Raw genomic sequence first — 144179 nt, 5'->3', positions numbered from 1 at the left:
TCTGCAAATCAGACTATTCTTGTTCCGCATATGAATTCTCTTGCTTGAAGTATAACACTTTATTCCGCAAACAACGAAGAGGGAAAACCAGCTTGCTCCGTTCGTCCCCAAGACTCAGAGGACTTTAATACTACCACCCAGGCTGGTACCTGATTACGTACTGCCGGAACTCGTGCGATACAGATCCGCATAGTCGCCTAACGAACAAAATACGAATGTATGGAGTATCCGTCCAGCTTCGCGGTCGGATTGAAGAGGTCCCGGTAAACAGAACACAGTAGATTGTTCTTAAAAGACACAAACGTTCAGACGTGAAACTGACTACGGGACAGTTATACGACCGTTGATATTCGCAATATAATACACTGAAGAGCCAAAGAAACTGATACACGTGCCTAATATCGCGCAGGGCCACCGCGAGCACCCACAAGTGCCGCAACACGACGTGACACGGATGCGACTAATGACTGAAGTAGTGCTGGAGGGTATTGACACCATGAATCCTGCAGTGCTGTCCATAAATCCATACGAGTACGAGGGCGTGGAGATTTCTTCTGAACAACAAGTTGCAGGGCATCCCAGATTTGCTCAGTAATATTCATGTCTGGGGAGTTTGGTGGCCAGCGGAAGTTTTTAAACTCAGAAGAGTGTTCCTGGAGCCACTCTATAGCAATTCTGGACGTGTGGGGTGTCGCATTGTCCTGCTGAAATTGCCCAACTCCGTCGGAATGCACAATGGACATGAATGGATACAGGTGATCAGACATGATGCTTACGTACGTGTCACGAGTCAGAGTCGTATCAGCGGCCCCAGTCACATATCACTCCAACTGCACACGCCGCACACCATCAGCTTTAACAGTCCTCTGTTGACATGCAGGGCCCATGGAGTCATGAGGTCGTCTACATACCCGTGCATGTTCATCCGCTCAATACAATTTGAAACGAGACTCGTCCGACCAGGTAACATGTTTCCAGTCATCAACAATCCAATACCGGCGTTGACGGACCCAGGTGATGCGTAAAGCTTTGTTTCGTGCAGTCATCAAGGGTACACGATTTGGCTTTCGGCTCCAAAACCCATATCGATGATGTTTCGTTGAATGGTTCGCACGCTGACACTTGTTGATGGCCCAGCATCGAAATCTGCAGCAGTTTTCGGAAGGGTTACACTTCTGTCACGTTGAAAGATTCTCTTCAGTCGTCGTTGGTCCCGTTCTTGCTGGATCTTTTTCCGGCCGCAACGATGTCGCAATTTTGATATTTCACCGGATTCCTGATACTCACGATATACTCAGGAAAATCCTCACTTCACCGCTACATCGGAGATGCTGTGTCCCATCGCTCGTGCGACGACTATAACACCACATTCAAACTCAAATCAATCTTGATAACCTGCCATCGCAACAGCAGTTGCCGATCTGCCAACAGCGCCAGACACTTGTTGTCATATATAGCCGTTGGCGACAGCAGCGCCGTATTCTGCCTGTTTACTTATCTCTATGTTTGAATATGTATGCCTATACCACTTTCTTTGGCGCTTCAGTGTATAAATGAGCTAGCAGATAACCTCGGTAGCTTCACAGGGCTGGCTGTTCGTGGATGACGCTGTTGTATATAGAAACGTCGAAGCGCTAGACAACTGTAGCGAAATGCAAAACACGTGCAGAGGACCACCGCTTGTCGCAGGGATAGGCAGTTGTATCTTGTCGTTATTAAGATCCGTTATTGTTTGATCATACAATTGCCGAAGAATCTCTCGAAACAGTAACATTCGTCATATATCCAGTACATATGTGGAGTGATATAAAGGAGAATGAGCACGTAAAAAAATTGTAGGGAACGGAGATGCGAGATAGCTTCACTGCAACAATCGTCAGGAAAAGTAGTTCATCCATGAAGGAGGCTGTAATTCAGAAGATATCGATATCGCTACGAGATATTGAATCTCCCCTCACCTTTTTATGCTGGACCCAAGATCACAGGTGTCGCGGCGATGGCCTGTCAGCTAGAGTGTGGGATGGCTTCTCTACGCCTCCGAAAAAGGTTCGTGGAGTGAGTAAGTACGAGTCGCTCCGCGGCCCCGATAGCGCAAACAGTGGCACGTAACAAAGGACTCGCGTTCGTTGAACTCACACTGAAGTACAGATTTCCGTATACTCATGGGTAAGAAGACAGTCGGATGAGGTACATTACGATTTGGTCATTCGCCATTCCTGTTGTGGTATGAAGCTTTTGATTGCTAATAAGGTATTGTGATTAATACTTGTCCGCCTTCATAGTGGAGTGGTCAACGTCACAGATCCTCTTGTTCGGTCCCTGGATTCGATTTCCGGTACTGCCAGCCATCTTTCCTTGGTGAGAGGACTGGACCGGGGTGTGCTCAACCTCCTGATGCCTGTTGAGGTGACTAAGAGGTAACGGCTCCAAGGTCGGAATGTCGACAGCGCTTGGGAGTGTAGTGTACTAGACCCATGCCCCCCTTATCTGGGAGTGCTGTGTACTGAACCCATGCCCCTTCAAACTGCATCTGATGATGAATAATTGAGGACGTCACGACGGTCCGTCGGCTATCGCATTGTCTTCAGGGACTGATCGAGGTTTTTTTCCTTTTAATTAACACTAACGACACTACCTTGGGCACCTCACGAAAATGTTTCTCTCCTGAATCAGTTTACAGCTACTAACTGCACAGACCAAAAATTTGACGAAAGGAGTTGCCGAATACATCTTGATTTCGAAATTCACTATCACAGTTCAATTTTCACTTAGTTTTCGGCCTTAAATACGAGGGGTGTTCAATAAGTGATGCAACACATTTTTTTCCGAAAGCAAATTGGTTTTATTCAGGGTTCCAACACACCGTATTAGTCCCCACTTTTTTGCCAATAAAACTCTGTTTTTCAACACAATCCCCGTTCAGTGCCATGGTTTTACGCCTCCTTACTGGGAGGGTCTGTATGCCCGCATAGTACCAGTCTACTGGTAGACATCGGAGTCAACGTCTTCACGAACCACCTACTGCTTCCAGTGGAGTGAATCCTTAATTGAGACAAACGGATGGATGTCGGAAGGTGCGAGATCCGGGCTGTAGGACTGATGAGGAAGAACAGTCCAAAGAAGTTTGATGAAGCAAACGCCTCGTCCAATGATTCACCTTGCTTTTGTTCACTGTCAGGTCTGCGTAGACATGCTGCAGGCGCCTATGACTATATACGATGCTCTGGTTTTCCGTCAAAACAAACTCATTGACAGTGCTGTGCTTGGAACGCACCTCTGTTACAGAGGTATTTTTGAAGGGTACGTATAGCGCTGCCACCGTTCAGAACTTCATGAAACTATGCGGCCTGAGGCGGAAATATTCCGCGATTTCCCACAGCAAATTAGACACTTTTCTAACGAAACTGGCCGAGAAAAAAAAGTTTTGCTTCATTTATTGAACGTCCTTCGCACAGTGGATACCCCTTAAGATTTGAAAGAATGATGTAAAACTTAACTATTTGTATTCGCCTATTGGCATACGAGACAGAAAATATAAGATCTCTAACAGATACGTTCTGTGAAGAGTTCTTAACGTATAATTAAGAACATTAGTGGTTTCGTTGTTTTTATTTGCTCAGATACACGACGAGTACGCATTGGACATGATTTTAAAAATTAATTATTTTTTAGTAATTAGCTACATTCTTTACGGAACGAAACATGGACTCTATGACTTTTTAAAGAGCTAAGAATGAGTCAGCTAAACAGGCAGCTAGCAGTAAGGAGTGACTCGAGAGGGAGGGCTAAATACCGCGGTCTTGTCTATCTAGTGTCCTGTTTTACTGAAGACAAATAATATCGGGCGAAAACCTTACTTACAATGTTCATTGTAGAATCTATTAATATTCTTTAGCCTTCTCCATGCCCCTTCCGCAAGAGACCGTGAAGATAAAAATATGCTAACAGCGGATCAGCCAGTACTAGCGAGCAGATCGATTATGAATATCTAGATCAAAGATCGGCTTTCCGCTGAGCATATATGAAGAGGTCGTACAGATTTAAATGGAAACTGGAAACAACAAAAGTGTTTTGAAAGAAGGAAGGAAGGACGTTCTGTTGACGTAAAGGTCATTAGAGACGGAATGTGTTTCGAAAGCAGGCCTTGAGAAAGAAACAAAATCGAAGAATTAGAAAACTTTTTATTCTGTCGCGATGAGAAATAACTAAGACTGCATTGTTAACAGGTTGAGATGTTTCTGAATATAAGCCGAAATTACTAATAATCGTGCAGCGCAAGGCTGACAGTAGCGCGCGGTATCGGGGCCAAAGCACTGCGTACTTCATCAGCGAGACGTCTCTTGTTAATGGTTTCCCATTATTGTGGGCGTACTTTAGAGCTGCTACATTAATTACTTTGCAGCAAACCAATTAGAGCATTTATGTACACAGATGAGGAAAAGATTACATTACAAGCACTGCACTCATACTATCAATAACGTCCTTTAGGAAGACAAAAAAGGAAACGAAACAAAAACAAATGCTTCACGTCTTAATATGGGACACTGCGAATGGTTTATTTAATGCAAGAGACACGTATAACAGCATTAAATACTTCTACCAATAACAACGTAAGAATAACTACCGTTGTCTTATTAAGTCAGCTGTGCGCATGTTAAATGAGAGCAGCAAGTAGGTGTTGGTTCCGTGGTCTGAGATGATATACCATTTCTAGAGCATACATCGACATTTAACTATACAGCCAATTAAAGAGATATTTATGTCACGTTACGAATAAGTAGATGCACGCCTGCTGATAACTGTTCTACACGCTTGGAGGATTAGTTATGCTATCGTTTCATTTTCAGCAGTTATATTTTCACTACACGAAACTGTGATCTGACACTATTCCAGTATGCGAGGAGAAGCCTCACTAATGCATCTGTGAACGCGAGCTCCTGAAACTACGACGCTAATTGTCACAGGTACGTGCGGCAGCGGAAAATGCAGAATGGAGGTTCTGAAGTGGAAAATAAAGCATGGGGTTCAACGAAATTTTAAATTATAAACTAAGAATAAGAGGTCTACAAAGAAATTATCATCGAATGTGTAGTAGTAGCTGTAAAAAGACAAAGCTTCAGCGAAGGAAACAACAGTAGTCTGGGACAAGTGCAATAAACAGATAATTAGCGTTGGATCATAACCATTCCTCGTATGTCATGTGGAAGGTGTGATGCATCTTTGCAAGCATAATACACTTGGATCCTTTTATCTTGTACAAACTTTCTTCGTTGTTAAAACTGAGTCACGTAAATCTTAAGGTTTCTAAGATATTAACCATCTTCTTGGTCAGGTTTTGTCTGACTGCCAGTATTGAAGTGACGTTTGTGTCTGATATAGTAGAATTGTGACTTGTTATTGGCAGAGCGGGATTAGTATGCGCAAACACAAGAGATAGCAAAAATAGAGCAGGCTCTCTTATTCGCAAGCATACGCTAAACCGTTTCTAGAACCATACAAAGAGAGTAGACTGGAACATCAGATTTACAATGCAAGAAGGAAAGGAAATCTAGGAGCGGATTTTAGGCGTGTTGACTACCAGGACATGGTGCGCTGACTGGGACATTATGTATGTATAAAGACAATACACGCTGAAGTTTGTTTCAGTGAACGGATTTTCCACCACCCTGCCCTGGGTGAATGTGGTGAAAATTGCACAAACTGCGCTGTGTCGGGACGTTGTACTGGACATAATGCGTCTTACTAAGCTCAGATATTTGGAGAAATCAGCTACAGAGAAACATAGCTTCACAAAAGGGTATAAGGTGTTCTCTGAAGATAAAAAGATCTTATCTTCGTCTTTCTATGACTGTGTGATAAAAAAAGAGGTATAAATTCGGATATGCACCCGTAAATTCAAGACAGACATTTACTATATTGTACAAACGGAGGCTTGGGTCGCCAGTCTTAAGTAGTGAAACAGCTCCAAGTGACCAAGTCAAGAGAGAATTTCTCAGATTAATCTATAGACAGGCAATGATAGAGCGAAGGTGGCGGACGGTTGACTCCTATTATTCTATGCGTCTTTACTCGTGGTTTGTTAATAGCATTAGTTTACTACCCAAAATTCTCAGCCTGAACGCCGTCCCTGAAATACAGAGCGAGGTGGCGCAGTGGTTAGCACACGGGACTCGCGTTCAGGAGGACAATGGTTCAGTTCCTCCCCGTCCGGTCACCCAGACTTAGGTTTTCCATGCTCTCAATAAATCGCTTAAGGTAAATGTTGGGTTAGTTCCTTTGTAATGTGTACGGTCAGTTTCCTTTCCCACTCTGCTCTAACCCGAGTGAATGCTCCGTAGCCGATGACCTCGTTGACGATGGGACGTTAAACTCTAAATTCCTCCCCTTCGTCAGTAAAATTTTCCAATGATCCCAAACTTTCACTACATTCTCGTGGAGAATCTTGCTTTCGTCCTTATATGTAAGCCCGCGGACCCGAGCTAACTAGTCGAGTCAACGAAGACAAAAACATGTCGCCTTGGGGAAAAAATTAGTGTAGTCGCAAATATTTGTACAGTGGTAGAGAAGAGAGTCATGAACAACATAGTACTAAAAGCTTCTGACCAGTGGTATGTGACCATGGTAGTCGGGGGGGGGGGGGGGGAGGTGAGGAGGTTGGCGTGTAAAGATCACTATTTTAGGATTTTCTTCAATATCTCGAAAACCGTGGCTTCTAGCAAAAATTTTTCCCTGGACAATATTGAACTGCATTAAATTTCCTACAAGAAAGGTCCTACTTAGTTTTTCTGTAGGACTAATAGTTGCACGTTGCTGGGAATGGAAAAGTCGGAAACTATTAAAATAGTGTTTTAATGGTATAAAATTCATGTTTATTGGTAAGTGAAGTGCGTTAAGAACAAATTTTGAATGTTAGTTAGTGCCTCACATAAGTACAGTACAATCATATTATGGGGCCGGCCGCTGTGGCCGAGCGGTTCTAGGCGCTTCAGTCCGGAACCGCGCTGCTGCTACGGTCACAGGTTCGACTCTTGCCTCGGCATGGATGTGTGTGATGTCCTTAGGTTAGTTGCGTTTAAGTAGTTCTAAGTCTAGGGGACTGATGACCTCAGATGTTAAGTCCCATAGTGCTTAGAGCCATTTGAACCATCATCATATCACGGGATAAATTGTTTTCTGAGGATGTAAGAGAGTGGGAAGTCGGTGGTGGTGGATAGAAACTCGAGGGAAGGTAGACTATCGGATTGTGCTCGTGTTCTTCTCTTGTTCACAAATCTTCAAAATGAAGAGAAAGCAAGTAATTTCGCATTTTCTCTGCCGCAGGACGTCACGAAAAGCGCATACAGGATGTTTGAGGAAGTTATAACGTCTCTTCCGCAGCTCGCCTTATGATTCATGGGCGACGCAGTGTGCAGACATGAACGTGGATATTTGTTTTCCACAAAGCGTGTTAGTACTGCATGGAATACAGATATGAATTAGTAGTACTACTAATGCAAAATCAATCTATGTAAATCTCTGCACATCGTTCTACAGTGCTAGAGCAGAAATCCTGTAGCGTCCTTCCGGGAAAGGCAACTTCTCAAACCAACAGTGGACTTCTGTCTTAAGTCTACAGACAGACCATATCTCCCCAGCATTATCTGTCAAAATCTCTTATGTGAGTAGAGAAAATAACTTCACTGAGCTCGTGTTCATGTGGTGCAGTTATTTTCAGTCTTAAAGTAAACATTTATTTTCAGTTGTTAACATGTGAAGAGGCCCAGAAGCCTGCTCTGGCTCATTCTGTAACAGAAATAGGCCACTTAGGTGTTACGGAACTTCGGCATTCCAAAACAAGTGAAGCAATGCACTACGGCACATGACTGTTCTAGATTTAAACACGGCCAGTCTTCAAATAACTTACGGGAATGCAGCCAGGTGACATCGTCGACAACCGCCGATATTTCGACAGTTGATCACCCTGCCATTTCCAGAGGAAAACTGCAGCAAGTAAGCGCTTTGCAAGTGAAATTAAAACATCGGTCTTCAGAGAAAGTCCGTAAAGATAACACACACACACACACACACACACACACACACACACACACACACACACTGTAAACACTACCACCATCACAAACGAATGATGACCGCCTACAGAAATAATCGATAATGAAATTAATAATCAACGGGTGAAATAGCATAAACTCTGTTCCTGTATTTTCTAACAAGTGAGAGGTTACTTGCTTGGTCTGTGGTCGTGCTAGTGTTTACATTGTGTGTGTGTGTTATCTTTACGGAATTTTACGGAATTACTCTGAAAACCGAAGTTTTAAATTTGCTTGTACAGCACTTACTTGCTACAGTTCTGACTTGGAAATGGCGGCAGGGTACGCTCCTGTCGAAATATCGGCGGTTGTCGACGTCGTCACCTGGCTGCATCACCGTAAGTTATTTAAAGACTGTACACGCCAGGAGAAACTAAGGACTCACACGATCAGTCTCATTTTATCAGACTTACTGCGACCAACCTTGGAACATATACTGTGGACACCCAGTAAGTGCATCCCTCCACCCGCGGCGCTATTTCCTCACCAATTAGGATCATTAGTGTGTTATTCATTACATTTTTCTTACCACTACACAAAATATTGCATCTACATGAATTTTTCTCCTAATTTTCCTTCACTGACTGGACTAAACACTGACGTTGCTGGTGTGGTACAGAAGCTGCGAGGCGCGCCATTACGTCACACAAAGGCGCGCCATCCTGCGGCAACGCATGCGCTCCGCTGAGTTGATATGAAGTAAAGAGATAAATCTGGTGTCACAGTAACTGCTAGTACACGACAACGGCGACGTGAGCGCCCTTGCAAGTGCGCCAATGCTGGGAGTGGGCCTGTGGAGGAGCGAGTTACGTCAGACTTCAGGGGGTGGGGGGAGGAGGGGGGAGGGAGCGCTGACAACAGCTTCCGAACACGTCAAAGAACGCCACGTCTCTCAGAAAACTTCCAACAAGCAGCCTGTCGTTTTGACATGAAGAACTGTCCATCCGGAGAGACATAACCCAGTGTCATACAAGTACGACGGGGAACATGAAGAGTTAAATCTACGTGAATCGGAGGCAGCGACTCAAAACACACAGCATATAGAGCGTTGGCAGGTAGCAGCCTTGTCTGCTTCTCATTTAAAAACAAAAAATATGTTTTTATTAACACGATAAAAATTTTAGTATAGAAAACAAGAAAGGAAGCTTAATTGTCCCATTTTATCAGTTTCATAATGCCAGGAGAAGCTATGTAACGAAAAGAACCATGACGACGATTCGAGCAAATTTCACCACGGTTGGAAGTTTGGAAGTATCCCCCCCCCCCCCCCTATTTGTCAACTGTAGCTTGTACCCGATTACTGAGTACCAACAGTCATAAGCTGAAGTAGAGGAGATTTTCTGGGTTGCATAATTGATTAATTAGAGGCGGCTGACACGCTTGAGTCATACTCAGATGTAATCATGCAATGTAGAACAACATTTACCACAGTAGATCAGTAACCCAGGCATAAAGTAAGTGTCACGGAACCAGAGTGCTACAAGCAACTGCAATATGTGATAATCTAAGGGAAAGTCAGCCAAAGACTGTATCATGCGTGGACACGGTCGGTGCTACGTTAGTGAGACTAGTCATTTGCCTGTCGCAGCTTATACGAACGGCTTGGAGACACCACGTACTGAACGAACTGCCATGAAGATCAGTGGCAGTTTGGAGGCTTGCCAAACTCAGTATTAGGATAGTCTCGTTCTCCTTCCGTTAACAGACTGTGGACCATTAACAAAAACAGGTTCGCATCAAGAAAGCTCAGCAAAAATGACCCTCCCCCCTCAAACCCTCATCCTTGACTACCTCCATATCCTTGTTCTCTTATCACAAGCAAATTTCAGCAGCTAGCCTCTTCCTGACCAAGCAATGCGTCCTGACCTCTACTGATCCTACCATCTTTAGCCCCAAACCCCAAATCCTTTCCTTGGATCAAGATTTTTGTACCTCTCTCAGCGTCCTGACCCACCCGCTCCATGTAGTTCAAGCCTGTACACACACATTACATTTCCCAGCCTAAGGTCGCCGCACCCCTCAGATTCCCAACATAGCATCTCATATATCTGTACTTCCTCTATTGCCTCTCATCTCCCCGTCTCCCTCTCTCCTCCCCATCTAGCCGCGTAACATTTAGTGGGAGATGATCTCAAAGGACCTTACCAGAAACAGCGGCATTACCACCATTATCACTAGCAGCACCACCACCCTCGCTAATACCAGCTAATAAAAACCACCATGGACTCAAATATCGGCCTTGAAAGCCTGACTTGTTTCGAATAATCTTTTACTCACCATCACCTGTTGAAGTCGAAATGACATGGAATCTCAACACTAGCACCCGGCTGAAAACCCGATTGCTTTTCACAGTAGTATGCTCACGAAAAGTCTACATTCACGTTTATGTATATGTATATGTATTTTTCTGGGCAATATTTCAGTAGAGTGAAAACAAGGCTACCTGTGAGCTGCAAAATGACTGTTGTCTCCGAACTGTAATATCCAAATTAACAGTAGAAAATGGAGAAATGGGGTATCAAAGTGAATAGTGTGAAATCTAATTTCGCAAAAAGGAGTTTATTTGCTTGAAAGTAATAGGAGTAATTAAGAAAAAATTAATTATTGAGTTGACGGAAGATTTTTTCCGAATTTGCAGAGCCAAGCGAAGCTTGGGAAATGGAAAGATGGGGTTTCAAAATGACGAGCTTCGTTTTAGTTCTGAAAAAAAAGAAACTCCTTGAGAATAAACAGGATGGTTGAAAAAATTATACTAATTTGAAGAAAAATTAAAATGTTTCACCAACAGAAATTTTTAGTTACGTAAGTGAAGATCTACGAAGCACATATGTCCAAGGCCTTCTATTTTGCGCATAAAACGTTAAGTTGGTGTGATATTTAACTGACAAGAGGGGTTCCCTCCAGTCAGGTATTAAATTTAAGTGTTCGTTTCTCCCGCCCAGCCGGCCGCTGTAACCAGGCGGTTCTAGACGCTTCAGTCCGGAACCACAATGCTGCTACGGTCGCAGGTTCCAATCCTGCCCCGGGCATGGATGTGTGTGATGTCCTTAGGTTAGTTAGGTTTAAGTAGTCCTAAGCCTAGGGGACTGATGACCTCAGATGTTAAGCTCCATAGTGCTTAGAGTCATTTGAATCATTTTTTTTCCTCCCGTTGATCGAGAGCGGAGCGGTGGAGAAACAGCTTGAATGTGGTTCGAAGAACCCTCTGGCATGCACTTAATTGTGAACTGCAGAGTAATCACGCAGATGTGCGGTGTAGAAAACGGAAGACACTTAGGAGGGCAAATAATATGTCAGAAAGTTCATCTCTTCAAAGCGTGGCTATTATACGTGAAAAAAAGTTGCATTGGTGAGATATTTGATTTTTAAAATTACTTACTTCGAATCAAGTACTAAGTTTAGGAGGTTTCGAGAAGACAAGACGCAACGAAAGCAAATGAGATGTTTCAAATGTCTCTGTAATCCGTTTTTTATTTGTTACTTTTAGACAAATCGTTCCAGAAAACATTTGTCCGAATGTTTTGAATTCCTAAATTTAATACCGTTTGGCTGAAGAACAGCAATATGGTTGCTGCCGGCTTGCCGTGCCCTCTCCTGCCCCCCCCCCCCCCCCACGCCCGCACGTAGTCTATATCTACATTTTCCTCTACATAATTACCGTGCAACTGACAGTTACGTGCATAACAGAGGGTTCATCCAACCGCCTTCTCTACTGTTCCAGTCTCGTGCTGCGTGCGGGGAAAACGAACCTTGAGCTTTCCGTGCGAGCGCTGATTTGTTTTATTATGATGATCATTCCTTACTATGTAGACGGACACCAGTAAAATATTTTCGCACTTTGAGGACAAAGTTGGCAATTGAAATTTCATGAGAAGCTCCTGCTGCAATAAAAGTCGTCTTTGTTTTAATGATTGCCCTGCCCCCCCCCCCCCCCCCCCAATTTACGTATCGTATCTGTGGCAATCTCTCCCCTATTTTGCGATGATACAAAACGAGCTGCCCTTCTCTGAACTTATTTGATGTCCTTCGTCGATTCTATCTGATGCAGATCCCACAGCGTTCAGCAGTACTCTAAAAGAGGACGAATGACAATCGTGTAAGCAGAGTCTTTACCACGCCTGTTGCATTTTCTAAGATTTGCGAGGTGATGGGTTGGAGAAGAGTTTGTACCTCTTTAATTCTGGCAAATTTTGCATGAGAACGAGACATGCACTCCACCCCCTCCTTATCTACCACCTAATTAATTATGCGCACAACGGCAACGGAAGAAAATGATGGTGGACACTGCTAGCTGGTAAAATAAGAAGTGCACACTCACAATAATTTAATAAGAATCGTAATCTACTCAAAAAAGAGAACTTTACCATAATAAACAACAGGAAATGGGATTCTGCCTATATCTACGAAATGATATGCGGATTAAATATTACAATGAGATTTATTATACATCAGAACATAAATGCACATGATTGTTGACACACACAGGAGGTTAAAGGATGGGGTATACTGAAATATTATGAGAATAAGAGTTGGCTCGAGAACAAGGGGCTCCTACACTCTGTGATGCAAACGATTGATGATAATGACTGGAGGCCCTAATGAATCAAATATTAACCTCACAACTATATAGCAATATCGCAATTAGTAGTAAGAGCTCAAATGGGATCACATGGAGAAACAAGCAAGGTGGACTTGTAGCAAAGCGAACGCGCGTGCTGCTGAGGGATTCAGTATAAAATTGATAATGTCCTACAATGCAGGAGCCGCATAATACTGAACCAGTACTGAAATCTGCAGCACGTCGTCGGTAGGCAGCGTCCTGATGATGTAGGCGCCGACTTCTGCTGTGCAGCGACTCTGTGTCAACCCCTGGGCGCGAAGGCTGTCCGAGAATTCTGAGTTCTTCCGGAAACGAGCGATCAAGTCGCAAGACAGTCCGACTCCGAGGAAGATCAGATCCCGAAAAAAAATCCCACTGCCCGCGCAACGCAAGAGCGAAGCCAACATTGCTCTACCCCCTACTCTCCTCGAAAAACCGCGAATCAGCATTCAGCTCTGATTTCAAAATTCCCCCACACTGTCTCAGAACATCATTCGCGCCAATAGCGACCGTCCCCTCCAATTTCGAGCAGGGCTTTATGACGTCAACTAGCCTCAGTTTAAGTTGACCAATCATGTCTCTGCTGTTCAGCTGAGGGCACTGAACTTGCCGTTTGACCGGCTACGGAAACAACCTGCCTAGACCACCGGCCATCCGGTGCCAGACAGTCGCACTCAGCAGGGCACAGTCCACAAGTTTTCTCCGAATGAAGGCGACATTGCAGTCAGTCGGTGCCAGGAATCTTCGTTCCGGACGCGCCGGAACGGTAAACACACAAACTGCGGCGACACTCAGACGTCTCTCAAGTCGTTTCGCCCTGCATACAATAGGCGAAATTCGGCCGACGTCAGTCGTTCCGCCTGGCGCTTAAGCCTATTGTACGAACCCCACAGAATTCAGGGAAGTGCAGCCGCCAACCGGAAACGCAGTGTGCCGCGTCCACCGTTGCTCGCCTCGCACAGGCCACCCGAGGAAGTAAAACAACATGCTTAGGGATCAAGTGAAAAGTATTTTTTTAGCTCTCAGTACAAATACTCTCATTACAATAACCTTATTCGGTCTGTTACTACCGTGCAATGACATAAATCATTAATAAAATTGATGAAAATGAGAGGAGACATGCGAAAGAGCGCATGGAACCTCTCAGATTTCCGTCAATAAATCGCAGTCTTCGGTTCGCTTCCAGCACGATATAAATTATTGAGCGTTCAGATTTAAGTTATTCGTAATTGTAATACCTAAGTATTTATTTTAACACCCAGTCATTGAATTTACGTAATTTACCGTGTAGCCAAAATGAAATGATCAATTAAGAAAAAAAAAGGTGCCTGAAAGGCGCGAGAGAAAGGGCGGAAGCCCAGCCCAGTGGGACAGCGCTTGCATCGGCTGCAGAAGCGCCGAACAGAAGCCCGGTTGCGTGGCCGTCCCAGGAAGCGATCCGGCTCGCTAATGAGCGCTGGCCGGCAGTGCGTGGAGAGAGAGCCAGCGGCCGCTCTTCACTCGCCCTGACGCCGGCTGACATTCCCGCCTCCCGAGACACACACGAGTGCCCGCCGGCGTTCTTCCTTTTTTCCCCGCGCCGCCGCCCTCAGTGACGAGCTCTGTCTGATAAAGAGGCGTCGATTGTGCGAGTGTTTTGTTTATGCGCCCGTGAGAGGGCTCGCGTGCTGACAGTTCACACGGCACATGCGCCGGCCTGCCGGGCCGCTCACGAGAGTTCCTTCGGGCGGCGCGCCGACCTGGCTCTCTCGCCTCCTTGAAAAGTCGTTTAACTCACTTTTTCCCACGTCATCGAAGTGGCTACGCAGTCGCCCATAAGCGATCTACAACTACACCTTCATCCATACTCAGTAAGCCATCAGCGTTAGCGCCGGCTACCACTCCGAGCCCGCCTTTCGTACGCAGTTGTGGCAACTTCCCTGACGGCAACTTGCAGTATCTCTGTGTCTCCACGGCCATCGACACCTGCTGTAAGCGGGGAGACTAAATACTCCTTTCTAAGTAAAGGATCTTTCATTAACTGTGATGTCCTCAGTCTTACGACCACACTGCCACCTGAGTATCTGGGAATAGGCATTAGGACTGATTTAAAATGGAATGATCATATAAAGTTGATCGTCGGTAAAGCAGATGCCAGACTGAGATTCATTGGAAGAATCCTAAGGAAATGCAGTCCGAAAACAAAGGAAGTAGGTTACAGTACACTTGTCCGCCCACTGCTTGAATACTGCTCACCAGTGTGGGATCCGTACCAGATGGGGTTGATAGAAGAGATAGAGAAGATCCAACGGAGAGCAGCGCGCTTCGTTACAGGATCATTCAGTAATCGCGAAAGCGTTACGCAGATAATAGATAAACTCCAGGGGAAGACTCTGCAGGAGAGACACCCAGTAGCTCGGTACGGGCTTTTATTGAAGTTCGAGAACATACCTTCATCGAGGAGTCGAGCAGTATATTGCTCCCTCCTACGTATATCTAGCGAAGAGACGATGAGGATAAAATCGGAGACATTAGAGCCCACACTGAGGCATATCCACAATCTTTTTTTCCACGAACAATACGAGACTCGAATAGAAGGGAGAACCGATAGAGGTACTTAAAGTACCCTCCGCCGCACACCGTCAGGTGGCTTGCGGAGTATGGATGTAGATGTAGATGAGAGATCGATCCTCCGGATGCGATTCTCTCGATAATCGGAACAGAAGAACGGCTGTGCTAGCCAAAGAGTACACAGCCTGTCGCAGTACTTATGCTACACTTCATGTGTAGCAGCAGTGTAGTGCAGTTGTGCCAGTCTACATTTTGTAGCCCCGCTCACTGGTCAGCCAGCGCCGACGTTAGTCAGTCATCGTCTCCAGCTCAGTCATTGCTGCCATCAAGTCTTTGTAGCCCAGTTCCAAGTTAGTCTTCAAATTCAACGTATTCGACATTCAAGATTACGAGAGACTAATTCGTCACTGCAAGATTTGTGGCTTGTAAACTATGTCATTCTACAGACGCTTAGTCTAGTCGCGTCTTCTATAATTGTTAACCAACAGATCATGGACTAGAACAAAGTTAAGTAATAAATACTTTCTTACTTTGTACTCCTAATTAATTGTGTTTTACTGTTGTAGCTACCAAGCAGTCTTGGCATAGTAGAACCCACGTTTCCATCTCCTTGGCTATCTCATGTTTCCTACCTCATGTTGATGGACTCGGACATGGTGGAAGATCGAGAGCCATCATTAACAGTGATACTTCTTAAAATGTGGAAAAAAATAAGCCACTCAAAATATGAAAGCAAATTGGGCTTTATTTTGAAGCAGTTACAGTCTGATCATAATACCGTTGGAATGTCCGCCACGGCGTTGAACACGATGACGAACACAAAGATCCATTTTTTAATTACTCTGTCCAACATTAGCGGCGTTATGTCGGCGATAGCCCAGCGAATGTTCGTCTCCAAATACTCCAACCTTTGTGGCTTCTCAGCATAGACCTGATATGTTATGTAGCCCGAAAGAAAGAAAAATCCATGGCTGTTAAAATGGTTATGGTGATCCAATTCTCTGGTGAACACAAGATGAACACCGACAACTGAGCTGCCACTTTCGCTAAAAAATTGTAATGAATTCGAAACGGTGAGGAAGCGCACAAAAATATATTAGAAACTGTAAATTATAATTTCAAAAAGTATCACTTAATGTATGGCAGAAGGAGCATTTCATCATTCGTCTTAACAACAAAAACACTGAAATACCGTATTTTGGTTGAAACAACCGTCGATATCGCAATAACATTTGTTTTCTATGACCAGATTCAGCTTATGTCAAAGCCACCCTCAGATTTTTTGGACCCCCTATAGCTTTTACTGCCGGCTCCTCGGGTTTACACGTGGTAGCACGCTCGTTCTCAGTGTACGATCGTCGTATCACGTGAAAAAGCGAGGAGCCGCCAGCTCAAGTCCCAGGGGGCCCAAAAAATCTGAGGATGGCTTTGACATAAGCCGAATCTGGTCATAAAAAACAAATGTTATTGCGATCTCGACTGTTGTTCTAACTGATGTATAGCAGCAGATCGCTGCGCTCCACGAACAACGTTCTCTAAATTTATGAGAATCTTAATTATCCCCCGATATCAAGCAGCGACTTTCAATCGAAAGTCCTCCCCTGTAAGGTAATCACACGATCTGCGTACAAGTACAGGTTGTGACCCAAGAACGACGAATATGGAATTGTGAGTCTGACCGTGAGGACTGCACTGACAGAGCAAGCAGTTAACGTGAAGCGGGAAATGTGGATTCGAATCCGGATCCGGCAGAAATTTTCATTGTCGCTATTCCCTTATACAGCTGATGGTTGTTCGTATTCGCAACTGCGAATACACATCACATACCTCTTCTATCTGTTCTACTAGTCCTAATCGGTAAGGGTCTGAGACGAACGAGTGTTTCGTGTGATTTCTTTCGTGGTTGACTTACATTTCTGCAGTATTCTTCGGATGACTCTTAGCATGGAATCTGCCCATCTAAAAAATAATTTTTATATTAATTCCAATTTAGGTTGCCACCGACACCTAGTTATGGTTATTATACGATTTTTACTATTTTTAATTATTGCGAGCCAGCAGCATAAACGAACAGTCATTGTTCTCTCCTCTTATTTCTGGGAAATAATTTGTTTATGTAGAGGGTGTACTGCCAATGGAAGGTCACTGTGTGCTACACAAAAATTACTTTTGTTCTTATTATAAGACCCGGTTGTATGAACTATACACATCCACACTATAGACTTACATTAGGTTGACGACTTCTTAGAATCCAGAAGAACCACCGCTTGGTAACTGGATGCGTGGTTCTCATAAGAGCTCCAACAGCTGTTGGAGGATGAACAAGGCTTATCTCCTTTTTGATGATCAGATCATTAGAAACGGACCAGTTCGGGTTGTCAAAGGATGGGTAAGATATCGACCGCTTTCTTTCAAGGGAACCATCCCGGCTTTCGCCTTGATCGAATTACAGAAAATACAAGAGACCCAAATTACATGCAGATTTGACTCCGCTCCTCCAGTTTTCCCGTACGCAAGTCTATGGTCTTTCACTGCTGAAGGGGCGGTGGAAGAGGATTCACTTGGCTATCACAGTGATCTGAGTCGTGTCACAGATGTTCAGGAGTGTTACAGTGTGCGGAATTTGGCGGCCAGGAAAGTACTTTGAACTCGTGGTCGTGACCTTCCATTTAAATGAGAAACACAAATGGCTCCATCTTGGTGAAAGACATCTTTCTCTACAAGGAAGACTCACATCAAGTCATCCGCACCGAACCGGTCGGAAGCTCCTACGCTATCGATTATTTAAGTTATGTAACACATCGGCAGCATTCGCCGGTCATAAAGCTTCTCCACATCCACCTTATGTTCTTCCAAAAAAGGCTGTAGTCTGTTTTCCCTGCGACATTCCTTTCGAAACTCGCCGCCTTCCATGCGTCGTGCGCATCAGAGAACTTGGCCCTTTGAGTTCCACTATGTCGTACCAATCAGCAGCTGTCCGGTTCTCATATTCAATACCAAACTGACGTAGTTATGAAAAGGATGCAGAGACTGTCCGATAAGCAACAGAAGTTGGCCAAATGGTGCAATAGAAACGAAACTGGTTGTCACGCTGGTTTATTTGCACTGTGAACAGTTTTTATGTAGCATGTCCGTGGCAGGCCAGAAGCGGTCGTAGTTTATGTTCGCGTCGTACATCAGTGGCACGAAGAGCCCCGTGGTTTCCATGACTGTCGAGACATAACTCCAGTCATGAAACATTTTTGCTGCAGAGACTACCTAATGGTCAGTGTTATTGGCCGTCCAAAAATTATTGTCTTACATGTAGACTTCTTCGTCAGCCTTGCGTTTCACTGTTCGTCGTTTAAGCTCTTCCACTGTTCTTTACTGTTTTGTAAAGGCGGCATTCGAAAAGGGGGGAAAATCCTAAGGAAATGTGTATCCAGACATCACACTGCTACTGTAAACATGACCTTCACCACTGACATGTGGCAAGGAGACACGATCAGAGGTCGTTCGGCCGCCTGGTGCAAGTCAACACTTGGTCCCCGAGTGAAGAAAATCTTCGACCAGGCCGACAATCGAAGCAAGAACCCTACTTTCCAAAGGCAGCGACGCGCTACGGAAACCACAGCCCATGTTTCAGCTCATTAAACAATGTGTATATTGAGGAAAAAACAGAATTCATTAATTTCTTACCAGTATTAATGAAGAGCTCATACAGTACTTACGGTGGTAAGTCCACACAAATGGACAAACTAACTGATGTTTCTGTGGATATATCAGTGCACTGAAGAAGTGCAATCATTTAATATACAGGGTTTGTTACAGTTAATAGTGATAACCGTCACGTTTGAAACTATACGACAGTAGAAGCGGGAAGGTTCCAGTGAACAACGGGTTCGCAAATGAGCCGTTTGCGAGACAATTGTGAATGTATGGTTAAGAGTCGCCCCTGACTTTCGTATGAAAACATAGAGCTAGATGCTACGAGTCTATTTCAAATGTACCCTTTTCGATTAAGTTCTCATCTAACTGGCCTACGCTAAATTCATATGTTAGATATCATTATACTCTTTCGCCAGCTGAAGGAGACGTTGCACGCGTCGTCCTCACATTTGGATGCAGTAGTGGACTCGCCTTTCCAGCAAGCCACGTTTTCTTTCAAGCATTCCCATAACATATCGTAAATGATTGCAGGGCAACACAGTTCGTCAATCTTATAAATGGAAGTGCTCTACACTTCACTTTGAGATGACGCCAGAAAGAAAACTCCGGAGAATTGAGGTCACGTATCTTGTAAACAAAGATACAGGTCATGCTCGAACTATCAACCTTACTCCATGTTGGGGTATTAGATTTCGTTTTAAATCAGCTGCGAAAAGTGAGGGTGCTCCATAATTCGTGTACAACATTCCCCAACCATGGGCCATGGACGAAAATTGATTCCAATACAAGAGGACTTAATCGACAACTATACAATTCAAGTACGAGGGGCGTTCAGTAAGTAATGCAACACATTGTTTTCTAGACCAGTTTCGGTTGAAAAAATGCGCAGTTTGTTGTAGAACATTGAGGAAATATTCCTGCTTCAACCTCTACAGTTCCATAAGTTCCGAAAGGTGAGGGTGCTATGCGTAGCCTTCAAAATGGCGTCTGTAACGGAGGTGCGTTCCAATCAGAGAGCTTCTTTTGGCGGAAAACCAGGACGCCACAGATAGTTACAGGCCCTCGCAGAATGGCTACGGAGACCTGGTAGTCAACAAAAGCACGGTGAGTCGTTGGACAGGCGTCTGTCATCATCGCCACACAGTCGCGGAAACCTCTCGCGCGCCGGCCGGCCGCACCCAGCTGTGACCCTTACAATGTTGGAACGTGCGGTCACTCTGGTTAGAGGCGATCGACGGATCACAATCGTATACTTCACCGCACAGCTGGACGTCTCTGCTGGTAGTGTGTTGGCAGTACCGACACACTAGTCCACCAGTTGGGATTTTCAAAAGTGTGTGATCGCTGGGTTCTCCCTCGCCTAACACAACACCATAAAGAACAACGAAGGACCATCTGGGTGGAATTTCTTCCGCGTTACAAGGCCGATAGTCACAATTCTTTGTCGACATTGCCACAGGCAATGAAACTTGGGTTTTTCACGTTGAAACGAAAACAAAATGGCAATCCGTGCAGTGGTGCCACACTACCTCTGCGCCGATGAAAATGTTGAGTTGCTAAAGTCATGGTGACGGTCTTGAGTGGTACCATGCGGGGATACATGTCCTCCCAGTGAGGTTGTGTTAGGCCGCCGCAGTGAAGGGAAATTATATTGAAAACTAGGGTTTTGTAATAAAAAGAATGGGGCCGCGCGGTATAGCCGCGCATTCTAGGCGTCTTGTCACGGTGCGTGCGGCTTCCCCCGTCGGAGGTTCGAGTCCTCCCTCGGGTATGGGTATGTGTGTCGTCCTTAGCATAAGGTAGTTTAAGTTAAATTAAGCAGTACATAAGCTTAGGGACCAATAACCTCAGCAGTTTGATCCCGTAAGACCTTACCACAAATTTCGAATTTTTTTCAAAAGAATGGGGAATGATCTGGTGTATTGAAATCCTGAATAAAAACAACATGGTTTCAGATAAAACGTGTTGATTACTTATTTAACGCCCCTCGTACATTCTTAGTAAGAACAACAATACTGCACACTGAACTCAGTGGCAGTTCATAATGATTTAGTCACAAACGTCTCGCAAACGGCCCGTTTGGGACCATTATTTACTGAATCACTTTTACTTGCTTCATCGTATACTTTCAATCATTCAGTTTTTGCTACGAAATGTGATATAACCTACACACTATCTGATGAAAACTAACTGGACGCCTTTTGGTGGACATTAATATTGGTTGTTCCCAAATTCCGCCGATATGACGGGTTGATCTCTACTGGCGATACTTTCAGTGAGTTGTTTGAATGTCTGTGGAGGAACAGCAGCCCATTGTCATTCTTTGTCAACAGCCGAAACTGGCGAAGATGTTGATGGTGAACACTGAGGTCTGGAGAGAAGTGGTTGTTGCATCTCAACCCGAAGGTGTTCCACTGGGTAGTGGTTGTGACTCTGGGCAGCCAGTCCATTTCAGGAATGCCTCACAGAAACTCTTTACGACAGGGTGGACTGTCTTACTGATACTATCATCGTCCCAGAACTCTTTCTTTGCTGTATGCACTACACAATGCTGTAAAATGTGTTCATTTCTTTCTTCATTTATTGTTTTCTTACGCTCAACGCGGGGACGACACACTAACCAAGAGAAAAACCCCAACACCATAACACCACCTCCTCTGCACTTCACTATTGGCACTACACATCACGGCAGGTAACATTCTCTAGACCTTCGCCAACCCGAACCTTTCCATGGGAATGCCACAGAGTATAGAGTGATTCACCATTCCAGATCACTAGTTCCAATCACGGACTGTCCAGCGACGTTGCAACTTACACCACCTCAAACACTGCTTAGCATGGACTACAAAACTGTGTGGCTTATGAGTAGCTGTTTCACCATTGTACCCGTATCGTTTCTGAACTCCCAAACCACAGTGATTGTGGTAGCTGGACTGCTATAGCAGTTTGGAACTCACGAGTGGTTCCAGCTGCTGATTTTATGCAAAATTTTATAGCCAACGTCCGCAAGTTCAACGGGCCCTGTCCGCGTGTACACGAGGTCTGCCTTGTATTAGTTTAGCTGTGGTCGTTCCTTCCCGTTTACACTTCCCAGTAACATTACCTACAGTCGATTCGTGTAGCTTTAGGAAGGCTGAAACGTGACCCGCTAGGGTAGCTGAGAGCGCTAACGCGCTGCTTCCTGGACTCGGGTAGGCGCGCCGGCCCCGGATCGAATCCGCCCGGCGGATTAACGACGAGGGCCGGTGTGCCAGCCAGCCTGGATGTGGTTTTTCGGCGGTTTTCTAGATCCCGCCAGGTGAATACCGCGCTGGTCCCCACTTTCCGCCTCCGTTACACGAGCTGTAGACATTTGCAACGTCCGTACTATTTCGCGATTTACACTAGACACAGACAGTGGGAGTACACTGACTCCGTCCTGGGGGGGTATGGGGTGGTGGCAGGAAGAGCATCCAGCCATCCCTAAAACTAACATTGCCAAATCCGTTGTAACCACGCCGACCCTGCGATCGCTGCGGGACTATGGCATAAGCGAAAGAAGAAAAGAAGAAGAAAGGCTCAAACGTCCCTCATGCATTTGTTACTCAGACGACATCCAACAACTTAGTTCATGTTCTAAGTCACTGAGCCTTCCTGACCGATCCGCATTGTTTGCTACTGCTTCTCTACTGACAACACAATACTGTCCCCGCCCGTTCTTTTATTCTGGCTGGTCCACCTTCCGTGACGTAAGTGGACAGGTCCTAACTGCACGGTTATGTTCCGATATTTTTAACCTTACGTCGTTCGCACGTCAGTACAATTACAATGTTGACGTAACTATCTTCATGAAAATATGTTTAGAACGGCGTGTACTGTTTTGCTCTGGAGTGCTTTACAACGCACTCGCGTCGGCTGCTGCGTTCCCGTCGCTCGCAGTCTCCTCGGCGTCGGACCGCGACTTTCCATCACGAGAGACCTGGAGGCTGCATCGCCCGCTCTCTGCCCTGCCGCTGGCTGCTAGGAACGTGTCGCTCTACACGGCTGCCGGCGCCGCTAGGAATGGCCGCCTCGACGCGCTGCTCCCGCCAATTACTCATGCTAATCACCGCCCGGTCCTGCCGCGGTCGATCGCTCACTGACGCGCCTAATCTGCAGGCCAGCCTCCAGTAACAGCCGGCGTCCCCACCGCCGGATCTCCTGGAGGTGCCAGCCACGCGGACAGACGAGCAGTCCTCTGGCAGCTGTGGGGTACTAGTGGTTCACAACACTGTGTGAGTGTGAGCGCCACGCTTACACGCTCAATATTTATGGCGCAATACTGAGTACTGAGTAATAATATTGACGCCTGAGTTGGGTACTGATGGTTTGCGCAATATTTTGAAAAACGCTGCAGAACTTTAAAGAATGACGCTGGTTCAATGTAATTCATTTTCAATTGGGATTATACGTGCCCATTCGGCAGACAGCTACCAAAATAATCTAGTGCGATATTCGTTTCATCGATAAGTTAACAGTGACTGTAAAACATAGTACCACAGCAGCGGCTGCTCCGCCCTGGCCCGAGCCGACTGCTACCGCCATGCAGCACCGCTGTTCAGTCGCTGCTGCAGTACTGTATTTTACTGCCACTGTTAATATACAGAGTGATGGTTGGTTGGTTTGTGGGATAGAAGGGACCAGACTACTAGGGACATCGGTCCCTTTTTCCACGAACTTGAAACACCCACAAAGAATAAGAACAAACTATGGAGATGACAAGAGACGAAACGGGACAAGAAAGACACAGACAGAGACCAGACAAAAGGAATTAAAATCACACCGAGTGTGACAGTGGTTGGCCGACCGTAGAAACAAAAAGGAAAAGCCAACCACCAAGAAACGGACCAAAAACCCCAGTCTAAAATCATAGACCAAAGGCCAGACTCAACACAAAAGAAAAAAAGGACAAGCGATAAAAACTTAGATCAAGCGATAAAAACCCCTTGCACGAATAAAACTCAAAACTAAATGTGTCATTGCAACGTCATCTGATAAAAGTGCAGGAACCCCAATGGAGGAACACCTGCCTCCACAAGTACGCCGTTGACAGGGCTTGTCCGGAAAGCTCCAGTGGGAAGTCGGATTCCGCTGTGAAGGATGGGGTCAAGCAACTGCAATGCGTGTGGTGATGGCGAACCGTAAGCCAGGCTCCCGTAATCTAGACGGGACCGAATTAACGCCTGGTTCAGCCGTAGAAGAGTAGACCGATCGGCACCCCAGCTGGTGTGACTCAAGCGTTAAGATGCCGCCAATCGTCTGTTTAAGCTGCCGAATATGAGGGAGCCGAGTCAACCGGGTATCAAAGACCAATCCCAAAAACCGATGCGTCTCCACCACAGCAAGAGAGGTTCGCCGTCAAGATGAAGCCGTGGTTCAGGGTGAACAGTGCGACGCCGGCAGAAATGCATAACGCAGGTCTTGGCAGCCGAAAACTGGAAGCCATGTGCTACAGCCCATGACTGCGCCTTGTGGACAGCGCCCTGCAGCTACCGTTCAGCAGCTGCAATGACAGTGGAGCTAAAGTATAGGCAGAAGTCGTCAGCATACAAGGAAGCTAAGACAGACGTTCCCACCGCCGCAGCGAGCCCATTAATTGCATCTAGAAAGAGGCAGACACTTAAGACAGATCCTTGCAGTACCCCATTCTCCTGGACTCGGGAGGAACTATTTGAGGCCGCAACTTGTACGCGGAAGGAACGAAGCGACAGAAAATTTTCTATGAAAATCGGGAGCGGGCCCCGAACACCCCAACCATGAAGCGTAGAGAGGATGTGATGTCGGCATGTCGTATCGTATGCCTTCCGCATGTCAAGAAAGACGGCGACCAGATGCTGACGGCGGGCAAAGGCCGTACGGATGGCAGACTCCAGGCTCACCAGATTATCGGCAGCACAGTGACAATTATTGCACTATATAGAAGAACGTAAATTAGTTACAAAATACGGCGTCTGCACACTTTATTGGATAAAGAAACGTCACAATAGATATTCGGATTTAGGTTATGGCATGTTCGATAAATGAAATCGTCGTACCTTCAGAACGGTTTGCGGTAGGACGTTCAAAATGCGCATCATGATGGGAAATAGTATGCGCATGGTTTGGTTTAGTGACGCAGCCCCCTTTCATTTTGATGGGTTCGTCAATAAGTAAAATTGGGGCATTTGGGGAACTTAGAATCCACATTTCCCGATAGAGAAGTCTCTTCACCCTCAACGGGTGACTGGTGTGCAATGTCCACTCACGGAATAATCGGGGCGATATTCCTTGATGGCACTGTGACTACCGAACGGTACGTGAAGGTTTTAGAAAATGATTTCATCCCCATTATCCAAAGTGTACCTGATTTGGAAAAGACGTAGTTCATGCAAGACGGAGCTCGATCACATCGAAGCAGGAGAGTGATGTTCTGGAGGAGCACTTTGGGGACCGCATTCTGGCTCTGCGGTACCAGAGGCCACTGGCATGGGCCTCGATTGGCCGCCATATTCTCCGGATATGAACACATGCGACTCCTTTTTGTGGGGCTATATTAAAGACAAGGTGTATAGCAATAATCCCAAAACCATTGCTGAGGTGAAAATTGCCATTCAGGAGCTCATCGACAGCATCACCCTTCCGACACTTCAGCAGCTCAAGCAGAATTTCGCTATTCGTCTGCGCCACAACATCGCCAATGATGGCAGGTATATCGAATACATCATAACCGGAATTCGAATATCTGTAGTGACGTTTTGAATAAACTGCGTGCCGCCGTAGCTTGTAAGTAATTTACATTTTTTTCGTATAGTTCAATAATTGTCACCCTATATATATATATATATATATATATATATATATATATATATATATATATATATATATATATATATATATATATATGTATATATACATATATTCACAATAGCTACTTTTGTGAGGCCTCCTGGTGCGTCGAAGCTAATCGAAATCGGCGACTCGCGTTGTGAGCAGGGCCGGCCAGGCCTCTCCGTGTGAGACTCAAACGTGTGTGCTTTCCGCAGACCGCCGCCGCTGCCCTGTATGGTCACGCATCTCGTTTACGCACGACATAAACCATTATACGCTCGCGCCGCTGCCGACTCAAAGGTCGGCCATGCATTATGAATGAGACTACTGTACCGTACCTCACCGCACGGGGAATTCCTTCCAAACGCGTTGCTGCGCTTTCCACATGTCAGTACTTGACTCCTGAAGTTCAGTCCCCCGCCTCTACACCTGAAAATCTCCAGGCAAACTTAACACCTGCCACCTATTCCGCGCTACTGGAAGAGTCAGTTTTCTATTATTAAAGTATGTGGTACATCCAGAAAGTAAGTTACGATGACCGATCAAGAAAACAAAAGTTAGAAACTTTTGTTCAAATGTTCAATTGTGTGTGAATTCCTAAGGGACCAATCTGCTGAGAGCACACTACTTAAGCTAACTTATGCTAAGAACACACACACACACACACACACACACACACACACACACACACACACAGAGAGAGAGAGAGAGAGAGAGAGAGAGAGAGACCCATGCCCGAGGGAGGACTCGAACCTCCGGTGGAGGGGCTGCGCAATCCGTGACATGGCACCTCAAACCGCACGGCTAGAAATTTTTATTGCAATGTATACATAAATTCACTAGTTACTTCTCAACATAGTCACCACCATTATTGAAGCATTTATCGTAACGGTGTACTATCAAATGTATGCCCATGCCATAGGAGTCTGCCGCCCAAGTCCAGAGACACGAAGTCGCTTCCGTGTCCACCTCAGCGTCGTTGCGGAAACGTTTTCTTGCCAGGAAACTCTTCATGAGCTGTACGAGATGAAAGCCAGTTGGGGCGAGGCCGAAAGTGTAGACCGAAGATCTCCTATCCAAAGTGATTCAATAAATTTCATGTAGGGTCGGCTGTATAGGTTCTTCCTTTGTCATGCACATGCGTAATGTCTCTTGTCGAAATCCCATGTCTCTTGTTCTGTATCGCCCTCCTCAGATTTTTCAGTCACTGAAAATACCGATCGGCATTTACAGTCTTCCCTCGTGGTAAAAACTCACACAGGTGCCAAGTCTATCCCAGAAGACAGTGCTTATGATTTTCTGCTTGGGTTTAGTCTTCACAAGTAAAGCACTGTGGTTTACTGTTTTGTTTCTGGTGTGGCATGCGACCCCCATGTTTGGTCGAAAAACTCGTCACTTCCTTCTGAAAACCGCTGTAGGAATGTCAATGGAGCAGCCAGATGTTTGGTTTTGTATTCATCTTTTAGTTGCCTTGGCACCGATCTTGCACACATGGGAGACCCCGTGCAAGTTTCCGATACACCTAGGGGAACTGGCGAGAGAGTTCTGAAATTGCGAATCGCGGCTCTCAAAAATTGCTTACCGCACAATTTCCATCAGTTCTTGCATCACGAGGACAGATAGGCGACTACGGTCTTCGTCGAGAATATTGGTTCGTCCTTCAGCGAATTGTCTAACCACACTCTCCCTCATAATGCTGTATCTATACACGAGTCACAATTGGTCATGGATATCTGCTGGAGATTGCTTCTGTGCGTGAAAAAAACAGGATAACTGCACGAACCTGGCAGATGGCTGGAGACAATATCAGAGCAGCCACTTTATGCTAACATTGTGCGGTAACCACTGCTGTCACAAGAATGAAACTACGCCGCATTATTCCTACATACCTCCTCTCTACTCTTGCGCATGCGCATTCCTCTCTGACCACTCATGCCATCTCTGGGTGCGATTAGAACTTAGTTTCTGGATGCACTGCGTATTCATGTAACTTTCGCTCCGTCGTTGCTATGAAAACCACAGTGATTTATCAGTCTGGGTCGCATTGTGACCATTCACATACCCACCAATACTGGCCCCCGTGTTCTGCGAATCCGCTTCTTGCTATCGATCAGCCGACCACCAACAATGGTGCCCTCATCTATCACAGAACACACAGTGTTGAGCCTTTCAGATATCGAACTGTGGTGGTACACCTTGCCTGCCCACCGCTCCCGATGGTAAATGTGCAGCCAGTGACGGTGATGCCACACGTTGTGGCCTTGCATGCGTGAATCAAGCAATCACTTTGAATACTGATCAATCCCAGTCAATCGTGGGGATGCAGGCGATCAGGAACGACAGTGTCACAGTTGTAACAATGGGAAGAGCTCAAACTTGAGTCCTTAATTGCGATATATTCTGCATTCGAGATTTACAAAATAACAAGAAAGGAATATTACAGCATCAAAATCTTGAGGAAAGAGTACATTAGTGTTCAGTATCAATATCACTTGTATCAAGTATCAGTTAAAAGTTACAGAAATATCATCAGTGAATCCTCGTGTAAGTTTGGAACGAGTGACAAAGATAAATGCTAGCAGTGGTAAATGATGGCGCTTCAACTACCTTGTAGTCCGTCTTCTGTGATGGACATGCACGTTACGTATTGCCTGCTCCGGAACACCGACAAAGGTGAGGCTGAGTGACCCTGCCGAGACGCATTCAAAAACTCAAGTCAGATCTTACATTTAACGTTCCCAGTCCTGGCAATTCACCACTCCTCTCAAACAACTCCTTAGGCCTCGAGATTTCACTGCCTCATTGTCATTGCTCTTAATTCCGTAGTAGTAAATCTTCGATAACAAAACCAAACAAACTTCGGTATTTTTTTTTCCTTTACCTGTTAAAGTCTTGTGTCGAGGCTGTTAATAACTGACAGTCATGTGGCACTCAATATGAATTTTATGGGGCCTGTGGTTTTGTCCAAAGGTCGCAGTGCCACATCGAACTTGGCAACGTGCATAATACCATAGACATTAGATATGTCTCACTGCAATCCGCAACGACGAATGGGAGGCGATCTTAAGACACGTCCACACAGTGCCATCACACGGAGGTTGATATAAAGCCGAGCATGCACTCACTCTCCCCAGTTTGAGACGTCCAGTGAAGAAGTCTACCTCATCCAATTAGGATACCACTGATATTGAAGTCCCAGATTGGACAGTACGACTGTAAATGTTGCATTCGTACTTCGAGAGAAGAGTCTGTAATAGTGTGCATCAAGTGATGCTCTACTGCTCAAAGACAGTTGTAAATATTCGAAAGATTCCTGTGGCAATATACTTCAGAAAGTTAAGTAAATCTTTTTATCATTCATATAGTAAAGTGAACTAATGTTTTATATGTTGTAGTTCCGATCAGCCATCTCCCTGAGCAATCAGGGAACCCACAGTTATGACCAGACGACTACAGTTTCGTCGGGCCATAACAGGGTTCACCATTAGAGCTAAGTACCACATAGAGAATAGAGATTAACATTGTAACAGAAAACTACTTACTAAAAACACGAGCGGAAACGGTGTCTTCTTCTGATATAAATCGACTGTGCACACCTGTGGAGCCAATGAAATAATGTAGGTGCCGCTTCTCAGTGTCTTCCCAGCTTGGAATTAAGAGACTAGTGTCCGTTTCTTAATACCTTTTGCTGCTGTGGTCATAGACTTTCCGCTGTCGCGCAGGCTTCGTGACACTTGTGGGAAGAGTAGTCCCCAATTGACGGCGGCCGTACGGTTTGTGGCCTGCTGACTGCGTACGCCAGCGACAGACGGTGCACCCTTCGCGTGCAACAAGTGGAACGGAGAACTGCCCCCGACCAGAGCCTCCACAGAAGCCGCCGGCAGGGGTCGTGGAGCCCCCTCTACGAGGGCAATTTGTTATCATTCACGGCGACTAATTGCGTGAAAAACGAGCCCGGCAGTCCATTACGAATCCATATTTCATAGTTTACCACGGCGGCGGCGGCGGCGGGCTCTCTTATTAATAAATGAGACAGTAGGTAATTGGGGCCGTTAGGAAGCGAAGCGCGGAGCGGCCAGGCACGCGTATTAATATGCATGCTGGGGCCGCTACTGGGTCACTGAACCCTGGCCCTGGGGGCATCTCAGGACCCCCTGAACTACTTACTCTGCCCCCGGTGCAACGGGCCCCTGCCACTGCTGGCTCCCACACGGGACCAACTCTTCTCCCTAAAGGCGCACCTCGAAACACGTACAGAGACTACCAAATACTTCAATGTATGGTGAACATGGATTACCCGTTACCGACCTCTATAACCGTGCTCTTATGCTAAAGTACACTACTGACCATTAAAATTGCTACACCAAGAAGAAATGCAGATGATAAACGGGTATTCATTGGACAAATATATTATACTAGAACTGACATGAGATTACATTTTCACGCAATTTGGGTGCATAGATCCAGAGAAATCAGTAGGCAGAACAACCACCTCTGACCGTAACAACAGCCTAGATACGCCTGGGCTTTGAGTCAAACAGAGCTTGGATGGCGTGTACAGGTACAGCTGCCCATACAGCTTCAACACGATACCACAGTTCGTCAAGAATAGTGACTGTCATATTGTGACGAGCCAGTTGCTCGGCCACCATTGAGCAGACGTTTTCAATTGGAGAGAGATCTGGAGAATGTGCTGGCCAGGGCAGCAGTCGAACATTTTCTGTATCCAGAAAGGCCCGTACAGGACCTGCAACATGCGGCCGTGCATTATCCTGCTGAAATACAGGGTTTCGCAGGAATCGAATGAAGGGTAGAGCCACGGGTCGTAACACATCTGAAATGTAACGTCCACAGTTCAAAGTGCTGTCAATGCGAACAAGAGGTGACTGAGACGTGTAACCAATGGCACTCCATACCATCACGCCGGATGATACGCCGGTATGGCGATGACGAATACACGCTTCCAATGTGCGTCCACCGCGATGTCGCCAAACACGGATGCGACCATCATGATGCTGTAAACAGAACCTGGATTCATCCGAAAAATTGACGTTTTGCCATTCGTGCACCCAGGTCCGTCGTTGAGTACACTATCGCAGGCGCTCCTGTCTGTGATGCAGCGTCAAGGGTAACCGCAGCCATGGTCTCTGAGCTGACAGTCCATGCTGCTGCAAACGTCGTCGAACTGTTCGTGCAGATGGTTGTTGTCTTGCAAACGTCCCCATCTGTTGACACAGGGATCGAGGCGTGGCTGCACGATCCGTTACAGCCATGCGGATAAGATGCCTGTCATCTCGACTGCTAGTGATACGAGGTCGTTAGTATCCAGCACGGCGTTCCGTATTACCCTCCTGAACCCACTGATTCCATATTCTGCTAACAGTCATTGGATCTCGACCAACGCGAGCAGCAATGTCGCGATACGATAAACCGCAATCGCGATAGGCTACAATCCGACCTTTATCAAAGTCTGAAACGTGATGGTACGCATTTCTCCTCCTTACACGAGGCATCACAACAACGTTTCAGCAGGCAAAAATGGTTCAAATGGCTCTGAGCACTATGGGACTCAACTACTGAGGTCATTAGTCCCCTAGAACTGAGAACTAGTTAAACCTAACTAACCTAAGGACATCACAAACATCCATGCCCGAGGCAGGATTCGAACCTGCGACCGTAGCGGTCTCGCGGTTCCAGACTGCAGCGCCTTTAACCGCACGGCCACTTCGGCCGGCTTCAGCAGGCAACGCCTGTCAACTGCTGCCTGTGTATGAGAAATCGGTTTGAAACTTTCCTCATGTCAGCACGTTGTAGGTGTCACCACCGGCGCGAACCTTGTGTGAATGTTCTGAAAAGCTAATCATTTGAATATCACAGAATCTCTTCCTGTCGGTTAAATTTCGCCTCTGTAGCACGTCATCTTCGTTGTGTAGCAATGTTAATGGCCAGTAGTGTACTTTACATTATTAAGATTGTTATGTTTATATTTATTTGAAGGAGAATTCTCCTATTGACGTATGTTCATTCAAGTATTTTTGTATTCATTATGGTCTACATATCTGCCTTGAGAGTTTCAGTAACTGTTTAGATAAGATAATTCTCATTTATTATTCTGTCTCAGTTACACATTTTTAATTAGATTACATGTTTCCATCACACTGGATAATCTTCAGATCCAAGCCGTTGCTTTGTGTCTACTCAGAACCACGTATCACAGTATTGTCACGACAGTATTCTGGTATGTGGTTCTGTGTAGACAAGACGGGTTGCTGACGCAACGGCTTGGTTCTGAAAATGATTCAGAGTGATCGAAACATGTAATCTAATTAAAAATGTGGAACTGAGACGTACAATAATTGAGAATTATCTTAAATATTTGCATATTGTTGACAAAATGGGACTCCAATGTCAGATGTGTCACCTCGTGTGACCCTTTATAAGTATGTGTATGAAGAACGTGGTTCTACTTCTCCTGATGTCAGAGATCCTCTGTTGCTGAGTACACAGTTATTAGTTAGTTCGACTTCTATACTGAGGATCTGCTGTTCTTCGAAGTCTTAATATTCTCCCGAGAATCCTTCGTTTCACAAGTTCTAACCTTCTAAGTAATTCTGTTCTTACGAGGTTTAGACGTACGGCCGCATATGAGGCTTTAGTGTGGATCCCTGTCTGGTAATGTCTTAATTTAGCAAAGATCGAAAGATTCTTTTTATTGGAGATGTTCATAATAAGTTAGTGGGCTAAATCTATTTAGTGTATTCGTGTCCCCAGTCCTTATTTTACCGTCAACCCACTTCAATTCAATTTCCGTGTGTATCTAAGTCTCCTCAATTCCTACATTTTCCTTCGTCTTACTGTCATCCATGGAGGAGCTGTCTTGTTGCTAGTCATATACTGTGCCTTCTATAGAGATATATAAACCTACTTTAGGTGTTTCTCCCTGGAGCCGGGTGATTTTGTTACATATATCACAACCTTTTGTCTGCAGACTGTAAAATTAACATTTTTGATTAAAGATTCCCCCTTCAGTCCGTTTGATTGTCGACAGAGTGCATTTCCTGCTGTTAAGGACAGTCTTTCAGATGCTGAGGATGTGGCTATACAAATCAAATTTTTAAGCGCAGTGTTTTTTTCTTTCTTTTTGCTTTGGATAGGTAGTAATGATGATGTCATTCAGCACATCTAAACATTTAACATACATTGCTTAACCCACACTCCAAGGCCATCTTTGACAAGTCGTAGATGTGTTGCTCTGGTGTCTTTATGAGACATATTCAGAATAACTAAGTTTAAATGGCGAAAACAGTATTGGCAGTGGTAACAAGTAGGCTGCATTTTTTGCCAATATCGAGGGCGCTATTGTGTCTTTAACATCGATGTTATGACGTTTATAAGACTTCAGTATCGGTATTGTAATACCGACGTTTCAATTCCCGACGTCGGTATGGTCAACGCAAATACCTAACGTAGACGAGCCTTGTGTCTCTATCGTTAGAGGAACAGCCATCCAACACGTATATTTTCGTATCCATAGCCTAAGTGTAGGTCTGATACAACTTGTGGTCCTGATTTGCTGGTACGGTGATCTAAATGATACTATAGTTGTCTTTACGTAAAAAAACTTCTTGTGAATAATGGATCAAAATTATTTTTTGATGTGGGAGTACCTCCAGTTCGCCCCATACGTCGCCAAGTGTACATCTTTGAAATTTCGTAGGCGAGCGACTTATTTGACAAGGTCCCCTTGAAACAATAATTCTCTCTCTGTGTACTAAGTTCTTAGAAGAATATATACCACAAACATGACCAGGCTGTACTTGAGTCCATGGCACGTTTGAAGGGTCTGATTGTAGCGCGTGGGGAGTTCACGCCATACCGCATTTTTGTAGTTGGAAATTATGTGTGCTTCTGTAATCCTAATCGTTTATGTACGATTACGTGTGAAATCTATCCTAGAGAGATTTTTCAGGTGCGTGGATCGTATTTAGTGTAACAATTTTCATGAATATAAATGTGGAAAATTTTTTTAAATCTGATGAAATTTGCCTGTACAGCGGCGACTTTTCATCGACTGGGCACTGTTTTCAATTACCAGTGGCAAGTCGAGTTGTGAAATTCTGACTACTTCGTCCTCTAACACTATAATTAGAGTCATAGTTCTGAGGATCAAAGCCCCACAATTCAGAATTCCTCGAAAATGATACAGCAGACAAATGAGACAAAAAAAGGTGCGTGCGTAAATCTTTCCCCTCAGTGGCGCGTGAGCTCCGAGAGAATCAATTAGTGGTTGACGCTGCTGTGAAAACACTTCTGCCAACAAAAACAACAAAAACCTATTAGGGAAATCCGTAAGTGAAAATATAGTGGCAGGTCGGTCATTAGGCCCTTAATTGAACCGATTACCTCCTGTAATAAGATGCAGCTCGAGTTCAACCAGTCGTGTGCCTTAATATGGGATTTGCATTTCACCGGCGAGGGAAAAAGAAGGTGGCATAACAAGTGGCAAGCCCTAATCGCGAGTCGTTTTGGGCCCACGGAAATATCCGTTAAATATCTCCGTTCCGGACCCGCAGGTCACTTCAGAGGCACTGTATTCGGAGTGACTGCATACAGAAATTGCGCTGCTGATCGTAGAAGCAAGGACGTAGGTCGATGAAGGAGAAATTAAGATTTCTTTCGAGTGGTAGGGTGAAAGATGACGGAAGAGACAGCTGATTTTCACTCTTTTAATTACGAAGCATATTCGAAGTACGGTCTGATCGGTTACAAAACAAAATATTAATTAGAAAAAGTTTTTCATGGCAGTTTGTGTTTCATACAAATCTACAGAACTATGTAATAGACATTCACTTCTAAATACTCTTCATAAGGTGGCACTAGCTCTTTCAACCCCTTTGCACTGCATTTTTTCCGCCTGTGTCCCATGTGACAACAGAGATCTTGTGTTCCCTGTCATCTTAAAACCGTTGTTCACCAAAACAATTAACGTGTAAGGTATCAACGCCTCTCTCGACGTAATAATGTGGGAAATCAGATCATCTTGATCCTGTCCATAATGGCCCATAAACGCTCGCCTACTTGACTTTCTCCGCTCTTCGTGTTAGTTGGCAAACGGTTTCGGTATCAGTCTTGCATAAAATTTTCAATGTCCGAGCTTTTCCGTAAAAAATAGTGGTGCGTGCAACACGAAGGAATTCATAAGACTGATCAGCAACCATCAATCAGATCGCAGTTTTTGGTCCACTTGTTAAGACTATTTCATCGTTCGGCATATCGGCTGCCGCACTCCGCAGTTCACCGTGCAAATTAGTGCGGGCACTTCTGAAGTCGTGATACAGTTGTCTAACTTTTCCTTCGCTCATTATGGTTGTCTTAAAGTAGGAAAAACTTGTGATAAATTTTGATAAAAGATCTTGCAGCACACACAGTCACTTCATTATGGGAAATTTTCTAACCGCGAAGAGACGTTTTGGTGTTAGGAGACCAGGGAAGATCTGTGGCAAACGAAGATAACATGGGGCAAAATGTGGAAACAGTGTGTATGTGGAATATTCCAAAGTGTTGTTTGCCATACCAATGTCCATGTGTGAGCAAGGGCCATGTTCCGGCGCAATAGAATTTTCGCACAGGGCGTTTTAGGCTCTTTTACTACATATCACTATGTAAACGATTCAGCAAATTTGCGGATTAAAAGCCGGTCATTTTTTATCATTCTGCAATTAACTTAGATTTCCCTTCTTGGTACTGGGAAAACTACAATGCAAAATTAAGCAAAAAGTACTAAAAAAAGCATACAAACAGACGAATTCAAATAGTTTGGAGACGCTGACAGCTTGGAGAGATAGAGAACAAGGCTATGAAACGTGGACCTGGCAGTTCACTTAACAACTTACGCTTGTATCATTAAGACGAAATTAAGAAATCATTAAAAAGCAAAGGAAGACTGTGACGAAGATATCAGGCTACGTAACAACGACAACAACGATGACGACATTTAAATTAAGATTTAACACAGGAGTACTCGCACTCTTACAAGAAACTGCAGATGAAATAAGGAAGTTGAAGTAATAATTTCCCGATACATGCGAACACCATATTCTGATAGGCAGGTTGTTAAAATATACTTCGTAGTAGGGGGTGTCCAAACGAGATCCAAGGTGTAAATGTACTTAGCTCGTGTAAATATTGTATCGGCAACAAACAATGAAACCACTTTAGGAGTTTCAGTTTACTGATCATAATCGCACGTGGGCACATCACCAACCTGCAACACGAGGTACCTTAAGACCGTCTCATTAGCTCTCAGATCAGGTAATTCTGTTTGTGACATCATTTCTGTTTTTCCCAGGAATTGCAATTTGATTGACACATAGTAAAATTCATTCACTCTGTGGTAACGTTACTGCTTCATGCAATTCTTCGCAACTCCTTCATAATTTAAAAACATGACTCGCTTTGCGTGGCGGATGCATATTGCTTTACAAGTCCGTCTTCGTAACGAAGGTCGCTAACGTGCGTTACTGCGGAGGTTCTATAGGCGGGCTGAATCCTGGTGACGAGGGAAACTTTCAACACAGTCCCTCGACTGGCTAGTGGGGTAGAGCCGGCCGGTGTGGCCGAGTGGTTCTAGGCGCTTTAGTCTGGAACCGCGCGACCGCTGCGGTCGCAGGTTCGAATCTTGCCTCGGGCATGGATGTGTGTGATGTCCTTAGGTTAGTTAGGTTTAAGTAGTTCTAAGTTACAGGGGACTGATGACCTCAGAAGTTAAGTCCCATATTGCTCAGAGCCATTGTGAGTTGGGTAAAGGGGGGTCAACGAACTAAGAAAATTAAAATAATTCATTAATATGAGAATTCATAACACAAATCATACGAATTCATTTACTAATCATAACGCAGAAAAAATGAAAAATCGCTTTACCTATTTAATTATTTGTCCTTCCGCTATTACATCGTACAGCAGTCACTAAAAGATTTTGACTGTTTGTTGGTAAAGCATTGCAAGAGGACATGAGGCATTGCATTAGTTTAGTACTTTCTTGATATGTTCTGTCATAGCCGAAGAAAATGTGTTAATATCTTCCTCACTGCCTCATTCACATGAAGATATCATGTTGAGATAGTAGGTATGTTGCTGGAATCTCTCGTGATTTAAGTGACATCTTGGCATTGCCACTATAATGTTTCTGCGATACCTGCAGTTTTGGTACCAAGAAGGCGATAGGAGATTAGGTACCATTGCAGTACAGTGCCTCTCTTTAACTTTTGTTGCATTGTGCCCTGATTCTAGCCTTCCGTTATGTACGAGATCACCAGATGGTATTTTATCATATTTCCTCAAAGCAGTGGACATAGCTTCCATGGACAGAGCATCTATTTTTCATTCCCCTTCATTACAATGTGCGTCTTCACTTAGAAGATAATGGTAGACTTATTAAGGTGGGAAAGCTCCTGAATTGCTTCTGTAATGCGGTGCACTAATAACTGCATGCCTTTACTGCAATTTGAACAATTTAGTATAGCTTTTGCAAACACATAAAAAAAACTGTTAATTTATTTTCCGCCTCAAACTTTGGTAAAATTTCGATCTAGCGAAAGTGACTGTAGTACCATTATATTCGTCAGTATATATGCTAAAGATTAGTTGTAGTACGATAGAAATTCACTGCGCTGTCAACTGTGTTTTAGAGCTAACGGTGCCGCAATGCACAGGTGACTCAAAAGAGTCTACACAGCTTTGAAATGACATAGAACCCCATTGAAAGAAATCCAGCCTGGGGAGCGAGGTGGCCAGGTGATTGGCCCTTCACGTCCAGTTCACCAACAGACCTGTATTGCCTCCAGAGGTAGCCACACCCCATTAACCAGTTGTCGGAATGTGTGTGCAAATTAGTTAAGTTGAAAAAATGAACATTTTTGTCTACCGTTTGGGATGTTGCAGTTGTTTACGTTCTGTATTCTTTACATTTTTTCCACTTTATTATCATCTGTTACACTGTTTTATGGCAAAACAAACACAACCATACAAATTACCCTTTGTTGCTTCAATTTTGCACTACGTGAGGTAAATTTCATCTACCTCCGCAGCATTACATATTCAGCGAGGTAGGAAGCGATGTTGCAGCCCCACTGCCGGACGCTACTGTCGTGCCTCGGCAGAGGTTTCGCGGCAAGGTATTGGCACACGTGTGGGGTTGACGCCCGAGGCAGGGATTCGGTGCGTGATCCCGCGTCGGTCAGCGTGCCTTTCGGCGGCCGTGGCGACACGACAGGGGGCCATAAAGCAGCGACCACTGGAGCTGGCCGGCGAATCCCAAAGGGCCGGCCGCCCGCTTGCGACACGCGCCGCCGCAGCTGAGCCAGCTGCTGGCCACGGCTACTGGTGGGAGCAGGTCGTCCGCAGCGCGGCGCGCGTGTGGCGGTGTCAACAAAGCACAGGCCGCGCGGAGCGGGCAGCAGGAGCAATGCACAAGGATACTCCAGTCAGGCAGTCCAACAGCTCCGGTACGTACCCTCTACAAGGGGCCCGCGCCTACTCGTCATGGACGAGTGTCGGCAGCAATTGTGAGATTTATACCAAATAAACTAACAAACGACGGAGTTGATCCTCCTTGGAACACAAAACGGGTTAGAACACTGTTGCAGAAACAACGAAACAAACATGCCAAATTTAAACAGACGCAAAATCCCCAAGATTTGCGATCTTTTACGGAAGCTCGAAAATTAGCGCGGACTTCAATGTGAGACGCCTATAACAGTTTCCACAACGAAACTTTGTCTCGGAACCTGGCAGAAAATCCAAAGAGATTCTGGTCGTATGTGGAGTATGTTAGCGGCAAGAAACAATCAATGCCTCCTCTGCGATAACAACGGAGATACTATCGAATATTGTGCTGCCAAAGCAGACCTACCGAAATGCCTTCACAAAAGAAGACGAAGTAAATATTCCAGAATTCGAATCGAGAACAGCTGCCAACACGAGTAACGTAGAAGTAAATATCCTCGGAGTAGTGAAGCAACTCAAATCACTTAATAAAAGCAAGTCTTCTGGTCCAGACTGCGTACCAACAAGGTTCCTTTCCGAGTATGCTGATGCATAAGCTCCATACTTAACAATACAACCGTTCGCTCGACGAAAGATCCGTACCCAAAGACTGGAAAGTTGCACAGGTCACACCAATATTCAAGAAAGGTCATGATTTCAGAACATATATTGTGTTGGAACATTATGAATTACCTCGAAGGAAACGGTCTATTGTCACACAGTCAACACGGGTTTATAAAACATAGTTCCTGTGAAACACAACTAGCTCTTTATTCATATGAAGTGCTGAGTGCTATTGACAAGGAATTTCACATCGATTCCGTATTCCTAGATTTCCGGCAGGATTTTGACACTGTACCACACAAGTGGCTCGTAGTGAAATTGCGTGCTTGTGGAATATCGTCTCAGTTATGTGACTGGATCTGTGATTTCCTGACAGAGAGATCACAGTTCGTAGTAACTGACGGAAAGTCGTCGAGTGCAACAGAAATGATTTCAGGCGTTCCCCAAGGTAGTATTATAGGCCCTTTGCCGTTCTTATCTATATAAACGATTTGGGAGACAATCTGAGCAGCCGTCTTCGGTTGTTGCGTATGACGCTGTCGTTTATCGACTAATAAAGTCATAAGAAGATCAAAACAAACTGCAAAACGATTTAGAAAAAATATCTCAATGGTGCGAAAAGTGGCAGTTGACCCTAAATAACGAAAGTTTTGAGGTCATCCACATCAGTGCTAAAAGGAACTCAAACTTCGGTTACACGATAAATCAGTCTAATCTAAAAGCCGAAAATTCAACTAAATACCTAGGTATTACAATTACGAACAACTGAAATTGGAAAGAACACGCAGAAGATGTTGTGGGGAAGGCTAACCAAAGGCTGCGTTTTATTGGCAGGACACTTAAAAAATGTAACAGGTCTACTAAGGAGACTGCCTACGCTTGTCCGTCCTCTTTTAGAATACAGCTGCGCAGTGTGGGATCCTTACCAGCTAAGACTGACGGAGTACATCGAAAAAGTTCAAAGAAAGGTAGCACGTTTTGTATTATCGCGAAATATGGGAGAGAGTGTCACATAAATGATACAGGATTTGGGCTGGAAATCGTTAAAAGAAAGGCGTTTTTCGTTGCGACGGAATCTTCTCACGAAATTTCAGTCACCAACTTTCTCCTGTGAATGCGAAAATATTTTGTTGACAGCGACCTACATAGTGAGGAACGATCACCACGATAAAATAAGGGAAATCAGAGCTCGTACGGAAAAATATAGGTGTTCATTCTTTCCGCGCGCTATACGAGATTGGAATAATGCCAGCCACTTAAATCTGATTTGCAGAGTATCCATGTAGATGTAAATGTAGATTTCGTCCTAATTAATTATATCGGGTGTAACGGGTGTAATTGCAAATATTTTTATACGTGGCACCTTACTATGTACACACATCGGTTTGTTGGTTGTTTTTAGCTACGTCAAACAGTCTTTCCACAGACTTGTCACAAAGTTTACGACCTGATATCTTCTGCACGGTGGTTCTTGGGCCGCAAAGAGAACGACGCCTGTCAGTACACACTAACCGTTTTGCGTCCACGCGTCACACTTCAACACCTGACTTGGCGCGCAGGGGAAAATAAGCACTGATGGCTTGGTCTTGCCCTCATTTACTTGGAGTTACTACCCAACCTAAAAACATGCAACTTGTAATAACTATAATTATTAGATTGCAAATGACGTAAATACTGGCGTGATGTTGTTTATTACACCGTACTCAGTCATCAACAGAAATATCTAGACTTAGACCTATTACAAGCTGTATGCCCGGGGCTTAGCCAGAAATGAAAGTGACGAAGTGGCAGCTCCGCCTTTTTTTTTTTTTTTTTAAAAAGCACACGTTTTTTGGCGCTTGTTATCGTAATCTGAAAATATCTTCTGAATGAAGGAACTGGCGACTGTAACTCCTTATCGTACAGGAAGTCCCAGGAGGAATAGTCAGCATTGAAGGATGTGACAGGAACGACCATTCGAAGGAAAAAATTCTAGTGTGCATGGGCTTACGAGTTAGGAGTAATTCTTCAGCTTCGATACTGTGAGACAGACATTTTCTACTGCAAGTTATTTATTTTCCATATTTTGATACGTGGTAGTATGGACCATAACAAGAAAAACTGACCAGTAAACATGGGCTCCAATGGTCATACCTTAATAGCTATGGGAACTTGTCCGTCTTAGATACTGTGAAACACATCTCATCTACAGGACAAGAGTTCACAGCTCTTAAGGGCTACATTTTTGAGCCCATGTGTACTTGACGAGTTTTTTTTTTTGTTTTACCTAGTACTAATTCCTCCCAAAATGTGGAATACAAAGAGCTTGTTTCACAATGTCGAAGATGAAGTACTTGTAGCTCTTAAGATACGATATTAGGGTCTGTTTACTAAGCGTTTTACTTCGAATGATAGTTCCTGTCATATCCCTGAATACTGACCATTTCATCGAGGACACTCTATATACTTGCGCTAAACCCTTTTTTGTCATCCCTCTTCTGACGTACTTTAGGGAGTGGTAAAGATAAAATCAAAGGTCTGTTGCTAGTTGCGATTGGAGATGGGCGAACTCGTTCATCCTTGGGAACTAGTTCACTGGTGATCGCTCTTTTTGGGAACCGTTCATTTTTATTCGTTCACCGTTCACAGTGCTTGGTATATGGTTGTTATGAAAAACTGAAAATTACTAGCATAGGTAACTGAAGACGGAAGGCGCAAAGAGGGGGCACTTACCTCCCCCATGGATACAGAGTTTTTATTCATAACAGAATTCTCACGCACTTGTAATTTTCGTGATTCAGCAAAACATCTAGTTTAGCCAACTGTAGCGTTATGTGGCTGATCGTAGTGAAATAATATAAGGTGGCGCACGAGAAACCGGCCCCGAGTACAGACTGCTCGCCAACTACGCACGATTTGTTGACCACTACGAGCAGAACAGACAAACATGTAATAATTAGGCAGTGAAGAAATAACAAATAAGCTAATGCAGACAACTTCGAAACAACAGATGATGATTGGTAAGCAAAAATGAGCAGTCTAGTACTCGGGGCCGATTTTTAGTGCGCCACCCTGTACCAGTGAAACAATATTGTAGGAGTTCTCATATTGTCTTTACAAAATGTGATACCATACACTCGATTACGAAGCGCGGGCTACATTCGGTTGTAAGTTGGTCTGCCTTCCATAACAATGAACATGCTCTTTTACCTTGGATCAAATAAAGAATACGGAAAATGGCCACTCGTGTGTGCCGTGCCGACGTCCTTTTCACGTGTAATAACAAAATAAATCTTGCCTTTTTAAAAGTATTTCTTCTGCTGTCTATCGAAATAGTGAAGTAAGCTGATACGCCATTTTGTTACCTGAAAAGATGCATTTATTAGATACCACGTAATTTATATGTAATCTACGTAATTATAAAATAAATTTTAATTACCGGTCGTGGACGCTGAATAGAATACGAAAAGAACCAGAAGCTTAAAGTTCAAAAAAATTTGGAAACAGGTCTAGAATGGGCACGCGAAGCGAACGAAACGAACAACAACTCGATACTGAACTGCGACCAGTGGCCACGCGAAGAAGGACGAGTCCGGCCGAGCGAGAGCGAGACCGAAACCGAGGGGAACGGGACCGAGGCTGGAACGAGACCGGCAGACATACCGTTCGGGAACGAGACCGACCGTTTCCCGTTCCCGGGAACTACAACTAGAAAGCCACGACCGAAGTATACTATGAAAGACCGTTCCTTAGAATTCGTTCCTAGCTCGTTCAGTTCATCTTGGTGAACCGTTCCTTTGGACCCGTTAGTTCGCGAACGACCCATCTCTAGTTGCTATTAGGTGAGGGGCGTTCTGGGCAAGTTAACGGAGTTTGTTTGTTCAGTAGGTAAAAGTTGCGGAGTTAGTGTGAGCGGCACAACTAGATTAATTTTTTCATTGTCTACTTCTTACTTGCTGGTTTTACTTACCATCTACACACAAGAAGCAACTGGAGGCTGTGTTTCACATCACTATTATTGTTACAGTACGCAAAACGTTAATACACACTACGTCCATGTTCGAGGTGAAACATAAACCCGCGACTTGTGTTTTACCAGGCAACAACGCCGCTCTGAGTCTATGGAGGCTGTATACACTTGTTTGTGTTGAAACTCCGAGCTACCGAGAAGAATGGCCATCGTGTTCATCGACCTGATGAGTACCACATTCCTCAAAATAGCAAACAATCTACGTAACCCGCTGACACAGCCGATGAACGTTAGGGAAACGTGCGCTCTTGCGACACGGGTTGCACCAAGGCGTCGCGAGACCATAGCTCACTTTGGAGGAGACAGCTGCAATTTCTGCGCTGTCAAAGATGTTAGACGGCCGCAGCGGTGCAGCTGCAACTGCAGATGGCCGTCACCGCCTACGCTGCCGACTCATTGCGTCACCCGTCGTCGAACAAGACAACAGTACTAGCACAACGCGGAGGACGACAAGTTGTCTCGCCGATCGTACTGCGCAACTTCTCAAAGTCTACGTCTTTCGTTTCATAGACCACTACGCTCTTTAATGATGTCCAGAATGTTTCACAAACATTCACCTGATTTTGCAATAGTGAATCTCAATTTTTTCGGACAGAATTTTACTTTTTGTACAAAGGGAACATTGTTTTCAATAAAATGTAAATGAAATTACACAATTTAAGAGACTTTACTGGTCTCATGTCCGCCCCCAGTAGCTGATTAGCTGATTCGTCAGAGTGACGGTGTGTCAGTCCTCTGGGCCCGGGTTCGATTCCCGGCTGGGTCGGGGAATTTTCTCCGCCCAGGGACTGAGTGTTGTGCTGTCACCATCCTATCATCCTCATCGACTGCAGGTCACCGAAGTGGCGTCAAATTGAAAGACTGGCACCCGGCGAACGGTCTGTCCGACGGGGGGCCCTAGCCATACGATTAAATAAATAAACTGGTCTCATGCAGATATGATTATAGACTGGGGCGCAGTCAGAATTTGGATTGAGGACGGAGGCTGCCAGGGTAATCCGTGCGGTTGTGTGACCCGCTGTGGAAAGGTGGCTTAGTGGTTAGCGCACCTTCCTAGTGAGCAGGAAACCTGGGTTCGATTCCGGGCCTTGGTACAAATTTTCACTCGCCGCTTCAGCTCCGTATACCTTGTGCAATGTAATGTATGAATTTAAGTTTACAGTTAATTTCAGATTTGCAATTTTATTCATATTTAACTACAGGAAAAGAGCCAAATGAATTAATGGGAACTTCCAGCACTAAATTGTAAATTACTATGCTACCGCCAGTCCCATCCCACGGTGTCCAACATTGGTGAACTAACTTTGCCACATCAAAATTAGGTTGATTAGATGTGAACAAGCCTTTGAGGCTAGCAGTGATATGACCATATGCGTTAATTTTGACTCTAGTTCATCTCGCGATTTCATGTGTATTGCAAGAGAGGACGGGACACACCGAATATACAGTAACGATACTGCCGTATGGAGGTTTTATCAATAATTTTTGCTGGTTCTAATTCAAATTAATTCAGGACTCAGTACTTTTGGAAAGATGGCATTTTCCGTTGTAAGAGAGTCTTTCTTGCTAAGTTTGAACGTTCTTCCGAGCACGTATACTACAAAAAATGGTTCAAATGGCTCTGAGCACTATGCGACTTAGCTTCAGAGGTCATCAGTCGCCTAGAACTTAGAACTAATTAGACCTATCTAACCTAAGGACATCACACACATCCTTGCCCGAGGCAGGATTCGAACCTGCGACCGTAGCGGTCGCCCGGCTCCAGACTGTAGCGCCTAGAACAGCACGGCCACTCCGGCCGGCCGTATACTTCAGACAGGCGCCAGAGATGTGGTTCTGGTCGCTAGACGAAGCCAGTGTCTGGTAATCTAACGCAACTAAGTAACGTGCCCAAAACTGTGCAAGTGAGAACAGTTAGGCTGGCTACGAAAAGTGAAGCCGTTTGCGCAGCCGCGAGTTTTTTTTTATCGAAACCCGACATTTTAAATAAACATGTTAAATAACTCAGACTGCAAGAGTCTTGCCTCCGTCAAGACGGGTCTTCAGTGACTGGTACGTGGTCCTATCTGCTGAAGCGCCTTGCTGAGACATCTCAACTAGGCGCTACAAACATCAGAACGTCGATGAAACACTTATCATTTAGTCGAGGTACAATTACTCGTAATGATATTGTTGCTCGCTAGTTGTGTCAACCACATTATCCGGAATTACGATGGAATTTCGTATTTACGATCACGTAAGGGCCACCGACTCCTCCACGTTGCCGCTCAGGTAATCTGCCACGTCCTACCACCCTGTATCATCATTAGACAGTATCTGTCTCGCTCGTCCTGTACGTCGCCTCTGATTATTTACGAGCGTGGTTTACTTGATTGACCGACATTATCTCCAAATCCAATAATAACCAATACGCATCCACGCACGTTTGACAGCTACTCACGCGCCTCTTTACCTTGTTCAGTCGTTTGAGCTTCATTATTAATGTATTTGTCGGCCTCTGTGGGTCTTTACCAAAATACACTCACTTAACCGAATCTGCGGTAGACTCTTATTTAAGTTGAATTTGAGAGGCACTGGCCTAAGCCTGGCCGACCCCTTCCATTTCAGTTCCATATTGACGTAAAATAAACTCGAGTTCTGCGACTGTTTCTCTTTCAGTTTCAGTTTTGTTTTCTATCGGTAAATGAGTGGCCACAAAATTAATGGGTAATGGTTCTTGAGCAATTTCTTCTCATAACGTTATTCAAATGGCTCTGAGCACTATGGGACTCAACTGAGGTCATCAGTCCCCTAGAACTTAGAACTACTTAAACCTAACTAGCCTATGGACATCACACACATCCATGGCCGAGGCAGGATTCGAACCTGCGACCGTAGCGGTCGCGCGGTTCCAGACTGTAGCGCCTAGAACCGCTCGGCCAATCCGACCGGCCCTAATGTTATCTCGCATTTACGATTACAACAGAGCATGTGTTACTCATGGGTAGCTTTCTGGTCATCACTTGTCTCTGTTGTGCGAAACGGATTAGAAAGCGATTCCCCGTGTGGCAGGTGACCGTCAAAGCAACGCCAGCGAGGTGTGCAGCCTTGGAACCCGGCAGTCGGCTTCAGACACAGGCAGCGGGAGGTGACTGTTCTGTTTGTGATAAGACGCGCCGACATTCCAGCTCTTCTCCCATACGCAAGCACGGACAATACAGAGGGGCAGGCCTAGTACATAGACTTCAGTTTTCAGTTGCAGGCGCCAGGTAATGTTGCTTTTGATTTTGGCCCGGGACGAAAGGATGCAAGCGGCCGAGTTTTCAGGGCCTTATAGCATCTTCTGTGACTCGCCCATCGGATAAGCAGCGCAGTATAACTTGCGTGGGAATAAGTTTGGATCTGGCGTGTAGCTGGAGGAGTGGCTTTTGGGCGCGCGTTCTACCTCAGGCGAGGGTGCAGCTGACTGGCTCTTTCCTCTCGGACAGCGGGTCGGAGTTTAACCTTTTTTCTTAGTTACTGTATTCTGAAATGGGAGCTGCGTCTCGTGTCTGCCCAGCGCTTGGTCGATGGCGAGACGAGGAGGCACTGCTCCAAGGACAGGTGGAGAGGAACAGTCTTGTAGTGGAATCCATTTGTCCAGGGGTTTTGGTTGAGATCGGACTTAGTGCTCCAACCTCGGTGGGGGTTGGTGTGGAAACTGTCACTGGATGACTGTGGCAAACGGTGGGAGCATGAAATTTGCATCCGCTACTGGCGCAAAAATGTAGCCACAACCTGACGCCTGCTGCTGTAACCAGCGAGTCAGGTCTGTGCCATGCGACGCAATGACTGCACATCGGAAGAGACAGAGATGGATTTCAAATTAGATAACGCCAGGGAAAATTCACTTAATGTATGTCAATTGCGGAACGGACTCTAATCACGTGACGTTAATCTTCCTTTCCCTCGTTATTCTGGCAGAGCTGCGTGGTCACTAGTTTAATGAATCAGATTTGTGAGATTGTGTGACGTGATGTCTGAAGCCACCAAACTGTTTCACTTCCTTCAATTCAGCCACGGTCTTTCCCCCACTAGTTACAAATCAATGTCAATTTTCGAGTGTCTCTCTAGATTTTTAAGTTTATAAGATTCACTGAATTAATCCTTTGACACTGATTCTTCATTGAACCACATGTGACGCTTGTCACGACCCCAAATTTAGTACCATTTGATACGATACAAAATAATAATCAGGATCATGGTTTTCATTCAGTAGTTTTGATTTCTCCTGTATTACTGTGGCGCCATTACCATCCACTATAACCTAGTCTTTACTGCCATTATGAATTAACTCTTGATAACGTTTCTCCCCTGCATCAAATGATCCAGAGTGACAACGATTGGGACTAATAACTGTGTTATGCCATGACAACAAGGATGCTGACGGCTATCATGTTCGATTGCTACTCCTTCCATCCTTAAGCTATCATTTCGCCTAATCTCCTCCACTGCGATTGTGAAGTCACGGTTTAATCAGGCCCGTTATAGGAAACGAATTTGATGTTTTAGGCACAGTCAGGGCTCGTGGAGTAGGGAAGTGGGTTTTAGTTCCCTAGCCAATCAGTTGAGGACACACTTCCACCCTTCCATAATGAGTTAGGGGACTGCATTCTTTGAGAGATGGGAGAAGATGATGATGTCACAATGGTGCTAAGAGCGGAAGTGCCTAAGAAGTGTCTGCCGAAGAGAACTTGGAGCAACACTAGGCCAAAGGTTGGTCTACTCTGCAGGACGTTGGTAATGTTCTTAGAGAATATATTACTTGCAATAACAAAAGAAAAACAGTCTGGACGGAGACCTGGTAAGAAATCTGGACGGAAATTTCAGAATTCAAAATACAGGTACGTGGAATGGCCATAACACCCTAACAGCTGCAGGAAGTAAGAATACCGAAAGACATTTTGACACAAAGATGTAGTAGTAATAGAGACATCGGAATACCAAGGAAGCGTTACCTGCAACTTACTGCCTTACCTGAAAGTGGGAACTAGAGAATTAAAAAGCTTTAAGATTTTTGCCCAAAATCGTTTCCAAAACATTCCATCGTGTTGTTTCCAAATACTCTTTTCTGTAATTTCATGGAACAGTTCTTAGTTAAACTGTTGTTGTTGTTGTGGTCTTCAGTCCAGAGACTGGTTTGATGCAGCTCTCCATGCTACTCTATCAAGTGGTTCAAATGGCTCTGAGCACTATGGGACTTAACTTCTGAGGTCATCAGTCCCCTAGAACTTAGAACTACTTAAACCTAACTAACCTAAGGACATCACACACATCCATGCCCGAGGCAGGATTCGAACCTGCGACCGTAGCGGTCGCGCGGTTCCAAACTGTAGCGCCTAGAACCGCTCGGCCACTCCGGCCGGCGCTACTCTATCCTGTGCAAGCTACATCATCTCCCAGTACGTACTGCAACCTACATCCTCTCGAATCTGTTTAGTGTATTCATCTCTTGGTCTCCCTCTACGATTTTTACCCTCCACGCTGCCCTCCAGTACTAAATTGGCGATCCCTTGATGCCTCAGAACATGTCCTACCAACCGATCCCTTCTTCTAGTCAAGTTGTACCACAAATTTCTCTTCTCCCCAATTCTATTCAATACCTCCTCATTAGTTATGTGATCTACCCATCTAATCTTCAGCATCCTTCTGTAGCACCACATTTCGAAAACTTCTATTCTCTTTTTGTCTAAACTATTTATCGTCCACGTTTCACTTCCATACATGGCTACACTCCATACGAATACAATACTTCCTGACACTTAAATCAATACTCGATGTTAAAAAATTTCTCTTCTTCAGAAACGCTTTCCTTGCCATTGCCAGTCTACATTTTATATCCTCTCTACTTCGACCATCATCAGTTATTTTGCTCCCCAAATAGAAAAACTCCTTTACTACTTTAAGCGTCTCATTTCCTAATCTAGTACCCTCAGCATCACCCGATTTAATTCGACTACATTCCATTATCCTCGTTTTGCTTTTGTCAATGTTCATCTTATATCCTCCTTTCAAGGCAGTGTCCATTCCGTTCAGCTGCTCTTCCAGGTCCTATAAACTATGTTAATGCAAATATACATTATACAATACTGTTTATTTAAACACACCTTTAATTGCGACGTTCTTCTTTGTATAACAGCTGAAAAAGCGAGGACTGTGGCTCAAATTCAAGTAGCATCAAGCAGGTGGAAATAAACAGAAACAAATACACGTCGGAAAACTGAGAACTCTTACGTTAACAGTTCTCCTTCTATTCTCGACTGTTGTCATTAGCCAACGTGCAACGTGAGACGGGAGGCATTGTTCTCGGATGTGGTATTTTAATCCTCTGCGGCCGTTCTAGAGACCAGAAACACGTTGGAACGGAGACCTACTCTGTTCTCGGATCGCCCGAGGCTACTTGAGAAGTCGCTGATCAGTGGGCCAACGTGTTTGGGCAATACGGAGAAGCGATGCCTGTGTTAACTTGCTTGGACTGGCTCTCTGAGGTGCTATCGAGGTCCCTCTGCATTCACAGCCTGCGGCTGCCGTCGCATTTCGCAGCGCCGTCATTGTTACTAACACGTGTGACCGGGCGCAGCAACGACGCGGGCTGGTGCCACAGACGTGGGCTGTGCAGCAGTGCTGCCCACAGCCAGCCGTCCTCCCTGCCTTCTCTGTTTACTAAGTTCGCCCTCGTCTCCTCGCTGAATGGCCAAGTCTGAGGTACGTCCCAGAACATCAACATGCAACCATCAGCCCACCGTCCGTAAGGTTTGCCTACTCACATTACCGCCACACGCAATTTTAATATATAAATTTCTTATGTTTCCATCTAGATTTCTCGTTAACAGTTTAAAGGTCCCGTGCTTCCATTGTCGTTGGTTCTAAAGGCACTACCATCTATCTACACTGGTTGACAAAATGGGTGAAGCACACAGAAGGGGAGAACGAAACGAAACTTCACGGGTTGAGAGTGTGTGTAATTACGAAGCCGAGTCAAATTAAAACAAAAAAACTCGGGAAACTTGGTAGTATGAGCCTACTAGTCAGTATGATGTTGCCCCCACCTCTAACATCTCCACCATCGTCTGCACTGGACGAATCCACTGATTCAGTTGGGAAGGGAGTCATAAAGCAGTTTCACCCTCTTCTGAGCCAATATGGCCCACAGTTATTCTAACTGGTCCTCGATATCCTGAATTCTGCACTATGGCGAAGTTGAAGTCCGAACTGGTCCCACACTTTTTCTATCGGGGCAGATATGGGCATCTTGCTAGCCACTGAAGTGCCTCAACATCAAGAGATAGTTCCGATATCACTGTCCTGCTGAAAAATTGCACCAAGCTCGGAGGTAACACATGAGGATGCAGGACGTCCGAGACGTACCCTCATGCCGTCTGAGTTCCCTCAACCATTACCAGCCGTAACTCGAAGTCCGGCTGCATGACTCTCCATACGATGGCGGCAGGGGTAATACCACTGCGCCCTTCCAAAACATTGGAAGATTGGAACCTCTCCCTAGGACGCCGCCATATTCGCCGATGATGGCCATCCGGGTGTTTTAGATCAGAGATTCACCGCTGAACAAAATGCCACGCTATTCATCAGCAGTCAGTGTTTCCCAGTGACGGCGCCATTCACGACGCAGCCGTCTGTGTTGTGAAGTAAACGGCAGTCTACACATGGGGCGGGAATTACTTAATTTGGCTGCTGATTGCCTACACCAATGGTGCGGGATGAAACAGAACGCAGCAGGAAGTTCATTACTTCTTGTCGGATGGCAGTCGCCAATGTGAAAGGATTATAATGTGAATGATGCGCAACACGGCGATCTTCCACTGCGGTTGTGAGACATAGATTACCGAAACCTTGACAAGAGTATGGCTGCCCTCATATTCCCATGCAGTCCAACGTCAGGCCACTATCACATCCGAAAGCCGCACAGAATCTGAATACTGCACCATTCGACCATCCGCCCAAATTGCAACCCTCAATGAGCCCAGTTTCGAACTCTGACAGGTGTTAATAACGCCTCCTCACAAGATTACGCTACATCTCTGTGTCCTTCACAGTCGTATTCAGCGTCTGATGCTGTTTACGTGGCTCATGTACTCTCCCAAGGCTGGTAACAATACTAACACAAACAACACTAGTGCACTGTGGTAGCCGTTCTACATGTCACAGGGAACAACCTCCATTCATTTGTATCTGTCTAGGCATGATGTTGTTGTGGTCTTCAGTCCGTAGACTGGTTTGATTCAGCTCCCCATGCTACTTTAGCCTGTCCAAGCCTCTTCATCTCCGAATAACTGCTGCTACTTACATCCTTCTGAATCTCAGTGTATTTATCACTTGGTCTCCCTCTACGATTTTTGCCCCCACCCCCTCCCACATTTCTCTCCCTTAGTAAAATGGTGATCCTTTGATGTCTCTTCCAAGTCCTTTGCTGTCTGTGACAGAATTACAGTGTCGCCGGAAAACCTCTGCTCTTATTTCTGCTCCCCGAGTTTTAATTCCTACTCCAAATTTTATAGGCATACCTCCGCAATATTGTATTTTATTTGAATAACATGTCAGCACCAGTTGCACTTTTATTTTTATTTTAGGAAGCATACTGGTTTCTGCCTTCAAGGCTATTATCGAATAGTATATGTTCGACGGACTGAGGTAACATCGAAAGATCAGCCGTGGCTGTTCTCTCAGGACGCCTGACATATGTCACTCGACCATGGAGACCGAACCCGGTCGTGATTTTAAAGTTAAAAAGAAAGATGGAAATGGTGTCGGAATTTTATTAAGATTCAGTACTAAATTAAACTTCGTCCACAGACTCTGGCGGGCCCACCGCTACCGACCGACCGCCTTGTCATCCTCCGCCTGGATACGGTTTGGAGGGTCGGGGGAGGGGGGAGGTGAGGGTCAGCGCCGGCCGAAGTGGCCGTGCGGTTAAAGGCGCTGCAGTCTGGAACCGCAAGACCGCTACGGTCGCAGGTTCGAATCCTGCCTCGGGCATGGATGTTTGTGATGTCCTTAGGTTAGTTAGGTTTAACTAGTTATAAGTTCTAGGGGACTAATGACCTCAGCAGTTGAGTCCCATAGTGTTCAGAGCCATTTGAACCATTTGAGGGTCAGCACACCACTTCCCGGCAGTTGTCAGTTTCCATTATCTGGAACCCTGGAACCACTACTGCCCCGTCAAGTAGCTCCTCAATTGGCTTCACAAGGCTGAATGCACCCCGTTCCTGTCCTCCCACCGAGGAAACATTTCTGGCAGTACCGGGAATCGAAACCGGAATTTCTGCATCGCAGTCAGCCCTGCTAAACACTCAGCTACATTGTGAAACCTGTGTCAGTATGCTCCATATGGTGGACGAGATATTGTATTGCGTCTTGATTTAATGAATTATCTGGTGGAGTCCATTTATTTATATTTGACTTGAGAATTCTTTCTGAGTTCTGCCCTGTAACTAACAAAATGGTTCAAATGGCCCTGAGCACCATGGGACTTAACTTCTGAGGTCATCAGTCCCCTAGAACAAAGAACTACTTAAACCTAACTAACCTAAGAACATCACACACATCCATGCCCGAGGCAGGATTCGAATCTCCGACCGTAGCGGTCGCGCGGTTCCAGACTGTAGCGCATAGAACCGCTCGTCCACCCCGGCCGGCTGTAACTAACAAATGCATTAAATTCTTTAGATAAATGACGTCTTTCGATGGTGTAGGGTGACTTAATTGACATCAGTTGTCGAGTTTCGTAGAGTTCACAGTAAGACAATACTGTACATATTATTTTGTCAACAGCAGTCTCATTTATTTGATTTAAAGTACAGGCAGGGCCAATTCAGAGAAAAATTAACATTTCACTATTATTTAAATCAATAGTTTTGCAGCTAACATTTTTTACATTTAGCAACCAGTATCATTGCCAGATGATATATTCTACATGGTACTTTTTCCTCGTTTATTTGTGCGACTGTATATCCGTCTACTTTTGAATATCCGTTGAACAAAATGGTTCAAATGGCTCTGAGCACTATGGAACTTAACAGCTAAGGTCATCAGTCCCCTAGAGCATAGAACTACTTAAACCTAACTAACCTAACGACACCACGCACATCCATGCCCGAGGCAGGATTCTAACCTGCGACCGTAGCGGTCGCATGGTTCCAGACTGAAGCGCCTAGAACCGCTCTGCCACCACGGCCGGCATCCGTTGAAGACAAATACGGTGTTTTGCAGCTAAATGTGACTGAGGAGTCATTTAACCTAATTCTTCTTCGGTTTCAGCCATTCGAGCTGAGGTACTTGCTTGGTCAGTGTTAGAATATAGCAAGCAGAACCTGTAATTAACCTTGCCGCACGGATCAAAGAGAATGTGTAGATTCATATCAAACCAAGTGACTGATGAATTTATGCAGCGTAACTGAATAGCATGCTTTCCGCATCGCCTGGGTGGTTTTGCTACTTCACAAAAAGAAGAATAGAATGAGAACTACATTGAAAATCACAAAAATAAATAGAAAAAAGTTTGGAAACCGTCTCAAAATATCTTTTTGGAAAAAGACACTTATTCACAAAGGTATTGACTGTGAAACTTCCTGGCAGATTACAACTGTGTGCCAGACCGAGACTCAAACTCGGGACCTTTGCCTTTCGCGGGCAAGTGCTCTACCGGCACACAGTTTTAATCTTCCAGGAAGTTTCATATCAGCGCACTCTCCGCTGCAGAGTGAAAATCTCATTCTGGTATTGACTGTATTTGGTGGATATATGACAGCTATCAAGTTTCGACTCCAATGAGTCATTATAGGAAATAAACAACCAAAAAAGACAAAACTGCAAGATGAAGACTCATTAGATTAAAAATGTAGGTAGATATATTTTGTTTCATTTTTTTTTATTTTTATACAGGGTGGTGGAGGTATAGAGAGAGATATGATGATAATTGGTCCCGTATTATTTACCCAATTCAGTGACTCATGACCTCAGCAGTTGAGTCCCATAGTGCTCAGAGCCATTTGAACCATTTTTTTTGAACCCAATTCAGTGTGTCAGGTGTTTGTCCTCTCTTTCTAACAGTCTTCCTAAAAACACATTACATATTTTACTATCTGATATTTTCTGCGCAGTCGCAAGTGAGCCGTAAAGCGAACTAAGCCTGTTAGTATAGATTATCCGTTTTGCATCCACGCATCCACACTTCAGTACCTGTCCTGCTATCCAGTGGAAAGTAAACATTAACGATTTCCTTGTGCCACACGTACTTGGAGTCACTAACTAACCCAAAAACATACTACTCGTAATGGCTATAATTACTAGTCTGCAAATGAAGTAAATTTTGATGTAACGCTGTTCAGTGCACTTTCCTCAGTCATCAAGAGAAATATCTGCACTTACACACTTAACAACCAGAATATATTTTTATTTTTGTACCTTTGTCTTTATATATTTAATTCTTATGCTTGCGTATCTGGCTAGGCCGGGAGGCACAGAGGCGTTCGGCCATTGCTAGGTGCTGGCGTTCAGTTTACCATTCACACCTTGAATAGTAATCCAGGGGCAGGACGAGGACTAACCAGGGTCTCGATGCTGAATGGAAGAATGCATGGCAGGGTCTGAGAAGAGGCGTCGTGCAAAACCATCACCTAATCCACGATCCAACCAAAAGGGTTGAAGGCTTCAATCTCAACAGGAAACACTGGTCGGCTCTCAACAGCTTTCGCGCGGGAGTTGGACGATGCAGACAGCAAACAACCAAATGGGGCTATACAGACGATTCGTGTTGTGATTGTGGCGAGGTACAAACAATGGACCATCTTCTGGTTTGTAACATTCATGGTTTCACAGACGGCTCTCTGATGTCGCTCCACAAGTTAACGGACAATGCCAGGAAATGGCTCCATAATCTTAATGTTACTGTGTAATTAATTGTCTTCAGTTTATGTGATTTTTGTTCCATTTAATGTAATAATGTAGTTTCCCTGACAGAATTGTAATGTAACAACTGACATAATTTGTTTCCACATTGTAAGTTCCAAACGTTTATTGCGATTTATATTAATCTTATCTGTTCTTTGTAAAATGTACCTGGCAGATCGAACGAGAAATAATAGTAATATATACTTAATTTTATTTTTTCTCTTTATGTATACCTTATTTTTTCTCTTTATCTTGCACTTCTGTAACTGCTTAAGTTTAGTAGTAATCTTGCATTTTTTTTATCTTTTCTGGATTTTTAGTTCTGATGATATCTCCTTAGAGTCGACACTGGTTAACTATTACAGGTCCACTAAATGCCAACAATAGATTTGTGAGTGAAAGAGTGTGACTGGCGAGGCCCAGTTCAAACGGAGACAGAGTAGGCGGCAGTAGACTCATCCCGCAGACATCAGAAACGATAGCACCAGGCGCCAGACATATGTGGGACACGGACCAGGGGACGATGACAACGACAGCGCGGCTTTCCCATGCAGCAGAAGATGAAACAAATTGGTGCTGTCATCCGCGGCGAACTGGAGATAGCAGTGACGCAACGTGTCGAAGTTTATTTTTAAAGGAGGTACACGCTTCCGAAACTGCAGCGGCGGACTGACGTAAGTGCAATTAAATGCGGTAGGCCTCCGGGGGCGGGGGCGGGGGCGGCCTGTGGATTGCCCATTGACACAGTTGCGGCTCGTAAAGGCATGGTTTACGGCGCGCGGAGACGCCCGCTGTTAACGCGGCTGATTTACGTTGTCCCGCCGGCGGCGCGGTTCCTGGGTCGTCACCCGCCATATCTGACCAGTGATGTCGGCGCACATTATATTAGCGGGCGCATCCGCACGCGAGCACAGACGCACGGTCTCTTTTATCTGCAGGCGGGCGCTCCCCTACCAATGATAAAGTGAAATATTTCACTCGCCTGACGTTTCACATTTACTGGAAATTTGTCTCTATGGCGAGCGTGCCACAGTCGTTAACCTAGGGACATAGCTCAGACACAATATCTCTTAAGGTCTCAGACGAAATGACTAATTCCAGTGTTTTAAGAATGTTTAACAACTTTAGTTTAAAAGTAATAAATTTCACAAAGGAAAATAAAGCTACGGACGTCTGGCTTCATGCCTTTCTCAAACAAGTCTGCTGCAACCACATCCTGTAAGCCAACTTATGGTAAGTGGTGGAGGGTACTTCATCCTCCACCAGTATCCTCGTCCCCCCCCCCCCTCCTTTTTCCACTCTTCACCTTCCTCTTGAATTCGCTAAATTTGTAAGGAAATACTGACATTGGTATTACCGTCGCACTCACTGTGCTAGATTCATGCAAAACGAATGATATTATTAACTCTTTTTCTAACGTACTCGCAAGATTTTTTTATGACCATCTCCATGATGTTCTCGTGCGTGCTGAATGGAACGAGTCCATCAGCAAACTCGCAGCTCTTCTGTGGATGTGCTCAATTTCCTTCATTAAATCCTGCCTGTTAAAAGTTACAGATAGGTGATCAACACTTAAGAGTCGGTTGGACAAAAGGACTATGGTTTCGTAAGCTACTTTCTTCTTCTTCTTCTTTTCTTTCCGGCCTTTATCCCCCATGATTACGGGAACAGCATGCTATTCTTGATTTGGCACTACTAGTGATAGAGAGTCGCTTTATGCCCGTCCAGTCTCATCTTTTCCCCCTCGGGACTGCGCCTAATGTTATCCCACGTGTGAGCCTGAGAACATTTTTCAAATGTTTGCAAATCGCATACTTGACGCGGGGCATGAGCGTCAGCCCTTTGTTCACCTAGTGCCCTGTGGGAAACAGCCTAAAAATCACATCTAGGCTGGCCGGGTATCGGCCATGGTCATTGATTCTCCGGGCGCATTCGATCCGTGGCCGGGGCGCCTTCGCGAAACCTGGAAGCTGGTTGCAAACGTGCGTGGCTATTCGGCCGGGTCTTTTGTAAGCTCCCTTATTCCATTAAAAGTTTTGTGTGCAGTACCGCAAAGTTCGAAGTGGAAACTGTGCCTCTTTAGGTTTTGTAAGAGGCGAAAATAAAATCGTTCGAGTGTGGGGACGCTATAAATTAGGAACAGTAGAAGAATGAGACTGGAGTTTAGTCAGTTTCTTTACGTCACTGAGAATATCTTGAAACTGGAACCATGATTTTACCAGACCTAAAAACTTTGTCAAAATTGTGCGCTATGAGCAAGTTGATAAACGAACATTTCTAAAAGCAGGTGTAGGTGAGTATTAATACCCATGTTCATACATACCAGTATGTATGCTCGTAAATTGCTTGACAGTAATTTAAAAGCGTAAGCAGGCATGTCGATAAAAGTACATAGCTCGATTAGAATCAGGGTTTTACTTTCAACGAATTAGGGGGTGTTGCAAACAGAAGGAAAGCAGGTTTTTAGGAGAACATTAAAAAAGGAATACTACTGTGGTAGGGATTGTGTGCTCATACTGTTGTACATTCTGAGCCCAAGAAAAGAAATTTGATTATGATGATACTGTGTGAAATTAATGGTGGAAGACGTCTTACGTACAGTAGTTCTGACTGTATGTAGTGTTTGTTGGTACACAGTGTAAGAGTCCAAGGAAGATGGGATTTCACAGCACAGTGAACAAATCTGAAAGGCACTTTCTTATTTTTTTTAAGTTGCAGAGGGACTAGAGGTCATCAGTATTCCAACTATTTTCATGCGGCCCACCAAGATACCCTATCTTGTTTCAGTACCTTCATCTTAGAGTATCGTTTACAGCCAACATCCCCCATTATTTGTTCTACATATTCCAGTCTTTGCCTTACTACTCTCCACGGCTCTCTCTAATAACATGACAGGTATTCCCTAATATCTTAAACTTACACTACCATCTTATACATTTGGTTTTCCACGAATCAGTTTCCTTGCTGATTCGGCAGAGAACGTTCTCATTTTCTGTCTTCTATGTCCACTTAATTTTCAACGTACTTTTGCAATGCAACATTTAACAGCATTGAATTCTCTGCAGGTTTTCCTTTAGTCCACGATAATTTTCTCAAACTGAAGCAACTGTTTGATACCAGCACCTTCTTTTTTTTGTGTGGAATATCCTCTTTGCCTGCGCTATTGTGTTTTATACCCTCTGCGCTATTTTGCTCCCAAAACCGAATATAATCCATTAGTCTGACACGGTTCCTAATTTTAGTGTTACCTTTGTCACTAATCTTATTCTGCTACTCAGCAATATTTCTGTTCCTTTTTTCTTTACTGTTAGTCCATGTTTCGTGTCCAATAGAGTGTTCATTCCCACTAAACAAGTCCTCTAATTCTTTCTCAGGTTCACACAAGTTAGGAAAACCGTCACAGAATCTAATCATTAACATTCTTCCACTTTGAATTTAAATCCTACCTTTGGACCTTTCTTTTACTTCCGTCATTGCTTTCTCGATATAGATATTGATCCGTAGAGGCGAAAGACTGCAACCTTGCTTTCAGCCCTTTTTAATCCGAGCACATCTCACTTGCCCTTTCATTCTTATTGTGCCCTCTTGATTCTTTCAAACTTTCTGCATTATTTGTCCTTTCCAACAGCATACACCAACTTTTCTGAAAATTTCAAACATTCTGCACCATTTTACATTTTCAAACGCTTTTTATAGGTCGATAAATATCACTTTTCATGACTTTCGCTTCTGTTATCAAGCGCAAAGCGAACTGTTCGTCATCTGACAGGTCCTCAATTTCACATCACTCGGAGAAGATTCCAGGCAGCAGCAAACATTCAACTGGTATCGTTTTCTTGCCTTGAGTGATCAACACCTCAACCAGCGAGTGTCCTCGCTAACGACCTCTGGCTGGCTTCCGACGGATCACATATCATCGTTCTGTTGGCGAACGAGTCATCGTCAGGCCTGCTTCAGATTTTCGCGTATGCTCTTCTGGCATGCGCATAGGCGACATTACAGCCCTGCCGTTATTGGGAAAGTGACGGTTTTATGCTCACAGAGACTCTGCACTTCGCAACGCATGCTTAAGTAATGTGTTTTGCTTCTACTTGGACTGTGACGCCGTTTAATATACATTATTCCTTGCTGGCGGCGCTTTCATCTGCCATTGGCGAAGTGTGTCGGTTGTCCTAGGCAACAGCTGTACACTTGGGCTGCCTACCTTACAGGCGCTATTGCGTCCTTCAAACAAGAATCCTGCTGCTTGTGGAGGTAATTCTGGAAATCTATGGAATTAATTTCCACCATTAATACTAAAATGTTATTTAAACAATCCATAACCGTCATATCAAGTGTTAAGACATTAACAACTTTGATCGACGTCAGATTCATACTGGGAGAAGAAGAGTGAAGGAAAACTAAACGTAAACTTGTCTCGTACAGCAAGATTACAAATAGAAAGGTTCGATCTTCAGAATCAGTCCTAGGAGTTTTTGTGTCATCGCAAATTCGCGTACCCCTGCCAAACTTCACCATATAAAAGGAGCATTTAAGTGTCAATCCTCCGACCATGTGCAGACTGCAGTAACCAGTTGCGGTACTAACCTTGTCAAACTACGTCTGAATTGGTCAGTGTCAGGGTGTTTGTCATAGGCGCAAATGAAAGTGGTGAATAGGGGATAATGGCACAAGCAATTAACCCTAGTGAAGGCAGGTCCAGAAACCAACGATTTCTGCGGTACAAAGTACTAGGACTGAGTGCGTGATCACCTTGTAACTGAGTCACTGAAGAATGCACTTGAGAACAAACGCATTACAACAACAGCTCCACAACGTCACCATTGAGGTGAAGGTAAGCTTCAACTCGTCTCTTCATCGATGACGGTCGCATTAAAAAATCTCAGGCGTGCTCCAAATGCACTGACAACCATTCTCACTGCGTTCCCAGAGTTCATAGGCGACTGTCAACAGCACTGGTCTACGCCAAACATTTAAATATTCCCATATTCATGTGGGGGGACCTTTGGAACCGTGTTGTTGTCGAGCCACGACTGATACACTTGTTGTCGACACGTTTTTCCCCATTCCGCAGATATCTGGAATTACAGTAACATCAAAAGAACGCTGTTTCTCACTTTCTGATGTACGTCTCATTTGCGGTGTTTCGAAATAAACCCCTTTGGATATTAACAGTGTTTAACGTTGCCACAACTGCACATGCTCATATGCCATATCAGGTAAGCGTTGCTTTCCAGACCCACGATTATTAGGATTGCTAGTTTGTTTCATAGTTCTTTACTCACCACTTCCGTTTGCACGTACAAGCAGTAAACATGCCGTACACATACCGCCATGCAGAGAAGCGCTACTCACTCGCTGCTGGTGTACTGCCTGTCCTTTGTCTTTTGCTGCATCTGCTGATATCAACCGTTAAATAGATTACTGCATTAGACTAAAGAGCACCCAATCTACTGAACGGACATGTAAAGTACCACTTGAAGAAGAAGAAAAAAATGAGCATTTTGTTTGTAATGAGAAACGAATCGAAGTTTTTCTCTGATTCTGGGCGTTGTGTCAAACAGGTGATGGGCAGTAATTTATTTTATAGTTTTTTTCTTTTTTTGATGGAGGGGTATTGGCGGTAACACCATCTATGCCTTGCAAAAACGAAATTCCAAATATCTCCCGAACAGTCGTACAACATGCATCTGACGACACGTTGTAGACACACCCGATATCAGTATAGCAGCTCACTTTTTAAGTCTTACTGAGAATATGCGACACAGCTCGAAACATTGTAGGAGTCGTACGTATGCCGAGCTCCTTTACCCACGCTACTAGCCAACTTGAAACGGTCCAAACGTAAGCAGGACATAGCCTCCCCTGGAAACTGGGTGTCGGTAAACGTGCGGCCCGAATGGCAAGCGGTGCAGCACTTGTCGCCCAGGTGAGACCAGCCGCGACCTCGCCGCAGGGTGTGTCAGGGCCGCGAGCCTGCCCCAGCTGCTGCTTTGCCTCCTAATGCGTCGCGGCTGACATCCGTCACTGACACACAGCACGTGACGGGAGCCGGGGTCCACTGCTCCACAACGTTGTCTCCAGGCCTACCAACCCCAGGATGTGTCCTGTCACCCAACCCCTTCTCTTACTTAAGTTCTACCAACTATTTTCTCTCTGGTAACTGTATTAATACATGTTTACTGTAATTAATTAGCTCTGTCGATTTATTTTAGAAACAATGAAAATATTGATCCATTTTGTATAAAATTATAAAAAAATATATTGACAAAACTGGCGAGTAAATCAACAATGACAAACATTTTACAGAATAAGTTCAAATTATTAGTATCTTGTTTCAAAACCAATACTTTTTCAGTTAACCGTCACTCTTTTTGATATTTTTAAAGTCATATACAGGGTATATCATAATTAACAGCAAGAAGCAACGTAGTTGAAAGTACACAACAACAGGAACAAAAGCCTTTCAGTAAACACGGATCCGAAAACGTGCCGTTTGTGAGATAATGGTGAATGAGTGCTAACAAGCCGCCTCTGTTTTCAATACGAGATCTGAAATGAAAACTTTTCAATTAAACCCCATCTAACCAACTCAAATTGCACTGAGGTGACAGAAGTGGTGGAATAACGATATGCACGTATACAAATAGCGATAGTATCGCGTACGCAAGGTATAACAATCAGTGTATTGGCGGAGCTGTTATTTGTACTCAGGTGATTCATATGGAAAGGTTTAAGACGTGATTTTGGAAACTAACAGGAATTAACAGACTCTGAACGCAGAATGGTAGTTGGAGCTAGACGCATGGAACATTCAGTTTCGATAATCGTTAGGGAATCCAATATTCCATGATCCACACTGTCAAGAGTATGCCAAGAATACCAAATTTCGGGCGTTACCTCTCACCACGGACAATGCTGTGGCCGACGGCCTTCACTTAACAACCGAGTGCAGCAGCGTTTGCGTGGAGTTGTTAGCTCTAATAGAAAAGCAACAGTGTGTGTAATAAGCACAGAAATCAGTGTGGGGCGTACTACGAACGCATCCGTTAGGACAGTGTGGCGATAATGGACTATGGCAGCAGGCGGCCGACGAGAGTTTGTTAGCTGACAGCACGTCATCGCCTACAGCCCCTTTCCTGAGCTCGTGATCATGTCGGTTGGACCCTAGAGACTGAAAAACCGTGGGCTGGTCACAGGAATCTCGATTTCAGTTGGTAGGAGTTGATAGTAGATTTCGAGGGTGAAGCAGGCTCTACGAAGCCATGGACCCAAGTTGTCAACAAGGAGGCACTGTGCAAGCTGGTGGTTGCTCCACAGTGGCGTGGGCTGTGTTGACATGGAATGGACTGGTTCAGCTGAACCGATCATTGACTGGAAATGGTCATATTCGTCTACTTGGAGACCATCTGCAGCCGTTCACGCACTTCATGTTCCCAAACAACGATAGAATTTCTATAGATGATAATACGCCATGTCACTGGACCACAGTTGTTCGTGATTCGTTTGAACAGCATTCTGGGTAATTCCAGTAAAAGATATGGCCACGTAGATCGCCCAACATGAATCCCATCGAACATTTATGGGATATAATCGAGATCAGTTTGTGCACAAAATCCTGCACCGGCAACAGATTCGCAATTATGGACGGCTGTATAGGTAGGATGGGTCAATATTTTTGCAGAGGCCTTCCAACGACTGGTTGAGTCCATGTCATGTCCAGCTGTTCCACTCCGCGGGGCAGAAGGAGGTCCCACGCGATGTTACGAGGTATCCCATGACTTTTGCCACCTCAGAGTATGTGGACACGAAGAATGTTTACAGGAAGAATGTTAATAACGTTCGTTAACTTTCTCATAAAAAATCTGGGGCATTACTTTTCGACACGCACTCGTAACTATTACTTTAATAAATAAGTGAATACAGATCAGCACATCAACACTGACTGCCAAAAGCCAAAGTCGGAGGCTAAACTTGACGCTTTCGTCCTTGCGAACCGCGTGATTGAGAGGTTAGAAGCAGGTCCTTAACGGGATGGAGGACTGTGTTAAACATCGGTGAGCAAAGAACCGGTCAATGAGAACACGCCGCTCCTCCTGCCGCGAACAATGCAACCCGATCGCTCGCTAAGGCGTTGCTCCACGAAAGGCAGGCAAACGGGCCACGGGTCTGGCGCGTCAACCCAGCGAGCGACTTACGTTCTCATTATGCGGTAAGCTGCGAAACGGCGGCGAAAGTTGCCCGCCCTTGATGCTCCACATTCGAAAGTTCGCGTGCAGAATGCAGAGGGATAAACAACACGCTGAACAGCCCCGCGTGGCGGAGATCGAAAAGCGTGTCTACCACAGAGTTTTTATTATTTGATATCATACTTCCACATTCACATTCTTATCTCAAAAACTTACAATGTGGGACTAACTAATAAGTTGCCACATTCGTCGTGGAATACATGCTGCCAATATTTTAGGAGTGAAACTCTTCTTCATTCACAACGCCTCTCTTGTGCCGTCTTCCACTGTAATTTATTGAGCATCTTCGTAACGCTTTCGCTCTTACTGTACGAATCTGTCACGAAATAGGCCTATGGTACCCTTCTTTGGATCTTTTCCATCTTCTCTGTCAGAACCATGGTTTAAAGCAAAAGATGTGGCCAAATACTAGAATATAAAAATGCAAGAGATGCTATTGTAAAACTTGTAGTTGAAGAAGATAAAATAAATAAAATTTTCAGTAGTTACAGAATGCGGCAACCCAAACATTGACTGAGTAACAAAAATAGTTTAACCATCAATTCGTAAACATGGAGAATATAAAATTAAAAATGAAGTGAAAGAGATGTATCAAGGTCAAGCAACTCTCTTGGGCAATATAAACAAAATTAAGGAAGAACATACAGAAAATTTAAATGGAGTACTTGATAATGCTGTGGAAATAATACAAGATAAAAACAGAGACATATATAGGTTATTACCACATGTAGTACCTCAGACAACTGTTACAAATTCGAGACCATCATTTGTTCTTTTAAAACTGTTTGATGATGATTTGAGTATAGTTACTATGTCATTAGAACACAAAGAAGAAATTTACAAAGACAGTTGTATAAAATTGAAGACAGACTTTTAATCTGTGAAGAAATGTTAAGACATAACTATGATCGTAACTTAGTAAATTTATACTAAAGCATGTCTGTCTAGTGAGTGTCTCACACTGAGGAATAATAGTCAATAGCACGTCAAAAGTCTGTTTTGTAAAGTAGTAACATGTATCAAAACTGAATCATTATGAATTATACAACTGACACAAGTTCATACCACTGATTAGTTGAACATAGTATAGGAACGATTATAGCTGCAGAAATGTTGTACGTGTCTGATTAAGAGATTTCAGCTTCTATCTACAAGAGACCTAATACATGGATTAATCTGTATATTTCATTGAAGACACACATTCCAACTGAAGACATGTGCGGGAAACGGGCTAACCCCTAAATGCAAAAGCTTAGAGAAAAGGGTTCCCATCTGCTGCTTGGTACGGGAACTATTAAAATTTGGATTGGTCTCACCCCTAAATATCACGTTAGAATATGTAGGGGTCAAACCAACGTCAATTTTGATAGTTCCCGTACTCAGCAACAGATGGCAACACTTATGCGTAAGTTTTTACATTTGACGGTTAGCTCGTTTTTCCACGCATGTCCTCAATTCATTGTGATACGTCACCATAAAACGTTTGAAATTTATTATTTAAACATGTCTTACTATGTATTGCTTGCTTCAGCTGACCCTCTGAAAGATTCTCGCCTTCATATTTACACATTGACATATCTTTGGAAATTCATAAAGAAATGTAAAGTTATGCACGTAACGAGACAAAAAAGCGTTGTGTCCTTTGACTATACGATTAATGATTCACAATTAAAATCAGTGTCATGAAATAATTAGTTGTATCACTATGTAGAGCTACGAAGTGGATCGAACTCTTACCATCGGCTACCATTCCTTCTTCTCCTTTCATCACGTTCCCCTGTTTTACACATTGTCTACATCATTCTCACATTTGATGTCAATAAGTACTCCACACTAACAAGCTACGCCACTGCTAGGCCATAGCCCATGTATCAGAGCAACTGACCAACTGACCGATTGAACTTCAAAAGTCATGCGCGATCGAAAGAAAACCTCACATTTTGAGAACCACAGTGGCCGAGGAATTTCTATCTGCCTACCAAAGAACTTTGCACAGTAGGTATGGTTCGCCTCTACCAAGCTGTTGAAATCTTCAGAACGAAGACTGCTTTGTTGTAGCGCTCTACGGTACACTGTCTTGGTGAAGACCTGTTCATCTCTGCATAACTGCCGCAGCCTATACCTACACGAGCTCGAATGTTGTACCCAAGCCTTTGCCTCCCTCTGCGATTATTATTCCGCAAACTTCCGTTCGTTTGATAAATTAACTACCGCTAACGCCTGAGGATCTGTTTTATCAACATATCCCTTTTTTAGTCTAATATCCTATAAACATCTCTTCTCCTCGATTCGACTCAGTATCTGTACATTAATTACTCTACCTATCCACACAATCTTCAGGGTTCTCCTACGGCACCATATTTTTAAAGCTTCTTTTCTATCCTTACTGTAGTGTTTACCAACCACGTTTCACTTCCATATAAGGCTACGTCAGTGACAAAATACTTTTATCAGAATACTTCCCACTACTTAAATTTGTATCAGATGTTAACTCGTTTCTCTTTTTCAGGACCACATTTCTTGCTTATGAAAGCCCGTATTTTATGTCCTCTCTACTTCGGTCACAATTACTTACTTTGCTACCCAAATAACTAACCTCACGTGTCTCATTTCATATACAGATTCCCTTAGCATCGCATTATTCAACTCTGTTACATTTCATCACCTCAGTATCCTAGCTTTTTAAACTCTGTCTTTAGAGCATAGTATCCATTCCGTTTAACTGATTTTTCATATCCTTTGTGCTATCTGAGAGAATTACAATATAATCGGAAAACCACAAAGATTTTATTTCTTCTCTTGAACTTTAATTTCGATCCCATATTTCTCCTTTGTTTTGTTTACTCCATGTTCAATGTACAGAGTAAATGTAAATGTCGTGTGACTAGGGTCTCCCGTCGGGTAGACCGTTCGCCAGGTGCAAGTCTTTCGATTTGACGCCACTTCGGTGACGTGTGTTGATGGGGATGAAAAGATGATGATTAGGACAACACAACCCCGAGTTCCTGAGCGAAGAAATTCCCCGACCCAGTCGGGAATCGAACCCTTAGGATTGACATTCTGTAGCGCTGACCACTCAGCTACCGGGGGCTGACAAAGTACAGCGTGATACAGAAAGAAAGAAAGAACAGATTTCAGCTGTTTATCACAGGCGAACCATGAAAGACAGAAACACATTGGTTCAAAGTTTAGTGTTAGCACAGACACTATCCCACACACTCAACACGGGCACCATGTGTTCCCCGAGAAACATCGGACGGTAGTCCATTTCATTCCACACACAAATCAACAGTTTGAATCGACAGTTTGGATAAGTCGATTTCTCAGCTCTTAACGAGTAACTGCTTTAGGTGGCACAAAGACACTCTTTTATGTACAGTCACTGAAAAAAAAAAACGCTGTGTCTGGTGACTTGGGAGGCCAAAGGGATTAACAAGATCTCGTTGTCCACTTCTTACAATCCAAAGTCGTGGGGTGGTGTTAAAATAACGCTGCACCTCAAGGAGAAAATGAAACGAAGCGGCGTCATGCAGGAAAATGAAATTAATGGAATCCTTGTGAAACTGAGGAAACAACCAATATTCCAGTACGTCCAAGTATGACATTCCTGTGACAGTTTCCCCCACAACAAGAAAGGTCTATTAGCTTCGTGAACAGAAATGACATAAAATAAATTCTATTTCGGTGAGTCTCTTTCATGCTCTGCGACGACTCCAGGATTTTTGGACCCCTAAATATTATGCCGGTTTACTATACCCTACATTTGTAGCGTCGATTTGTCCGAAAAGATAAGTCGTTCGGAAAAAGTGTCCTCTGCGACATCCTGGAGAACTGAAATTCAAAATTCGTACCTTCTGTTATGGTCGTCACGACGCAATTGCTGCAGTAACTGCAACTTCTAAGGCTTCATCTCTAGGCGTCGTTTCAGAAAACGACACGGCGTTGTTTGAGAATTCGAACTTCTGGCCTGCCTTTCTTGTGGGCTCTGAGGTCTCCGTATGAACGCATCTCGGATAGGCTCGACATTTTCATCAGACAGGCGTGGCCAACCAGTGCTCTTCACTTTGCATACGCAGTCAACTTCAAGAATTTTGTACGTCAATCATAAATCTGTTTGTACAGAAGCGGCTTCTTGCTGAACCGACAGCGGAATGCACGTTGCAATTGAACAATGGATTGACGTCGCGCAAGTTGCAACACACAAAATGATTTCTCTTCTGGTGTAGTCGCTATGTTGCTGCAAACAACCAGCAGTGGAGCTGTGTCAGAACTTTGAAACTTCCTCTATCCAACGACATGTACATCGTGATTCTACCTTTTCTAGTTTGTCTGTAATAAACAAATGAAATATGTTCTTTCTTTTTCAGTCAGCTGGTGTAGAATGAATAACGTGGGGCTTAGGCTTCGAACCTATCTATCCCCCCCCCCCCCCCCACCGCATTGTATTTCGTGTCCCACCCCTCTTGTAACTACTTTTTTCTTTACAACATACATCTCGTGAAATGAGCACGACGCTAAAACCAGTGAAATTCTATCTTACTCGTATTTGTAGGCTTGCTGACAAAGTTGCTGTTCCCGATCGCCATTTGTGAACACCACAAGAAAGGGGGTGAAAATAACTACACCACACACTATAAGGTGCCTAGCGCAATACTGACGCAGAAATGGCTCAAACAGCTGACGTAGATCGCTCGATATGGATGACACAGTGTTCAGACCTTGTGGCTGACGTCAGCTAGGCACTCTTGGGCCTCGTTTAATTTGTGTTGGCGAGATGTAGGGAGCAGCCTGGAGAGGAGAACCGGGTGCTAATTCCACGGTTTGTTTATTAGCGACAGCTCACGGAAGTGACAGACCGACCTGGCCGCTGGCAGCTCACCTAGCGACGAGTTCCGGAACACGGCGGACACGTGTGCCGTGGAGAAGCATGGGCGTGCGCGGGGTACCTTGTCGGACCAGTCGTTAGTGCGTCGTTACGGCTGGGACGGCAATCCGTCACGGAGTGAGGCTCCAGGCCTGGAGCGCGTGCCGGGCGCCTCCAGACGCCGTGGCCTCCAGCTGGATCGGTACGGGGGACCGAGCTCTCCAGACGGCGATAACACGCGTCTGGAATGTGCCACAGTGGCTGCCAGCCGGTGACAGCTGTCTTTCTCCAAGACGACTCATTCCCACCAGTAGCTCCTCCCAACATACTTCACTGCTGGAGTCACTAAGAAAGTTGTGACTGATACTGCGCAGTGTCATACTAAATGCTAAATGTTCTCGAGCAACGAAAGTAATATATGGTGCTCCAAATGAAGCATATTAGGACCCTTGTAGTTCACGTCGTCATCATGGTCGTTGTTGTACAAATCAGTTTCATAACTGCTCTGATGCGACTCTCCACGCTGCAATTAGCTTTCATCTCCTTCCATAATTTTTACCAATCCCATCCCACTTATTTTCATAACAGAAGTAACTCATTATTAATGACTCAAGACGTTTTCCATGACCCAATCCCTACTTCTCCTCAAGTTGCACCGCAAATTTCCTTTCGTTCCATTACGATTCAGTACCTCCTAACCAGCTATCCGATCCGCCCATCTAATCTTCAGTATTGTCCTGCGGCATCCTGATAAATATGTCACGGCTGTAACTTTCCAGTGAGTAATCAAAGAACAACCTCTTCAATCCTGAGAGAAAAAAAAAATTCAGGAAATTTTTCTCTTCGTATATTATAGCAAACTAATGAACAATCATGACAATTTTTTGTGATGATCCGCTAATGTATAAATGGAAGTCCACATGTGTTGATCTTAGGTCTCCCTTATCGTAAAAACACACTAATCTGTGCTCTGTATTTTCTTTCCCCTTTCTTCAGGCAGGACATTTCATACGTATATAATTTTTGCTAATGCATACAGAAAAAAGGGTTTCTTAATAATCATACAATAATTGGCAAGTAGTAATTTGCTACTGCCAGTAAATAAATCTTTACAATATATTTTATGATACGCTTCAAAACAATTATATTTCACAATACATAAGTACGCTCCACGTTTGACGCGTATTGAGGCATTCCTTGCCACAATAAATTTTGGTATTTGGCCAACATTGTAAAACATAACTTCTGAAACTGATTCCCACACAGCTTTTCTCGGATTTTTTTCACATTTTCTACATCATCCATATCTTCACTGTCAGAGGAATTCACAGTAGAATATCGGCCTCTTCTCCTAGTGATTGGCACGACATCTTAATGTTGGTATTGTTTACCAGTCAGTTTCATCAAGCTCAGTAGGACAATCTCCAGTCGAAAACGAAAATTCGTCGTCATCCTAAGCAGATAATTTCGCACTGCTCTCTTTAGGCAGAGTTTCTAATTACTCATCAGTTAATATTTCATGCTTTGCCGTAGAGTGTAGAAATAATTTTTTTTTTCAGTATTCCATTATCGATGGCCCAATTGCAACTAGCAGATAAGCATTATGACCTGAGGTCCATGTACGAGAACTTCAAAAGTGAGTTATTTCACAGTAACGAACAAATTTTATACAAATCTGATCTAATTCTCAACATCTAGAATAGTTAGCGAACGTTAGGTAACAACACAGACTTTCAGTTTAATATTTAGCATAATAATAATTTACATTCCTTTCCGATTTGTAGAAGTAAGCATTTTCTGCGACGCACGAATCGTTCTTTGCAAGGTGCTGCGCCATCATTCTAGAACTAAGAACTAGAAGGTCCACACTCACGGTCCGTTAGTCTAGAAGCTGAAGAAGATGTTTATTTTCGGAGACAAAAAATAATGATCGAAGTTCCACATGTGTTGAATGAGAAAACGAAGAGGATAATGTGTTTCTTGCGCTTTTTTGTGCACAGTGGGGAATCGTGTATCGGTACCTGTAGTAATAATGGCAGATGTAATATGAGACAGGAAATTAGAAATGGAAAGAATTCGAAGATGGACAGGAACGCTATTACCGCAGCGTCCACTTAAAAGATTGACATAAGACTACCAACGTTTTATATTCATGGTTTTTGCTGGGTGTTGTTTAATTTATTTTGCCCGGACGGATATTGGGCTACATGCACTTCTTCAGCAGTCCTAAATTTAATATTGTGCCCTAATAGAATTTCCGTAGGTCTTTTTTGGAAATTTCGCTTTTATTTCTAATTGGATTTTAGCCCATCTTTGTCTTGTTACACATGAGGCAACGTGCTGTACCAAGGCGAAGACATTCTAAGAAGAAATTAAAACTAAAACTATGTCATCCATCAATTAAGATTACCAACGTTTGAAAATTATGTTCATTGCCGGAATTCACTTCCCCTACGCGTTTTTCCAGTCTGCTATTATCTAAGCATTTAGGCTGGGATACCGCGAATTTCTGCTCGAATTCAATAGTCTATTGTATTACCTCCGGCTACACAAAAAATTCGTTACTTTGCGGTTAGGACTGGTACCTTACCTACTGATGACATGACTCTTCGGCTGATCAGAGGGTTCTGCATAATGTTGCTTCGGAAATAATGTCGTCTGACTAAACGGCCTGTGAAGTCTTTCGATTGGACCCCACTTCGGCAACTTGCGTGTACCTTAGCCATCGGCACCCAGTCTTCCCAGGCAGTCCCCCATCCTAGAATTATTCGGGTCCGACATTGTTTGATTTCGGTGATCCAGTGAGAAACGGTTATCCAACGTGGAAAGCCTAAGACTGGTTCGATGCAGCCTATTATTCCTGGTGGTATCCAGCTACGCTCGTCAGTTTTATCTTGACTACTGCACCCCGCAGTATTAGTCTCTTCCTTACTTACTCATATCTAGGCCTGCTTCAACAATGATTTCCTTCTGTCATCGCTTCAACTAGTAAAAATCTAAATGTAACTGTCGTGTGGCATTGTTGGCGTTGATGTCCCTCCGGATGGGTTCAGATGCCCAGTGGGTAGTGTGTCCTTCCACTGCGCTGATTAGTCATTCTGCTTATGGGTATGTGAGTGTCGTGTCGTATCTGTATAGGTTGTGCAGGTTGTTGTATGATGATGATGATGATGATGATTATAATAAGAGAAGGCGAAGGATGGAACCCGGTCCTGGCACATAGTCCACTCTTTTGAACTAGCATCAAGGAGGGCTGACACGTTAAACGTCCACATCCGAGTCATATGCCCTTACTCCATGAGACACTGCAGAGAGGCTTGGAACTTAATCCAGGACAGTAGCGCGAAGACTAGTGATCGGGAACTTAAGGCCACCACACCTGCTCCACTTGTTGGCCAAAAATTGGCAGTAAAAATTTCATCCACCGTCACGACTGGAACCGACTTGCCTCCTAGTCGAGCGCCAACGCAGAATCGTGGACAAGCGACCTCAGCTATGGTTACGGGTGCTTCGAATGTTTTTCAGCAGTGACTCAAGACATGATAAAGTGCGTCCAACAATTCTATCTCTCCGTATGCGGAGACGGGCTTGTACGGGTATGGATACAACCTCATAAATTCATGGATCCTGCTCTGCAATGGTATGGGACATGTGCAGTTGGAGTGACATGGGACCCGTGATACGTCTAGATATGAACTTTGACGGGTGACACGTACGTAAACATCCTGTCTGATCGCCTGCATCCATTCATGTCCGTTGTGCATTCCGACGGACTTGGGCAATTCCAGCAGGAGAAAGCGACACACTCACGTCCAGGGTTGCTACAGAATGGCTCCAGGAACATTCTTCTGAGTTTAGACACTTCGGCTAGCCACCAAACTACCACACTTGGACATTACTTTATTGAGCATATCTGAGATGACTTGCAACGTGCTGTTCAGAGGAGATCTCCACCCCATCGTACTCTTACGGATTTATGGACAGCCCTGCTGGATTCATGGTGCCAGTTCATGGTGCCACTACTTCAGACATTAGGCGAGTCCATGCCACTTCGTGTTCCGGCACTTCTGCCTGCTCGCAGGTATACTAGTGTAATAGCCCGGAATGCCACGACAGCGCCATGTCTGCGGGTGATCCTGAAGCTTCCTCACGTTACTGTCTACGATTATTCGCTGCCATTTGCGTGCAAATGTTTCACGGTTACAATTTACGCCTGTAAACACACGCACCTGACGGCAAACTTGCGCGAATGCTGTTGTAGGCTGTTATTTACCGACGTATGTCGTAGCGTAGCTATTGGATTACTCCTACCGCCAGACAACTCTTCATGCCATCACGAGAGAGAGAGAGAGAGAGAGAGAGAGAGAGAGAGAGAGAGAGAGAGAGAACTGGCCGTCTGATGTCCATCCGTAATGTATTGGCAATAAGCTGTCTTGCTTTACGATGCGCAACGCAAGTCAATACGCCTGCGCTGTACAACCAATACAATTGTCAAAGGACGCCGTTCAAGCTGCAAGGTACACACCAAGATGGTCGACACACAGTGAAGACAAATATTTTACAGCAGTACTGCATACAGCGCTTGTAGATAGTAAGGAATGTAGCAGTCTGCTATAAAACATTTCTAAAGTTTTCACAACACCACTTACTCTTTGGACTCGCCACAACAGCTGCAATACACAGGTAAATATTGCACCTGATCGCTAATTATTCGTGCAGTGCATTCATTCCTTATTAAGCTTTTGACGCTCGTTATTTCCAGCTGTACTCAAATACCGATATAAAAAGCCGCAAATTGTAGTGAGGTGATCCTTGACAACTTTTCACACGAAAAGCAATAAATAAGTAAAATAATGACTTCTCAAAATGAATAATAACTGGGAGACAGATACAGATATTTATTAAGGCACTGAACAAATACTGAACCGCACTAAAATGGTTCAAAATGGCTCTGAGCACTATGGGACTTAACTGCTGAAGTCATCAGTCTCCTAGAACTTAGAACTACTTAAACCTAACTAACCTAAGGACATCACACACATCCATGCCCGAGGCAGGATTCGAAACCGCGACCGTAGCGGTCACGAGGTTCCAGACTGTAGTGCCTAGAACCGCTCGGCCACCCTGGCCGGCGAACCACACTAGGTCACAAAGTACCTGAAAAAGGTTATGATGGACAACGTAAGTCGAGATCACTGAACAGCGTTTTTAATCGCAGTGGCACTAGGCTCGCATTAATTGTGGGGCACGTTGATTTTCGGGGCTTCGTGATGTATTGGTTTTCATAGTATAAGCTTCTTTATTGCCTTCGCGGCTTCATTTCATTTCCACACTGTCCTACAGCTTAATACACTACAATGTAGCTAATGCCCTGTTGCAAGTCATCTAGTAAAACTGGAATACGATTAAAGTATTGTGTAACAGGGTCGCCACTGGGCTACACTACTTATAAAAGGAAGAAGTGAGCTGTGCTGTGCTTCACGTCTACATCACAGCGGCATATCAACTTTGCTAACCATTATCATTAACTGGTAGAACTTGAAAGTTGTGATGATACCTTTGCACCGATAGGCACAGCAGCATTCACTGCCATTCAGTTTAAATAAATTTGTTACGACATACTGGTAAAACTAATTTGGAAGTAATGAAACAGATAAATGAATACCAGCAGACTGTCGCCATATCTGACATTCGATGCTTCTGCACTTCCATGGGAGTTTAGTTAGCCTCAGCTGTACTCAGACGCTCTTGTGAAGCGGCTGGAGCACGTCCTGCCTGTCAGGCCGCAGCCAGTTTCTTCGTAAATATGACTCTATTTTGTAATCATTGAAATAACAACGCATACCCTCTCAACTCGTTCCTCTTCTCCTGGGTGCTTTACTTTTCGTGTCAGTGTATAAAGGTATTCAGTCTGCATGCGGATATCTAAGAAATATGTAACAAACTTCAACCTCAGTCAGTGTGTTGGCAAAGGGGTCATGTTCGTTGTTTTTTTTTCTTGTTTTTCAAGTTGCGTTTGCCGTAGGTAACTCATCTCTCTCTCTGTACGCAGCGATTGGTATAACAAGGGGTCATGTTCAATCATCAGATGTGCTCGTTAAATGGAGAGTGAGTTAGAGAAGGAGCCATGTGCAGGTAAAGAAACGTATAGTGGACCTGTTCCAATGAAAAATAATATATTAGAAGATGTAAAGAAAATTCTACAATACATATCTGAGGAGCAAAAACCATTTTATAACAGTATCTGCCAGTGACCATCGAAGGATAGACAAGATAAAGATGAAGCATACCCACCATTTCGACTGCGGTTGTCTTTTGGGTTCATTATGAATCAACGTGTACGCTTATAGCGCACTCGTCTTCTACAGTGCATTCAAACTGGATTATTGACCAAACTCGATGGTTAAAGTATGTTGTAATGGTGTTTACTATGGCACCCTGGGGGCAATGCTACACAGCAACTCTCATGCTTAAACTCATTGTGTAGTAAAACAGTTTGTGTCTCCGAAAAATTTACTTTCTGGGACATGACCCCCTTCACAACTCACAGATTCTAGTCGTGCGTTATCTTGTTGGAAGTTGACATCACGGAGAGACTGATGATAGCCTTAATGTGACAGAAATGTAACGACTTCTATCCAAACTATGGGCAATGCAAAACAGAAGTGATTGTGTTGTCGACTAAATGGGACCAGATACCACCACAGCAATACCACTGAGGGGATCAGGACAATGGGCAACATGCAGTCGTGTGTTATCGTGTCGAAAGCTGACGGAACGGAGAGACTGATGACACTGCACAGCCACTAACCTTAATGCGACAGAAATGTAATAACTTTTGGCGAAACTGTGGACTGTGCGAACCAGAAGTGATGGTGCTGTCTACTCAATGACATCCAATACCACCACGGCAATACTCTAACACTCGCTGCATTGAGTTGATCAGGACAATGGGCGACATGTAGTCGTGCGTTATCTTGTTGAAAGATGACGCCGCGGAGAGATTTATGACAGCGCACAGTCACTAGCCAGAAATGAAACGACGTCTGCCCAAACAGTGGCCTATGCGACCCAGAGGCATTGGTGTTGTCTACTCAGTGGCACCTAATACCACCTTTTCTTTATCAGCGCTCGTTTTCCTCAGGACCTCCACACACTGATACATCCATCGTGATTCCGTATGCAGAAACGGATCTCACCTGAAAAGAAGAAGAGGTTGTCTCCTCTGCACAGTGTCGTCGGTTGCACCACTTTGCTGACACGCCAAGGGAAGCTGCAACAATGTTCGCCGTGCTGACAGTCTGTGGTACTACAGACTTGTCTTGCAAAGAAGTGTCTGTCCTCTCGCGCGCTAGTCGTATGGGGCCTTTAACATCCTCAACGACGTGAAATATAACCCCCCTGAACTCACAAATTCCGTATTCGTGCGACAGTCATTGAATGGCGACCAACGCAAGCAGCAATACTGCGAATCGCTTAACTGCAGCGTCGATAGACCACATTCAGCTGCTGTCGAATTCCGACACGGCTACTACACAATTCCCTTTTTCTAATTGCATTTACGGGCGTTTGGATTACACCATACAACGAGCTCATAGAGGCATTGATTGGAAATTAGTGTCAGAATACTTGTTTGCTCATGTACGTATATACGTATGTAGTAGATAGAACTTTTATATTATGAAACTGATTCGCATATTGCGAAATCATTTTGATGTCAGCTGTACTATTTATTAGTGACACATGGAGATGTGTACCAGACTCGAACCCAGATTTTCCACTAACCACGAGCGGTCGCCTTAAACACTTGCAATCCGTGAATGCAGCCCGAACTGACCCAAACTTCCATACGGCACACTGTCCACATCTCCCACTTCTCGCACAGTATGTGATTCCACGTAAGAGGGAGAGACAGTATTGTTATCGTGGTTTCCAGTCCGTCGAGGCATGTAATACACATTTTAATTGAGAATGTCTATGTTTTACAGTGGCTGTATATAAATATACAATGCATGCATGTCTGAAGGAACAAACACTGCTGACGATTCTCAGCTGTATTAAATATTGCGAATCTGCTTCACATATTGCGGAACGCTTGCATGCATGTATGAAGGACATTGTATAATAACATACAGACGTTGTAAAACACCGATATTGTAAACTAAAAGAAAGTGTAAGTAATTAGACATAGACCAGTACCTGTTTAGATAACGTTTGCGTAGGTCAATATATCAGATGCGATACCGGCGGTAACAGTAGATCTGTGCAACGCGTTGAAGCAAAACACGATCTTGTCGCATAAAAGCAACAGCCAAATAAGATTTCTCAAAGAGAAACCCACTGCGTAATCTTCCATTACAAATAGAATGTAGATGGCGTTCCTTTACTCTGCCAGGTACGTCGTGGAGGGTACTTCGTGTACTACTCCCACTTCGCCAGTTCCCTGTTCCAGTCGCGAATGCTGCTCTGCAAGAATGATTGTTGGCAAAGCCTCCAAGTGAGCTTCAGTTATCTCCAGGTTTCCCTTCACAATCCTTACTACCTTGTGTGGTTGTGTTGAAACATTAAATATCTGCATATTCAATTGTGTTGTAAGGTGTCAGGCAAATCCAACACCTTCCATGAAAGCCCTGACATGATAAGCAAATCCAGTAGTATGTCACATAGCTCCGAATAAATCGTGACATTAAATTAACCAAAGTAATACGAGTAACGAGTGAGCAAATGGAATACCACAGACTAACACAAGAATGCCTAAATGCATGTCATACCTTCCCACCGTGAGACAGACGCAGTTCCGAGGGGAGAAACGAGAACTGAAGCCGAGAGCAGAACCGTGTTAAGCTGGAAGGCCCTAAGATAGGGACGGACGGACACCCACGTCGCCAGCTAACTGTTTTAGCCAGTTTTAGCGTGAGACTTTTTCGCGTCTCTGTTACGTCAAGACCACCCCCCAGCTCATGTTAAAAGCTAGAGCCCTCCCAGTATAGATCTTACGATAACACAGAAAAGGGCTACACCACCCCCAAGTTTTAGCGTGAGACTTTTTCGCGTCTGTGTTACGTTGCAAACTTTAAAAACATTGCCCCACCACGAAAAGTATAACGTTTCTCATTGGATAGACAGCATTTTTGTAGGCGGAGCTTAAGGTTAACATTGAGACCCTGATTGGTCAGATGAAAACACAGCCAGATAATTTTTTTCAAACCAACTTCGGTAAATTGTAGTAAGGAGAACGTAGGAAAGAGTTGCTTCAGAGTTCCCTCCGAGACGGTGAGGTGAGCGGAGCTGTGCTGCCCACCGCCCCCTGACGAACACCGACAAGGTAATGAACGCACGCGATGCCGCATTTTTGAGCGCATGAGGCTTCACTCAGAACTGCAGAAGTCTCATCTGTTACATCCCCTTTTTGCGTAATACTAGTGTCGATCGTCAATTAAAGCTCATGATGTTCACATTTGCCACTTGAAGTAAAAATCTGAAACGCAATGATTTTTCTGTTATATAGTTATTGAGAAGCCACATCAGCCACTGTAATTTACGACAAGTTAGATAAGTAATTAAAGATAATTGAGGGTCACTGTAGACCATTTTGATAGTTTTCTCTCTTGTGAAACTTAATTTAAACATAGATTATAGATGTGATATGGCATAGGTCATCCTTCGATCCATTGTAGAACTTGGAAACCCACTCAGGGAATATTCGTTCACATTTATGTTGAACGCAGTTGGTTTTTACCATCCTGTATTAAAACATTTCCTTTTATCAATGGTGCAATTTATAAACGATGTTTTGTGAATAGAATAAAATTTCCAATGGTAAACTTAACTGCTTTTTCGACGTTATTTTACCAGCTAACTAAAAATAGGAAAACCTTGAACCCCTTCCACTAAATTTAGTTAGTATTAAGATTCTTTTACAGGGAGTGCAGTGGAGCTGACGCTGAAATCATTAAGTATTTGGTTATATCATCGCTAGTCTCACTGAACTCTTCTGAATTCTACATGTCATGTGTGGTCTGACGTCTCCTTACCAGCAACAGGTCCCAGGTTCAAACTAGTCAATTCCCTAAAAAACACGCTCAGAGCGTCGTTGCGCTAAAGTGGTAGGGAGACACGATATAGAACAAACAGACACCACGCAGAATGCATCATGCCAATCTGACATTCGTTGCATGCTGCCTTCACGGTATCGCTCTTTTAAAGGCCTGTAGTTTAGTCTTGTCAACTATCTTGCCACAGTGGTACCACCAGCTCCGGTCCGACCGCCGAAGTTGAGCGCTCTCAGGCTTGGCTGCCACTTGGATGGTTGATCGTCCGGGTGTGCCGAGTCCTGCTGGCAAGTAACGTGCACTCAGTCTTTGTGAGGCCAATTGAGGAGTTACATGACTGAGAAGTAGAGGTTCCGGTAACGAAAATTGACAATGTCCTGACCTACTGTATTGCATGGAACTGGGGACCTAGAAACGATGGAGAAGCTTCGTCCCCGCCGTAGCCCTCAGTGGTTCACAACCCCACAACAACCTACAGCCGTCCAATCACCCCACCGCTGCCCCACACCGAACCCAGGGTTATTGTGCGGTTCGGCCCCCCAGGAACGTCTCACACCGGACGAGTGTAACCCCAATATTTGCGTGGTAGAGTAATTATGATGTACGCGTATGTGGAGATAGTGTTTGCGCACCAATCGCCGACATAGTGTAACTGAGGCGGACTGAGGGGAACCAGCCCGCATTCGCTGAGGCAGATGGAAAACCGCCTTAAAAACCATCCACAGACTGGCCGGCACACCGGACCTCGACACTAATCCGCTGGGCGGGCTCGTGCTGGGGACCGGCACGCCTTCCCACCCGGAATGCAGTGCTTTAGGCCGCACGGCTAACCGATGCTGAGTTACTGTCCCTCCATATTCGCTTCCAGTGACGCGTAGCGGTCGAGGATGACATGGCGGTCGGTCGGTGCCGTTCCGATACCTGTTCGCACGGAGAGTCTAGTAGATCTTCGTTTGAGGTTTATAGACTTTTGTCTTTGTGAGACCTTATAAACTGTTTCAGTAGCCACGAGGAAGGTGGAACTCTGGGTCAGGCATCGCTGCTACTGCTACTCGACGTTCTGACCGCCAGCAGGCCCTCGCCGGCCACCAGCTGTCTGCTAGCGAGGGCTCGACTTGTTGCACAGCGCTCCGCTGCCCGTTTGCCTACGCCTGTTCTGTTCACTCGACTGTTACGTAACCCTAACGGGACCTCAGCCGCGGCGTAAGTTAGCCAAAACCGCCGACAGCAGCTCCTGCCGTCTAAGTTACGAGAACATTATCGTGACCTGGCGTGGCGGCGCGAACCAAAAGGAAGGCTCAAAACTTTAAGCGACCTTCACGGAATATCATACAAGGCAGCTGTCCGTAGCCTGTATGCTAACAAAGTGAGGCAGCAACTCGAAATCGAATGGCGTTTTAGAGTCGCACAATTTCCGAAATCCAACAGAAAATTGTGTTGCGTAATAAATGAAATCTTGGATAAGCATTAAAACTGGGAGCATCAAGATTAACAGCAAGCAGGAATCTCTCTATCGCCTAATGCGATCAGGAATGAAGCCAAAAATAGTACAGTATTCTGTCCTGCCGAATATTTACTATTAATATAGTTCAACAAGGGACAGATACTAAAGCCCCACACGACTCTGGCTAATCACGACTGCTTGCGCAAGATATATCATTAACAATCGGTTGTTTAAGCAGGTCAATCGTTGCGCTACTCAGCTGGTATGATCTCAACAGGATGAGCGAAGTGATTTTCACAGGCTCTGTAAGTAAAGCGTAGACTTTATATACTCTCAAATTAACAAATATGTCGTAATTACGTAACCAAAATAGTTTAAATGTGTAAATAAACATGTAATGACGCAATTATGTGCAAAATCCACTTTTTTTTTTTTTTGCTAGAAAATATAAGTTCACAGGTAGGCCACTCAAATATCTATGGCAATTCTTATCCCTTTCACTTCTGCTACGAAGTACTGAAGTAAATGTGTCTCCTGTTCCAGCACTTAAGTAACTCTGGAACGGGATGCAAAATTAATTATCATATACTATTCCAAAAGTTCTCTGTCTGACGGTATGTTTTTATAAATAGCGAAAGATCCCTCAATTTCGCAAGACGTCAACGCTGTATATTTATACGGAGGGATTCTGATAGGATTACTATTCTCACGGGTTCTACAATTTCACCACTAAACATAAGAGACGAAACAACGAGATTTGAGCATCCAGGGCTCTTATTCAGCACACCTACAGTTTACTGCAAACCTCATCACCGACTACATCTGGTTGAACAGTAACCTTCCAAAATGCACCTTGCGTTATTCCCATAACGTCTTACAGAGAAATACTCGAAGCCTCCAGTTTCTTGTTACTATTGGGAAGCTAGATGAAGCGACTCGCGACATATGAGACTGAAATGAAGACTTTAGAACTGTTGAATGCTGACAAGTTTTCACTCACATTTCTTCTTCATGTAGCAATTTTAATGGCCATTAGTGTATAAAGTGTGACAGAGAATTTGTCAGTCGCGTCGGGAGGTGCACACAATAAGGCATTCACAACTGGGCCTCTTAGCTGGTCGTAAATATTCCCGGTTGCATGGTGGTAGCCTATGAAAGTTTCGTTCCCAACATTTTGTTCGGAGATGCTCCTCGTTCCGCTGAGTCTTGTCGACTGACCGATCAGCCGTGGGTGAGCGACATAAATACTGTGAACAAAGGGCGTGGTAGAAGTTCACTAGTAATCGGAAGAGACAATCTTTGTCAGAGATAAAACTTAACTATCGATTGTCGTCTCTCAGATATAAAACTTATCTATCGCTTCTGTAGAGTTAATGTCCATAATTACTAACTTTCATGGCTTCTTCCTTTCTGTTAAAATTATCCCCGTGTTGCCGGCCGCGGTGGTCTAGCGGTTCTGGCGCTGCAGTCCGGAACCGCGGGACTGCTGCGGTCGCAGGTTCGAATCCTGCCTCGGGCATGGGTGTGTGTGATGTCCTTAGGTTAGTTAGGTTTAAGTAGTTCTAAGTTCTAGGGGACTTATGACCTAAGATGTTGAGTCCCATAGTGCTCAGAGCCATTTGAACCATTTTTTTATCCCCGTGTTCATATACACTACTGGCCATTAAAATTGCTACACCAAGACGTGATGAAGATGATAAACGGGTATTCATTGGACAAGTATATTATACTAAAACTGACATGTGATTACATTTTCAGGCAATTTGGGTGCATAGATCCTGAGAAATCAGTACTCAGAACAACCACCTCTGGCAATAATAATGGCCTTCATACGCCTGGGCATTGAGTCAAACACAGCTTGGATGGCATGTACAGGTACAGTTGCCCATGCAGCTTCAACACGGTACCACAGTTCATTAAGAGTAATGACTGGCGTATTGTGACGAGCCAGTTGCTCGGCCACCATTGACCAGACGTTTTCAATTGGTGAGAGGTCTGGAGAACGTGCTGGCCAGCGAAGCAGTCAAACATTTTCTGTATCCAGTAAGGCCCGTACAGGACCTGCAACATGCGGTCGTGCATTATCCTGCTGAAATGTAGGGTTTCGCAGGGATCGAATGAAGAGTAGAGCCACGGGCCGCAACACATCTGAAATGTAACGACCACTGTTCAAAGTGCCATCAATGCGAACGAGAGGTGACCGAGACGTGTAATCAATGGCACCCCATACCATCACGCTGGATGATACGCCAGTATGGCGATGGCGAATACACGCTTACAATGTGCGTTCACCGTGACGTCGCCAAACATGGATGCGACCATCACGATGTTATGAACAGAACCTGGATTCATCCGAAAAAAATGACGTTCTGACATTCTTACACCCACGTTCGTCGTTGAGTACACCATCGCAGGCGCTCCTGTCTGTGATGCAGCATCAGGGATAACCGCAGCCATGGTCTCCGAGCTGACAGTCCAAGCTGCTGCAAATGTCGTCGAACTGTTCGTGCAGATGGTTGTTGTCTTGCAGACGTCCCCATCTGTTGACTCAGGGATCGAGACGTGGCTGCACGATCCGTTACAGCCATGCGGATAAGATGCCTGTCATCTCGACTGGTAGTGATACGAGGCCATTGGAATCCAGCACGGCGTTCCGTATTATCCTCCTGAACCCACCGATTCCATATTCTGCTAACAGTCATTAGGACCAACGCGAGCAGCAATGTCGAGATACGATAAACCGCAATGGCGATAGGCTACAATCCGACCTTTATCAAAGTCGGGAACGTGATGGTACGCATTTCTCCTCCTTACGCGAGGCACCAAAACAACGTTTCACTAGGCAACGCCGGTCAACTGCTGTTTGCGCATGAGAAATCGGTTGAAAACTTTCCTCATGTCAGCACATTGTATGTATCGCCACCGGCGTCAACCTTGTGTGATTGCTCTGAAAAGCTAATCATTTGCATTTCACAGCATCTTCTTCCTGTCGGTTAAATTTCGCGTCTGTAGCACGTCATCTTGGAGGTGTAGCAATTTTAATGGCCAGTAGTGTATATCACTACCTTCTCGGTATAACTGTGGATAGTTCCACACTTTAGGTAAAATACTGGTTTCGGGAAGCTTCCCTACATGATCGTCTGATTGAATCCCTTGCTCTGATACAGCTTATTTTCCTATTTTCTCCAATCGGCGAAGACTTTTATGTTCTTTCAGCAGTGTTTTCACGTTTCCTATGATAGTTCCAGTGCAGGTCTTTCCCGACGTAAACGGCCGGCCGCGGTGGCCGAGCGGTTATAGGCGCTTCAGTCCGGAACCGCGCGACTGATACGGTCGCAGCTTCGAATCCTGCCGCGGGCGTGGGTGTGTGTGATGCCCTTAGGTTAGTTAGCTTTAAGTAGTTCTAAGTTCTAGGGGACTGATGACCTCAGATGTTAAATCCCATAGTGCTCAGAGCCATTTGAACTGACGTAAACGGAATTTAAATATCCAGCATGCTGACAGAGAAGGGTGGTTATCCTTTACAGATCGGAGCGTTTGACATGTTTCCTTTCTTGGACAAAAAACCGGTCAGATGTTATGCTTCTGTATTATATTTCCGATCTGATCAGTTGCATTTTTAATAGAACGGACAGAAATTATGTCCGTCCATCGTTGTGTCTTGTCCTTGGGATCACTGTCACCGAGTCGCTTTGGCAAAATACCCAAGGTTTCACCCAACAAGAATTCCGTCAAAATGGACTGGGCTCTTGCGCTGTTCCAGCAACATATCACCACAGCATCCTCGGAAGGAATCCAAAAAACTTTCTCCACTGTTATTTTAAGGCATTATCGCAGAAGGAAAAAAGATCAGAACAAACTATTGAAATGCAATCAGTAAATTATGCTGTGTATCGGTAATCTGGATGTGATGTGAGGACGTGGGTAAAACGAATTTGCCGGCCGAGGTGGCCGAGCGGTTCTAGGCGCTACAGACTGGAATCGGGCGATCGCTACGGTCGCAGGTTCGAATCCTGCCTCGGGCATGGATGTGTGTGATGTCCTTAGGTTAGTTGGGTTTAAGTAGTTCTAAGTTCTAGGGGACTGATGACATTAGAAGTTAAGTCCCATAGTGCTCAGAGCCATTAAAACGAATCTGCGAACTCTACTTACGCTGAGAGTTTTCGTTGCTCTCTGAAACTATACTCAGGAAACAATGTAACAGATATGAACTACACTACTGGCCATTAAAATTGCTACATCACGAAGATGACGAACTACAGAGGCGAAATTTAACCGACAGGAAGAAAATGCTGTGATATGCAAATGATTAGCTTTTTAGAGCATTCACACGAGGTTGGCACCGGTGACGACACCTACAACGTACTGACATCAGGAAAGTTTCCAACCGATTTCTCATAGACAAACAGCAGTTGACCGCCGTTGCCTGGTGAAACGTTGTTGTGATGCCTCGCGTAAGGAGGAGAAATGCGTACCATCATACCATCACGTTTCCGACTTTTATAAAGGTCGGATGGTAGCCTATCGCGATTGAGGTTTATCGTATCGTGACATTGCTGCACGCGTTGGTCGAGATCCAATGAATGTTAGCAGAATATTGAATCTGTAGGCTCAGCAGGGTAATACGGAACGCCATGCTGGATCCCAACGGCCTCGTATCACTAGCAGTCGAGATGACAGGCATCTTATCCGCATGGATGTAACGGATTGTGCAGCCACGTCTCGATCCCTGAGTCAACAGATGGGGACGTTTGCAATACAGCAACCATCTGCACGAACAGTTCGACGACGTTTGCAGCAGCTTGGACTATCAGCTCGGAGACCATGGCTGTAGTTACCCTTGACGCTGTATCACAGACAGGAGCGCCTGCGATGGTGTACTCAACGACGAACCTGGGTGCACGAATGGCAAAACGTCATTTTTTCGGATGTGTCCAGGTCCTGTTTACAGGATCATGATGGTCGCATGCGTGTTTGGTGACATCGCGGTGAACGCACATTGTAAGCGTGTATTCGCCATCGCCTTACTGGCGTATCACCCGGCGTGATGGTATGGGGTGCCATTGGTTACACGTCTCGGTCACCTCTTGTTCGCATTGACGGCACTCTGAACAGTGGACGTTACATTTCAGATGTGTTACGACTCGTGGCTCTACCCTTCATTCGATCCCTGCGAAACCCTACATTTCAGCGGGATAATGCACAACCGCATGTTGCTGGTCCTGTACGGGCCTTTCTGTATACAGAAAATGTTCGACTGCTTCGCTGGCCAGCACATTCTCCAGATCTCTCACCAATTGAAAACGCTTTTCAATGGTGGCCTTGAAACCTTACCTTACGCCAGCAATGATCTTATCGACTGAATTGCCGAGTTGTGGCAGAGTCCGGTCCTTACTTTCCTCACTTCATACGAGCAAAAAATGTGTCTGTCAGAAACGGCTTAACCCCACAACCTAGAGTTTTTTCCAGTGTGAATACATCGTCCTCCACAGGGCCGTGTGAAGCTTTCCGACTAACTCAAGGATAAAAGCTGTATACCGGATCCGGATTCAAACTCTAAACCTCGCCTGATGTGCCTCAGCCAGTTCTCTGCGATATCCTTACTTCTAGGGCTGCTAGTTCCGCAAAGTACATAGAACTTTGAAGTTTATAATTTAATCAGCAACCAGTCACAGGCATGGTTTAAAAGAGTTTGTTCACATTAAACTCTTTCCGGCTTCGGGTTTATTACAAATGCATCTTCAAATGGCTCTTACAGATTTACTTGCCATCCTGCTTGGGCTCGTTTTGTACTCGTTACTGATTTAGTGCGCTAAGGTAAACAACAATATTTTCATTCACAGTTTTGTAAACCTACGAGGCTAATTTCATCGTTTTCATCTTCTCAGAAACACTTGTGAGACGATTTTAAAATGAATGAAATATGAAAGACGATGAAAATTTACGTGGTGTGTTTTTCTGTGCGACGACTTCGTCCTGTATATGTGTTATTTACATTCGTCGCACAGAAATACATACCACGTCCGCCTTCGACAGGATGCGTATTGAACACTCACCGAAGCTTCGTATGATGTGACTTTCAGTATCCTGTTGCATATAATGATATACAGAATGCACACAAATGGGGACCCGGCAGCTGTTCTGCAGTATACTAAAGATATAAAACGTATCAAATAACATAGCAGACAAAGTCTATTTACAAGCTCCTTCAATATCTTTCCCACGTTTCCATTTGCAGCATGTTGTATCTGTCTGTCTACCTAGAGATGACTGTTTTCAGGTCGTACTGATCCCTGATCCGGCATAAGTGTGGGGAGCGTTCTTTGTGAAAGGCTAATTTGTTCCATCATTGCATCTCTGCTGTTTAATAATTGCATAGCCGTGAATGTAACATTGAACTGAAACTCTAAATAACGTCTATTCGAAGGTGGAGGCCATAGGACCCAAAATTTCATAGTTGCGCAACAAAATTAACTTTCAGTGACTGCAGATGTGTTTTGCACGTGTACACCTTCAGTTGATCGTTACTGTACGTCCTCCATGAAGGAGATCTGCTCCTACATTTCCGATGGCCAGTGTAGGCACCCACCCAGGGCTGACAACTTTTGCTGCAATGACGAAAGCCACATATTTACGCTTTCGAACCTGCTGTGGCCGACTGCACTGCAATGCGTTTCGACTTCACGAAAAATGTGTGCCAGATATTTATGAACATAAGAGATTAACATTTAGCTGCGACGGTTGGACTAATGAGTTAGTTATACCCGCAGAACTCATAAATACTTGTGTTTTACGGCTCCGTCGACTTGTCATGGTGATTAGCTTGTGTAAGTACCTGAAGGACGCACCGAACGGGTTTATCTGCGTGGCTGCTGTTGCAGGCCAGGTTCAAGTGCTCTGCCACCGACTCCTGCAACACCTGACTAAGCACTGTACTCAGAAGACGGTTATCATTCTTGTCTTCATTATCGTTTGCTCGTTTGCTCACTGAGGATCCACGGCATACTTTTTCTTTTTTAAAAAAGATAGGATAACCTTCGTGAATATGAAGGTTATCTAAGATCAGATCAAAGTTCGGAGGGGACATAGGTACTGAGGGGTATAGCCCAAACGGAGCAATTTCAAGGGGGTTGGGAAACTAAAGGGAAGGACCATCCGTGGAGTGCAGTTTCGGTTGGAGGGGAGTGCGTGCAGTATTTCAGAAGGAGGCCTGTGCTTCAGAAGGAGGCCTGTGCTTTAGTAGGAGGGCAGTTTCAGTAGGAGGGCAGAGTTTCAGTATGGGGAAGAGTTTCAGTATGGGGACAATGTTCTATTAGGTGGACAATGTTCCAGTACGGAGACAATGAGACAATGTTTCAGTAGGAGGTCAGAGTTTCATCAGAGGGGCATAGTTTCAGTAGGTGGGCCCAGTTTGAGTGGGTTGCCTGGTTTCATTATTGGGGGGGGGGGGGAGTTACAGCAGGGAATGCAGTTTCATAGGGGACACAGGTTCATGAGAAGATGCAGTTTTAGGAGGGGAGCTCAATTACATGGAGGCACTGTTCCAAGGAATTACTTTTCTTGAGTGTGCTGTTTTGTGCCTCATATTTCAATTATTTGGTTGCTAGAACTGAATGGATGGCTACAACAGGTTACTTGTAACACAAAAATTATGGAATCTATGTTTTAAGAGTTTAAGCAGTACCATTCCTGTCATGGTGATTGTCGTTCATTGGGATTACGATTCGAGTTATACTTTCAAAAGTAATTTTCTGGCGTGTTTTTCAGTTGTGTTTGTAATGCAGGACACGGATGAACTCGTAACAATGAGCAATGGAATAGTTCATATCTTCATTCTAACCAGAAGTTTATGTGTCATGCCGACGTAAATAAGCGAGTAAAGTACAAAATGAAGGAATTTATATAACTTTAGGTCAGTATCCTTCATTTAAAAGTACATTTCAAGGCTATCTGCATCTAAAGTCATATGGGATGTAAAGGAATTCCATAATGTAAAAGGAACGTATACTATCATTTTTATTCAAGGCTTAGTTATCCGTATGCTGTATTGTAACACTCGGTAACAAATACTAACATGGTGAAGCATTAGGATCCAGCATTCAGCACACACTAGCTCCTCTGGGTGCACCACAGGCCCGATAGAGATCTTATGCAAACTTCTTTGTTTCGTTGCTGTTTTCGAACTTGTCGTGCAAGCTTTTATCGCTTTTTGCTAACGAAGTAAAATTCTACAAAGCAGTTACTGTTTCCCTTCTGCTGACGAGGATCTGTGTGGATTGATGCTCCCAAGAAGGCTTTCTCTTTCATGAAACTGGGACGATAAGGGACAGTCAAATGAAAACAAGACAGGTGGAAAAAAGTAAGTAAACTGTTTATTATTTCGAAAGTAATCTCCGTAACTGCTAACACATTTACCCCATTGTGAGATAAAACCGTCAGCGCCGTTGTTTGCAGTTGCCTACGGAACCATGATTGTACCCAGGCGTGCAATTCTTCGTCTTAAGCAAATCGACGGCCACGAAATTCTTTTCTCAAAGCTCCAAAAATATGGAAATCGCGTGGGGAGGGATCGGAATTGTATGGAGCATGTGTGAAGGCTTCCCAGTGAAAGTTATACAGCGTAGTCGAAACTACACTGGGCGCGATTACACGTTGCCAAGGTTGTTGAACAGCCGAACCAGCTTCGAAAGATGTTTCTGTCACAAGTCCTTTATCACCAAACACTAACCTGACTGGAGACTGCACTAATGATGCTCGGCATGAGTATATCATTTTTCAGCCAGAAGTCTTGTTACACGTCAATTTTATGGACGGAGACACTCTACAAACTATGTGACCAAATGTAGAAGCACCACGTCCTTATCTTCGGTTCCCTCGCCAAGCAAAGAAGGATATAGAGGCGCATATTGGAACCATATAGCCCAAATCATAGGAAAATTAATTCAGAGCTAGTACCTGTTCTGCAGCCTTTCTGTAAACTTTTCATCGATTAGAAGAATCAATAGCTATGTATCTGATTCCACATCAGCGCTTACTTTCATGAAGCATTGTACAGACGCAGAAGTTATCAATCCCTTGGATTTGGTATCCAGGAGCTGCTAATATTGTTCCACAATACTTACTAGGCGGTCAGCCTCAGCTGGATAATGCTACCTTGTGGAATTTAGGGAAACGAAGCGGTAGATGCTTTGGCTGAAGATGACACTCATGGTGGAGTTACTAACTGTTGCAGAATGCAAGCTCAGATTTCCTACGATGAATCAGAGTGTCAATCTGGTCACTGCCAAGCAAAGAATGTCGAGAGACCCCATAAGTAGGGGGAGAGGCCACACATGAATGTGTGCCGCCAACATACATTGCGCGTAAGGACCACGAAGGTACTATACGAAAAATTAGGGCTCTTGCGATGTACACAGTCTTTTTCCCTCGTTCTATCTGCGAGTGGAACAGGAAAGTCGTACAGGATGCCCTCCGTCATGCGCCGTACGGTGACTCGCGAAATATCAATGTAGATGTACGCCTCATATTTTGCCGGATGAGCTTATGACACTCCGTGAAGTATATTCCCGCTCCATACAAAGTAGTAAAATGTCCGATGGTTCTAAATACGCTGACCAGTATCATCCTTAAGCACATGGACCACATTCCATGATAGTGTGTACCTAAAGTAACTAACGGAATAATTTGAAGAAGACGTCTTAGTACAGAGAGCACGTCAACAGATTGCGCACACGATTCTCTTTCAGCAGTCGCCATATACGTGACGTAATTTCGAAACCAGGCGAAGACGGGTGAGACCGGCCCAGACACCTGCTGCTCTCTGCCACCGACCTTCGGCATTCCTTCGAAATCCTATACGAGCAGGCCCACTGAATTTATAATACGCCGAGAAACAGCGGGGAACAGAGAAAATGACGGTAGAGGCGTCTTGCAAAGTTTCTACTGGTTGAGTATTCTCGTTGGTTCTCGCGTTATCTGATGGGCTCGAGCAACGATGTAAGCATGTCGCTCCTTGACAGCAGTATATAAGCCGTCCCCATGTTTCACAAGCTGTCTCTCTGACGCCCGTCTTTCTGTTTGTCACTTACATGACAGAAGGTACAGAGTCCATGCACGTTATGAAGATGGGCTTCACTTCAGTGTCAGTTATTCGATTCCATGCTGACATACATTTTGTAGCGTTTACAAGCAAATATTATGTGCGTAACTTCGAAGTTTTTTAAAAAATGTCATGATTCGCTTTAAGATATTCGCGAGCTATTATGAAAGATCTCAGTCCTATTAAGCCAGACTTTCCCTCGTTTAAACACGTACCTTAACAAGTTTCATTCTATCATGTGTCAGTTGAACCAGGATATTTATTTCTAGTTATTCAGAAATAAATCACTGACGCCTTCTGCTTTTATTTGTAACGTTCACGCTATCTGGCACACACAATTTTTATGTTAATGGTCATCATGTACATTACTACCATAAATCCATTATTTACTTTAAACAATCTTCTGCCATTGTTTCTCCCCATCAACTTCCGTAGGGATTTTGTTACACTCTTCACAAATAGGCTAATTTACAAGGAAAGATTGTGTACATAATTTATTACCACAAGTAAAGATGAGTGCATAATATATGTACTGCTATCTGTTCCGTATTTAATTGGCGTATGAGTGATATCTCGTGGCAATGATAGGGGCTAAGTCCCATTAGCTGCAGAAGAAGCGGTATCTACATTTATACTCCGCAAGCCACCCAACGGTGTGTGGCGGAGGGCACTTTACGTGCCACTGTCATTACCTCCCTTTCCTGTTCCAGTCGCGTATGGTTCGCGGGATGAACGACTGCCGGAAAGCCTCCGTGCGCGCTCGAATCCATCTAATTTTACATTCGTGATCTCCTCGGGTGGTATATGTAGGGGGAAGCAATATATTCGATACGTCATCCACAAACGCACTCTCTCGAAACCTGGACAGCAAGCTACACCGCGATGCAGAACGCCTCTCTTGCAGAGTCTGCCACTTGAGTTTCCTAAACATCTCCGTAACGCTATCAGGCTTACCAAATAACCCTGTGACGAAACGCGCCGCTCTTCTTTGGATCCTCTCTATCTCCTCCGTAAACCCGACCTGGTACGGATCCCACACTGATAAGCAATACTCAAGTATATGTCGAAGAGTGTTTTGTAAGCCACCTCCTTTGTTGATGGACTACATTTTCTAAGGACTCTCCCAATGAATCTCAACCTGGTACCCGCCTTACCAACAATTAATTTTATATGATCATTCCACTTCAAATCGTTCCGCACGCATACTCCCAGATATTTTACAGAAGTAACTGCTACCAGTGTTTGTTCCGCTATCATATAATCATACAATAAAGGCTCCTTCTTTCTATGTATTCGGAATACATTACATTTGTCTATGTTAAGGGTCAGTTGCCACTCCCTGCACCAAGTGCCTATCTGCTGCAGATCTTCCTGCATTTCGCTGCAATTTTGTAACGCTGCAACTTCTCTGTATACTACAGCATCATCCGCGAAAAGCCGCATGGAACTTCCGACACAACCTACTAGGTCATGTATATATATATTGTGAAAATCAATGGTCCCATAACACTCCCCTGTGGCACGTGAGGGTTTACTTCAACGTCTGTAGACGTCTCTCCATTGAGAACTACATGCTGTGTTATGTTTGCTAAAAAGTCTTCAATCCAGCCACACAGCTGGTCTGATATTACGTAGGCTCTTACTTTGTTTATCAGGCGACAGTGTGGAATCGTATCGAACGCCTTCCGGAAGTCGAGGAAAATGGTATCTACCTGGGAGCCTTTATCTAATATTTTCTGGGTCTCATGAACAAATAAAGCGAGTTGGGTCTCAGTCGGGAAATGCAATAAACAGCCACCACAACTCCAGAGGGAAGCAAAACGTTAGCAGAATATGTGTCTGACCTATCATATATAGCTATGTGTAAAGGAACAGAAAAGCCGACCAACACAAAAAACTAAAGTAATTGTTCAAAAGCAACAAAACCTCCGCAATCGTGAAGGTCCCTCGCTCTGGTGCTTCTGTGTTCTGCCATTGTAAACTACATGTGAAATATTTTATCCAGTCGGAGAGAACGCTCCATTTTATATCCCTCCACTGTTCTCCACACCTGCAAAACTTCCATCCAACCGATCCTCCCCCATGCGAATGTTACACTGACATAGGCCCCACCTAAGTTGTGCAAGTCTCTCCAGATCCTTAAACATCGTAGACTCCGCTCTGGTTTGCGCTTATATTTACTTTCCTCCCACAGGGATGCTTTACCAAATTCTCGCCGCGCGGGATTAGCCGAGCGGCCTAAGGCGCTGCAGTCATGGACTGTGCGGCTGGTCCCGGCGGAGGTTCGAATCCTCCCTCGGGCATGGGTGTGAGTGTTTGTCCTTAGGATAATTTAGGTTAAGCAGTGTGTCAGCTTAGGGACTGATGACCTAGCAGTTAAGTCCCATAAGATTTCACACACACACCAAATTCTCTCCTCTCCCCGTTCACACTGAACGCCTTCGAACAACCTACACCAAACGCAAACTCGACTCCAGTAATCCTAAGGCTTCCTCTCTGATTTCCAATCCTATTGCGCTGTCGAACCTCGAACGACACATCCTACACCTGCTCACCCTCTACATCCTCTCCCAACGAAATTTGAGTCGTCTCCCTGTTACCATGAACTGCGCCCCGACATTTAGTAACCTGCCAAATATAAATCTATCTATCTGGAACAGAGTATGAAGTGTAACTGAGCCGTGGTAAAAATTGTTGTTTTGAAGAGTGCGCCCCAGCGCTTAGCGTGAAGCAGTCGCCCTCCGTTTCTGCGGTGACGCCGCTGTGGCAATCGCAGCATTGGTGTCTCCCTCTGGTGGGAAAGGGGAAAGGTTGCCTGTTCACGTGCACTTAAGGGGCGCTTTGAGCTCACCAGGGGATCAGTTGGTCAGCTGGGTCAGTGTGGGGCAGTCAGTGTCTGTCTGTCGTCCGGAGTGCTAGTAGGTGTTAGACCGCCAGTCTGCTCGAGTTTGTACAGGCAATGGTCATTGGCGGTTGGATCGATCGGTTGGTCGGTCGCGCACTGGGACACAAGATGTCCGTCTTGAGCGTCGGCGCATGTGAGGTCGCCACGTCAGTCCAGTGGGCCGCGCCGTTTAGCGAGGGGTAGTGGCTTCGCGGCCGACACCAGAGCAACAGGAGTCAACCCACGACATCGGTCTGGCCGGTGCGAGCTGCGACACCGTGAGACGGGAGATCGGCAAACCTTCCTGCGTCCGTTGAAGCGGCTGGCAGCGGACGGTTTGGGAGAGCGTTTTGGGGGTGCTGCGCCAGGTCTTCGCCAGACATCGCAGTTTATTAGAAGTTAAGTGATTCGTGATATGTTGTTTCATTTGCTTGTTAAATTCTACTTGTTTTCTTGGTCAGTCTCTCGTCCACAGCTTGTTCGTCTGTCTCTCGTTAGCATTTGTTAGGCAGTTAGTGTCTGTCTGTCTGTCGGTCGGTCTGCCTCTGTCATGTTTGTCGGATTCGGTGTTATCGAATTTATTCCTTGAAGTGTAACGGCCGAATTCCTGAAATATGTTTTTATCTTGCCTAACATCTTGAGAGGCGGTATATGTGTAATGTAGAGCATGTTTGTATATTTTGTGTAAGACTGCATTTCATGGGTTTTTATTTAAATGGTCATTTTAGTGTATAAAGTTGCCACCCTTCCACCGTAAGAGTTTTTTTTAATCAAGTTGCACCTTCGGTGGCAAGTTAATTTTTTTAATGTTAGTGTTTTGTACCATTTCCATCCCTCCTACTGGGTGCATAGTTTATGTGCTTGTGTGAATTGTGAAAATTTTTAGTTTAAAGTAATCTGGTGTGTTGCAGATTTCCACCAGTGTAGTCTTTCAGAGGTGGTTGTGAGTGGTCGTGACTACGGCCGTGTCAAAAGGGAGCGACAAGGTTCTCACCCCGAAAGCTCATGCTGTCAAAATTGGTTCTTTCTGCCTGTGAATAAATTCTAACTTGATATTTAGAGGGTGCTTTCTGATTATAATTTTAAATCTGTTTAAAAAAAGGGGTCTTTTAGAAATAAAATTTCCATTTGTTGAAAGAAATTTAATTTGTTTTCATCAGTTACCCACTGGCAACTACTTCCACGCTCACATAGTGTGATTAAATGTGTTAATATTCTTGATGAATCGCTAGTAAATAGAGTAAATTCTTAAGAAAAGGTTTTGAAAGTAAATACACGGTTCAGTAACAACAGCAGTCCTTGCAATTCAGTCGCTCTACGGGATGTAGTCATCAGTGTATTACAATCACAATCACAATTACTATTACGAACAACTGAAAATTACGAACAACTGAAAATTAAGAACAACAGAAAGTGTTGAGTGGTTGGCGAACGGAACACTGCAGCTTACTGGCAGGACACTTAAAAGATATAACACATCTACTAGAGGGACTGCCTGCACAACGTTTGTCCATCCTCTTTTGGAGTGTTACTGCATGGAGTGTGTTCCTCACCAGACGTAGTACATCCAGAAGTTCAAAGAAGGGCAACACGTTTTATATCATCGAGAAACAGGGGAGAGAATGTCACGCACATGATACAGGATTTGGGGTGGAAATCGTTAAAAGAAAGGCAGTTTTCTTTTCGGCGTGATCTTGTTACACAATTTCGATCACCAGCTTTCTCCTCCGAATGCGAAAATATTTTGTTATTGCCGGCCTACGTAGGGGGAAACGATCATCGTATTAGAATAACCGAAATCAGAGCTCGCACGGAAAGATATAGATGTTCTTTCCTTCCGTGCCATGTTCGAGAGTGGGATAATAAAGAATTGGTATGAAGGTGGTTATATAAAACCTTTATAAAGGACTTAAGTGTGATTTGCAGAGTAGGCATGTAGATGGAGAATGAGTGCCTTCAGATACTTTACATGGCATATCTGAAGAAACTTGTGGAAAATCTTCCCCAACGAACTGAGGCTACTGTCAAACCTGTAGATGTTACATTGTATTGGAATGATTCCTCGTATATGTGGCTATTATTTTGTATGGTAAACTTATCAAGGAGCTGTTGGGCCTGGTGATGAAGGGGACTGCTTCCTGCTAACGGAGAGGCTGCGTGATCGAATCCCGGCCAGAACTTTTCAGTCTGCCATTAGCGTCTCCTTCATCACTCAGCAATGTGAAGAGTCTCCAGGATAAGTGTGGTAGGTTAAGGACTCACAGGTCACCGAAGTGGCGTCCAATAGAACGACTTGCACTTTGGCCACTAAACCACACGTAGTAAGAGGTGTACCATCAAAGTAAAATATGGCCCTTCATGTCACTCCCTGATACTTTGCACTCTCTTGGTTGCGCTTCATTCGAAAACGACCTCCAGAGTCGCCAACCAGAATCTGCTCGCATCCTTGTGCACTCCTTTACGCCGTTTTCGACGCTTCTGGCCACAGCGCAATTTAACAGGGTAACCTTTTCGTGTGCCCTAAGCAGGCAGCGTCGTGTTGGTGTTGACTACACTGAAGCGCCAAGGAAACTGGTATAGGCACGCGTATTCAAATACACAGATATGTAAACAGGCAGAATACGCCGCTACGGTCGGCAACGCCTGTATAATACAATAAGTCCCTGGCGCAGATGTTAGATCGGTTACTCCTGCTACAATGGCAGGTTATCAAGATTTACGTGAGTTTGAACGAGGTGTTATAGTCGGTGGACGAGCGATGGGGCACAGCATCTCCGAGGTATCGATGAAGTGGGGATTGTCCCGTACGACCATTTCACCACCAGTGAATATCAGGAATCCGGCAAAAAATCAAACCTCCGAAATCGCCGTGGTCGGAAAAAGATCCTGCAAGAACGGGACAAGCGACGGCTGAAGAAAATCGTTCAACGTGACAGAAGTGCAACACTTCCGCAAATTGCTGTAGATTTCAATGCTGGGCCATCAACAAGTGTCAGCGTGAAAAATTGTTGAACGAAACATCATCGATATGGGCTTTCGGAGCCGAAGGCTCACTCGTGTACCTATGATGATTGCACGGCACAAAGCTTTACGCTCACACAGACGTTGGACTGTTGATGGCTGGAAACACGTTGCCTGGTTGAACGAGTCTCGTTTCAAATTGCATCGAGCGGATGGACGTGTACGGGTATAGACATAACCTCAAAAATGCAGGGATCCTGCATGTCACCAGAGGACTGCTGAGGCTGGTGAAAGCTGTGTAATGGTGTGTGGCGTGTGCAGGTGACACGCACTTAAGGGGCTCCGGAACGCCCTATACTTGCAATGTTAAAATAACGCTTATAAATTACATCTTTCCTCACAAAGTATTTGAGGTAGCAACTTGAACTTTTTACAGATTATTTACTGGAATATGGGCTACAACTTAACACAGGGATTTTACAAAATTTTAGTTCAGTTATTAAAGATGATTTTTTTTCAATTGTAATGAAAATTCACAACATTTTTTTGCAATTTTTTATTTATATATTCAAAAATATACAGTTTTTTGGAAAAAGGCTGTGTTAAATTATGCAGAAGGTACTGTGTAACATTTACTGAACGTTTGAAACAAATATGTTTGGAAGATCCTTAGAAAACATGTAATTAGTATGAGAAAATAAAAGTTTTGGGAATCGAGCGACAAAGATTGGATTAACTTTTTAGTGCATTCCAGGTCCATAGGATGGATTATCTTCATCCTCTGCAAACTCCTCCTCCAGCTTCCTCTTGTTCCTCCTCTTGTTTACTCTTGCTTGTATTTCTAGACTCTTTACAGCCCTGTCTGCAGCCCGAAGGCGTTCCTTGTCTAAAGCAAGCATCGCTCGTACCATGTTAGAACCTATCTTCATTCCCATATTTCTAAATACCTTTGGCTTTCCAACATTTCTCCTTTTCTTAAAAGCCTTCAGAGGATTTCTAATAACTTTACTTTTACTCATTATTATAGTTCAACAAAACAGAGACTCAAGAAACAGAATTAATTACGAATATTTTCGAGATAACGACAGAGTAAATAAACATGAAACAATCGACAATCACACCAGCGATATATATTGAACCATCACAGGTTAGCCACAATACATACTTTATCTCACATCACTAAAATGTACCCGATGAACACGGACGTTAATAATAACACCATTTGACAGCAATTTAACAGCGCCACAGTGGGTCACGCCCAAGTAGAACACACTTCAAAAAAAATTTAAAAATAGTTGTAGTCTTCGGAATTGAATAAATTATATATCTATTAAAAGGTAATAGTCTGCAGATTCAGAAAACGCAAAAAAGTAAAAATTGAACTTTTCATGATTTTGAGCCTTTCCGGAGCCCCTTAAGCATCCTATCTGATCACCTGCATTCATTGACATCCATTGCGCATTCCGACGGCCTTGGGCAATTCCAGCGAGAGAATGAGACACCCTACACACAGAAAGGCTCCATGAACGCACTTCTGAGCTTAAACGCTTCCGCTGGCCACCAAATTCCTCAGACATCAACATTACTGAGCGTATCTGGGATGCCTTGCAACGGGCTTTTCGGAAGAGATCCACACCCCATCGCACTCTTACGGATTTGCGGATTTATGGTGTCAGTTCCCTCTGGCACTACAACAGACATTAGTCGAGTCCATACCACGCCGTATAGCGGCACTTTTGCGTGCGCGCGGGGGCCCTACACGATATTAGGCAGGTGTACCAGTTTCTTTGGCTCTTCATTGTATTTGAGTGGGGATTTTTCCCGTGTGAAATACGCAGGCAAAAACCGGGCATTCATTACGTAGCCAGAGGAGGGCCTTATTCGCACCAGTCAAATCAGAGAAACTTTTATACATTTATAAAAAATAATAATGAACGACTGACGTTCGGGTGATTATTAGAAAGCAGCTAAGGATTTTTTTCAGTTCTTACGGGCGGATACTCGCCTCATGACAGTTGCTCAGTTGAGAAACAGTCGAGTGGATGGTCTTTGCGTTCAGTCGGTGCGATTGTGCCAAGTCGGTTTATAATCGTATCTCCACATGAGAGACTGATTTATGAACCGAGTGCAACAAGGTTTGATGACAGTGTCGCTGCTTACAGTAGCAGAATTATAATTTCGTTAATCAGTGACATCCGCTGCACAAAGAGTAGAGTAACAAACTGTTCCTTATCACATTTCACAAGCGCGTTTGCAGCAGCAGGAACAAAACAAGAAAGAGGTTAAGTGTGTAAATGATGCGACAGCTGTAACTTGCGAAACGACAGCTGACGTGTAAGGCACAGGGGCGCGCGTTTGACATGTGTGGTGACCATGTGATATGACTCAGACGTCTACGCCTACACTCCGCGAGACAGCTTACGGTGTGTGGTGGAGGGTACATCTTGTGCTACAGTCTTTCCCACTGTTCCCTATTGTATTCGCAAATGGCGGTTGAGAATTATGATTATAGGTAAACCTCCGTATGAGCTCTAATTTCTGAGGTTTTTCTCGTTGCTGTCATTTCGCGAGACGTGTCGAGGAGGGAATAATATGATGTGCAACTCATCCCGGAAAGTATTCTCTCGAAATTTCAATAGTAAATCTCTCCGTGATGCACAACGCCTCACTTGTAGCGTCTGCACTAGACTTTCTTCAACATATCCATAACGCTCTCGAGCCGAGTGAACGATCCTGTGACGAAACGCGCGGGCCGGCCGCAGTGGCCGTGCGCTTCTACGTGCTTCGGTCCGGAACCGCACCGCTGCTACGGTCGCAGGTTCGAATCCTGCCTCTGGTACGAGTGTGTGTGATGTTCTTAGATTAGTTAGGTTTAAGTAGTTCTAAGTTCTAGGGGACTGATGACCTCAGATGTTATGGCCGCGCGGTTCTGGCGCTGCAGTCTCGAACCGCGAGACCGCTACGGTCGCAGGTTCGAATCCTGCCTCGGGCATGGATGTGTGTGATGTCCTTAGGTTAGTTAGGTTTAACTAGTTTTAAGTTCTCGGGGACTAATGACCTCAGCAGTTGAGTCCCATAGTGCTCAGAGCCATTTGAAGCAACCTCAGATGTTAAGTCCCATAGTGCTTAGAGCCATTTGAACCTTTTCACGAAAGCCGCTCCTGGCGTTGTTACCTCGTTATACCAGAGGCGTTCAATGAATAATGGTACACATTTTTTTCTGAAATCAGGTTTTCTTTTCAAGAGTCAAATATACCATATTAGTTCCTGCTGTTTTGGCTACAAAAATCTATTTTTCAACTTGGGGCAGCCTTACGCCACCTTACTGATGTTGATCTGCATGCCCAAATGGTACCACTCTACTGGTGGATGTCGAAGCCAACGTCTTACTGCATTAATAACTTTCCCATCACCCACGTACTGCTTCCAGAGGAATGCGTCGTTCACCGGGAGAATCAAATGGAAACTGGGATTTTGCTCTTTATGGCCTTCCGTTAGACGGCGAGGAATTCAGCGGGCAAACACGTTTCACTGCCCCGAATAGTGGGCGAGTGTGTCAGCACTAGCAACAGAGACGTCCAGCTGAGGAGCTACGTGTTTGACTATGATCCATCGATCACATAGAATGAGAGTGTCCGCACGTTCCAGCACTGTACGAGTCACAGCTGCGGGTGGCCGGTACGAGGAAGATCGGAATGATGTGCGCGACCTTCTACCGATGATGACAGCTGCCTCGCCCAACGACTCGCCGTTATTTTTCTCACTTCCCGCTGTCCGTAAACACTCTGCAAGCGCATATGAATATCAGTGATACTCTAGCATTCCGGCAAAAGAAACTCAGTGATACATTTCTGCTCTGGAACGTACCTTCGTTACAGACGCCGTTTTGAAGGCTACGTATCGCGCCGCCACCTATCGGAAGTTCATGAAACTATAGGGCTGAAGCTGGAATATTCCAAGACTTACCACAATAAATTTCGCAATTTGTCAACCGAAAAAGGCCGAGAAGGAAAATGTGTTGCATTACCTATTGAAGGCCCCACGTACATTTACATCTCTCAATTTTGTTCTGTTGAGTTAATTTTTGTCTGCAAGTAAGTTCCGAGTACTGCCACAAGTTCGGCTAGCTACTCGGTAAGCTCATCTTTAGTTCAGTAAAATATAGTACAGAACAGTATCGAAAGATATCCGGATGTCAGAGAGCAAGGTTTCAACGAGAGCGCCTTCGTCTTCGTCGACCTGTATCTCACGGCAGAACAGAGCGAGCTGTGTTTCGCAAGATCTCTGTTTACGGAACCGATATTGGCTTTCGTAGTGGACATTTTCTCTGTTCAAAATCGTTGTAACACATGGTCATGAAACATGTTCTATTATTCTACAACAGGTATGTACTAAAGAGTCGCAATTCTGCACTGGGTACGGGTACGTCCGGTCGTGTTCTCCATTGCTACAGCTGAGCAGATGGAGCTGGCATGTTCATTCATTCCCTCCCCCCCCCCCCCCACCATTGATCTTAGTCCTCCCCCTTAGTATAAAGTGTGAATTCAGGTGTTCTTGACGAATATTACTGGTGACTGCGACTGGGGTACAAAAACCGGTGGTAACCAAGCATGGAATTGAAGGAGAGCTACTTTGTTTCTAGTTTACATAAATTTCAACATTGTCCTTCACGTCATGAAACACTGCCGTGTGATAAACTTTGACTCGCTTGACGTATAGTATGGTTTCCGCATTCAGTTATGTGCTGCCCGCACTGCACTCCACGTCGAAGGCAGACAGCGTCGCAGTGTGTATGTTTCCGTCCTCACAGAGTGAGTGCGACATTTCTTTGAATAAGCAGGAAGGGCTGACAGTGTTTTGGAAAATGTCCACTGCCGAACAAAAGTGCGCCGCCGAACGGCGACGGATGGCAAACTGACATTTAAGTTCTTCCATGAATTCTAGTGCGTCCTAAAGCACTCCGTCTCATGTTCTACAATGCTGCAAGACGACCTGATAGAGAAGGAAAAAAGAAGGATGAAACAATGCAAGTTATAGGTGGAACAGCATGTGCAGGAAAAGAGGAGATTAAATCTTTCCACACCATTGTAAGCAGTTACTCGACGCCAAACAGCCTGCGATTAGGGCTTTCGCGGCATTGGCCTCGCTGGTATCTCGATCGTGTAATGAATTACTGTAATACTGCGGCGGAATGGCTCTTCATTCCGCAGATTACTCCCTTATTTGCGAAACCGCAATCCCGCTCGTTACGTTCAGCTGGGAGCGACGTGACTGCATTTGGCAGCAGGAATTGGCAGCGAGGTCTCTCTAAAGCCCGGGGCCCAGTGCAAATCTGTGTTCGTTGTTACGACTGCTGGATTTGCAGTCTTCATCAGACGCAACAAACGAACGCTACAGTATCTTGTTCTCGCAAGCGTAAAGGCAACGACTTGTAAATTCTCCACTCTCCCCTACGTCTCTCTCTCTTTCTCTCTCTCTCTCTCTCTCTCTCTCTCTCTCTCTGTCTCTCTCTCTCTCTCTCACACATACACACTTTATCATGTTAGCGAGAAGATCGTCTATTTTCAGTCTGCAAACTCAACCTCTTCGAACTTGTTGGAGTGAAACTTCTTCTGCAACATTTTATAATTACCTTTGCATGCTTTGGCTGTGGTCAGGTGAAGCAGTCGTTTCTGAAGGATACCGTACTGATGACTAAACGTGAATTAGGTGTAAAAGTTAATACGAAAGTGACAAGAGTACTATTAGATACTATTGTACATCCGACAAGCATGCTTCTTAGTTTGTGTACAATGGATTCAGTTCTGAAAGTTTTAGTTGCAACAAGCCTTTCGTAAGAGACTGAACGCCCGAAAACATTTTGCCTGCTTTTAGAGGTTTTAATTTGAAGTAGAATCGTTCGAGGGGTATTGCAGTTGCCATAAACCACTGCTGAACTGCATCTCTTCTTAGAAGGTAGTCCATTTATTCCGTTAATCCAACGACGGTAGTGGGCTGGAGCGACGAAAGATTCTCAAGAATTGGTCGATCGACGGATCAGTGACTGATCTTCTTCGTAGATTAATCACATCCAAAACCTCAACCTGACATCTGATTTCCCCACACCTAGATTCGTGTGAGCGTTCAGTGTTCAACCGCTCGGGAGATAAGTTCCCGTAAGCGAGTCGTGTCAGGTCGTAATTGTAAAAGCTGACTTTTGAAAGAATGTGAAACCGTCACCTACAGCAACTTATGCGTATTATGCGAGGGATATTGGGAAAGCAAGTTCCGATCGGTCAAGAAATGGAAACCACTGTGAAAATCTAATAAAGCTTTGCACATGTACCGGGTGATCAAAAAGTCAGTATAAATTTGAAAACTTAATAAACCACGGAATAATGTATATAGGGAGGTAAAAATTGACACACATGCTTGGAATGACATGGGGTTTTATCAGGAAAAAAAAAACAAAACAAAGTATTGCTAGACGCGTGAGAGATCTCTTGCGCGCGTCGTTTGGTGATGATCGTGTGCTCAGCCTCCACTTTCGTCATGCTTGGCCTCCCAGGTCCCCAGACCTCCTCAGTCCGTGCGATTATTGGCTTTGGGGTTACCTGAAGTCGCAAGTGTATCGTGATAGACCGACGTCTATAGGGATGCTGAAAGACAACATCCGACGCCAATGCCTCACCATAACTCCGGACATGCTTTAAGTGCTGTTCACAACATTATTCCTAGACTACAGCTATTGTTGGGGAATGATGGTGGACATATTGAGCATTTCCTGTAAAGAACATCATCTTTGCTTTGTCTTACTTTGTTATGCTAATTATTGCTATTCTGATCAGATGAAGCGCCATCTGTAAGACATTTTTTGAACTTTTGTATTTTTTTCGTTCTAATAAAACCCCATGTCATTCCAAGCATGTGTGTCATTTTGTACCTCTATATCTACATTATTCCGTGATTTATTCAGTTTTCAAATTTATACTGACTTTTTGATCACCCGGTATGTTCGACAGTGTCTTTAGTATGCCTGTTGGTTACATCACTTCGCTCTTTTCAGCTCTGAGCGGATAGTGAGCACATAAAGATGCGTAGAAAATAGTTTCTCCCGCTAAGTATGAGGTCCTGGTGAGAGATTTCGCCTGATGTTATGCAGCCCACATTACAGATCTGTCATACGGTTCCTACATTGTGACAATTCTCGATCGCAATCTGCAGGGGCAATGAATACGCTCCCGCAACGTTTTCGATGGGAAACGTTTGATCACCCACACTACAGCCCGTAATTAGTTCCCTCTGTGTTTCATCTTCGCTCATATTAACTACTGGCTATGAAGATAACATTTTCGCAGCGACAACGAGCTATAGATGAGCGTTGAGAATTAGCGGTAAGCACAGGCAGCTACCTTCTATGACGAAGGTATTGGGAAATTGGTACAACGCTATGACAAAAATCTAAGTGTTGCAGATAAAATATTTCTTATTTTCAAAGTGGTTTCCATTTCGCGATCAATCGGAACTTACTTTCCGAATAGCTCTAGTACATTGAAGGCTACTCTCTGGAACCACTCCTGGTATTTTGATATGATTTTCACTAAGAGATAGACTAACTCAACAGCAAGGTTTGTATGTTAATATTGCTTCGCCAGACAAGTCACCTGGCCGCACTTAGTGGTACCCGTGCGGGTTACTAGTTAGAGTACCAGGATTGCCCAGAAATTAATGCACCGCATTTTTTTCTCAGCCGAAAACAATGCTACGAAAACGAAACGTTACATATATTTTATTTGAAGTCTCCTGAGTGAGCGCGCCAAATTTCCGTCACTTCCGACCGATAGCGTAGCTGCTGGTCAGTTTCAAAATGGCGTCTGTAGGTGATGTACGTTACACGCAGCTCGTGCAAAGTCTACGGAGCAGCTGCTGTCGACAGGCCGGCCGCGGTGGTCTCGCGGTTCTAGGCGCGCAGTCAGGAACCGTGCGACTGCTACGGTCGCAGGTTCGAATCCTGCCTCGGGCATGGATGTGTGTGATGTCCTTAGGTTAGTTAGGTTTAAGTAGTTCTAAGTTCTAGGGGACTGATGACCTCAGATGTTAAGTCCCATAGTGCTCAGAGCCATTTGAACCATTTTTTGCTGTCGACAGAAATACAGTTAGTCATTGGACCCGGCGGGTGAGGTCATCAGAAGGCGGTTCAGCTGAGCCCCACGATTTGCAGCGGTCGGGGAGACCATCCACGGCTGTCACACCTGACGGACGTGACCTAGCTCCCTCGGACTTTCACTTATTTGGGCCGTTAAAGGATACCATTGGTGGAAGACATTTTGAGGACGATCAGGAGGTGACTCACACAGTGAAGCACTGGCTCCGCCATCTGGACAAGGATTGGTACCGACAAGACATAAACGCCCTTGTTTCGTGCTGGAGGAAGGCCAAAGAACGGGATAGTCGTTACCTTAAAAAAACAGGGTGTGCAGATAAAACACCATTCTTTCGTGTGTGTAACTCCATTATGTTTCATAACGAATTGTTGAAGAAAAAATGCGGTGCACTACTTTCTTGGCAACCCACGTACTTTAGAGACGATAATTCTTCTTCAGGTTTTTGTTTGGCCAAGATATTTGTCAGTAATTTGTATTATATGGGAGATGATGTGTCCGAAAGAACATACACTGCACATACTGTATAATAGTAACATATACGCCTTAACGTCTTCAGTGTGGATGCACCCTAGGTCCAACCTATTGCGGGAATCACGCTGCGAGCATTGAGGAAAATGGACAGGAGGGCGCTACGGAAGTAGTGTGCGACAGTTTGGGAGTTTGGGTTTGACGGGAGGCGTACTCGAATAGCCGAAGTGGTAAAAGGAACCGCTCGCGTACAGCGGGAATTCCAGGCTGGAGTCGCCGTGCGGCGCGAATTTTTCACTTTTCACGACTGAATTACTTCAGTGCCCTTATGAGGATGACGTCGGTCTTTCTCTTTCATGGTAATCATAAATTTGAAAGCTGGTTCCTGCTGACAGTAAGTGGCAATTGCGTTTTCCATAGCACAGTACAGTCTGTTAACTCGCCACATCACCTTCTTACACTATGGCAGGCGCGAAACTCACGCCCAATGCTGCCTAGTGAATGTGGTGCAATTTTCCTAGCACACAGTAGCTCTAGCGGACAAGCATTCAGGCATTATGGTGTTTCCAGGGTTGCAGTTCTCTTTCGCTTTGTCCACTGCTGAAACATTTCTTGCATTTTGTGATCATTTTACGCATTAATTAGTTAGTTTTATGTTCTCCCATTTGGCCGTTAGTGAGACACTGAAAAGGAAAGATAGCTCTGTAGTTTGCGTATAAAATGGTGCATAATTTTTCAGTTCGTTTCAGCGCTAGTTTCAGATTGCTTGACTTTTCGTAGAAATCCAAAACTCAACCCCGTAACAGAACGTGCAGTGAACAGTGACGGTTCTGTCACGATACTTCAGGCGCTGGGCAATGATGCTGTGTCAAACTGGGTACAAGTAATCTGAAGCTCGTCATAAGATTCCGAATTATGAGGCATCTGATAAGTGCAGACTTATTGCAACATAAACTGATATTTCAGCTTGCTGATATCAAACTGTCCCCTCCCAAGGGACACCGCCATGTAGTAGGCACCTCCAGTGCCGGGTGGGAGGGCTTGCGTGCTTCCGTGAAGTCGAGAGCTGTGACGACGGTAGCGTAGCTACTGGCAGGGACACCGAAGCCCGGATTGGTCTCGACCAAGGAGCCAGCCGAAGTGTGTCCCACAACATAGGGCAGGGAGGGCTCTAGAGGCGTAGTGAAGCCATCTTCCCTAGGGGAGTAAATCGAACACCTGATCCTCCAGATTGGGGGTTGGGCTCGAGGCTAACACCATCTTCCTGTAAAAAAAAAGTAAAATTACGAAAACCCAAAGAGCAAAAGCCGGACAGATTAATAAAGAGACCGTGATGGATGACGGAAGCTCGTTGGGAAGGCCAATGTTCATCATGGACTGTAGCGCCACAGAAGAAGAATACCAAACTGTCACGACATGAAAACACTTTTCTTTTCTTTTTTTGCTGTGGTAGAAATGAGTGTCACTATTTTTGCTTTAAAATAACCAGGCATTTATTCTCTGCGCAGTCAGCAGAGATTATTTGTAGCGTTCACTACCAGTCGATACGGTTTCATTACTGGATCAAATTCCACCGAAGATGACTCAGATCATAAAATTACTTGACCGGACAAAGGAACAAACAGCAGCGCTCCAGAAAAACAAGTTGTATTAACGCTTTCCTAATCTAATATCAGATACGGCTGTTTGAAAGTGTAGTTTGTACGCCCGACAATTATTTTCAAGAGCGCGTATTCCAATCAAAACTGACAGAGATTAGTAATCATACTTGGAGACGAGTAGAAGAGGTTCATACGCAGAGTCAAAGCTATCTTGACGCACAGTAATATTGTTACTCTGAATAACGAATGACGCTCTTGGCCATCCGACCTGGAAAACAAACACCAATCAAGGCTTAGCACTTTTCGAAAGACGAAGACTTTGTGCCCCAGCAGGGGAAGAAAATCTTGAGCTCATGACTTAAAAAAAATTTCACATTATGGGATGGTTCTCTCGTACTGACTTGCGAAAACAGCCACCATTAAAATTGCTTACAGTGAGCCTTCTCTACACTCGTTCGTGAGTTGACTGTCACAAAATAAAGGAAGATAGATTAGGATTTAATGTCTCGTCAACATCGAGGTCATTAGAGACGGAACACAAGCTCGGAATGTTTCAAGGATGGGGGAAATAAATCGGCCTTGTCATTTTAAAGAAGTCATCCCGCTATTTGCCTGGAGCGACTTAGTGAAATCACGGAAAAACTTAAATGTGGATGGTCAGACGTGGATTTGAACGTCGTCCTCCCGAATGCGGGTCTAGCGTGCTATCCACTGCGCCATGTCGCTCGATAAACAAGATAAATACTTAATCAGCTTAGCGCTCATTTGATCAAGAAAGCAGTATGAACTTGTCGCGAAATCGTTTTGCTTGCACCTACATCAGCGTCCTTGAAACCATTACTGAAGGTCGTAGTAGACGTTATTCGGGCCAGCTGTCAGATTCAGGCCACGTGCCCCCCCCCCTCCCTCCCACGCGCATTTCTTTCCAGAAACCAGTGAAACCTGCTGTAGCCGCTCTGCGTGGACGGAGACCGCAGGTAAATAACGTCCAGCAAGCCACTGGTCTGTCAGACTTTCAGTCAGTGCTCGAAGGAAAGCGGGTAGCATTCAGGGCGACCTCTATGGCGACCCCCAGAATCTCGTAACATATAACAGGTTCGCAGTTGGCAACCTTCGAGAACGTGTTGCTTTGCAGGGCCTATGCAGACTGCGGGCGTTATATAAGACGCGCTAGAACGTACCACAGGTGACGATCTGCTTAAACCGGCACTAGCTCAACAAATCACATTGCCGCTCTTCAGGAATCCAAAAACAGAAATTAAAACGCAAAACCGCAGAGGAAACCTGGTGAAGTACCTACAGCTCAGTTTGCTACAAAAACAGAAACAAATTCTTTTGCAAAGCTCTTTACCCATATGGTTTCCTTATTAGTTACGTGTATCTTGGTTTCTACATAATCACACGAGTTTCTAACGCGGCTTGAGGTGACTCAGACGATAATTGTAAACTAATAAATATGGCAACTCTTTGATACGAGGTGACGCATTCGATGACAGATGCGGTAGAGAAGAAAACAAGATTTTACTGATATGAAGGTTGTACACTAGCATCTGTTTCTTAAAGAAACCGTCTAAAAACCCATCCGGCGAAGTTACGATTATTACTACGAACACTATATCGCCCATCTACTTTTCTCTCACTAGACACACGCAATATAGTACAGACCTATTAGTTAAGAGGCAATGGGTGAATGATAGAAAGCCCAGTTTAACTTTGTATCGCATTCTGTAATTGAGCCGGCCGCTGTGACCGAGCGGGTCTAGGCGCTTCGGTCCGGAACCGCGCTGCTGCTGCGGTCGCAGGTTCGAATCCTGCCTCGGACATGGATGTGTGTGATGTCCTTAGGTTAGTTAGGTTTAAGTAGTTATTAGTCTAGCGGACTGATGACCTCAGAAAATTTAAAAATTAGAACCTGATTTAGGCTTTAAGGGCTGTATTTCAGACATTTTCCGACCCTAAATCAGGAAAATGTCTCATAGCGCTTGGAGCCATTCTGTGGTTGAGTTGCATACCATATGTAAGGTTGGCGAGACACCGTTTCTTGTCGTATTTTATCAACGTGGTAGGTGCTGTCTGATGCTGGCCCATCTTATTTTCGCCGGCCGGAGTGGCCGTGCGGTTCTAGGCGCTACAGTCTGGAACCGCGTGACCGCTACGGTCGCAGGTTCGAATCCTGCCTCGGGCATGGATGTGTGTGATGTCCTTAGGTTAGTTAGGTTTAAGTAGTTCTAAGTTCTAGGGGACTGATGACCACAGCAGTCAAGTCCCATAGTGCTCAGAGCCATTTGAACCATCTTATTTTCGATTTGTAGTTTCATTTACATTAAATTGGATTATGACACATTTTTCAATTAAGCTCAAGTGAAGTTGGCTATAACTTATTGATTATTCAATACAGCCACTCAGTTTTCTGTGCTATATTCATTGATCAGTGTTGTAATTTTCAGTACATCGTTTTATACGAAGAAGTGTAAGCTTTTAATTTATTGTTTCGTATTCTACTTTTCACGTACACAAGTTCACGAACAGCTGTCTCGTCTCTGACGCAACACTTAACCTGCTGAATTGTGGGTCGCCGCCCGAAACTCTAAGTTCCTGTGGAATTTCCGATACCCGTAGCATATTTGTTCACGTTTTCTTCGTCACCGGGATTATGATATGAGTATAAGTACTGATATTGACTGATTTGTACTGTGAGGTCGGAAAACAATGTTGATTATACCTTATTGATCAAAGCCAATGTCTCGCCTCTTAACTATACTACCGGAAAAAATAAATGTAGAAGTCATAGGGACATCATCATTCTAGTAACAAATGAGGTGACAGGCAGTTCAACAAATTCAGACCAAATTAAAGACATGTCACTTAAACGGTGCCTAAACAGTCGCATCAGTACTCAGTATAGCCCCCTTTGGCGGCAACACCGGCAATTACTCTCGCATGCAAACGATCGTAAAGTTGATAAATGGCATCCTTCGACAGTCTGACCCAAGCATCTTGCGCGTTGTGCTGCATTTCGGAACGGGTCTTACAGACCCTGGAGAACGGGTAAGCTTCCGCTTGATGATGTCCCATACGAGCTCAACTGTCTAGAGATCTGGTGATCTTCGTGGCCAGGATAGTTGGGGTACGCATGGTATACAACCATGAGAAGTGGCTGACAGCAGTCATATGACAAATATGGTGGGGTCAGCGGCCCCCCGCCCCCTCACGCAGAAAAATTTAAAAATTAGAACCTGATTTAGGCTTTAAGGGCTGCATTTCAGACATTTTCCGACCCTAAATCAGGAAGATGTATTTAACTGATCATATATCAATTTTCATATTAAAATTAATCCAAATTAGCATCTTCAAAAAAATAAATTACTTCAGTGTCAATGCCACCCACGCTGCCAAAGAATGTGACAACGGAATATGTAGTTGATGACTTCCTACCCATGCACGTTTACTACTGACTGATGTCTCCTACATACATTCTTTCCTACCTCATAGAAACCATGTATTTTTTATCACCGGCCTTTCATATGGTGACAGCTAACGTAACTAGCTGACAAGAAATTTTTCCAGAGTCAGGTAACGAATCCTGTCGTCGTTGTCATTGCTGGGGTATTTACGTCACTGCTGTTGGTGCGAAGCAGCGAAGCATTTTTTGTGCAGAGTCAACCTTGTGTTTAACATTCTTATAACTGTGACTTCGAACATTCCAGAGGCCCTCCTCTGCCGTATAGAGCTTGACAAGCTCGTAACTTTTCTTCTTTTCCACTCCGTTTCATAAAGGAACACGCGCAAAGAAAACCCGCAACACCACAGACCGAAATAAAACACTAGCGCTGGGTAGCGGCACATACTGGTAGCAGGCCTGGTGCCGTAGAACACTGATTTTTGTGTTGCCAAGGTGATGACATGTTGCGAATATCGGTAGTCCGGTACTAACAGCCAACAATGTTGCAGACCATGTTTCGAACTCTGTATAACCACGTCTTTAGAAAGCGCCGGTGACGAAATCATTCTGGACACGTTTATTGCATACTCGGGAGGAAACCACTACAATCTATAAAAAAATTTGTTAGCATTTGATTAACGAAATGTAGACAGGGCCTTTTTCGACTTTCTGAAACACCAAATTGTAAAACGTCTATTTCCGTAATTTTTATTTACTTCCCATAACTCCATAATTAAGGTGATAAATTCGAAATAATTACGGAAGATCCGTAATAGTTGGCATCCATGGTTGTACACCATGAGGAGCAGGTTGCGTCCTAGGAGCCGTGTGTAGGCGTGCATTATCCTGCTGAAAAAGCGCATCACCTTCCTGTCGAAGCACCGACATAACAGTCCGTGCAATGTAGTGGGCATTGGCCACTCTACCGCCGGTGGCGGGGCCGAGAGGTCCTAGGCGCTTCAGTCTGGAACCGCGCGCCTGCTAGGGTCGCAGGTTCGAATCCTGCCTCCGGCATGGATGTGCGTGATGTCCTTAGGTTAGTTATGTTTAATTAGTTCTAACTCTAGGGGACTGATGACCTCAGATGTTAAGTCACATAGTGCTCAGAGCCATTTGAACCATTTGAACCATTTGGTCACTCTACCCAGAAGAAACACCAAATATGACTGCCTGTTGTAACTGATAACCCCTCACACGATGAAGCCTGGTATGGGAGAACGCACTCTGGAATAGACAGCTCACCAGGTCTACGTCATACACGTCTACATCCATCAGTCTCATACAGACAAAACCTATAATGGTCACTGAAGACGAGCGCCATTCCGCTCTCCAGTCAAGTCTGTGACGACACCAGAGTGGTGGTGCCAGTGGTAGCCTGCCCAGAGGCACACGTATTTCCAGTCCTGCTGCAGACTGATGCTTCCCAATGGTCCTTCATGACACAGCAGGTGCAACGTCTACCCGGACTTCGTTCCTGGATGATGTTCGGTGGGCCATCACTGCTCGCAGAGTTCGTGGACCTTGAAGTGAGTTCGTACCACGTGGACGTCCAGAACCTCGTCTACATGTGTGGGAATATTCCACAAACCAGTCTACTGGTACTGAAAACAACGACACACCGTCGGCGCACTGTGTCCAACATGGGTAGCAGTCCATCGATACGTCCATCCATCTATGCATTGGCCCACAATGCGAACGCGTTCAAATGGCTGAAGCTGTTCAGAAAGAGTACATACTCGTCGATGGAGCGTGGTTGTACCCTAGGATGAATGTTTCCAACACTGTTCACCTCTAAACTCAGCAACGTTACTGCCCAAACAGTCAAAACCGACGATGAAGAGAGAGGCCTTCGGAGAGACATCTGAACGCTGGTGACCAGGACAAACGAATCGCTAGTACTATGTTTGTGCGGGTTGCTGTTAAGAGTCGGTCTGACAGGAAGCGAGGCGCTGACGCTGCTGCCAAGGCCGCAGTCCTCGTACCTCAGCCCGCTAGCTCTTACATTCCCTCCAATGATCTCCGTGTTGCCATCTGTCAGCAGGTGGTGTCACTGTGGTATCACCACTGGTCCTCCCTTCATGGAAACAAGCTCCGTGTTATTAAGCCTCTGCCAGCAGCTTGGACGACCTCCTCTCGTCTCTCTCGCTGCGAGGAGACCACTTTAACTAGGCTGCGTATTGCGCACTGTCTTTTCAGCCATCGCCGTTTGTTAATTGGTGCTCCCCCACGACTTTGTGCACATTGCGCTCACCTTTTGACTGTCCACCATTTCTTGACGGAAGGCCCTCTTTCTAATCCCTTACGTTTCTGTTTGTCTTTCCGTCTGAGTTATCAACCGTTTTAGTGAACGACGCGTGAGGTGTCGACCGTGTTTTACTTTTTATCCGTCGTAACAATATTTCGAAAGTCATTTAATTTTTAATTCTGTACCTCCGTTTCTCTATGGCGTGTGTTATAGACCTTTCTCCACGTCCTTGTTTTTAGCTTTCTTCTCTTCCGTCGATTGGAATTGACGTGTAGTCGTTTTTATCTCCTCTCTTTGTCTTGGTGTTCTACAGTTTTGACATGGGTGCGTGTGACCCTAGTTGTTTTTGCGCCCTGAAACAACACAAAAGTAGCATTACAACCCCTCAGTATGCACGTATTATACCCTGGGACTACCAAACACAGCCGTGAGGGTGTTGCATTTTTTCCCGCAGTGTACACTGCAAATGATTATTGTTCCCATGGACAGAAGATACTGTTAAGAGTCATGTTGTACCGCTCACATTTTTCACAAATGACCTATGTTATTACTCATAATCAGTATAGAATTCTAGTCAATGATTGCTTTACTTCTCTATTAAAAATAATCGTTTAAATCTCAGTGTTGGCTGCGGCCGAGAATAGTAGGAATTGCAAACGGCGAACTATTAAAAAAATGACTCACATGTCATCGTAATGAACTATAGAGAGAGAACACTTCGAATATAATAATACAATTACCATGCGGGTAGTCACTGCTATTGGTTCTGCTGTAAGTAATTTAAGCAATCTTGTTTGGTCTCAGCCTAACCATTTCATCCAATAAGTAAGATTTTAGAGGTAGACGGCTAATGAAGGATCACAAATATTAATGTAATTGTTCGTTCAGATTTCAACAATTGAAGGTACGTCACACAGAACCACCGTAAGCGGCCCTCGACAGTACGCAATCGGAGGAAATGATCAGAAACAAGTGTTAATTGTTGTTTTGGCCTTCAGTCCGAAGACTAGTTTGATGCAGCTCTTCATGCTACGCCTCCCTGTGCAGGCCCCTTCGTCCCAAATAACTACTCCAACCTATATCCTTTAAAACGTGCTTGCTCTCTCTCCATCGTTTTGACCCCCTCCGCCCTCACACTCACACACACACACACACACACACACACACACACAGACATTTCCCTCCGATATCATATTAGTGATACCTCAGAATGTGTCCTATCAACCGATACCTTCTTCTAGTAAGGTTGCGCCACAAATTTCCTTTCTCCCCACTTCTGTTCAGTAAATCCTCATTAATCACATGAGCAAACAATCTTATTTTCAGCATTCTTCTGTAACACCACATTTGAAAATCTTCTCTTGTCTAAATTGTTTATCGTCCATGTTTCACTTCCATACATGGCTATACTCCAAACAAATACCTCCAGAGAAGAATTCCTGACTCTTAAATCTATTTTCAGAGTTATAAATTTCTCTTCTTTATAAACACTTTCTTACCATTGCAAGTCTACATCTTATACCCCATCTAATTCGTCCGTCATCCGTTATTTTTCCATCCATATCAACAAACTCATGTACTACTTTAAGCGTCTCGTTTAATAATATAAATCCCCAAGCACCATCTGATTTAATTCGACTACATTTCATTACCCTTGTCTTACTTTTGTTGATGTTCACCTTGTAGCCTCCTTTCGAGACAGTATCCATTCCGTTCAATTTCACTTAGAAGTCGTTTCCTCTCTCTGACAGAATTTCAATGTTATTGGCAAACCTCAAAGTTTTTATTTCTTCTCTCTGAACTTCAATTACTTCAAATTTTTATTTAGTTTTCTATACTGCTTGCTCACAGTATAGATTAAACAACAGTATAGAACCCTGTCTCACTCCTTTCTCAACCACTGCTTCCCTTTATTCCCACTAGACTCTTGTAACTGCCATCTGGTTTGGTTTTCTTTCGCTCCCCGTATTTTTCCCCCTGATACCTTCAGAATTTCAAAGAGAGTCCTCCAGGCAACATTGTCAAAAGCTTTCTTTAACTCTACACATACTACAAATGCAGATTTGCCTTTCATTAACCCATCTTTTAAGGTGAGTCATAGGGTCAAATATTGTCTCACGTGTTCCTGTTTTCACCACAAAACGTTTCGTAAGTTTGGTTACCCGCAGTCGCCGTCCTGAATTACAGAGGTATCCGTACACGTTTCGAACGTTGACTCCTGTTTGAAACAGCGTAAACAACTATTTTAAAATTCGCGGAACTATCAGTACAAATAAAATGAGTCATACTGTATCATGAACAGTTTGAAGAAAAAGACAAAATAAAAGTGAGAAAACATGTCTGTCAATGATTAAACTGAATTCCCAATCAATGTACGTGTTCTACAGTAATCGTCCATCTCCTAGACATATCCCGTAATTTTAGAAAAAGCGTATTAACTTTGCTTTATTGAATTTCACACATATAATCCTAAAGTGCAGCAAAGTTAATGTGCATTTTCTGTAATACGTTCATGTTGCAGACGGTCGCCTAAAAAATGCTTGACATACATCGTGACCACTTACAGCACGTTCCCATCAGCTTAAACTCCCTGTTAGAAATTCTGTATACAAACCTGATGTATTCAGGTCTACTTACTGGTTATGCGAGCCAGCGCGAGCTTCAGCCATTGCCGATCACAGGACCTTCGCGCAGCGGCATACTTCCGAACGGAACGCTTGTGTTGCTCTGTGGCACCGCGAGCTGCGGCTCGTTTCCGTGGAAACGTCCTTTGCTGGACTCCGACTTTGTTGCTGACGCACCAGTTCCCACGCATGTACCACTCACCTGCAACAAACACAACAAACGTTCGTAAGGGTCAGTATTGTATTTCCAACAACTTATTACTCCTGTCGGTTGTTGTGCGACAGAAATAATTATTAAGACTAAGCAATGCTCAATTCTTTGAGACCAAATATTAGTTGTCTTGCATTTTCCTCCTAGAATTATTGGACAGAAAAACTGTATAGCCCACCAAAGGTGCTAGTGAAAAATATCATTTGTGCTGAAGATTTCTTCGCTGTTAGTACATTTCGCTGGGAAATATCGACGGCTGGCCTCTGTGGCCGAGCGGTTCTAGGCGCTTCAGACCGGAACCGCGCTGCTGCTACGGTCGCAGGTTCGAATCCTGCCTCGGGCATGACTGTGTGTGATGTTCTTAGGTTAGTTAGGTTTAAGTAGTTCTAAGTGTAGGGGACTGATGACCTCAGATGTTAAGTCCCACAGTCCTTAGAGCCATTTGAACCATCTGAAATATCGAAGGAGAAAGTCGGTTGGAACGGTTCGGAAAGCACTCGGCCAAAGGATGCAGTGTTCAAGACATTAGGAGTGGTCTTCGAACTGCTTTACCATGGTTTCTCTAAATGACTTGATAATTCCTTTAAAAAGCATACAGTCGTTATTTCTACCATCCCTTGTCCATTGCGAGTTAGTGTGACGTCTCTAGCAACCGCAACCTTGATGAAACGATAAAATTTATGCCTTGTTTCCTTATTGTTTCTTCTCTTTCAAGTTGTCAACGATCACTGAAACTATTACGGACTTGGTCACAGTGCTGATTGAAGAATGTCGTCTGCCATTAACCAAATGCGCCAAAGTGTTGTACACTATAAGAAAAAATCGACGCAGCATCATAGAATTGTCGGAGTGGAACGGAAATCGGTAGATACGATATACATGTACAGGAAAACAAATTATTATAAATTCAGAAAAAATGCATGATTTATTGTAGAGAAAGGGCTTCACAATAATGCTCTGGTCCATCTCTGGCCCTTATGCAAGCAGTTACTCGGCTTGCCACTGATCAAAAGAGTTGTTGGAAGTCCTCCTGAGCGAAATCGTGCGAAAATCTGTCCACGTGGCACGTCAGATCGTCAAAATCGCGATCTGGTTGGAAAGCCCTGCCCACAATTCTGCAAACGTTCTCAATGAGGGAGAGATAGGCGACCTCAGTGGCCGAAACAGGGTTTGGCAAGAATGAAAACATGCAGTGGAAATCTCGCCGTGTGTTGGCGGGCGTTACCTTTGTGAAATGTAAGCCAAGGATCACATACCATGATGAGCAACAAAACAGGGGCGTTGAATATCGTCTACATATCTCTGTGCTGTCAGAAGAATAGAAAGACACATTTTTAAGAAGAAGCTGCGAACCTGGATGTAAGCTAACGACATGGGTGTGGCCTCTTTACAGATACTGTCGATTGTAGCTGTATCGATCGGTGGTAGGAAAGCTACAAAATACTCTTGAGATGTTTACATGCGTACACTGTCTGCCCGAGTGTGTGTTATAGGTAACAGGTAAGCGTCGTTGGCAGTGACGAGAGAGAAATCTGGCTAAGACGACATTGAGCTTCATGAGACCAGGCTGAGAACTTAGTGTGGACTCGGGTAGTTATGGTCAACTCGGACTCTGTCCCCCGTCACACTGAGCGGCAGCACCACCTCCGCTTGGCTCCCTGCGGGCACTGGTCGGTGGTCTTATCACTTCTGGTCGGTAGCTAAGGGTGCTCATCTTCGGAGGGTCAGACCGTCCAAGAGGGTGACTTCCTAAGATTCCAGAGCGCTGCGTGGAACATAGTAGCGGTTACTCTCTGACTTCACTACAAACGGAGTGGATGAATGGCTGCCGGCCGCGGTGGTCTCGCGGTTCTAGGTGCGCAGTCCGGAACCGTGCGACTGCTACGGTCGCAGGTTCGAATCCTGTCTCGGGCATGGATGTGTGTGATGTCCTTAGGTTAGTTAGGTTTAAGTAGTTCTAAGTTCTAGGGGACTGATGACCACAGCAGTTGAGTCCCATAGTGCTCAGAGCCATTTGAACCATTTGATGAATGGCTAAAGAATTTTGTTGTTGTTGTTGTTGTTGTTGTTGTTGTTGCTACTAGCTATGTAAATGATGGCTGCTATATACAAACTTACAGGATCAAATGTTGCATACCGCCCTTGGGACAGCACACTGGTCGTTTTGGAGCACTGCTCATGTCTTGGAACTACACTACCGCCCATTAAAATTGCTACATCACGAAGATGACGTGCTACAGACGTGATATTTAGCCGACAGGAAGAAGATGCTGTGACATGCAAATGATTAGCTTTTCAGAGCATTCACACAAGGTTGGCGCCGGTGGCGACACCTACAACGTGGTGACATGAGGAAAGTTTCCAGCCGATTTCTCATACACAAACAGCAGTTGACCGGCGTTGCCTGGTGAAATGTTGTTGTGATGCCTCGTGTAAGGAGAAGAAATGCGTACCATCACGTTTCCGACTTTGATAAAGTTCGGATTGTAGCCTATCGCGATTGCGGTTTATCGTATCGCGACATTGCTGCTCGCGTTGGTCGAGATCCAATGACTGTTAGCAGAATATAGAATCGGTGGGTTCAGGAGGGTAATGCGGAACGCCGTGCTGGATCCCAACGGCCTCGTATCACTAGCAGTCGAGATGACAGGCATCTTATCCGCATGGCTGTAACTGATTGTGCAGCCACGTCTCGATCCCTGAGTCAACAGATGGGGACGTTTGCAAGACAACAACCATCTGCACGAACAGTTCAAATGGTTCAAATGGCTCTGAGCACTATGGGACTCAACTGCTGAGGTCATTAGTCCCCTAGAACTTAGAACTAGTTAAACCTAACTAACCTAAGGACATCACAAACATCCATGCCCGAGGCAGGATTCGAACCTGCGAACGTAGCGGTCTTGCGGTTCCAGACTGCAGTGCCTTTAACCGCACGGCCACTTCGGCCGGCTGCACGAACAGTTCGACGACCTTTGCAGCAGCATGGATCAGCAGCTCGGAGACCATGGCTGTGGTTACCCTTGACGCTGCATAACACACAGGAGCGCCTGCGATGGTATAGTCAACGACGAACCTGGGTGCACGAATGGCAAAATGTCATTTCTTCGGATGAATCCAGGTTCTGTTTACAGCATCATGACGCTCGCATCTGTGTTTGGCGACATCGCGGTGAACGCACAATGGAAGCGAGTATTCGCATCGCCATAGTGGCGTATCACCCGGCGTGATGGTATGGGGTGCCATTGGTTACAGCGTCTCGGTCACCTCTTGTTCGCATTGACGGCAATTTGAACAGTGGACGTTACATTTCAAATGTGTTATGACCCGTGGCTCTACCCTTCATTCGATCCCTGCGGAACCCTACATTTGAGCAGGATAATGCACGACCGCATGTTGGAGGTCCTGTACGGGCCTTTCTGGATACAGAAAATGCTCGGCTGCTGCCCTGGCCAGCACATTCTCCGGATCTCTCACCAACTGAAAACGTCTGGTCAATGGTGGCCGAGCAACTGGCTCGTCCCAATACGCCAGTCACTACTCTTGCTGAACTCTGGTATCGTGTTGAAGCTGCATGGGCAGCTGTATCTGTACACGCCATCCAAGCTCTGTTTGACTCAATGCCCAGGCGTATCAAGGCCGTTATTACGGCCAGAGGTGGTTGTTCTGGGTACTGATTTCTCAGGATCTACGCACCCAAATTGGGTGAAAATATAATCACATGTTAGTTCTAGTATATTTGTCCAATAAATACCCGTTTATCATCTGCATTTCTTCTTGTTGTAGCAATTTTAATGGCCAGTAGTGTAGTACCAGGCGGTCATGTGACCGTACATCAATGACTAAGTCTTGACACTGAAATGGTGTGTACTTACGCGTCGCTGAATGGACTTAGCATAGTGATAAAATGGGTCGACGGAATGCCAGAACGGAACTCTCCTGTCTGAACGTGGGCACGAGCATACCGTCAATTGAGCTGCCCAATTTCTATGTATATGAAGGCAGGCTGTTGAAAGTGGGTACAGATAACGACGTACCACTCGCAGTCATGAATCACGGCGTAAGTCGTGGAAATATTTTAACCGACTGGGACTGGAAACTGGTGACACGCCTTGCCAATGAGAGTCGGTTTCAAACATGACAATAATAGCTGCTGTTAGTGAATTTAGGTCCATCTCAAGCAGTTTCCGGATGAACGTCATGAACGGAGCAGCATGCAGTGTACGTTTAGTATCGAGTACTTCGTAAAAGGCCAGTGCTCACAGGGGCACGTAAAGCTACTCATTGGCCAAACTGGACAGTAGTTTGGTGAAGCCCTGTGTTGTGGTCCGGTAAGTGACTATTTATCGTGTTTCCGACAGATGTAAGACGCCGAGTGTACCAGCGATTCAATGAGGCTTTTAATCCGCCGTGTGTGGAGGTTTTAGTTCAGGCCGGAGGTGATTTTGTGATGTTTTGGAGGTGGTTTTCGCGCCGTGACTTGGGCCCAGTAATTTAGTTTATCGTGAACATAAACTAGGATATTTATTTCAACATTCTCGGTGATGAAGTATTGCCCCTTACAGCACATCCTCACGTTGAGTACGCTGTGAACGCTCTTCCAATATGACAACAGTTATGATCACAGGGCTCCACGCTTACGTTCCTGGCTTTTCGGATCTTCAGGTATCCTTTGGAAGCTCGTATGGCAGGTTAGATCACCCGATGTCTGGAGTGTATTTGTAACAAAAGTCGAAAGACAGGAATCAACATGCTCGGATTTGGTGTTTCTACGGGGTCTAATCGTCAATGAGTTGCTTCAGTTGAATGTGGCACACATACCTACAGAAACTTGTTACTTCTCTTACCGCCGAATTTAGGCCATTATCATAAATAGGAAATACGTTACACGGTATTAGAGCTTGCTGGACTGCTCCCTACTTGTGTGCGTGGAAAAAAAAAATTGGAAGTTTGTGGTAAGAGCTTATGGGGCCAAACTGCTGAGGTCATCGGTCCCTAAGCGTATTCACTACTTAATCTAACTTGAACTAACTTACGCTAAGGACAACACACACACCCATGCCCGACGGAGGAGTCGAACCTCCCACAGGGGGGGCCGTGCCAACCGTGACAAGACGCCCCAGACCGCGTGGCTACCCCGCGCGGCAGGATGTGGAAAAGTACTGAGAAGTAAGCACAGAAGTAGGACGGCTTGAATGAAATGAAAAAGTGTCGAAAACGAACTATATTAGTGCCAGTTCCTTTGTTCGTAGTTGGATTGATACAAATCACACTGACTACCTGACATTTAACCATTACATGTTGAGACGTCCGCAAGGAGAAGAAAATAAACAGCGTAGGAACGCCAATCAATCAGGCAATATTGAATAAAACGTCCCACTGGCTCTTCCGTAACGGTGAAAACAGTTCCTCTTTTACCATTTCGTTTCATCGCTAGTTGAACACATTTAGCGTTATGTTTTCCTTCCGGCAGACCGTATCACGTGATTCGCGATGCTTTCGAGTGCAACTCCGCGCTGTCTACTGCGGCTGACGTGTCTGTTGTTGATGCGATCCACTACTAATGCAGCATGTCACGGGGATAGCTGGTTCGATGCTCATTCGTGCGCGGCGTCGTAAGTTGCATCTCGCTGAACATGCCAGATGCACTTCACGATCGCTAAAACTCACTGTTAAAGACGTCAGACCACATCTCGTCGGCACGCGTTCTGACTCGAGTCGTGTCATTTGCAAAGGGAAGCCTGAGTTTGACTCGCTTTGTCTCTCTGCCGTTCACGAGTCGCCTCTGGTATCTGACAAGTATAGGGGCAGTTGATTAGGCATCGATGTATCGACACTACTTGCAAAATGAACCAATACATAACGGCGAAATTACCTTCAGCGATGTATCGATATCGAAATGGAAAGTCTAGTGCCAATATTTGTATTTTATAACTTTTCGCAATTTTCGATGAATATTTGAAGTTGTTCTTTTGAAATTGTAGTAGACAATAATTTTACTTGCACCGTGTGAGAGTGTCTTACTACCTTTTGAGCTTACATCACTTCCACCGTTTATCTTTCACTGTGTAAACGAAGTATAGATGGCGCAAAGAAGAAATCCGATTCCACTGGAGGGTGGCGGTGTGGATGGAGTAACAAGATACCCAATGTGAAAAAATAGCACACCAGTTGAGTTAAAAGAAAAAAAAATAACGTGATTAGTACGCCATTTCCTCACACCGGAATTCTTCAAAAACAGTTGCTCAAACTGATGAACAAATATATAAACGACAAGATTGGTCCTTGCGTTCCGTGGAGTCGTGTGAGGGGAAACGCTGACGTAATCGGCGCTCGGCGCTACCTACACGAACTGTAACTCTTAACTTCACCACGCAATTTTGACAATACAACTGCTTGGTCGCTGGAGTTTGCAAAAGTGAAAAAAAAAGGAAGTCGACATGAAGTATTCCAGACAAATCCGATATGAAACGAAACCCAACGACGGACCCATCTGACACCTTTTACCTGTAGTTATCATTTTTAGCAAAGTGCTTAACGCTGAGCGTGAACGTGCATCGTTTTCCTTTCAGTTCTTGCTCTGAGTGGGATAAGCAGACTGCTAGCTTGTTGATATTCAGAGTATCTAATAATAAATTAGTACTTAAATATACAGCTCAAAAACTGGCAGTATACAATATGCAGTCAATATTTTTTATATTTTTTGGAAGGTAGGGCAATATTTTGGTCGTCGATATATAGATAATTTTTTGTATATATCGAAGGTCGATAATGATATGTTTTTAAATATCGGTGTATCCGATTCCCTATATTCCTAAAAGTATAAGCAATCCTAGACAAGTCTAAATATCAGCAAACCAGCTACGGAGAGATAAGGTTGCGCTGCCTCTACACAATGGCAACGAAATGACTGTTTCAACAGTAGCCATACGCAGTGAAGAATAAAATGCAACGAATATTCCGATAAAGTATATACGACTGTCCGATGAAGATGGATGAGCCCTTAAGAGTCAGACGTCAAACCATTACTTTTATAGAGAGCCTCTCAAAGCAACACAGTACGATTTACCACGAACTCTTAGTGTTCAGTAGCACATACTTGAGTTTGAAGCGATGGAAGTGCTCGTATTTTGTTGAATGAAGAGGTCAACATGATAGCTCTTCGAACTCTATATGTTCTAAGGATGCATACATCATTAGTTCATTCTTATGAAGCCCAGCTCAAACACTTTGAACTGTAAAGTGAATGTGTTTGGGAAAAAGTAATAAAAAATTTCATGGTCGAACAAACATCCAATACAGGAAACTGCAAAATGATCAAAATATCAAAAACAGCGAAAAATCAAAGGAAAGTACAAACTAGACCAAATTCACATATGGTGGAAGTATTGTAGGACCATAGGACCAAAGTCTAAGAGAGATGGAGGAACGAACTAACGACTAGAGGAAGCAAGCAACGTTTAGAGGAACCAACCAACGGCTGGAGAAACCAAACAGCTACTGAAGGAACGAACCAGACTGGACGAACCAAGCAACGACTGCTGGAACCAAGAACCAAGGGGTAGACGAGACAAGAGCTGAAGGCAAATAGTATAGTTATGATGTGACGATAAAGTTAAATGCTAAGTGATTCGACTTTATGGGACTAATTTAGAAAATTTCAAATTGGAACCAAAATAAAAATCAGCAACCGGTCAGGAAGTTTTGTGGTATCGGGTATTTTTGACTATACACTAATGGAGAAAAATTAATGAAGCGTACAGAAATTTCGGCAATACATTTGTCTAGTAGACATATTTTAGTGATTAACATGGCAAGACGTAAGCCATTGCAAATATGAAATGCTGGCACATTAATAACCAGTGTAGCCACCAAATGTTGAATGCAAGCATAAAAATGTTTCTGTATTGTCTTCAACAGGTGCCAGATGTCAGTTTGATGGATGGAGTACCATACACGTTGCACTTTTCGGTCAATACAAGGAAAGTTAATGCCGGTTGTGTATGACACTAGAATTGTCGTCCGATGATGTCCTGTGTGTGTTTCATTGGAGGCAGATGTGGTAATCAAACAGATGAAGTCGACATGGCGACACTCTCTAGAGCATGTCGGTTTACAACAACAGTATGTGGTCGAGCGTTATACTGTTGGAAAACACCCTGTGGAATGCTGTTCATAAATGGCAGCAAAACAGGTTGAATCACCGGACTGACGTACAACTTCGCAGACAGGGCGCGTGGGATAACCACGAGAGCGCTCCTGCTGTCATACGAAATCACACCCCAGACCATACATAACTCCAGGTGTAGGTCCAGTGTGTGTAGCACGCAGACAGGTTGGTTGCATGCTGTCAGTTGGCCTCCTTCTAGACAATACACAGAACCGGCTTTCATTACGAAGCACAATAGACCTCCTCCGTGCCATCCAATGACGTCTTGCTTGGCGCCAGTGAAGTCGTAAATGGAGGGGCTTTGCGGTCAGTGGATTGCACACTGCAGGGCGTCTGGCTCTGAGCTGAGTTGTCCGGGTAAGTACACGATTCGTAACAGTTCGTTGCATCACTGTAGTGCCAACTGCTGCTGAAGTTGCTGCTGCAGATGCAGTACAATGCACCAGAGCCATGCGCTGATCAGGATGGTCTTCCCTCTTGGTAAAGCCCCTTGGTAAGGCCCTTTGCTGTTCCTTATGTACATAAACGATTTGGGAGACAAGCTGAGCAGCCGTCTTCGGTTGTTTGCAGATGACGCTGTCGTTTATCCGGCCGGCGATGAACCCTCTGCCAGGCAGTTAAATGTGATTTGCAGAGTGTCCATGTAGATGTAGACATGTAGATGTAGATGTCGTCGTCCGGAGGCCTGCCTTTTAGCGGCCGTACATCCTCGTGGCCACCGCTGCCAGCAGTCATGTACACTGGCTACAATTCTGCAGCCTTTCCGCAATATCGCAGAAGAAACATCCAGCTTCTCGTAGCCCTGTTACACAACCTCGTTCAAACTCAGTGAGGACTGATAATGGCGTCTTTGTCGTCTAAAAGGCCTTGACTAACATCGAGTCACCATGTCCAGTCTCAAAGGTAAGTAAGACTCACAACCAATAGCCTGTGTTTAAAGTAAACCTGGTTTGCTTTCTCATGTTGGCGCTACTAGCGCCACTCTTATGCAGTTGGCACGAAATTTGAATAGACGTCATCTTTCAGACGTAGATACGCGCCTACCAACTTCCGTTCATGTCGTACAACTCCTCCGTGGTGTTGCGATTTTTTCCGTCAGTGCACAGGGTGAAAAGTATTTAAACCGACTAACTCTGGGAAGTTGTAGGGGGCATCAAAACAAATATTTTTCCCTAATGTCATTTTTTCCTATGAGGAGTATTTAAACCGGTAGAAGAAGACTTCTCTGGCGACAAATTAATTAATCCAACAAAAATGTCCAGAGGGAACGTATCTGGGGATCGAGCAGGCCATTGTACAGGACCACATCTGCCAATCCATGTTTCTGGGAACCGTCGGTCCAGGAATCGACGCACACGAAGACTGAAATGCGCCGGCGCCCCATGTCAGAACCACATGCGTTGTCTTGTAGGGAGCGGGACGTTTTCCAGCAATTCCGGCAATGCTCTGGCAAGAAAATTGTAATAGTGCCTGCCATTTAATGGCCTAGGTAGCAGATACGGCCCAATTACACAGTCCCCAAACTACCGACCCACACATTAACGAAGAACCGCACTTGATGAGCGCTAGTAGCTGTGACATGTGGGTTATCCTCACTCCAAACATGCGAATTGTGCATGTTGAAGACTCCATCACGCCCGAACGTTGCTTCATCGGCAAGCAACAGAGAGGATGGAAATGCAGGATGCATTTCACAGTGTCCCAGGTACCACTGCGAAAACTGTGCTCTGGGTGGATAATCAACTTGTTCCAGGTTGTGGACGCACTGTAAGTCAAATGGACGTAACACCTGCTCTCGAAGGACTGTACTTTGCACGAGTGCTGATTGAAGGATCCCGCTCCACAAGCTGCAAGACAGCTTCCTCAAACTGCAGCGTTCTTACCGTGCGACGGCATCCCTGTCCAGGCAATCTGCTAAATGACCCGGTCTCACGCAGACGTTGGTACACAGCAGCAAAGGTCGCATCTACCTCTAGATCTACATTTATACTCCGCAAGCCACCCAACGGTGTGTGGCGGAGGGCACTTTACGTGCCACTATCATTACCTCCCTTTTCTGTTCCAGTCGCGTATGGTTCGCGGGAAGAACGACTGTCTGAAAGCCTCCGTGCGCGCTCGAATCTCTCTAATTTTACATTCGTGATCTCCTCAGGAGGTATAAGTAGGGGGAAGCAATATATTCGATACCTCATCCAGAAACGCACCCTCTCGAAACCTGGCGAGCAAGCTACACCGCGATGCAGAGCGCATCTCTTGCAGAGTCTGCCACTTGAGTTTGCTAAACATCTCCGTAACGCTATCACGGTTACCAAATAACCCTGTGACGAAACGCGCCGCTCTTCTTTGGATCCTCTCTATCTCCTCCGTCAACCCGATCTGGTACGGATCCCACACTGTTGAGCAATACTCAAGTATAGGTCGAACGAGTGTTTTGTAAGCCACCTCCTTTGTTGATGGACTACATTTTCTAAGGACTCTCCCAATGAATCTAAGCCTGGTACCCGCCTTACCAACAATTAATTTTATATGATCATTCCACTTCAAATCGTTCCGCACGCATACTCCCAGATATTTTACAGAAGTAACTGCTACCAGTGGCCCGCATCTCGTGGTCGTACGGTAGCGTTCTCGCTTCCCACGCCCGGGTTCCCGGGTTCGATTCCCGGCGGGGTCAGGGATTTTCTCTGCCTCGTGATGGCTGGGTGTTGTGTGCTGTCCTTAGGTTAGTTAGGTTTAAGTAGTTCTAAGTTCTAGGGGACTTACGACCACAGCAGTTGAGTCCCATAATGCTCAGAGCCATTTTTTTGCTACCAGTGTTTGTTCGGCTATCGTATAATCATACAATAAAGGATCCTTCTTTCTATGTATTCGCAATACGTGAAATGATAATTAATTAGACACCCTAGTTGCAAGCAGGCGTTGATATACTTCACTGGGGACATGTTGAAAATGTGTGCCCCGACCGGGACTCGAACCCGGGATCTCCTGCTTACATGGCAGACGCTCTATCTCTAAGCAGGAGATCCCGGGTTCGAGTCCCGGTCGGAGCACACATTTTCAACATGTCCCCAGTGAAGTATATCAACGCCTGTTTGCAGCTAGGATGTCTAATTAATTATCATTTCATTTCTAGCAAAGCTGCATGGTCATCCACGGTACGTGTTCTTTCGGGAACAGATACTACCGTCATATATATTCGCAATACATTACATTTGTCTATGTTAAGGGTCAGTTGCCACTCCCTGCACCAAGTGCCTATCCGTTGCAGATCTTCCTGCATTTCGCTACTATTTTCTAATGCTGCAACTTCTCTGTATACTACAGCATCATCCGCGAAAAGCCGCATGGAACTTCCGACACTATCTACTAGATCATTTATATATATTGTGAAAAGCAATGGTCCCATAACACTCCCCTGTGGCACGCCAGAGGTTACTTTAACGTCTGTAGACGTCTCTGCATTGATAACAACATGCTGTGTTCTGTTTGCTAAAAAGTCTTCAATCCAGCCACACAGCTGGTCTGCTATTCCGTAGGCTCTTACTTTGTTTACCAGGCGACAGTGCGGAACTGTATCGAACGCCTTCCGGAAGTCAAGGAAAATAGCATCTACCTGGGAGCCTGTATCTAATATTTTCTGGGTCTCATGAACAAATAAAGGGAGTTGGGTCTCACACGATCGCTGTTTCCGGAATCCATGTTGATTCCTACAGAGTAGATTATGGGTTTCCAAAAATGACATGATACTCGAGCAAAAAACATGGTCTAAAATTCTACAACAGATCGACGTCAGAGATATAGGTCTATAGTTTTGTGCATCTGTTCGACGACCCTTCTTGAAGACTGGGACTACCTGTGCTCTTTTCCAATCATTTGGAACCTTCCGTTCCTCTAGAGACTTGCGATACACGGCTGTCAGAAGGGGGGCAAGTTCTTTCGCGTACTCTGTGTAGAAACGAATTGGTATCCCGTCAGGTCCAGTGGACTTTACTCTGTTGAGTGATTCCAGTTGCTTTTCTATTCCTTGGACACTTATTTCGATGTCAGCCATTTTTTCGTTTGTGCGAGGATTTAGAGAAGGAACTGCAGTGCGGTCTTCCTCTGTGAAACAGATTTGGAAAAAGGTGTTTAGTATTTCAGCTTTACGCGTGTCATCCTCTGTTTCAATGCCATCATCATCCCGGAGTGTCTGGATATGCTGTTTCGAGCCACTTACTGATTTAACGTAAGACCAGAACTTCCTAGGATTTTCTGTTAAGTCGGTACATAGAATTTTACTTTCGAATTCACTGAACGCTTCACGCATAGCCCTCCTTACGCTAACTTTGCCATCGTTTAGGTTCTGTTTGTCTGAGAGGTTTTGGCTGCGTTTAAACTTGGAGTGAAGCTCTCTTTGCTTTCGCAGTAGCTTCCTAACTTTGTTCTTGAACCACGGTGGGTTTTTCCCGTCCCTCACAGTTTTACTCGGCACGTACCTGTCTAAAACGCATTTTACAATTGCCATAAACTTTTTCCATAAACGCTCAACATTGTCAGTGTCGGAACAGAAATTTTTGTTTTGATCTGTTAGGTAGTCTGAAATCTGCCTTCTATTCCTCTTGCTAAATAGATAAACCTTTCTCCCTTTTTTTATATTCCTATTAACTTCCATGTTCAGGGATGCTGCAACGGCCTTATGATCACTGATTCCCTGTTCTGCACTCACGGAGTCGAAAAGTTCGGGTATGTTTGTTATCAGTAGGTCCAAGATGTTATCTCCACGAGTCGGTTCTCTGTTTAATTGCTCGAGGTAATTTTCGGATAGTGCACTCAGTATAATGTCACTCGATGCTCTGTCCCTACCACCCGTTCTAAACATCTGAGTGTCCCAGTCTATATCTGGTAAATTGAAATCTCCACCTAAGACTATAATATGCTGAGAAAATTTATGTGCAATGTATTCCAAATTTTCTCTCAGTTGTTCTGCAACTAATGCTGCTGAGTCGGGAGGTCGGTAAAAGGAGCCAATTATTAACCTAGCTCGGTTGTTGAGTGTAACCTCCACCCATAATATTTCACAGGAACTATCCACTTCTACTACACTACAGGATAAACTACTACTAACAGCGACAAACACGCCACCACCGGTTGCATGCAATCTATCCTTTCTAAACACCGTCTGTGCCTTTGTAAAAATTTCGGCTGAATTTATCTCTGGCTTCAGCCAGCTTTCTGCACCTATAACGATTTCAGCTTCGGTGCTTTCTATCAGCGCTTGAAGTTCCGGTACTTTACCAATGCAGCTTCGACAGTTTACAATTACAATACCGATTGCTGCTTGGTCCCCGCATGTCCTGACTTTGCCCCGCACCCTTTGAGGCTGTTGCCCTTTCTGTACTTGCCCGAGGCCATCTAACCTAAAAAACCGCCCAGTCCACGCCACACAACTCCTGCTACCCGTGTAGCCGCTTGCTGCGTGTAGTGGACTCCTGACCTATCCAGCGGAACCCGAAACCCGACCACCCTATGGCGCAAGTCGAGGAATCTGCAGCCCACACGGTCGCAGAACCGTCTCAGCCTCTGATCAGACCCTCCACTCGGCTCTGTACCAAAAGTCCGCAGTCAGTCCTGTCGACGATGCTGCAGATGGTGGGCTCTGCTTTCATCCCGCTAGCGAGACTGGCAGTCTTCACGAAATCAGATAGCCGCCGGAAGCCAGAGAGGATTTCCTCCGATCCATAGCGACACACATCTTTGGTGCCGACATGAGCGACCACCTGCAGATGGGTGCAACCTGTACCCTTCACGGCATCCGGAAGGACCTTTTCCACATCTGGATGACTCCCCCCGGTATGCACATGGAGTGCACATTGGTTTTCTTCCCCTCTCTTGCTGCCATATCCCTAAGGGGCCCCATTACGCGCCTGACGTTGGAGCTCCCAACTACCAGTAAGCCCACCCTCTGCGACCGCCCGGATCTTGCAGACTGAGGGGCAACCTTTGGAACAGGACAAGCAGCCATCTCCGGCCGAACATCAGTATCAGCCGGAGACAGAGCCTGAAACCGGTTCGTCAGACAAACTGGAGAGGCTTTCCGTTCAGCCCTCCGGAATGTCTTTCGCCCCCTTCCACACCTCGAGATGACCTCCCACTCTACCACAGGTGAGGGATCAGCCTCAATGTGGGCAGTATCCCGGGCAACCACAGTCTTAGTCCGATCGGGGGATGCGTGGGACGAGCTGGCCGTCCCCGACAAACCCCCATCCGGACCCCACAGTGATGCCCATTGGCAACAGCCTCAAGCTGTGTGACTGAAGCCAACACTGCCTGAAGCTGGGAGCGAAGGGATGCCAAGTCAGCCTGCATCCGAACACAGCAGTTGCAGTCCCTATCCATGCTAAAAACTGTTGTGCAAAGAACGTCTGATGCGGGATACGGCGATTAGGATATTGTTGTTGATAAACCTGCTGTACAGCTCGTCCGTTGTGGTGCGCTACGTAGTACGAGGGGGGACCCAAAAGAAACCGGACTCCGAGGGCGCTGCCACTCGTAGATGTAGAGCAGGGTTCTCACGCTAGATGGTGTTAGTAGAGACCTTCATGAAACAGCCGTGCAGACGGCGTCAGTGAAGAGCTGAACGTGCAAGTGTGGTATTGTGTTTCTCTTACTGTTGGCGGGTTACCTCTGCGAAGTCGTTTTGGCAAGTTTAAAAGAACAAAGAGTGAGTGTGAAATGTTGTTTCCTGCTTCGAAAACTGCAACGGAGACACACCAAATGCTACAGGAAGCTTTACAGGAGGACGCTATGAGCCGCACACAGGTTTTCGAGTGGTTTGGGCGCTTTAAACGTGGTGAGATGGGTGTTGAAGACCAATCTCGTTCTGGACGCCCTCCGACATCGCGAAATGAGGAGAACATAGAAAAGGTCCACCTAAAGATCAACGAGGATCGTCGCCAAACGATCGACCAAATTTCAGTAGAGACAGGAATCAGTTGGAGCTCGTGCCAGCGGATTATTAGTGAGGATTTACACATGAGACGTGTTGCTGCTAAATTTTTTTCGCGCCTTCTCACACAGGAGCAATAAACCATCCACCTGAATGTGTGTCAGGACTTGAAAACAGAGATTGCACGTGATCCAAACTTCTTGAACAAAGTCATTACAGGGGATGAGAGTTGGTGTTACGGGTATGACCCAGAAACCAAGCAAGCGTCAAGCCAGTGGAGGACTCCCAACTCTCCCAGACCAAATAAAGAAAGGCAAGTAAGGTCAAATGCGAAGACGATGACCGTTGTCTTTTTTGATGTTCGTGGAATTGTGCATCGGGAATTCGTACCCCCTGGCCAGACTGTTAACCAGCACTTTTACTTGGATGTTTTAAGGCGTCTGCGAGAGGATGTGAGGAGGAAAGGCCCGGAACTTCGGCGATCAGGTGACTGATTTATGCATCACGACAACGCTACAGGACACACGGCCTTACGAGTGACCCACTATTTGGCATCTCAGAGGTGATCTGTCGTTCCCCACGCTCCGTATTCGCCGGACCTGGCCCCGTGCGACTTTTTCCTATTTCCACGAATGAAAAAAACGCTAAAGGGGGAGCGTTATGACGATGTGGAAGCGGTAAAAACAGCTTCGCAAAGAGCACTGGACAATATCAAACTTGAAGAGTTTGAAACATGCTTCCAACAGTGGGAAAAGAGACTTGACAAGTGCATCGCATGTAATGGACAGTATTTTGAAGGTGACTGAAGTAATTTTGTAAAAAGGTTCATCAATAAATTTTTTATGACAACAATCCGGTTTCTTTTGGATCTCCCTCTCGTACGCACCAAGCATGTCAGTGTACTCACTCCAGGTGTATCGCTCCATTAGTAAACAGAGACAATGCACTACTACACTGGTGGACAGCAGTTGTCTACAACTGAAAAGCGTAATACGCCCTCTAACAACTGAAGATCGTAATACGGCCTCTAACAAGTGAAGAGCGTGACACTGCCTCCACCGGTTTAAATAATCCTCATAGGAAAAAATAACATTCGGGAAAAATATTTGCTTTGATGTCCCCTACAACCTCCCAGAGTTTGTCGGTTTAAATACTTTTCACCTTGTATATTCTTTGCATCACTAGATGGATGGAATAAACGGTAACACATCGATCCTGTTTTACGCACATACTGTGAGTGTTCGTAACACCTGCAAAATTGTATAACGCACAGCCATAGTCCTGAGGCCGTATTTCAAAGCAACAGCACACAGGTATGTTTTTCCAGTGACCAGAATGCCCACCAGACACTGCTTCTCTGGGGCCTGCTTGCAGCACCAACAGGTGGCCACCTAGAGACGTCTGTAGTAAGACGTTGGAGCGTCCGGGTGGAGGGAGCGTGCGGCCTGCGTGCACCTGCTGGAGGCCCGGAATTCGGCGGCGCGCTCCGCTTTTGGTCAGCGGCGTCTCGGGCAGGCAAGCCGGCCGCTGGACACTAGTCTGACAGGTCGCGGCCTCCAGCGGCCCCTCGGACGCCTGGACACCTGGACAGGCCGCACGTGGCCTCATGGCGGACCCTCCCACGCATGCCTGCCCGCGCTGCCGCACACACACATATCACTTTCATTTTTTAATTCGTTATTATTAGAGATAAGTGTTGAGCAAAAGCGAGAACAGACCAACCTGTGGTCTCCACAGGAACAACGAAAGACATCGCTGTCAGTATGGAAGTACACCTTCAGTACAGCTGGGATTCTCGGTACCGACAAAGGAAATCTATACCTACCGAGAAACACTGGACAAGGACATCAGTTGAACGGTCCCAGTCTTAAGACCCTAGCATATCGTGACTTCATCAGGGTTCGGTACCTCAGTCGGTAAAAACGGAACTCGTACAGGATCACTTCTTGTCTGTCTGTCCGGGTTTTCGAAGCCCTTTCTCTGTCCGTCAGTGCGTCAAGCTCTCTTTTTCCTCAAGACAGGGTAGACGTATCAAGTTGGAATTTAGGTCACATATTGAGGTCAACGCGCCCTTGGCGATGTGAAAAAGTGAAGCTTCTAAGTCAACGCCCCAGAAACATAACCTTTTATGTCACATATTTTGATTCGCGCAAACTCAGTCAACAAAACGTGCAGTCGACCTAGAATCACGAAATTTGCTAAGAAGCAAGGTTTCACAGTATAAACACAGGAAAAAATCCGAAAATTGTTAATTTCTAATTTCATCACGCGAAATAAACTGCATGTCATTTGTTATCAAAATGGTTCAAATAGCTCTAAACACTATGGGACTTAACATTTACACTGGACTCGTATTCTGGAGGACGACGGTTAAATCCCGCGTCCGGCCATCCTGATTTAGGTTTTTCGTGATTTCCCTAAATCGCTCCAGGCAAATCCTGGGATGGTTCCTTTCAAAGGGCACGGCCGACTTCCTTCCCTATCCGTCCCCAATCCGATGAAACCGATGACCTCGATGTTTGGTCTCTTCCCGCAAACAATCCAATCCAATCCAACTTAACATCTGAGGTCACCAGTCCCCTAGACTTAGCACTACTTAAACCTAACTAACCTAAGGATATCACACTTATCCGTGCCCGAGGCAGGAATCGAACCTACGACCGCAGCAGCAGCGCGGTTCCGGACTGAAGCGCCTTGAACCGCTTGACCACAGCGGCCAGCTATTTCTTATCAGACTGTTTGTCTGTCTGTTGGTCTGGACCCATTTTGCTCAGAAACGGTTATTAGCACTGAAAGTTAGCATATTTTGTATTTTACGCACAATTATTTTAGAAAATTTAATTTTATTTCCATGTAGACTGATTCTTTAATCTTGACTTTTACTTTCTTGTGCTGCTACCGAATGAAGTTTGTCCAGTACGAGTCGTAAACGCATGTCACTCCAAACTTAGATCGTAACAACATGCACATTAGGCCGTATCACAGCTGCTGCTCTTTTTTTTCTAACAACAACCTTTGTTAAATTTTCTTGTTTCACTGAGAAATATTTCAAGGGCTGCTTTAACGCCGCTCACTTTGCCAGTCAAATGCTACCAAGTGGCAGCTCGCAAACTGTGCAAACCACCTTGTGCAGTGTAACTTAAGGTGTGTGAAATGGACTTTCCATATCCTATGTGCACGCGGGTACTGCTGAGCTGCCCTTGAGAGCGTATGCCTCAGGTAGCCTGGAGACACCGTAGCGAACTGCGGCGGGCAGACATGGGTAATTTGTACAGTACTACGAAGTAGTACCTTGTGTGTTACGGAACAAAGTACATTTACGTCAACAAATTGTGTTTCGTTCTCATCATTGCGGAGTGGAAGTATGGTAATGGCAGTGAGTTCCCTCGTACTGCATACTACAAATGTATCAGTGCAGGACCACCAGTAGCCTGCAAGTGAGCTGGGCACAGCAGGTTAACTGTCCTTTAATGGAAATATCATGAAGCTGCAACATAAAGCAAAAATTGTGAGAGAAGTGCACTACAGTGTGATATAGGTGGGTGGGATTTCGCTGTGAAAGATGTAGGGATGCACGCGACAGATGTATCATCATAACACTGTAATAGGTATGACATCATATCAACAGACGGTCTCTGATTCTAAATTTCAGCCCATCTTGCAGACATATTATCCTGATGATAGTGTTAGTGCTTATAATGTGACGATGATGATGAGTAAAAACAACCTCATCCTTTTCATTACCTTGCTAATTTAATACAGCTCTGCTAACAGCTACATAAATTGTCAGAATACAAGATGCAAAGGACGTGCTAAGCAGTAAGGTCGTTTGTTAAGTATCGATATATCTACAATTAGCAAATAAATAACGATATTTATGGGAGATAATTTTTCCAATCTTGTTTGTGTCGGTATATCGATATCAAAATGGCAATATCCATATATTTATTTTATATTACATATTTTTTCACAACTTTTTATATATATTTGAAGTTGTTCTTTTGAAGTTGTAGTAGAACATAATTTCACTTTCACTGTGTGAAGGAGTGTTACTACTTTTTGAGCTTTCATCACGTCCTACTTTTCTCTTTGACTGTGTGCAGCACGTGTATGCTGCACAAAATAAGAAGTTCCGTTGCAGTGGAGAGGGACGGGAGGGCTGGCGCTGTGAATGTAATAACGAGTTCTAAGTGAAGAAATATCACCGCAGTTGCATTAAAAAACAGTCAACAAAAATCTAAATTTCAAGACTGCTCCTTGCGGTGGCTGGAGACATATGAGTGGAAATGCTCACGTAATCGACCCTCGGCGCTACGAACAGCAATTGTAAAGTTTAGCTTCATTACGTTATTCTGACACTTCAGCTGCTAGGTCGCTGGCGTTGGCAGGAATGAAAAAACAGGAATTTTGTTTTTGTATGTCCATCCTGTTGGCAGGAGGTCCTCCGGACGACGGCCGTTTACTATTGTGTGAAAACAAAACACCTGCACAAAAAATAATAAAATAAAATAAAGCCGGCCGAAGTGGCCGTGCGGTTAAAGGCGCTGCAGTCTGGAACCGCAAGACCGCTACGGTTGCAGGTTCGAATCCTGCCTCGGGCATGGATGTTTGTGATGTCCTTAGGTTAGTTAGGTTTAACTAGTTCTAAGTTCTAGGGGACTAATGACCTCAGCAGTTGAGTCCCATAGTGCTCAGAGCCATTTGAACCAAAATAAAATAAAGATAATATAATAAAATCATAAGGACGGCTATAGGTGTTTTATTTTGTCACAGGGAAGTCGACATGAAGTGTTCCGGTCAAATACGATACGAGACGAAACCTAACGACGGACCAATCGGATACCTTTTATTGTGCCACTTACATGCAGTTACCTTTGTTAGCAACGTGGGTTTCACCAAGAGCGAACGCGCATTGCAGGCCATGGCGGCCGAGCGGTTCTAGGCGCTACAGTCTGGAACCGCACGACCGCTACGGTCGCAGGTTCGAATCCTGTCTCGGGCATGCACGTGTGTGATGTCCTTAGGTTGGTTAGGTTTAAGTGGTTCTAAGTTCTAGGAGACTGATGACCTCAAATGTTAAGTCCCATAGTGCTCAGAGCCATTTGAACGTTCATTGTTTTCATTTCAGTTCTTACTCTAGGGATGATACGTAGGCTGCTAGCTTGTTGATGTACAGAATACCTAATAATAAAGCAATACTTAAATAAACAACTCTAAAAAATTGTCAAATGTGTGTGAAATCTTATGGGACTTGACTGCTAAGGCCATCAGTCCGTAAGCTTACACGCTACTTAACCTAAATTATCCGAAGGACAAACACACACACCCATGCCCGAGGGAGGACTCGAACCTCCGCCGGGACCAGCCGCACAGTCCGTGACTGCAACGCCCTAGACCGCTCCGCTAATCCCGCACGGCAAACAGCTCTAAAACTGGCGATATATTTACAATGTGCAGCAGATATTTTTATTGACAGTTACGTTGATACGTTCTACGTCGATATATCGATACTTTACACAGATACATCGAGAGCCGTAGCTATGATACTTATTTAAAATATCGATATATCCGACACGCGATATTTTTAAAAACATCGTCAGTTCTACTAAGCAGCCACCAGCGTGTTTGCATGTGAGCAGAGCCACGCCGCGCCGAGGAATGCCGGCGTGTGTGTGTGTTCTCTGGGCGCAGCTCCTACGCGGCGCAGCTTCCCCTCTGCGCACAGTGGCGGCTGGCGGCCGGAAACAGCGGACGCGTCCCTGTGAGTTGCAGTGGGCGCGGCCCGTTGTGGCGCTGTTAGCAGAAGGGGGCCACTGTGTCTCGCATTTGTCCAACACATTTTCACCGCACGGCTGCGGGAAAGCGGGCTCCGATCCGCGGTGCGGTGTGTACACGCCGGCTCTCGGGCTGCAGAGCCAACAGCGGCGGGCGCCTCTGACAACACGCGGCCGGTGATCGTCGCCGAGCGAGCCTTCTGTGGAGTGCCGCCGTCCCCTGACCGACAGCCAGACGGCCAGTCCTGGCCTTACAGGCGAGAGCTGCTCCGGTCTCATCTCTCAGACATCCAGCTCACCCTCAGCAATCACCCGTAGAATGCGCCTCTTACTGCCCACGGTCAGGAGAATACAGAAAATACACACTGTGTCCAGTCATACAGCCGGCCGCGGTGGCCGAGCAGTTATAGGCGCTTCAGTCCGGTACCGTGCGACTGCTACGGTCGCAGGTTCGAATCCTGCCTCGGGCATGGATGTGTGTGATGTCCTCAGGTTAGTTAGTTTTAAGTAGTTCTAAGTTCTAGGGGACTGATGACCTTAGATGTCAAGTTCCATACTGCTCAGACCTGTTTGAACCATTTTTTGTCCAGCATATTAGTATGACCAACTGTCGAAGCCCTCAGTATCCTCCTTTTGCTGCACCAACCGCTGCGAGATGTGTAGAAAGTGAGGCAGTAACTTTCGAGAAGGTATCGAAAGGGTTGGTAGTTTGGGGGAAGAGACCAAACAGCGAGGTTATCGGTCTCATACTATTAGGGAAGGATGGGACAGGAAGTCGGCTGTGCCATTTCAATGAACCATCCCGGCATTTGCCTTGATCGATTTAGGGAAATCACGGAAAACCTAAATCAGGATGGCCGGACGCGGGATTGAACCGTCGTCCTTCGGAATGCGCGTAGACAGGGATGTTCAAAAATGTGTGTGAAATCTTATGGGACTTAACTGCTAAGGTCATCAGTCCCTAAGCTTACACACTACTTATCCTAAATTATCCTAAGGACAAAGACACACACTCACGCCCGAGGGAGGACTCGAACCTCGACAGGGATGTGGAGCGTACGAACATCAGCCTTGGCCAGCAGAGCTACGTTTCTGTGTTGAGGTTCCAAGGCGCATACAAGCTCGATCGAGGTGGTCCCACAGATTTTCGACCGGGTTTGAAACGTGGGGGGTAGGTTTGGTGGCCGGGGGAGTACTTTAAACTCATCCTGGTGCTCTTAGAACCACTCACGTATACTGCTACCTGTGTGATACGTTGCGTTGTTCTCCTGGTAGATGCCATTGTGCCACGGAAAAAACGAACTGAATGCAGGTGTGGACATGGTCGCCAAAGGTAGATGCATACTGTTGTTGATCCAGTTTGCCTTCCAGAACGGCGACATCACCAACGCAATGATACGTAAACATTCCCCAGACAATAACGCTGCCCCCTCCGGGCTGCAGCCTTGCGACGATCGTTGCAGTGTGTTCGGTTTAAGACGTTTCACGCCGTACACGCCAGATGGAGTATAAAACGTGATTCATCTAATAAGGTCACCTGTCGCCACTCAGTGGGCGTCCACCCAGTTGCAGTACTGGCGTGCTGATTTCAGCATTCGTCACCGGCGAACAGATGTCAGCATGGGTGCACGAACCATGTTCATCGGAGGATTATACGCGGCAACGTTCGCTGAACGCTCTTTGTTGGCGGCCCCTTGGTTCACGTGGTCAGTCAGCTGCTCAACAGTTGCACGTGTAGTCGCCTGTACACATCTCCACAGCCGTATTTCACTCCTGTCATTTATGACCTGTGGCGGACCACAGCTCCCTCAATGCCGGTTTTGGATAACGCCATTTTGCCGTGCGTGGTATACTTTAATCATTGTGGCACTCGAACAGTTTACAAATGTAACGGTTTCGAAAATGCATCAACCCTTGTTCGGAATGCCATTGACGATGCTCGTTTGGGTCTCAGATAAATCTCTCCGTTTCCGCATTACAAGAACAACAACAACGACGACTGCGCTCTTTCCCCGCCCTCTCCCGCCCCCACGCGCTTTATACAGGGTGTTACAAAAAGGTGCGGCCAAACTTTCAGGAAACATTCCTCACACACAAATAAAGAAAAGATGTTATGTGGACATGTGTCCGGAAACGCTTAATTTCCATGTTAGAGGTCATTTTAGTTTCGTCAGTATGTACTGTACTTCCTCGATTCACCGCCATGATTTCATACGGGATACTCTACCTGTGCTGCTAGAACATGTGCCTTTACAAGTACAACACAACATGTGGTTCACGTACGATGGAGCTCCTGCACATTTCAGTCGAAGTGTTCGTACGCTTCTCAACAACAGATTCGGTGACCGATGGATTGGTAGAGGCGGACCAATTCCGTGGCCTCCACGCTCTCCTGACCTCAACCCTCTCGACTTTCATTTATGGGGGCATTTGAAAGCTCTTGTCTACGCAACCCCGGCACCAAATGTAGAGACTCTTCGTGCTCGTATTGTGGACGGCTGTGATACAATACGCCATTCTCCAGTGCAGGGCTGCATCAGCGCATCAGGGATTCCATGCGATGGAGGGTGGATGCATGTATCCTCGCTAACGGACGACATTTTGAACATTTCCTGTAACAAAGTGTTTGAAGTCACGCTGGTACGTTCTGTTGCTGTGTGTTTCCTTTCCATGATTAATGTGATTTGAAGAGAAGTAACAAAATGAGCTCTAACATGGAAAGTAAGCGTTTCCGGACACATGTCCACATAACATATTTTCTTTCTTTGTGTGTGAGGAATGTTTCCTGAAAGTTTGGCCTTACCTTTTTGTAACACCCTGTATACTTTCTCCACTGCCAGTGCTGCCACCTGTCGTCTGCGAGTGGTTACTGCACGTTGACATCGAACATAGGCGGTGGTCATGTTAATGTGACTGGAGGTTGTAATTACCAGAAGACACCTCAATGTGTCCCTCAGAATCTCTCTCTCTCTCTCTATGCATTATCTCTATGCACATAAATTTAAGTCGCTTGCTTGCATCCACTTGTATTGCAGGCTAATCTCAGGAACTGCTGTGAGGATTTTGATCCAGTTTTGACTGATAGTTACACTGATTCACGAGGAAGGTTTTTGTATGTAAGCTACAAAAATCTCAAAATATCGTACAAATTGTCCGAATTACGATGAATGAAATTTAAGTTGTGACAACGATGCCACTGCCATACAACGAACAGCTCCAGAGGGCAGCAATGGCTCGAGACTGCAACGAGCGGAATTTAATTCGCGACTGGTGTGGCGGGCTACCAGTGGAGCAGGTGTCTGAAAACTGAAGGGTTGTGGAATAGAATCCTCGCTGGGTCACCCTTTATCACTCTGCGTTTTAATTTACAGTACACCTATCAATGGTGTAGAGATATGCTTTTCGAAATGTGAAGACAATTTCAAACTGCCAATTTCTGCTTCCTTGAGCCAAGCAATCGCACTTCGCACTATTAATTCACAGAAAATTCTTCGAAAAACGGGCAGTGAGTTACTCTGATTTGAAGTATCGTAATAAATATGACCAACAACGAAAAGATAACGTCTTCATTTTCAGACTGTGACGTGAACGTGCAATTTGAAAAAACAAAGTTTTAACCAATAGTTTCCCTTCATTCGTTTGAGGACAATTGCATGGCGATAAAACATGCAATTCCAAAATATTCTGTGTTTCTTTTTTATCCTACAAGTAAAATGTTTGGGAAAAGCTACTTCAGCACTTTCGGCAACTTTGCTTCGTTTACGGAGTGCGGAGCGCAGCAGATAACTCAACACTGAGCTTTCTGCCTTCCTTGAATCAAACCCAGATGGGGACACGATTCATTGCGTGGCACCACCTAGAAGTCTGCTGTAGAGAGTCCACGACAATGCATTGCTTACCTTCAAGAGGAGAGCTGTAACAGGAGCTGGACACCTACATTATGCGTGCCTTTTCTGATTTTTTTCTGTTATTTGTGCCACCTCGGCCATTCTCCGATACATACTGAATCACTCACACACACATGCATCATGATTCGCATACAATATTAACATTGGTTGTAAAGGTGTTATTTACATCACCATGTGCCCCCATTATTGCCTTGAGATGTCACTCCTCACGCCAGTTCGATATGGAACTCGCAACATTCACATTTCCATACAGCGTCCCTGGTGTACGCTGCTTACATCACTTAAGCTTATATAAAGGTGGTGATTTCAAGGTACTTAACGTTGTTTCTGCAGTTTATTCATAACTGTACGCCAGGTATGAGCAACCTTTGCTGACCCACGCGCCTGATCCAGTAGGCTCACGGTCCATCTAGTCACATTTTGACAATAGTAACAGTACCTGTACAAATGCGTAGAAAATGAAGCAACATGAATAAAAACTTATGACTGTATTGTTTATAGTGGGGTATGGATATGTTGGCAATAATTATTATTTTAGTGTAGTAAAACTTGAATCTATATACTCTTTGCTATTGCATGATCTGTTAGGTACCTTAACTAATCTTGTTAGTCACGGTGTTTATATTCTGTAAATGTGCACACGGAAGATGGTTGTATGGTGAAGTGGCTGACGTTCAATAAAGAACCAATAAACAAAATATCTGTTAACCCTGTGGCCCTGTTGGAATGACTTTCACCTAGCATGCCGTGCAGCAAGATGCAGGCAGCTGAACCTTTACGCTTTACTTTGAACTTGAAGCGCCCTGTCACAGAAAAGACGGAGTTTTCCGTCTTTAGCCGACTGCAGTCGTGGTGCAGTTTCTCCAGCCGAAACTCAGACTGGGGGCAGTGAACCGCTTACCGCCAGCCATACCCGTATTTCAGCATTTTTGGAAATTCAACCACTAGGGGGTGAAAGTAGTGGGTGAATTTTTTAAAAAATAAACAGTTACTGCGGAACTACTGAAGGATTTTTAAGGCTACATCTATGGCCACTGATATTTGAGTTCTTGGTAAGAAATTAAAAAATGTGTGTTTCAGTGTTTCTGGAAACTGAAACCGTAAGGGAGTGCAATACAGGATGAAGGCTGGCTCTGAGCACTATGCGACTTAACTTCTGAGGTCATCAGTCGCCTAGAACTTAGAACTAATTAAACCTAACTAACCTAAGGACATCACACACATCCATGCCCGAGGCAGGATTCGAACCTGCGACCGTAGCGGTCACGCGGTTCCAGACTGAAGCGCCTTTAACCGCACGGCCACACCGGCCGGCAATACAAGATGAAAATTTTTAAGAAAATATTTCGTTACATCAAAAAAATTAATGCTAAATTTATTAACACGTTGGTATTTACTAGGGGATGAAAGTTGCTAAGGAAATATCTCCACAAGAACGCAAAAGGAATGTTTAACAAAACTTTGGACTCCAGTTACCAGAATCGCTTTTTGGTCAGAAGTACATTCGAAAACAACAATGCTTACATGGCCTTAATTAGCGTGAAAAGTTTAGAAGGTGCTGCAATTTGTGAACAACATAGCAATTCGATTAAATAAAAACAAAACAATCTCTCCAAGCCACACAGTCTGCGCGAGCGAAGCAGCGGGCGCTAAGCTAGTGATTCTATAAAGTAGATATCTTACAGACAGCTCGTGTGAACCATCCTAAAATACTGCTCAAGTGTGTGCGACCGGTACCCAGTAGGACAAACAATGATACTGAACTTACACAGAGAAGGGCGGCACAAATGTTCACATGTTTGTTCACCTGTGACAGAGTGTCACAGAGATGCTGAAAGAACTGAACTGGCACATGATTTACGCCAACTATCATGCGAAAGCCTGTTTACCTTTTTACGGCGTTTCAAGATCCACCTGCAAACCATGAATCGAAGAATATATTAAATCTCCCTACATATCGCTCCTGTAGAGATTTTGAAGACAGGATTAGATTAATTACAGATCACACAAAGGCATTTACACAGTCATTCTTTCGATGCGCCATGCGTGAATGGAACGGGAAGGATCCTATGGGAAGTTCCATCTGCCACGAACCTCACAGTGGTTTGCAGATTATGAACGTAGAGGTAGAGGCATAACACACCTGTCTGCAATTCCTCTGCCTGCCTGTTACATCCACCCACCTTCTCCCATTCAGCATCGACACATCAAAATTTCTAGAAAACCCACAACAACTGTAAAAACTCCGCCAACCTTACCAGAAAACTCTAACTCCAACCACCAATCAGTGCTGGAAGGAATTGGCACCATGAATGCTGGAGGGCTGACCATAAATCCGTAAGAGTACGAGAGGGTGGAGATCTCTTCTGAACAGCACGTTGCAAGGCATCCCAGATATGCTCAATAGTATGGGGAGTTCTGTGGACAGCGGAAGTGTTTAAACTCAGAAGACTGTTTCTGGAGCCACTCTCCACCAATTCTGGATCTGTGGGGTGCCGCATTGTCCTGCTGGAATTTCCAAAGTCTGTCGGAACGCACAGTGGACATGAATGGACGCAGGTGGTCAGACAGGATGCTCACGTATGTGTTAGAGTCCTATCTAGACGTATCAGGGGTCCACATCATTCCAATTGCCCATGCCCCACACCATTACAGAACCTCCACGAGCTTGAACAGTCCCCTGCTGACATGCAGGGTCCAGGGATTGATGAGGTTGTCTCCATACCCGTACACAATTTGAAACGAGTCTCGTCCGACCAGGCAACATGTTTCCAGCCGACAACAGTCCAATTTCAGTGTTGACAGGTCCAGGTGAGGCGTAATGCTTTGTGTCGAGCAGTCATCAAGGGTACGCGAGTGGGCCTTCGGCTCCGAAAGCCCATATCGATGATGTTTGGTTCGCACGCTGACACTTGTTGATCGCCCGGCACTGAAATCTGCCGCAATTTGCGGAAGGGTTGGACTTCTGTCACGTTGAACGATTCTCATCAGTCGTCGTTGGTCCCATTCTTGCAGCATCTTTTTCCGACCGCCGCGATGTCGGAGATTTAAATTTCACAAGATTACTGATATTCACGGTGTACTCGTGAAATGGTCGTTCGGAAAAATCCCCACTTCATCGCTAGCTCGGAGATGCTGTGTCCCATCGCTCGTGCGCCGACTGTAACACCATGTTCAAACTCACTTAAATCTTGATAACCTGCCATTTTACTTAAACCTAACTAACCTAAGGACATCACACACATCCATGCCCGAGGCAGGATTCGAACCTCCGGCCGTAGAGGTCGCGAGGTTCCAGACTGTAGCCCCTAGAACCGCTCGGACACTCCGACCGGCACGACGTAACAACTGCGCCAGACACATGTCTTATATAGGCGTTACCGACCACAGCGCCGTATTCTGCCTGTTTACATAACCCTGTATTTGAATACGCGTGCCGGTGCCACTTTCTTTCGCACTTCGCTTCAGCGGATCACCATGCACCCAGGTCCCTCCAACATAACACACTCTAAATTACCTGTTCCTCAGTGACATTAATTCTTGAACAAGAAACTAGAGCTCAAATTTTTCCATTATACCAGTTGCAGCTCCATCCCTTCTATCCCCTTGTAAAATTATATTTCCATATGCCCTCGTATTTGATAAAACTAGATTCCCGTTCTGTAACATTGCACCTACCACTGCAACAAGATTCATAGAAAGCGCCTTTAGCTCCTCACGGTACTCGTAACTTCAATACAACAATGTGCTTCTCGACTTTTACAAGAAACTGCTCGTCAGTTATCAGCATTGAGCAGCTGCGCTATATCGTGAACAGCTACACGCTGTATGCTTTAAACCTCTATTTGAGTGCCTTTTATCGCTTGCATTATTCACTTGATGTTTACAGCTGGAGTATGGCTGCTGACAGATCGGAATGTTTTGGTGACTGGCCTTGTCAGTAACGATTAAACGGGAAGACTGGCCCGCTCAACTCATAGCTAGAAAGTCGTTCTTGAAGAACAAGTTTCCACGTTGGGCTACACCTGATTTTGAAAAAACAGGAATTCTTATCTGTTTTCTTGCCCAACCGCGTTTCAGGACATCTGCGCCATCGCCATCGTTTCTTATTTTTTGAAAATGGTTCAAATGGCTCTGAGCACTATGGGACTCAACATCTGTGGTCATAAGTCCCCTAGAACTTAGAACTACTTAAACCGAACTAACCTAAGGACATCACACACATCCATGCCCGAGGCAGGATTCGAACCTGCGACCGTAGCAGTCGCGCGGTTCCTGACTGAGCGCCTAGAACCGCTAGACCACTGCGGCCGGCCTATTTTTTGAAGATATTTAAATATGTAGAATGCTTACAACAGAACTGAAAAATCACATATGCACTTTTCTCTTCTCTATATTGATTTTTATTATGCGTTTTTCCCCTTTTCTTACTGGCTTATTTGTTTTTATAGGTCATTCATTTAATGATTAAGTCGCTTCTAAATTGAATCTGTTCCTATGAATGTAGTGGGAAAATAACAATATTCACATCCATTGCAAGTAATTGCATAAATGTTTCTCGTGCGTACTTACGGTTCTTTCAAATGATGGTACCTTCATGTACATGTTCGTGACGTAATAACAGAACCATAAAAACCATGAGAATCCACAAAAAATGTTGTCCAGCAAATTTCAGAGAATATTATTTTAGTTAACTTTTCTACTATCTTCATAAAAACAACTTTTTTTTTCAAGTGACTGACCATCCAAACGTTAATTGATTTTTCTACAAAATATGATGTAATAGTAATTAACGAAAAGAAACAATACAGAATTGCATTAGATACAAGAAAATAGTTGTCTAGTTATTCAATGGCCACATTTTATATTTGCAAATATTAATAGATATACACAAGGTGTCCTGAAAGAGAAGTTGCCCAATATCTCAACACTTGCACTACCCTCCTCGGTCTTATGCATACAAATCATTTTTAATTTTCCTTTCACCAAAAGTGTGTTACCCGATAGTATGTAAAGACTGTCGACGAAGCGAATACACTCCTGGAACTACTTAGCGGCAATATGGTCCTTCTCAATTAACTGTTATTGCTGCGGCAGGCATGGACTTTCATATAAAGCTCTCTTGCTTGTTGATAGCATCGCCGGTTATTACATTAGCGTAGCGAGTGTTACTTGCGCAACAGTAATGCCGCAGAAAAAGTGCATCCCGCTGTATGACGCCTTCATGACGCTTATTATACTCGCTTTATCAAATTAAGTTGTATGTCAGCCTGCGCCTGGCTTTTTCTGCCACGTTTACGTAATGATCTCTCAACGAGCGGCTGCTGTCTAACTCGCTACAGAGTCTACACTACGAACGTAAC

Source organism: Schistocerca nitens, chromosome 8 (genome assembly GCF_023898315.1).
Source record: "Schistocerca nitens isolate TAMUIC-IGC-003100 chromosome 8, iqSchNite1.1, whole genome shotgun sequence".
In the NCBI taxonomy this organism is placed as follows: Eukaryota; Metazoa; Arthropoda; class Insecta; order Orthoptera; family Acrididae; genus Schistocerca; species Schistocerca nitens.
The sequence above is the reverse complement of the archived record's forward strand: the minus strand, read 5'-3'. Positions refer to the sequence as shown.